We start from the raw sequence: 144,179 nt of genomic DNA on the forward strand, positions 1-144,179 counted from the left end.
CTTTTGCGGGCTGAGAGTTGAGACTGGACTACCAGCAGTTAGTTCATTTTAGTACACTGGAGAAGGGATAAAGAACTAAAAACAGTTTCTTGTAAAAACAAAAGGGGGCGGTGGCTGTCACATGTTAATCACATTGCCTTAACAAGGATTTAGTCATGTGACCATGCATAGCTGCAAGGGAGGCTGAAAAAGAAATCTCATCTCTAGGTATTTCTGAGACCTTTTAACCTGATGTGAAATTCAGAGAAGAAAGGCAGTAATATGAAAATGCAAATAGAAATGCCCCCTCTTCCACTGACCCCTACCACGCTTCAGTCTATTTACCATCTCTCTAAAGATGCCCTACAATGTGAATTTGCTACTTATGGTTTTTCATAAAAAGTATTAATTTTAGATTTTAATCTTTCCATGCATGGTATCATTCTGGATTCAGCATCAGCCTGAAGGATATTTTTTTTTCCATTAAACACTTTGAAACCCTTTTCCTTGTTAATACATTCATCTATTTCACCTTATTTAGCTGGTACTGGACAGTGGTCATTATGTGGTTGTTGTGAAAGCGCTTATTAAGTTCCTCCAAGGTTTTTTTCCCCAAAATCGTGATCTCAGAAAAGAGAGACACGGACAGAGGGTTCTGTGCTCTAAGCTGAGATCTGTACTAAGAAACAGCGGACTTGGGAGAAGGAAAACTTATTTTTAAACTCTCTTATAGATATTTTTCTTCCTATTAAATTTCATTTTCCTCAAAAGTGTTGTCCTTCTGTGTTTTGCATTTTCTCTTTATATAGTATCATTACTCTAGAGAATGAATGTGAGTGGCTGACCATGGTAGCCATCTGCAATTCAACCCTCTGTTTCCCTCACCACTCACAAGTCCTGTTTCCCCTTCCTCCTGCCTTCTTTTACTTATTTTTTAGTGGTTCTCCTGCACAACAAATCTCACCCCCAACCTTGTCTCTTCATAACTCTTCGTCTCTGCACGGAATTGTACATCTTGTTTTTTAAGAGTGGGACATATCAGAATACATGACTATAATAGTAGAAAAAAAATATATGGAAATTTGATTTAAGTCTCTACTTCAAGCCTCTGTGTGTTTCTTGTTATCTCTGATAGGGCAAGTTTTGCATGAGGAGTGAGGTGGAGTGAAACAGAATGGTGAATAACTTTGTTTCCTCTTTCAAATGTAAAGGACTCTATAGCTGACATTCTCCTTTGCGAGTTGTCTGCAAACTTCCCTGGTGCATCTCTTCTAAGCACGGATAAGCACTGATTGACATACATACGTACATACTTATGTGTTTCAGCCACTTTCACACTTTCCATCTCAAGATTGACTATAATTGGCAGAGGGAGCACTAATTAGTTAATGATATTTAATTTTTCATATCTGCAGAAGGGCTTCATGGATATTAATGCAAATGTATGTAAAAGTAACCAAATTAATACTGCTTTGATACTTCTTTTAATGGGACCAGAGCCCTCTTCTAGGTAGAAACAAGGTAAAATATCCACCTGCCTGCAGGACAACATCCTTCAACTGAAGTTGACTTTGCCATGCCTTACTGTGCCACTACACTCCTGTGGTCCTGGCATGTCAGTGGCTGAGGAAGGTTGTCATGAGTTTAATGGCAGCCTAGCTTACATGGCGACAACTCCTTACAACAATAATAATAATTAGTTTTTGGTCTTCTGTAGAGAGTTGTTAAAAGAATTGTATATAATTATAACAGTAAGCAAGAAAAAGAAGGCTGTCAACTTGAGAGCAGGGATTATGGGAGGGGGTAGAGGGAGGGTAGCTGAGAGGGCCTGAGAGGAGGAAAGGAAGGGAAGAAAGTGATGTAATCCCCTTTTAATTAAAAACATATTTTTTAAAAAAGAACTAGGATGTTATAAAATATAAAACACAACAAATACACAAAGCCAATGATAGTTTTTAAAGAAGAAATTAATGAAAACAGGGAGGCTCCACAGCACAGAATCACAATAAAGCTTGATACACATGCAGGATGGTGAGGACTGCTTTTCCACTAGTGAGCTACAGCACACTGCTGAAGAGAGCATGTCTTCCCTGGGTTTCCCACAGGAACTTGGTACAGCAGGTCATGTGCACTGGACCTTCCTGCCTATACCAGATACCAGGTCTACATCCCACATCCTCAGACCCTCCTGCATTTGATTGCTTGCATAACAAAGAGGGATGCAAAGCGGTGTAAACCAAATGATGGCGCTTCAGAGGCCTCAAAATGCAGCATGGGTAATTTATGATTTATATGGTAATTTATTTAAACATCTCACTCTTGCTAGACAAATAAATTATTTTCAGAGTGGTTTCTATTACAAAAAAAAATAATAATGCAGAGTGCTTATGTAAGCATATGTGTTTATCTAAAAAAAAATTTCTTAACTGAGAGGAAATATCATCTTGGGAAATAATGGAAGTTTGAGAGACTGCATCCAGGCAGATGGCATTACAGTCCTCCAGTCTCGTGCTCAACACTTAGCATCCGTTCTACACTCATCCACTTTGCTTGCTCTGAAAAGTTAATTAATGTTGTTGATCAATTAATTGCAAGCAAGAGGGGAGGCGCAAGCCTCAGGAATGTCTGAAATATGGTTCTAATATGCCGCATTTGCATATTACTCACACAGCAAGCACAGTTGAGGGGCCTCAAGTAATATTCAAGAACATAGTTGTGTACAGTGAAGTAGAAAGGTCTAAAGGGCTTTATAGGTCAAGAGGAGGCTGCTGAAAGGATTTAACAGAATAATAAGCAGTAGCGGCAGACATAGATTGGACTTAGGTAGAACTTCCCATATAATATCATTCATAGTAACTTACTAATAATTAGATAAATATAACATGTACATTGGTTTCCTGTCTCCATAAAAAGCATATGAAATTTATCTTACACATTCACATACATCTGCAATCTGCCCACATTGACTTGTACAGTGCAGCAGTCTTCTTGGTCAAAAGAAAAAAAAATATGTATGAATTTGAATGAGTGCCCACAGTGCACCAAGATATATTACATGTTACATCAGTCAGCCCCCCTGAAACAACCATGTGAGTATCACGTTGCTATTTCCCATCAGTAAATGAGAAATCAGAGATTTGGAAATGTCGAGCAACATCTCGGATATTTCGCAAGTAGAATGCTGGAGATTAGGTATTTGAATTACAGTCCAGTTGGCTTCAATTCCCAGCAAACCTTCTTTCCTTTGTGCTGAAAATCCTCCCTATTGCATGTTCGCTGTGCTGTGAGAAGGTAGAGTAAGGAGCCCATATCTTTAGGTTAGGCCTTCAGTCAGACCTTGAGAGTTATCCTAATGGAGAACACTGACATCAACCCAGGCAGCAAACCGGGAATGAGAGCATCAGGGAACCGTATGTGAGCGGCAGCCCCCGTAATCAGCCACATAGCACACTGCGCTTCCTCCTACGAAGTCATTCCCAGGCAAAGCCTTTAACTGGAACGCTGCAGATTGCAAGTGACTGCCAAACCCAAACAAACATGTTAAGTCTATTTAATAGATCAATACAGTAATTCACTCCCAGAACCCAGAAATCATTTGTTTGGACCACATGGCTATATAGCTTGGGCAGAAAATTACACACACACACACACACACACACACACACACACACACACACACACACACAATTGCATTACTAATGTTAAGCCAATTTAGATTGTGTGAAGGAAGAAACTACTCGTTTTCAAATGATTATTATTAAATGGGTCATTAGAAAGGCTGTGTCTTCAAGGGTTGTCACAGAGGAAAGCATCCCCGGCCTCTACAGGAGGCGTCCTAGCCAGGTACAGACTATAAGGAAAACCTAATATAAACTAAAGAAAGACTTTTCTTCTTCTCCTTTTTTTCCCCCTAAAAATCACTTCTATTGACAGCAAAAGCATCTCCCAAAGGAAATAGTAGAGAACGTGTTGGTTCCTCACTTAGAGTCAGTGGATTAAATGCCCAAAGGGAACAATTTTCCCCCAACTCCCGAGAGGAACAGACTCAATGTGAAACTAATAATTATTTTCCATCTCTAACTTTGATGACATGAAAACCAGAGTTATGTACTTATTTGGTCCGATGTTGAATTGGATTCTACAGCAGCATTTCATACCAACAGAAGTCTGCTAATTGTGGGTGCTGGAACAGCAGCCAGGCGCCCACTACAGTGGCCTGAAGGGAATTTTTTTAAGGCATTAGCATGGATCCTCAGGAGCAGGGCCTTGTCACTGTATGGAATTTTCACGGTAGCTGAGGAGTGTAGTGAAGTACTGGAGTACAAGATTTTCTACTGGGAAGAGGAAGAGGAAGAGGAAGGAAGGTGAGTGAGCCTGTTGAAGTAATGCTGGTCACCATGAAACCCTGCAAGCAGTCATCCAAATCCATGTCACCAGCCACTCAGTCAGCACTGGTTTATTGCCAAGTCCCTTCCTAGAGGTTATCTTTGCACAAAGAAGTAAACCGTAGCTCGTGTATGGAAAACAGGAGGAGGTGGGTGGAAAGCCACACAAAGACATCATAATTAGGTACCAAAGACCCACCACAGCATTACAGCAGGCTAGAGGGAGCACGCTTCACCTGCCGGTGACTGGGGTACCGGGTCACCTTCCTAGAAGACGAGACACCAGAAATTAATCTTGGAAGACAAATAAAACTGAGTGTGCTGGACAGGGCAGTGTTCATGGGGTAGGAGCAAGAATGAGGCAGGGAAGACAACCAACTCTGGGTCTTCCACAAATACTCTCCTCATACTGCTAGAGTGCAGGACACAGATGATGTGGGCAGTGTGGGTCTTCCTCCAGGGGCACAGACTTTATTCTGATGAGTGTCATGGTACACAGGAGGTCGTTCAGCTGAGTAGAGAAGAGACCACGGTGAGAAAAGACGGGCACAGCTGAGCAGAATTAGGATAATTATGGAACAACATCAAGTATGGATGAGAAGAGAAGGTTAGGAAAGAGTCCATGCTCTAAAAGAAATGAGAAACGGGTAAGACCTGATGATTGAGTGAGTGCAGAGGATGGTGTGGGAGAGAGGTATCTGAAAATTCAATGAGAAAGACAGAAGGGGATGATGGATGGTTAACAGTTAGTCATAGGGCTGAGACCTAACTTAAGAGAACCGGGTTGAAACAATGGCTGAGACAGTCGAATGCTTGTTGTGACAGCATGAGACCTTAGTTAATTCCCCAGCACACAAAGAAAAATGTATGGCATGTGCCACATCCTGTCACCAGTACGGTGGAGGCGGGAGGGTCTCTGAGGCTTGTGGCCTTGCCAGGCTGGCAAGATTGCTGAGTTCCAACTTCAGTGGGACCCTGTTACAGAAAATATGGTGATGAGTGATTGAGGAAGATACAGGACACACATGCACAACACACATACAAACAACAACAACAAGCAAACAGGAAAATGCAACTGGAATCATGACATAGAGAAAGTGCTAAGCACTACAGGAATTACTCCAGGTAAGTGATGTCACTTTCTTAGCCTAACATCCTCATTTACTCAATTTGATGACATTTAAAGAACCTTCCTCAGTCTGTTATATTTCTACTCTGGTGCTGGTGTGTTTTTTCATTAGATAACTATATCTGTGTGCTCTAAGTAGAAATGTCTGAGCACAATTTGGCCAACTGCATTTCAGTCTCAGTCTGCAGGTGCTACCTGAGCTATGCCCCCTGTAAAGCCAGGTGCCACAACAGTCCCATCATGCTTTAGAGCCCCGTTTCCTGTTCTTAAGTCTCTGTCAGTGTCTTCAACAGCCAGCAGCAGGACTGAAAGAACCCATCCAATCTGATCATCCTGAAAGACACTTCCGATATGAATCAGAATTTTCATTACCTAAACTTCAATTTTCAGTTCAAACTTCTTGTGTATAAGACATTGCATTCCCTGCTGCTTAGTATCTCCGACTCATGCAGGGTACCTGTGAGCAGGAGTTATGAAGATGATAAGGATCAAAACGTAATTTTGGTAGCTATTTGGACAGACGGGACAGTGTCAACATGGCCTTTCCATTCTCATTTTTACTAATCTGCCCTGACATATAGATTTTTTTTCATTCATTTAACAAATACTTGTTGAGGTTTATTTGGGGGCCCTAGGAATGCTGCTATTGTAATAGAGGAATGCAGAAAAAAAAAAGCCTAGTGTTGTAGAATGTACTTAAGTTCAATTAAATAAAGAGGGTGGGTGAATGAGTAAGTGGGTGGATGATAGATAGATAGATAGATAGATAGATAGATAGATAGATAGATATGACACAGGGTGTTAGGGTTTCAATTGCTGTGAAGAGACACCAATACTGTAGCAAACATTTTATTGAAGGTGGCTTAGGGTTTCAGAGTTTTAGTTCATCATCATTATGGTGGGAAGCATGGCAGCGTGCAGGCAGACGTGGTGCTGGGCGAACTGAGAGTTCTACTTCTTGTTTCACAGGCAGCAAAAGGAGAAGCCATGACTGAGTATGGCTTTAGCATATATGAGACCTCAAAGCCCACCTCCACCTTGCCACACTTCCTCCAACAATGCCAAACCTATCCCAATAAGGCCAGACTTCCTAGTGGTGCCACTCCCTATGGGCCAAACTTTCAAACGCATTTGTCTATGGGGGCTATTCCTCTTCAAATGACCACACAGAGTACACCTATATGGGGACAGATAGAGAAGTGAGTGGATAGATGATGGGTAGACTCTTTAGGAACTCCAAGAGACTGTATTCAATGCAAATCATTCAGTATTAAAATAAGAAGAGTCCCAGCAAGCTAGGGCAAATTGGTCACCCTTGAGTAGGAAGTGGGAAAGTGGTCTTTCAATAAAGGCTTGATTGAAAGTTAAAGGCCAGGCATGTGGACACCTAGGAGAAAAACATTCTGGACAGAGAGGAAAATGCAAAGGGAAAGGCCCCAGCAGACATGCTGGGCTTGTAGATTCACAGTGATGGCATGGATTACAAGTAGACTGTACCCATAAGGCACAAGATACAGGGTGTTATTTGTGCATTAGTGGTACCATTGTCAGCATGGGTACAAGACACAGGGTGTTATGTGTGCATTAGCGGTACCATTGTCAGCATGGGTACAAGATACAGGGTGTTATGTGTGCATTAGTGGCACCATTGTCAGCGCAGCTGCCATTAAAGAGTGAGGTGCGACTCCAAGCAGAATTTAAATCTGGGCTCCTCTGGTTACCAGTTGTCTCTCATAAGATCTCTAAAAACCACCCAAGGGCATAGCTACACATTTTGAGAAAAATAAAAATAAGAGACTCAAACCATATGGAAAGAGGTAAAATAAAATTATATTTATAGTGAACATCTAGAAAAGCAATAGTAAAAGACCAAATCAGAACTTAGACTCAAAATTTATTGTGGTTTTTCTTCAAAATCCTTTGAGACATTTCAGCTTTGGCAATAACCACAAACCCAATGTGAAACCAATCAATATGATTTTGCTCATACATAGTTCTGGCATTTATAGGCTTAAAAAAGACTATAACATTTAGTGAATTCTTTGTATGAACTTAGTAAGTCCTGATCTAATCTATATCAAGATCAAGTCAGCATTTCCCAAGAAAAATAAAAATGAGCATTTTTCTCATTATTTTCAACTTTGTTGACAGCTATCTGGATAACTTCCACCAACAAAAATCTTTACCCTCCCCCAAAAGGCCTCCATATTAATTAATAGAGTGGTTGTTTTAGTGAGCTTTGCAATCACATTAATTTTATATTCATTTTGTATGCTGTAAACAGAATCTACGTGTTTGTCTGGTATGAATACTTTAACTGAAGCCAGACTGAAAGGCCAAGTCTTTTTTTTTTTTTCTCTTGGTCATTTTCTACTGAAGGATTCATTATGGCCTAACATGTGCCAAATTTCAACAAAAGTCCCCTTTCATTCTTTCTTTCTTTCTTTCTTTCTTTTCTTTCTTTCTTCTTTTTCTTTTTAAATCCTATTCTAAGCAATTTCTCCAAGGACTTCTTCAGAGTTATCTGTAGATGGGAAAGGCAATTCACAATGCAATAAAATTTATAGCTCATAAAATTATGAATAAGCCGAACGTAAAAAAAGAAAAGTTAAACTAGGTTTAAAATGATTTTTATAATATCAACCACATGATTTGACACAGAAAATGAGTCACAAATGTGAGGAATGCAACAGCTAACTGCTATGTGCAGTTTGGGTGTTAAATGGAGACGTAAGCACAGCACGAACAGATTCTTGGGAAACAGTCACTGATTTCTCTCAGCAGAAATGACCAAAGTGAGGTAGCTTTTTTGAATTTTAAGCATACTAACTGGATAAGCCTGCAAGCAAACAAGCACGTGTCCTTTTAAAGAAGAAGAAGAGGAGGAGGAGGAGGAAGAGGAGGTGTCTGGAACCTAGAAGGTGAGATTATGTGAATTAGCCCAATTACTGCTGCTTTCATATCAGAAAAATAAAAATACAGCAGATAAGGAATTAAGCAAAGCTGGGAAGAGGTGGCACACGCCTTTAAATCTGACATTCAGGAGGCAGAGGCAGGAGGATCTCTATGAGTTTGAGGCCAGCCTGGTCTACAGAATAAGTTCTAGGATGGCCAAAGCTACACAAGGAAACCGTGTCTCGAAAATAATTAAATGATCTGGAAAGATGGCTCTGTGGTTAAAAACGCTTGCTGCTCTTCCAGAGAACAGAGTTTGGTTCTCAACACCCAGGTTTTGCCACTCATACTTGCCTATAAATCAAACACCAAGGGGCCCCTTTTTCCCACCTTTATGGGCAGTGACACAACATGTAGTATTTGCTTACCCAGACACTCATGGGCACATGCACCCACCAATAAAATAAACCTTCAAGGAAAAAAAAAAAGATGTTCTTTCTTAAAAGAAGAACTTGAATTTAATATTAGAAGGGCTGCTGGTTTTCCAGTCCTACCTACTTATCCTCTGTCTGAATTAGTTAGCTTTTCCATAGCCATACTATATTTCTAGAAAAAAAAATTAGAGGAGCATAATGCTAACTTTTCTGTAGTTATGAAGAAATGCCCTGGAGCCAGGCGGTGGTGGCGCACCACCTTTAATCCCAGAACTTGGGAGACAGAGGCAGGTGGATCCCTGTGAGTTTGAGGCCTGCCTGTTCTACAATGCAAGTCCAGGAAAGCCAAGGCTACAAAGAGAAACCCTGTCTCGAAAACCCAAAAAAAAAAAAAAAAAGCCCTGATAAAAACTTACGGGAAAAAGAATTAATTTGGGCTTACATTTGCAGAGGGTTAGAGGCCATCACAGTGGAAAGGCCAGGACAACAGTCAAAGAAAGCATGGCAACAGGAGCAGGAAGCCAGCTAGTCACATTTTTACACACAGAGAAAGCAGAGACATAGAACAGGAAATGAGCTGAGGTTATGGAACCTCAAAGCCCAGCTCCACTGATTTACTTCCACCCATAAGTCTTCACCTTTTAAAGCTTCTATAACCTCTACAAACGGTGCCCCCTACTGGGGAGAAGTGGTCAAACACATACCCCTGTGGGGCACATTTCTCATTCAAACCCACACAATCAGGAAAGGTATGTTTTGCCACATGATTTCAGAGGTTTCCCTAGCTAGCTGGATCCATTGCTTTAGACTGAGATGAAGGAAATCACCGTGGGACTAGGACCATGTGTGATAAGAGGCTACCAACCTCAGGGCAGACAAGAGAGGGTGAAAGAAGAGAAACAGCTGTGGCCTTGTCACTTCCTGTGACCTACGTCCTCCAACTAAGTCCCAACTCCTAATAGTCTCTTCCTCTGTGAACACCAGTGAGGTTTGTGAGGTTAATGTGGCTATGATCCAACCACATGCCAGCACTACCAGCTAGGGAGCAACCCTTTGACACGTGACGTTGTGGAGATACATCAAATCCAAACCACAACGCCATGGATAATGTTATCTATTGCTCCCTCATAATACAGAAGTGTGTCTTAGCCAGTGTTCTACAGCTGGGAAGAGGCACCGTGACCACAGCAACTCTTATAAAGAAAAGCATTGAATTGGGGCTGGCTTACAATTTCAGAGGTTTAGTCCACTTTCTTCACTGTGAGGAGCATGGAGGTTCACAGGCAGAAGACATGGAGCTGGAAAAGTAGCTGAGAGTTCTACGTTTGGAACTCTCAGCATGAAGAGAGAGCCACTGGGCCTATCTTGAGCCTTTGACAACCTGAAAGAGCACCCCAGTAACTCACTTCCTATAACAAAGCTGTACCTGCTCAAGCAAGGCTACCCTTCCAATCCCTTCAAATAGTACCACTTCCTGGTGACCCAAGATTCAAATATATGAGCCTATGGGGCCATTCTTATTCAAACCATCACAAAGGGTAAGGAATATTCATGCTGTTCAGAACCCTTGATCTGCACGGGTTTTTGTCCCATATAGCACTCTTGTCTGGCTGCACATATGTCTCCAAGATGACCTCAACTGTTCCACTGGCTTTAATGATCATCTGTATATTAATGATTCCCAAATGAAGAGCATTATCATTCATGTTCTTGCGCCCCAGGCCAACATATCTATCATGATCTCATTTTTCCTTTGGAAACTTTCAGGAGAACATCCAAATTCAAACTAAAGATTCAACCATAACCCGCCTTTTCTTCTAAATTCTACAGCCCTGTTAAATATCCCTCACACAAGTCTATGAGCTGAGGGTGAGGCAGCCAGAAAAACGAAGTAAGCATTTGTAAATCCGTCTGTTCTCATCCCGGTGGGCTGACATAGTTCTACATCGGCACCCGTAGCATGTCTATGACGCTTTTGTCTTTCTGCTCCATTTTCCTCTCTTTGTTTGAACTCTGAGCTCTATTTCTAAAGCCTTGTCAAGAAGAAATTAATGGGTGAAGGGGCTTCAGGAATCCATTCATTTCTTCTTCACTCTGATCAACAAATGCACAAGAGGGAAATCCACACCTTGAGAAGAAGAGGAATCAGATCAGTTTCGGTCACAGAGCTAGCCTAGCCCCCCACAGTTCTCAGTCTAGGTTTAGGTTTTGATGCCACTGTGAGTGGGACTCCCAGCCTAACCTTTCCCACATGGCAAACCCTCACTTTCCTCAGGCTCAGATAAAACATCACATGGCTGCATCCTCAGTCTCAGAAGTTCCCTTTCCCATTCCTCTTTGACAACACCCTCAGCACAGCCCTGACTGTTAGGGAAACATTTCCTCGTTAAAGATGTCAGAACTATGGTTATCACTAAGTTGAGTCATAGCACATCAGGCTCACCAACTCAACATACTGACTCCTTAGTCCTTTCAAACAATTCAATCCACAGGACTTTCATTTTCCCCTGTACAGCCCCCCCCTTCATTAATCGTCTCTGTTTTCTGTCTTAAATGTCAGAATCCTCCAATTTGCCCTTTCTCACACCCTCTCTCCACTAAGAGGCCTTAGCCACACCCACAATTCCTTCTACTGTGTGCAAGGGGGGCTGGGGCTGTTTTTCTGGGCCAGCTGCATCTCCTCCTCATCAGATGTGAAACTTTGAGGTGTCTCTTTTTGCCACATTGTCACTCAATGGCCCTCAGCACAATGCCTCTTCTGAGCCTCTTGCAAACATTTCCAAAGTGCTAGGTATCGCACATGTGCCACCACACCCAGTTCATGTGACACAGAGAATCAAAGCCAGGGCTTTATGCATCTTCAGTAAGCACTCTACCAATTGAGCTGCTCCCTTGCCCTGGAAGGAACCTTAGTCAAGCTATTTTCACATACAAGGCATATCAAAAATATCTGATCCATTTAGTGTGGTAAGGGGAAAGTTAACTTCTTACTATCTGGCAGATTGCCTGACACAGAGCAGATGCTCTCTGTGTGTTGAATTTTGATCTGTTCTAAATGGTCTAAATTGAATGATTTGTTACCTACGTTTATGGTGTATCCATGCCAGCCTTATGTTGTCTTGTCTTGTACCAAATTACTATGTAAGTCACTGGAGGATCTGTTTTATGAGAAGTAATTATGAAAAGCTTCTATTCTGCATTTTGACCAGTTGTGGGTCTCTGTCATAGTCTCTCTATTTTTTAAAAAATGCTTACAACTAAGGCTCAGGACAAATCACTGGAGAGGGATCAGGAAGATTGTAAAAGCTGGAGGTTCAGGACATTTGTGACTAGGTAGTATCTGCTACAGGGAAAATATACCACAAAATCTCAACAGTCTATTCAACAATACCAGTTGGCATGCCAACATGGACAGGGGAAATTCCACATGGCTCTACCCTGTCCTGTCTCAAGTGGTCAGCTCTGGAAATATATACACAGCAGCAAAACTAAGTGGATGCAGTAGGTTTCACTTGCATGTGTTGTGGAAGGTGGGGGCTTAAAATTCTTCTGGAATTTTCTGATATGAACATACACATCAATGTCTAGGCAAACTTGCTATGAGATCCATCATATGGGCAAGACAAATAGGACCTTACTAGTACTATGAAACGCTTCTCTGTTCCTCCCTTATCCCCAGCTGTAGTGCAGACATTGCACCTCTTGGCACATGTTGCTTTCCAGTACAAAAGTCTTTTACTGAAATCTGTGTCAGGAGCTAGGAAAAGAGTTAGTGAGAGACTTCTCACTTCCTGTTCTAATTTTCTCATTAGTGAAGACGACACCGTCATAAAGAGTATCTGCCAACAATCTGATGTAAAAATGTACATGTGTCGTGAAAAATAATTACTGTTCAATTACCACTGAATTACAAAGCTGCCATGCAGGTGCAATAATGCAGGGGCCCTGTATGTATGAAAAACTGCAAAGCTTAGTTAATTATGTGTATTTCAATAAAGGCTCTAGATTAAATTTTCAGAGTTTAAGGAAACAATAAAACCAGGACCAAAAAGCTATTTATAAGCACATATTTAAATTTTTCTATTCTTTCTTCTATATATATTTTGAAGAGCCAGGGATAATTTTCTTTAACTCTGGCCTCCAGAAAGATAGAGAAGTAATATCTCTTCCTGTGCTTATGGCTGTACCCACAGGGACAGTGTTGAGAAGATAGAAATCTAGACAGAACTATGATAATTGCATTTTTAAAAAATAGTTAAATCTTACTTACACCCGTGCTTAGTTTATGAATATGAAGAGTAGAATTTATAGGCAGATGGGTCTATCACGACTGTGTAAAAAGATATACTTCTTATAAATTCCCAGTCTTTAGCAGGGGGAATTAGACTCATATAGCAAGGGCCTTAAATACCATCCAGTCCACAGTCTTTACTCTCTGTAGGAAGCAGAGCGCCCTTTGAAGTGGGGTTTATCACTCAGACCATCACTGCTGCACAACAGGCTAATACAGGCTTTCCACAGCATGCAGACTTGGGTAGTTATCAGTGTGGTTGGTTAACTACAATTTCTCTTCTTCTTCTTCTTCTTCTTCTTCTTCTTCTTCTTCTTCTTCTTCTTCTTCTTCTTCTTCTTCTTCTTCATTATCGTTATTGTTTATCAATTAATTCACGTTGCATCACCATTGTTATCCCCTCAACTATATCTTCCTATTCCTCCTCCCTCCCTCTTCTGCCCTATTCTCCTACCCTAGACCTCTAACAGGGGTTGCCAACGCCCCCCTCCCCAAGTCTGACTATAGCCTATCAGGTCTCATCAGGAGAGCCTGCATTCCCTTCCTCTGTGTGCTTTCAGGGTTTTTCCACCAAGAGGAAGTTATCAAATCACCAGCACCACCTGAAGCAGTGCTCCTTCCCCCTGCCAATACCCCCTCCCCCACCACCACCCAACATTGGAGAATGAGCTGTCCATTGACTGTATCTGAACAGGGGATCTAGGTTTTCTGAATTCATTGTCCTTGGTTGATGTATCAGTTTGCACATGGCCCCTGGGTCCAGATCCATGGACCTTGATGGTTTCCCTGTGGGGCTCTTGGCCCCTCCAGGTCCTTTTATCTCCTAACTCTTCCATACATCTCTCTGCAATCAGTCCAGAGTCCTACCATTTGTCCTTATCTCCCACTGAGTGGAGTCTCTCAGAGGTCATCTATGTTGGACTACTGTCCACTTATAAGTGAGTATGTACCATGTGTGTCTTCTGGGTCTGGATTACCTCACTCAGGATGATCTTTTCTAGTTCCATTCATTTACCTGCAAATTACAAGATGTCCTTGTTTTTATAGCTGAGTAGTATTCCATTGTGTAAGTGTACCACAATTTCTTTATCCATTCTTCGGTTGAGGAACATCTAAGTTGTTTCCAGATTCTGACTATTATGAATAAAGCTGCTATTTGAGCAAATGTCCTTGTTGTATGGTGGATATCCTTCAGGTATATATATATGCCTAGGAATGGTATAGCTGAGTCTTGTGGTAGTGCTATGCTCAATTTTTGGAGCAAGCACCAGATTGATTTCCAAAGTGGTTGTACAAGTTTGCACTCCCACCAGCAATGGACCAGTGTTCCCTTTTCTCAACCCTAGGGACATGGAGCATTTTAGTGTTTCTTGGCCATTCAATATTCCTCTGTTGAGAATTATCTGTTTAGCTCTGTACCCCATTTTTATTTAGATACTTTGGTTTGGTTGTGTTTAATTTCTTGAGTTCTTTATATATTTTGGATATTAGCTCTTTGTCAGATGTAGGGTTGGTGAAGCTCTTTTCCCAGGCTGTAGGCTGTTGTTTTGTTCTGTTGACAGTGTCCTTTGCCTTACAGAAGCTTGCCTTACAGTTTCATGAGGTCCTATTTATTAATTGTTGATATGAGAGCCTGAAATATTGGTGTTCTGTTCAGGAAATTGTCTCCTGTACCAATGAGTTCAAAGCTCCTCCCTACTTTTTCTTCTAACAGATTTAGTGTCAGGTTTTATGTTGAGGTCTTTAATCCACTTGAACTTTAGTTTTGTGCAGGGTGATAAATATGGATCTATTTGCATTTTTCTATGTGTAGATGTCCAGTTAGACCAGCATTATGTGGTACTTTCTGGTGTCCTTCACTGGCCACTGAGAAAAGCCCATAGGTGAATTGCTATAGGTTGAAACTGAGGCTGTGGCTATGGTTGTGGCTGTGATTGTGACTGTGGCTGTGGCTGAGGCAGTAGATGTGGCTGAGGCTGTGGCTGTGGCTGAGGCAGTGGATGTAGCTGAGGCTGAGATTGTTGCTGAGGCTGAGATGTGGCTGTGGCTGTGGCTGTGGCTGTGGCTGTGACTGTGGCTGTGGCTGTGGCTGTGGCTGAGGCTGTGGATGTGGCTGAGGATGTGGATGTGGATGTATGTGGCTATGTGTAGGTATATACATGGAAGTTCAGGTGCCTTTTGATCCCTGAGGCATTAGCTCCCCATGGAACTGAAGTTACGGCTATTGTGGATCCCCATACATGGGTACTGGCTGTCACAGTGGTATCCTCTCTAAGAGAAGAACATGGTGTTTATTGTGGAACCTCTCTCCATCCCCCTAAATTGTCCTCTTCTACTCTTTCTTTGTTTCTTTCCTTCTTTTTTATTTATTTTTTGAGGGTGGGGTTTCCTGGAGATTGAACTCACAAGCACCCCACCTCTGATCTACCTCCCCAGCCCTCTTTTTACTTTTTAATTTGAGACATCCTCTCACTACATAGCCCATGTTGGCGTAAAACTCATTCTGGAGCCCAGACAGAACTGACAATCCTACTGCCTCAGCCTTCTAAGTAAATTAGACTTCAAGTTGAAACACCCAGCTGAGAAGAACCCTAAATTCTCAAGGGTCTGGTTATGTCACATAGTGCTAGCACTTCAAGGCATTAGACACATACTGACTTAGCTGATAAAACCCAGGCTCTGTCCAAAGCAGAGGACAAGCAAAGATACATATGAAACTGCCCCAAGTTTCAAAGGACTTCTGGTTAGCAAAAAAAGAAAAAAAGCAGACAAAACAAAATCACAAATTAGTTGTGCACAATACCTGAGGAACACGAAAGGATAGATTCTTCCTCCCTCCAGCTGTTAGTTGCTACGAACTCCTTGGCTAGGGGCGGGGCTTCAGTTACCCCTCTCCTCTCCATTCTGGAAGCTGGTCTGGCTTGAGCTTGTGCAGGTCTTGTGCACTCTGTCACAACTAGTGTGAATACCTATACTCCACTGTCCTGTTGCATCCAGAAAACACTGCTTCCTTGACATCATCCACCTGCTTTGGCTCTTACACTCTTCCCATGCCTTCTTCTTCAGTGATCCCTGAGTCCTGGAAAGAGGAGAGTGTGATATAACATCCCATTTAGTGCTGAGCATTATGCAGTATGTGGATCCTGGTAGGCCAACTGTGCTCCAGCTGGTGGCCACAAACCCAAGGTCAGCAGTGTATGGACACCAGAATTGTACTTGGCAATGCTTTTTGTTTCTGCCTCTTTTTTACATTAAAAAAAAAAGAGCAGAAACTGGGTATGAAGAAGGTTGAGGGTATAGGGAAGACGGTGGAACTAGGAAGATTTGGAAAAGTGGGGTGAACATTATCAAAACACATTTCATGAAATTCTCAATAATAAAATAAGTAAAAAAAAAAAAAACTAACAACATGGAGAGGACCTTATGGAGAGTCAGTGGAAGTACTGCTGTGGTGTGCACAGCTGTGACTATTAATGTAATAACAATGATTTCATTACCATCTTAGAACATACGAGCCCTCACTCTGTGTGTGTGTGTGTGTGTGTGTGTGTGTGTGTGTGTGTGTGTGTTGGTGTGTGCAGTTGCCCAAGTTATACCACCTATATGGAGGTGGTCAGAAGACAGCTTTGGGCACTGGACCTTGCTTTCCACCCTTTGGCTTCTAGACAGACTCCAAAGACCCAGACATAGGTTCCAGGCTTGTATGATAAGGATCCTTACCCAGTGAGCTAGGTCTCCAGTGTTCAAGAACAGTTTCACTCATAAAGATGATGACATTCAAACTTCTCTGCTGAGCTTCACTCTCAAGAGCACATGATACTTGTCCTTTGAGCCCCCTCTGCACTTGGTATTGAGAGTTAGTTCAAGAGAAGGTCTGGGGAGAAGCCTCAGCTGTTAAGAGCAGTTTCTGCTCTTGGAGAAGACCTGGGTTGTGCTCCCAGCTCCTACAATGAAGCATACAGCCAACTTCATCTCTAGTCCTAAGGGATCTAATGCTCTGTTCTGGGCTCCATAGGCAATTAAAAATGCACATGGTTCACCTATATGTAGGAAAAAATTCCTATACGCATTAAATAAGTAAATAAACAAATAAATAAATAACAGATGTTTTCCATTGCTTTAGTTCTACTTGAATCCAGCCTCCTCATTTGTCTTCTGTGCAAACAGGGCCTGGCAAACGGCTCCACATTCCACAAAGATTCACTGCTTAGTGTAGCTGGGAAACACAGACATATAAGGAAAAGCAACAACAACTGCATTTTTGTGTGAGATCCAAGGCATTTCCTCAGCCATGTCTTCGTTAGGCTTCCTCTGTGAACTTGATGCAGGCCTTATAGACAGTCAGTGAGGCCAACTCACAGACAGAAGGAGAGAGTGGGCTGTCACATAATTCATCTCCTGATTTGGTGACTGTCCTTTTGCTACTTACGTTGTCCTTATCCAAATATTGTCATTGTCAGACTTCCCCTCTGTACTGAAAACTCCAGGCAGCCTCACTTCAGGAATAGTGGTTCTCTTGGAGGTTGCTGAGGCAGGCAACCTCTGTTGTTCTCGCAGATGATAATTTTCCAAAGTACAAGTTCCTACCACCCGTGCTCTGGTCGTGGGGCCAGGAATTCCACTGTGCTCACCAGAGGCCCATGGAAAGGAGCAGAACTGCTCTGCTTGGGACAGGACACCATGGTGACACAGATTAAATCCCCCAGCAAGTGACACCTCACATGTGGGCCAAACACAAGAGACAAAAGCTTCTTGGCTGGTGGTAAGGCTAACTTTCTGTGGTTTCTGTAAACCACAGAAGCCACAATGACTTTAATCAGACTACATATTGGAAAGATCTGAGTCGTTTACAAAAGGGAAAATTCATCAAGGTTGGAGCCAGGAGGCTCTAAGTTTCTGTAACCTGCCAGCTAGGTGATTCAGATTCCATATATACATCCATGGGACATTCTACTCATGGATTTTAAAACTTTGTGTATTAGTAATTTTATTATTGTTATTATTATTATCATTCATCATCATCATCATCATCAACATTATTAGTTTGTACATGAACCAGGTGTGTGGCCACGCATGCCAGGATACACATGTGGAGATCAGAGGACAACATTTGAGGAGTGAATTGCTTCCTCTCACTTTTATGTGAGTTTTAGGAATTGAACTCAGCGCACTAGGCCTACAAGGCTGTCGCCTTTACTCACTGAGCCTCACAAATCCACGGTGTGAGGGGGCAGAGAAGTTCACATCATGGAGGCCAGGAAGCACAGAAAATTAAAGACAGGAAGGGGCCTGGACAATACATAGCCTTCAAAGATGCCCCAGTGACCAACTTACACTTAGGTGGACCCACCTCTTCTTTTTTTACAGGGATTCTATGATTGCCAGGCCCAACATGATGTCCTGTAATAGGTGATGTCATTCTCCAGCACAGGTTGTACTTTGCCCTATGCAGCAACCTATGTATCCATTTTCCATGAATAATTACACAGAACAGAACGTCACTTTTGTCTCACAAAAGTGCCCAAGTTTAAGGAATACATCGTGTGACCATTCTATGAACAAAACAAAACAAAACAAAACATGACATTAGCTTCTTTCCCATTGCTGTGATTAAAAACAAACAAACCTGACAAAAAGAAACCTAGGGGGAATGGGTTAGTTCAGTCTACAGGTCCAGAGGGCACATTTCATCATGGAGGTGAAGACCTGGCAGCAGATGGGGAAGGCATGTAGAGTGAGCAGGAAGATGGCTGGTCACACTGCACCTGCACGTAGGAAGCAGAGGAAAAACTACAACTCCAGTGTCCCCTCAGAGCCCAGCCCCAGTGACCCACTTCCTCCTGCAAGGCTCCACCTCCTAAAAGTTCTACAGTCTTCCCACATGTGCCTAGTATTTAAACACATGAGCCCATGGAGGGCACTCACGGTCAACCCACAGTAGATATTACAGCCAATGAAGGGACAGAGGCTGGGCAAATCAGAACTTCAACCTGTTCATGGAGACTGCTACTGGGGGTCAAAGCAGAACCTTTTGCTCTGTCCTCAATGGACAAACAATGAGAACCAAAGTCCATGGCCTTGACCAATCTTTGGCTTTGTACTCCAACAGGAAACTAAATCTTGCTTGTTAAAGTTTTACAACCTGACCCAGTGGTTCCATCCACATGTCTTCCTGTATCCAGGTAGCTAAACCCCAAATGGTGAGGTGTTCTTCCTCACTGCTGCTTTTGTTAGCCTAATAGGTGCCCCCTTGTTTTCCAAAATAGAATGCCTCCTCCATTCCCTCAGCTGGAGGGTCAGAATAATACGGGATTCTATATTCCCCAAAGCATGTGTAGGCTGATTGTTATATTCCTGACTGCTGATTAATAACCAGCGAATCAAATGGTGCCTTTTGATTCTGATTTCCTCGGAGAGACTGTTCTACAAGCACGGGGTCAACCTAAAGGAAGCGGAGTTTATTTAATATTTTCTCCTTTCATTAGTGAGCTTAAATTACTTCCTTGTAAACTCTGCTTGTTGCTTAAATGTACTAGCACTTTTGTTTCCTAATTAACTTTCTTATCAGAGTCCCAACCAAAAATAACAAGAAATGAAATCATGATAAGGTACTCTGCCCTCTCAAAACAGATTTCCGTTTGCGCTTTATCTCTTGGCACCGTTCTGGCTCTTTTAATTAAAATATCAGAAATTATTAGACTCAAATTATTTCTTGATCTAGTGCTCAAATTCCCCTGAAAAACTGTCTCTTCTGCCTCCATATTTAAACCTTTATCTGTGTGAGGCAGATGAACTTCCAAACATATGCAACTGGATTCATGTAATTCAATATAATTTTGGGAGAAGCATCTAGTTTAGCCTCTAAGTAATTAAACAAACAAATCAGATTTGGCTACGCTGAGCTTTGAGTGTTAAAACGTTCAGGTCTTCTCTCCTGGGCTTCTAGATGACCAGAATGAATAGCATTTATGTGCAAAAAACTAGAAGAAATATTAGCATGGAGATGTGACATTCGAGGCACCCACCTTTTTTTTTTTTTTTTTCATTAGAGGACTAGGGTAAAACTTGACACCAAGTCCAGGAGACTCACATAAGCAGTATTCAAGGAAAAGTAGTCATGTCCGTCGCAGACTTTATCATAAATGATGAAAACCCACCCTTACGTGGTGGCCCTGAGCAACAGAAGACGGTGGGACATTTAGGGTGTTTCCGGGTTGGAATCTGCTTGTTTCTGGTGGACCTGTGCGAGAGGTTCACTTTCTTCGAAGTTGTCTGCAACATGATTCCGTTTTGCATAGGGAAGCTTGGCTACTACACCCACCAGGCAACCATTCTCAACTTGTGCTTCATTGGCGCCTCAGTCCTGAGCCCTGTGTTTATGGGATGGCTTGCAGATAACTACTGTGGAAGGAACAAACTGATGTGCATATCCTTATCTCTACAATTCCTAGGTGAGTGTTCCCTACTAACTGTTTATTTTTGGGGGGGGAGTGAGGGGTATCACATATATGAGTGCATTTTTGTTAAGAATTTTTTTTTACTTTATTCCCATCCTGCTCTTAGCATAAAATATAATAGATAAAATATGTTCTTTCAACTTATTTAATTCTTTATATTATGTGGGCTGTTAGTAGATGTGTCTATGTTGTGTTTTTCCAAGATTTTTCACACAGCATTCTGACTGCTATGTGTTATGCTAATTATATCTTTGCATGTCAATCTTCTGTACACCTTAGAATGCCCTTGCGTCCGTCTTTGTGCTCTAACTCAAATTTGTGACAGGTCCTATACGAAACATGAAATCCATTTGCTTCACAACTACATGAGATATGCCGAAGAGGTTGCTGAAGTTCAGGCCGAATAACTAAGAAATGTTTGGGTTTTATAATTAATCACATAGCAATTAGGTTTCATGTAAAGGTATGATTTCTGTGTCTTAAGATACAGAAAATAAGTGAATTCAGACAGGGAAATATGGTTGTTTACACGAAAAAAAGTAAACATACTGCAGAAGCTTGGGAACGCTTGGTGAGGCATAAAGAGCAAGATGGCTGATAGTCCACAGAGGGTGTGGGTGTGGGTGGGTGTGAGTGTGGGTGTGAGAGGTGTGTGCATGAACACACTCTCAAGTCAGAAGACAACTTTTGGGAGTAGGGTTTTACCTTCTGTCTTGTTTAAGGCAGAGTCTCTCTTGTTTCTGCTAGGGGACGTGTATTCTAACTTAGCTAGCCTGTGAACTCCAGCCAGTTCTCCCACCCCTGCCTCCTGTCTTAACACAGGAGTGCAGGAATTAAAGATGTGTGCTACCACATGCAGCATTTTACATGGTTTTGGGGACTGCCAGGCTGCATGGCTGGCACTGTGCCCACTGATGGTTAGCGGGAGAAGGGAAGGCCTGGGGGAAGCTGCTGTGTATCAGGGAACATTCTTATAAGGAGGTAGCTAAGGCAAGATGAGAGCGAGGAATTCTAGACAGGAAAGCATACCACATGATGGGTGTCCAGTCACTTTTCTGTTCAGTGCTCTTATTTCTACTCTGAACTCCTGGATAAGTCACCACCCTAGGGCAAAAGTGAAGATCTTAACTTTGGAATTTTCCAAACAAAAAGAATTAGAATAACTCCCTAAGTGCTCTTATTGTTGGTTGGTTCCTCTCTCTCTCTCTCTCTCTCTCTCTCTCTCTCTCTCTCTCTCTGTGTGTGTGTGTGTGTGTGTGTGTGTGTTTCTCTCTCTTTCTCTCTTTGTCTCTCTCTCTCCCCCCCTCCCCTCCCCCTCCCCGCCCCCTCCCCTTCCCCTTTCCCCTACCTCTCCCTTCAGCCTGCTCCCCCTCCCCCTCCCTCTCCCCCTCTCCCCCTCTCCCTCTCTCCTCTTCCTCCTCTCTCTTCCCCTCCCAGTCTCCCTCCCCCTCCCCCTCTCCCTTTCCCCCTTCCCCTTCCCCTACGTTGAGTATTGAAACCAGGATTCACACATGCTAGGCAAACTCTCCATTGAGTTACATTCTCCTCCTTTTTTTCCCATTTTATTTTGAGATGAAATCTTTCTAATTTGCCCAGATTGTCTTAGAAAACACCGTGTGGCTCCATCAGACCTTGAAATCACAGTCACCCTACCTGAGCCTCCCACAAAGATGGATAATAAGGCTATGGCACTGAGCTTGGCTTTGTTTTCTTACTGTAAGTCATGCCCCAAATTTTCCTCTCACAACTGCCATGACACTGCAACCTAATACTACATGTTGCAGATTCTAACCAAAGTATGACCTCTGCCTGAGTTACATCAATTTATATGTTTTTTTCAATGTGGCTTTCTCCTTGACTATGGCCTGTCTACTGGGCTACCAGCAATATTGTCTAATGCCAGCCCACACACCACTTTACCAATATGATGTCCTGAAAAAGAGTGAATTCAGATTGCTTCATGTTGTATTCATATTTCTATCTAAAAAACAAACTCCAAATGTAACATATCAGAACCTTTATAATTTATATAAGATTTAATCCTCTGTAAGTGTCTATGTTTGCCTCCAATGACATTGAGATCATTGCTGTATCCCTTTTTTGCTCTTCCATTCATTTTCCACTCTGCCTGAAAGAGTTAACTTCTTCACATTTTCACTCTGTACCTGAGATTTTGAAAATGTCTTCTGTTTTGTCAAGGCCCATGTTTACTGTTACCTTCTCTGTGTTTAGCCACGCTGTTATCAAATATAGCTGACCGATGACTACAGAGGTAGAGGCTCAGTTAGTACTGCTTGCCATGCTAGCAAGAAGACCTGAGTTCATTCCCAGAACCAATGTCCCAATGCATGATGTGGTGGTACCCAATGTTAGTCCAACACTGGGAGATGAAGACTGGCTGCCTGCTATTGTTTAAGAGGCTTTTCCTAGGCAAAGGTCACACACACACACACACACACACACACACACACACACACACACACACCTATTCACCCAAGATACAGAACCTATGACAAAGTAATAATTACATCAAAATTCAATTTGGTGAACCAGTGAGTTTTTATTGGGGTTACTAACAGGAGCACAGGCAAGGAGTTATTTATAGAAGCTGGGATGTAGGGCCACCACCACCACAAAGCCCACTTTGTGGCATCTTGAAATCCACATTCCTAGAGCACTTTATATGACTTTCAGACAGATCTGGGGTGAGAGACTCACCTCTGCATCTTGGGTAGTCAGCCTACCTGCCCCCCAGCACTTGTTTGCTGCCTCTATGACCCTGGGAGGAGACATGGTGAATCTTGCAAATTTCATCTTTCCCTGGACATGTGAAGTTATGTCTTAGGTCTCCTGAGCCTCCCCCCTCTCTCATAGAAATGTTGGAATTCAGAGGAAACCCCTCCACATTAACAGTCTACTGGGCAAGCATCACATTACTGAGAGAACCTCATCTCCAAAATCAAAACTGGGGGCTCCTGAGAGATAACACCCTCAAGGCATCTGGCCTCCACATACACTTACGTACATGTGCCAGAACACATACATCCACTTAATCTATATGACTGAATCTTCTTTTCTACCATGAAACTGTTGCTGAAGACAATCGAGTTGCATATATTCTTCACATGGTGAAGCTAAGTAGAAGATGTTAAGTTCTTTACCCAATTTCTATTTCTGTAGAACTTAGTATCTATCTAATTGAGGAACTGACCACTCAGATCCACATCATACGAATTCATACCAAAATGGCAATCTCAATGTAATTGAGCAGAACAAAAGCAATTAAATGGACAAAACATTATTAGTAGTGTTGGGACATAGCTCAGTGACAGAGTGCATGCCTAGCATATATGAGGGTCTGGGGTCCAGCCCTAGTACCACAGGAAGGGAGGATAGAAGGAAGAAAGAAAGGAGGGGAGGGAGGGAGGGAGGGAGGGAGGATAGGACATAAGGAGGAGCTTACCAACTGACATGGCAAAATTAGTTTCAAGAATAAACTGTATAGCCATGAAAATGCTTGGCAAGGAATAGATGACTTCACAAATGATGAAGCTGCACAGTAATTTCCACTTGATGAGAAGAATCATCAAGCCAGGGACCACAGGGTAAAAGTGGGAAGGGTGCTCAAGCTCCCCCTGTTGCTCTGTACCCTACCTCGTCCTGACTGGTCTGCATGACCCAGGACACACTCCTGTCCCATCAGTTTTCTCACTCCCTATATATGTCATGACACTGTGGGAGAAATCAGGGAAACAAGGACATACATGACCAAAGGATGGCCTTAAGCTCCTGACCTTCTCACCTGTCCCTCTCGAGGGCTAGGACTACAAGTATATTCTGCCACAGCAAGTGTGTTCATTTTTCACATGATTTATTTCTGAATAGTTTTAATGTTGTGAAAATTTAACATCATTTGCTTATACATTCTTAGGGAAAAGATAGTTAAGTCAGAAGTGGATTAGTTAAAACATGCGATAAAGATAATCTTTAATATAATTTCTTTATATATAAGTCAACTATAAATGAATCAAAATTGTATAAGTTTGTTACTTAATTTTCAATTATGTGTGTGGAAGAGTAGGGTATATGTATAGGAGTAAAGCCCCAAAGGCCAAAAGAGGGCATCCAACATCCATACCACAGAACTGAGCCTGGGTCCTCTCACAAGAGCAGTACAAGCTCTTAACTTCTGAGCCATCTCTCCAGCCCCAGAATTGTCACACTTAGAAGATGCAAGCTATGTCTGAAATTGCAGTGGTCTACATAAGTATGTTAATAAGATGCTCACACAACCATGAGTGCCACGTACTTTCTCCCTTTCTCTCTACCGACAGGCACTGCTTTGCTGTCTATGCTTGCTTTTCCCTTGGAGGATTTCTATGGAGGCGTTTACCCCATAGTTAGCAACGCACCCACGGAGGAGCAGGCTGCTCTGTTTCACACGGCACTGTTGACCCTCTGCCTGGGCACAGGAGGAATAAGAGCTATTGTTTGTCCACCTGATCCATGTGGCCTTCAGAAGCAGGAATGGAAGAAGCTTGTGTGTTTTGACTGGTAAGTGGCCCTGCTAAGATGTAAAACACAGTTACAGCATTCTTTCCTTGTTCAGGTTTTTCTCATGGTTTGGCCTTTGTCCTTAGCTGGGCTGGATAAGTGACAGTGTGGTGACATCTATGAAAATGGGTCAATCAATAATCATGGTCAAGGTTGGAGACGTGGCTGTGGAGTTTAGAACACTTGCTACTCTTCCAGAGGACAGCAATTTGGTTCCCAGATCCCAAGTTCAGTGGTTAAGGACTGCCTGTAACTCCAGCTCCAGGTAATCCAGTGCCCTCTGCTGGCCTCTGCAGACATGTATGTGCACATACAGGCACACACACACACACACACACACACACACACACACACACACACACAAATAAACAATGAGATAATCACAATCAGATATAAACCAGGATCATCAACTTCTCAAGAAAAACCAATTAATTTTTCCTCCAGGTAAGTGGTTTGTCACATGAATAGAATATGGCCTCTGAGCCAAATGGGTCTGCTAGAAGTCTCTCCTCTGCTTAACTCAAGCGATCAAGTCATTTTCTCTCTAGTTTACCCATGACTGAAGACAGCACTAGTGCTTCCTGGGATACGACTGCTGCAAGCAGAGAGCTTGGTGCATAGCTGTAGGTGCTCAAAATAATGACAGCTGTGGTAGATGAGACTGGCAAGGCTGGACAGTTCACAGGCCAGTGGAAAGAGGAGGTGACATGAAGAAAAGAGTGTTTCAGAGCGTCTTGGATATCTGCCCATATCCTTGTTTCTCGTCCACATCACCACAACACCTGAGGAGTTTAAGTTTCATGGCAAACAAACTCTTTCTCTGATGCTTTGCTGCTTGGCTGGGGGAATAAGAAGGTGTGTGCACGCAAGAATGTGTGTGTGCAGGTGTGTGCATGCACATGTGTTCCTATGGGGACCAGAGTTTAACCTCTGGTGTCGTTCCTCAGGAACTTCTGAGTTTTTTTAGACAGGGTCTCTCACTGACCTCTGGAGCTTGCCAGTTATCTAAGTTGGAAGGTGTGTGAGTTCCAGAGACCTACCTGTCTCCATCCCCTAGTGCTGGGATGACAGTGTGCATCACCACCCCTGGCATTTTACACGGGTTCTGGGAATTGAACTCAGGTCCTCATGATTGCACAGCAAGCACCTTAACTACTGAGCTATCTCCCTAGGCTCTACATGTTTTTGAAGAAACCAACTTATAAATTGTGAAATAGAAATTCAAGAAAACAATTGATATTTGGAAGTTAATGAAGATTCACTGTTCATGGCTTAGTGTGGAATTTCTTTTGGGTATCAAACAGCTGTGAGTCACCATCACACTCCCAATGACAGCCATGTCACACCTTTCACCTAGGGGATAGATTAGTTAGTCTTTTGGTAAAGTGCCATTTAGATCCAAAATGTCTCCCCCAAAAGGCCCACGCATCAAAGGTTTGTTCCTTGACCTATGACACCAAGGAGAGGTTGGAGGACATTTACAGAGTGGAGCATCATAAAAAGACAGGTTAGGGTTCTCAAGGAGATCCTGGAATCCTGGTCCTTTCCTGTTGTTCTACTTGCTGCTTGGCCAACAGCAGGCGAGCAATTTTGTTTGCTCATTTGCCTCCAGCCATGACCATAAGGTGCTGCCTCACCATAGACTCAGAATCAATGGTTCAGCCCACTAAGGACTCAGTAAAATCTTGGGAGCTTTTTTTTTTTTTTTTTTTTTTTTGTTGAAATGCTTTCTTTATTTTCTTTTTTTTTTTTTTTAAAGATTTTTTTTTAATTTTTTTTTCTTTCTTTTTTTTTTAAATTAATTTATTCATATTACATCTTGATTGTTAGCCCTTCCCCTGTTTCCTCCCATTCCTCCCTCCCTCCCACTTCCCCCCTTCTCCCCTCCCCTATGTCTGTGATTGAGGGAGACTTCTTCCCCCTATGTATGCTCTAAGATTATTGAGTCTCTTCTTGGTAACTTGCTATCCTTCTTCTGAGTGCCACCAGGCCTCCCCATCCAGGGGACATGGTCAGAAAAGGGGCACCAGAGTTCACGTGAGAATCAGATCTCACTCTCCACTCAACAGTGGAGAATATCGTGTTCGTCGGCTAGGTCTTGGTAGGGGTTCGAAGTTAACTGCCTATTTCTCCTTGGCTGGTGCCTTAGTTTGAGGAGGACCCCAGGACCCAGATCTGCTATTGAAAGCACACTTCCCTCTTTTTAAGTTGGTTATTGCAAACATTTGGTCATAACAACTGAAAGCTAACAGAGAAGCATGCTTTTATTCTGGGTTTGTTTGTCTATTTGGGTTTTTAAATTTGATTTGGTTTGGTTTTGTGTGCGCGCGCGCGCGCGTGTGTGTGTGTGTGTGTGTGTGTGTGTGTGTGTGTGTGTGTGTGTGTGTGATGTGTAAAATGGACTCTGAACACTGTTGAGAATAGCTCTCTCTCTCCCCACCATTGTTATTCCTGGATAAATCAAGGCAGAAAGCACAAATACAAAAAAAAAATGTTGAAAAAAAAAACTACTTTCAAAAACATTAAATGAAGGTCTGGAAAGATGGCTCAGTGATTTAAAATACTTGCTGCTTTTCCTGAGGACCCAGGTTCAGTTGCTACTAGCACCCACATGTGGCTTAAAGGCCTCTCTCACTCCAGTTCAGGGCATCTGACATCCTCTTCTGGGCTAGGGAGGAGCCAGGCCTGCAGCTGGATTGAATGCACAGATGGAGGCAAAGCACTCATGTACATTTTAAGAACTGCATTAAAGAAAAGTGTCTCGAGTCAATGTTATCTACCTGTGAGCAGCTATCAAGTGAGTTCTTCCTCCTCCTCATTCTGCCCCCACCCCCTCTCATATTAATGTTACAAAACACTCAAACCTATTTTGGATTAAGTCTTAATGTCAGGGAAGGATGCAGTTTATCAAAAGGGACACGGGAGGTTCACTTCCTCACAGCAAATTCTGCCTCCTTGACCTACCCAAAGGAGAGCGAAAATCCTTTTTCATTCTATTCGGAAGTTTTAATCCTTAATTAGCAACATCATTTTGATTAAATAAGACTCTGGAGGATTAAGACTGGCGAGCAATCAGTGGTTCTGAAAGATCGCTCCGGAGACTGTATTGTACTGTGGTTTTAGTCATTCGGAGTTGCGTTTAATCAAAGTGACATTCCTCAGTGTTGATTACAAAAGGGACATTATATGAGTGAAGGACTGCCTTTGGGAAACAGAGGGGACTCCCTGTGGGTTTGTGCTTTAGGGTCTGCGTAGGAGGATGGGGAAGGGGGTGCAAAGAATTTGGGGAGCTGGGAGGAACCAGGACAGATTCTGGAACAATACATTTAGCAATTACTTCTTATTATAGCCTAATTTCTTTAAAAATTCTCTGGTGAGAATAATCACATGTTGTCTTTGAATCCTGAAGATGCAAGCATCTAGAAAAGTAGAGGATCCACACTAGTACCTCAGGTGTGGTTACACTCTGGGCATTAGGCTCATTTAAGGCTGGGTTCCATTGTTTTAGTTTGCCTGCTTACTTGGCTTAAATACTAAACCACAGGACAAATTTTATCATCATCTACTTGCTAAAGTTTGTATGAAAAATGACATGAATGAAAATTCTGTTCTTGAACATTCCAAGTGAGTTAGTTGGTAGCAAGTTGGACAGGGATTACACCGGCAGTCAGGCAAACAGCTGGCACAATCCTGTTCTGGTCAGCCTTGGGAATGCTATGATTTCCAGCAAGATCAGGAGCTCCCAGAGATCTGGGTTTCCCAGTCACAGTGTGGAAATACTCAGAGGGTTGTGTTCTTGACTATGCACAGGGTATCCTAACATACCACTGGCATTTGAATTTTAAAAGCTATTATTATTGAATAATGAACAAGTTGTGGCTAAAAATCCTTACCTTTTTGCCAGGAAAGAAAAGCCATTTAATAGGCAGCCATCTTCAAAATGGGCTGACAGTTAACTCAACTGTTTTCTCAACATCCAAACAAACCCTTAATGGGCTGAGGTCATAGTTCACTGGCAGAATGGTTACCTAGTGTTCAGGAAACCTCAGGCTCAATTATCAGTGTCAAAAAAAAAAGAAAAAAGAAAAAGAAAATCCTAAAAGTTGCAAGCATGGGAGGAAATGTTATTGATTTCAGCAGCACCTTTCAAATGACAACAAGCCACTCAGATCTCTAAAACCTGAAGCCTGTATTTAGCCCTGCCTTCAACACAGATGTCAGATGTTCATAACTGTGAGACCTTAACGAGATGTGTTGCTGTCTCTATACCACCCAAAGCTTCCCAGCCATCCTGTTAAGCAGCATAGACTGGAAGTTTCAGGAACTGAAAACATTGATTCTGAGTAAGGTTGCCAAATGTAGTGGAGAAACCCACTCCTAGCCAACAGTGCCATCTGGAACAGCGTCTTCTGCTACTCTGTACCTCATGGGAAGTGCAAAGCTAAAGCTTGTGAAATCGAGATCTGCCAACATCCTGGTGTACATACCCAAACCAGAACCCATGTCTTTCAGGGACTTCCAGGTTCTTAGGCATGCAGTTATGAGCCACGCCGGAGGTAATGTGCGTGAGTGCACCTGGGCCGCTTCTTCTCTGGAAGCCAAAGGATGGTGGAAAATTAAATCTGTTCATGGCCATAATTCTAAAGCCTGCTGCCGTCAGCTTCAAATTGCTCTTCACATTTTTTTCTACTTACTTTACTTGGTAATTTACATTTGATCTCTACTTCACAGTGTGCTGCTCAGGTATCCTACAGTGAATTAGGCAGAACTGAAGTCCCAAGTAAATCACTGACTGGGTTCTTAAAAGGGACAAAGATGAACTCATTCCATCCACCAAATTTCAGATATGTGTACCTAAACTGACCCTACTTGATGTCTGTCCCAGAAAGAAATGCTCTGAGTTGAACATGTACTCAAATGTAGAATCTTTATTTTAGGGAAATACTAAAGCTTAAAAGTGTATATTCTACCAGTTTTTCCAGAAGTTGAACCCTGAGGACAATGGCTTTCAACTCTACATGTACACAAAAGCTGTTGAAGCATTCTTTTAAAATATACCAAGTCCTGGACCACATCAGTCTTGGTTACATCAGTTTGACATAGGACACGGGAAAGGGAAATTGTTTTCTACATTTTTCAAGCTAACAGAATAGAGTAGAAAGCCATTGTTCACAAATAGTGTTACTTGACTTCAATACTCTACGAAAGCAGGTAGGGTGCTTGTGAGGTAGATGTCCAGGAGTCAAGGCACTCTACATGGCAAGTTAGAGGCCAGCTTGGGCATATAGAGATCTTGTCTCAAAGAAACCAACAAACAAATAAACAAAAAGCAAGTTTGATCTGTATTGTTTGGGGAAACTATGTATATACATGTGTGTGTGTGTGTGTGTGTGTGTGTGTGTGTGTGTGTGTGTGTGTGTGTATGAGGTAGAAGTATGAGGAGTTCAAAAACTGCCTTGGCTATGTATCAAGTGTGAAGTGATTCTGAGCTACACTTGCAATCTTGTAACCTCTTAAAAACAGTAATTCTGAAACCTAACCCCAAACATCATGCATTAGAGATTCCTGAATGGAGTGTTCAGTGCTGGGAAAAGAAGGTGGAAAGAAGGAAAAGGGGAGGGTGAAAAAATAGAGAGCAGCACCAGAGATCTGGGGGAAGCGAAGCTGTTGTTAGTCAGTTAAAACTGCAACTTCAACTTGACCCTTAGTGTTGACTCTTTATGACTAACAGTCCTTTGTCAGCATCTCTTCTGGGCAAAATAATTCCAAATAATAAGGAAGAGCGCTAATGTTTCTACTCGTTTCTTGCCTCACCAAGTACATGCTTGCCAGAATATTCTTTTAAATATCTCCATTGACTCATAGTTATTCTAGAACAGTACCACCCACCATGAAATCGGCGTCCACGTGTTTCAGTGGCCCTTCTAAATGCCTCTGTCCCATTCAACTATCACAGATCTGCTAAATCATCTTTACATCTTTCCGGGCAGAATATGATGTTCTCTCTGGGGTTCTTAAGTTGTCCACTCACATTAGAAAAACTGGTACCCTACAGAAAGTTTGCCTCCCCTCCTTCTAAGTTAGTCAGGATCTCTTCTAATCCTCTTCCATTAAAAATCACTCAAAGGCCAGGCATGGTGGTGTACTTCTTTAATCTCAGCACTCAGAAGGCAGAGGCAGGCAGAGCGCTGTGAGTTCCAGGCTAGCCTGGTCTACAAAGTGAGTCTAGGACAGCCAAGGCTAACACAGAGAGACCCTGTCTTGAAAAAAAAATCACTCAAAGTAAATCTGTCCATCCAAGAAATAGCAGAGTAGTGGTATGACTTTCGAGTTATCACTCTATAAATTATGCAGATGTTTAACACAATGCCAAAATGATGCCTGCGATTTTTGATGGAAAATCCTGAGGATCATAACATTTTTTAATCGCCTGCACAGCTCCAGTTATTTGCAGTTTTGTTCCCATACTTAAAAGTAGACTAAAGAATTGTGTTCCTACTGCTGCCTTCAATTCCCTTAATCACTGGTATTTGTTTTGCTTTAGCATTCTGCTCTCTGACTCTCAATGTGAGAGAGGTGTTTTACACATTCAATTTACTGGTGAACTCTGAGATGAAAGGAGTCTGAACGGTACGCTCTAAGACTATGGATTTGCTTGTTTATTTGTCTATTTATTTATTTGCTGATGATACAATCATAATTTCACCCTTAATTATCTGTGGCTTGCCCTGTCCACAGAAAAGCAAAGACAAATGTAGAGTGTGTCTGTGCTAAGTAATTCTTTCAGAAAATTACACAATCAAATAGGTGGGATGGCATTTGTTAAACTACATTTGTTGCATTATGTGAAATCCCCTCCTGTGCACAGATAATTCAGCACTGTAATTCTGTGGGTTTTGCATTAGCTTTTCCAAGATTTACATCTTGGAGTATTACTTTTCATCTTTCTTGACCCTCTTCAGAGCAGTTGGGTGTTTATCACCTTGTGGTACACTGAAGGATCACTGCAGGTCTTCTTGCATTTTTCTCAATAGTGCTTGCTTATCTTTGAGTGGGGAAGAAATTCTTTTTTATTTTATTTTATTTTATTTTATTAATTTATTCATGAGTGGGGAAGAAAGTCTAAAGAGTGAAAAGTAACAGAACATTGCTTTGGGTCCTACCTCTCAGTCACTACAGCCACAATTCAACAGGACAGTTGTCACCGCATGAAATGTTAAGCCCGGGCTGAGTCTAGGGTCTCTACCTGGTTGTTCTAGAAAATTCTAACTTGGCACCTCACCTGTATCAAGACAAGTTCTTGTTCATGGGTTACTCTAACTCATTCTGTTTATCATGGCCTTATTTGGCGTTCTGCTAAGCACCATTCCCATGTCAATCATTAGGAGTCTTTAATGGCCTATGTTTTTCTTATGCCACAATCTCAGCTAATTCGTTACATATTTTCCACTCAATGTGTGTCTAGCTCTGTGCTAGGGCCATGGGGATACAGAGGTAGAGATGCAAAATAAGACGGTGTCGGTGAGAGATGTGATAATCTACACATGAGCAGCTGAACTGGCAGGGGTGAAATAGCTGTTTGCTTTAGAAGCTCAGGGGCCACAATAACTAGAACATTCCACAGTGCCAAAGAAGAGACCTGGTGTGAATGTAGAAAGGAAGACAGATTAAACCAGGGAGATAAAAAAGTCACAGGTACAAAAATGAGCAGATTTGCTTTGGAGACAATGCCAGCCTGCAGCATACCCCCTTTCTACATGTACACCTCTCCTGCTGGCTTACCCCTCTCCTAATGGCACCCCTGGCCAGCTCTCTCTCACCTATGGTCCAGACCAGCACAGTGGCTGTGACTCGATGCCATGCCTCGTCTACAGCCACAGAGCAGACACTGTCATCGTTTACTTCCTTTTCTCATAAAGTCAGATTTGATCAATGCCATGTTCGTTTTCTTTCTAAGGACCCCCAATTATCTGAAAATCAAACCCCAACTCTTTACCATAGCCAACTCAACCCCACAGGGTTTAGTTGATCTACTTAATCTTCAAATATTGTTCCCCTTTCTCTTAGATGTGTGCCACAGCTCTTGTTCCTAAGTTAGGATTGGAGAAAAACACCCAACTGAGATACTTGTGTGTCTATCTGGCTCTTGGTTACCTTACTCTTCGCACCATATAGCTAACTTTATTTTTCACTCAACTCTTTACAGCAATCTTTGACTAAGAGGTATGATCTCTGTTTTTTTTTAAATACATTTTTATTAATTTATACATATTACATCTCAGTTGTTAGCCCATCCCATGTATCCTCCCATTCCTCCCTTCCTCCCACTTCCCCCCTACTCCCCTCCCCTCTCTGGTGCCCCATATTTGAACATGATCTCTGTTTTTAACATTACACTGAATTCCAGAGTATGAAAGGGCAGGTAGGGTGTGACTGATGATCAGAGTTTAGCTCCAATTTATGTCTCCTGACCACCGTTTCAAAGAGAAAGGACAATATTTATAATTAATGATAGATAAAACACATTAATCAAATGTCAAAGCCTTCAAGAATAAGGAAATAACAGTGTCATAAAGCTGATAACTGCAGAGTCCAGAGAAGAAGAACAAATAGACCTCTGAGCCGTAGTCAATGTTGTAATCTGCCCAGGGACAAATGGCTTCAGTTCCTAGGCCTGTGACACAGCTGGATCAAACCAGATGAGTCATCTCAGTTCTCCAAGTCACACATATTTCTTTCTTGGAGAAAAAATAGGAGAAAAGTTTTCTGAGCTTGTGTTTGGCAAAGAGTTCTTGGGAACCACACTCAAAGCATGATCTGTAAGAGAAAATAAATCTGGTAGGTGGATGGCACCAAGACAAGTCCCAGGCTGAAAGGAAAGATTTGTAAAACCACATAACTGATAAAGAACTTGCTTATAGACAATAAAGATTTTTAATTTAATATTAAGAAAAAACAACCTTTTAAGTGTGTATGTGTGTGTATGTGTGTATGCGCAGGTATGGCACTCATGCACATGTGTGTGAAAGTGAAAGGTCAGTGTTGGATATCTTCCTCTACCATTCTCCACATTACTTCTGAGGCAAGATTTCTTACTGAACCTAACATTATTTTTACCAATTGGCTTGATCAGCTGGCCAGTTATATACACACACACAGACGCATACACATGTGGATGCTCCAGTCTTGCCTCCCCATACTGGGATTACAAGGATTGTTGTGCCTGGCTTTCTACATACAGAGCAAGCACTTTTCCCAGCACCAGCCTTCTTTTCAAGTGAGAGACATATTTGAACAAAAGCTTTATCAAAGACAATACAGAAAGCCAAATTCATTGCAGGAAGGTGGGTATCATTAGCACAACGAAACACTGACCCAAATCTACCATCCTCACTGTTGACCGTGGTAAAAATGGATTAGAGCATTCACAGGCAGGTGATCACAGTGTAAAGTGGCACAGAGTCTCAAAACCCATTTGTAAATTTCTTACACTATTAGATATACATGCATCATAAACCTCAGCCATATCACTCCTCAACTTTTACCTCTAGAAAGTGAATGCCCATATCTGTACAAGTACTTGAACATCAACTTGAACATCAACGTTCATAACAGCAGTGAGCTAGGAAAATGGCTATCAACAGATAAATGGATGAATAACTAGTAAATGTTTGTATAATGGACCCTATTCGGTAGGGAGAAGGGATGGTGTGATGGGAGAGGATGAGGGAGTAGTAGATGCAACGAGGTAGAGGATGGGAGGGGAGGAGATGGGGAGTGAACAGAGGTGAAAAGAGTGTGGGTGGCGGTGGGTGGAAGAACGGATGGGAAAGTAGATTAGAGCAATGAGTGGAAATAAATATGAGGAGGCATGGGAAACAGTGATTGGATAAGAAGTGGGTAGAGTATAGATAAGGACGCACAAGAAGTATGCTGTGGACATAGATAAGATGTGGCAATAGATAAGACGATCAGGGTATAGGTAAGTGAGGGTCAGTTAGCAGTTGGACAAGGGCAGATGGAAAAGTATGAGCGTGGACATGGTAATCAATAGGTCTGAATAGGCAGTGGACCAGAGGTTTGGTAGAAGCGTCAGTATATAGAGGAGTAGATGGAGGTAGATGGGGAGAGGTTGCTGGTGGGTGGGGCATGGATGTGGTCAGCACAGTGCATGGATGTGGTCAGCACAGGTTGTACGGATGGTGGACATCAGTGTACAGTGATAAATGAGTATGACTGTGCCCCGGCCAGCGGGGGTTCGACTAACGCTCAGGAGGAGAATTCTCCTGTATAGGGACAGAACACATGACACGAAGAAGGAAAACAAGTCTTTGATCAAGCTCTCAAATTTTATTTTTCAGGTAGAAGGTTTTATAAGGCAGGGGGGCAGGGAAGCTTATTGCTATGGCAACCCAGCTGCAGGCTATCTCAAGAATCGAGGATATCCAAGCAGGTCACAACGTTCTGCCACACCAAATATTTTGCTATCTTTATCTAATCTAAGTGCTAAACCACAACAGGGTGGCTCCGGTCTAAATCTTATCTTTAGTCTAACTGCCGAACCACGACAGGGTCAGCTGGTTTCTGGTAAATGCTGGAGAGATAGAAACCTAGGCTCTGACAAGAGGCCTGAACATTGGCCATATGGCCTACTGTCTCCAACATGAATGGAGGAGGATCGGGCAAATGAGGGTATATAAGATGTGGATTAGGGCAGTTGAAGTGAATAAGGATGGATGGAGTATATGAAGAATTGGTGGAGGTGGGAAGAAGATACATGGAGTAGTAAAAGGGTGGGTGCAGGTGGATATGGGTTTGATGAAGGAGAGAAAGGGAAGAGAGGGAAAGAAGGGAAAAGGAGAGAGGCAAATGGAGAGAGGAGGTTAAATGTCAGGGAAGAATGTGAAAAGAAGAGCCAGGGATGGGTGGATGGGGAGTGGAAGGCACAGGACAAAGAAAGGGAAAGGCAGAGAGGAAAGAAGGGCAGAAGAGGAGGAATGGGAAGGCAGAGGAGAGGGAAGGGAAAGGAAGAGAGAAAGAAAAGGATTAATCGGATGGTGTGGTAGGCAGGCCATGAGGAACGCCTGTGGATCACACTTCTGCACGGACACAAGCCCAAGTACAGGAACAACCCGTGACTCTCAGAAAGACAACAGGACACAGATCCCCTGACCGTGCATCAGAGTAAATGGAAAATGATTCTGCAGAGTTAGCTGGAGCCCCCAGTCAGAGGACTTTAAGTTAATCACGGAGGAATTTAGTCATATAAACCTTTAAACTCTTACGAACAAAGCAAGTACATGAAAGTGTAATTCTATTAGAATCTGCACAACTGAAATATAAACATGCACATAATAAAACTTCATATATGAGGGTGGTATCTGTACTTACATGAGTGCATTGTATTGTATTGTATTATTGTATTGTATTGTATTGTATTGTATTGTATCCCAACAACAGATTTTTAACTTTATGTGGTAGGAGTATGCCATTGAATTCCAAGCCAGTAGGGTCTAATGCTAAATGCAGCTCCAGTGAAAGGTTGGGAGGCGAGAGTATATTCCCAGAAATAATTTGCAAACTAAATTCCAGGGCAGGAGGCTTTTTCTTGATGCTGTTCATTAGGAAGGGAGGTTTTGTTCAAACATCACTCCTTTCTTTGACTTAACGCCTAACCTGGCTTAAACAGGGTAATCTCGTATTGTCTGTGCTTTTCTGTACTTAGAGATATTTTGTTCTTAAATGATAGATATTTTTCAGGCTCACCAGGGATAGATGCCTGGTTAGGTACAGTCCTCCCATTTACCTTCTTCAGTTGCTGGTGAAGAATACGCTGGACCTGCCTAACCTGACCTTGATCCCATAAGGCTCCTGACATAAAACGCATGTTGCCCTGTTAAGGCAGAAAGGCAAAATGCATGTTCACTGCATCTGTTCTAAGCAGAAACGAGGACAAGGAAATGGCAAATGGCACAGTGGTGCTCCTGGGCTTATAAAGCAATAACGAAACGCTGGGTTGGGGGAGGGGGCAATGACGGGGGAGGGGGGGGACGGAATACCTGGCATCTGTTCTTAGTCCCTAAGTGAAATAAGACACCCACAACTCCAGACCATGATGTAGACTAACCGCTGGGACTTTGCTTGTCTCTCTCTCTGCACCCCAGGGCCTCGTGGTCCATGAACCTGAACACAGCTGTTGTCTTTCTGGGAATCTCCTGCATCCAGCACGTGGACGCGGGAGCCCTTGTGATCCTGCTTCCTTCTCTGTCCCTGTTCACCGCACTACTAATTCTTTACCTGAGGCACTGCGACCTGATCTATCAGCCGGAGAAACGTGAGTCTCTTCCCTCCTTCTTAAATTCCCTACAAGGTCTTCGCACTCAGAACTGCCTGGGTTTGCAGTTATTAGGCCGGCAGAGAATGTCCAGCATCTCTCGGCGCCTTCACCTCCCTAGAGCAGACCCCAGCTCCGGCTCTCAGCCACTCAACTGCACTCATGGTTTCTCTGTCCCACTCTGGATCTCACAAAGCGCAACTGCTCTAGAATTTCATTCATCTATGTCATGACATTTATATACATAATGCACACTACACACTATCTGAATAATTATGTTAAATACTTATTAAAAATAAAATTGTTCTCAGTGTCATCATTGTTCATTGGTAGAGATGGGTATTTGTAGAGAGGAAAAGAATTACTTCAACTGTGGGGAGCCACGCCAAATTCTGCCATGTCAGAAATCCCGTGGGCTGGGACACGACATTCAACTCTGTTTGCTTTTTTTCAAGGTAGGATTTCTCTGTGTAGCCTTGGCTGCCTGGACTTACTTTGTAGACCAGGCTGGCCTCGAACTCACAAAGATTCTCCTGCCTCTGCCTCCCTGAGTGCTGAGATTAAAGGCCTGCGCCACCACATCTTCCATGAGTTACTTCATCGTAATTTAAACTTTTCTTTTAAAATATATATTGTGATGACAAGTTATCTTTATATTTTCTTTTTCAAACTGCTATCTTATTTTTATTTTTTTTACATTCCAACAATTTCCACTCCTAGTTCCCCCTGCACTCCCCCGAGGGCCTGGTACAGACCCACACAGGCCCTGTGCATGCTGTTTCAGCCTCTGTGGGCACATGTGAGCCCTGCCTAGTTGACTGGGTGCTTCTCCTGGTGTCTTCCATCCCCTCTGTCTCCTACATTCTTTCCTCCCAATCTTCTGCAGGGTACCGCATCTCCAGATCCCCAAGAGAAGGACCCAATGGAGGCCCCCAATTTAGAGTCTCTCCACATGATACCTGGCTTTGAGTTTGCACCTGCTCCTCACCTTCTGCCAGAGGAAGCCTCTCTCATGACAACTAGAAAAGCAGCTATCTATAAGCACAGTAGAATATCATTAGGAATTATTTCATTGATTTTTTTTTCCATTCATGTTTGGTTCTACCCAACTGCCAGTTCCTGGCAGTCCAGGCAGTGTAGGGAAACCAAACATAGGTTGTACACTCCCACAAGCTTTGTGCCACCATTGCCCCAGCACATCTTTCTGAGCTTCACCTCTTGGAATCACATGCCCAGAAGTAGATCAAGTCCCCTTTTAATGTCTAAGAGTACTTCCTGTTCTTCTCCTCGACACCTGCCTTTCCTCTGCTCCCATCCCCAGTGTCCAGAAACTCCTCACACACTCTTCATATTCATCAGTACCTATTTTCTTCTTTTATTTCAACTGTGGCCACTCTGATGAACGTGAGGTGACATCTCATCATGATTTTGATGGGAATTTCCCAAATGACAAATGGTACAATCTTGTCAGTGTTTATCTGCCACTTTTAGGCACCGTCTAATGAATTACCTGTTCAAGTCTTATGTCCATTTTTAAAATTGGGACATTTGGGTCCAGTCATTGTCAACCGTGGAGGTCTATTACACACTGAATATTGACTTTCCTTATATTGAATGTGTAACTTACAGTCGGTTTCTTCCATTCTACACTTTGTCATTTTGCCTTACTCACACTGTTTGCTTTGACATGCAGTTTTTACTCAAAGGTTAAAAGTAAAGGGTTGGAGAAAGACGCGCTGTGCTCACTTATAGGAGTAGCTGCAGTACTTCCACACAAAACAGACCCAGGGATATCAAGAAGGCTTAAAGAAAAGGTTTTATACTTGTCAAATGAACTTTTTTTTTTTAAATATTTTATTATGTTTTTGTTTTGTTTGTTTTTAAACAAGGCCTAAGCATCCTTAATAAGTCTATACTTAGGGTGAGGATGGCTCAGGGAATGAGGGCTCTTGCCTCTAGCCTGACCACCTGAGGCCAGTCCTGGGAACCTTCATGGTAGGAGAGAATCGATTCCCACAAGTTGTCCTCTGATTGTTACATGTGATCCCTGGCATATCACACACACACACACACACACACACACACACACACACACACACACACGCACACACACACAGTGTTGCCATGATCTCTGTTAATTGAGTTAACATTTTAACAATACTACAACTTCTTACTAATAACCATTGGATTTTTTCCTATTTATCAGGTTCTTCTTAAATGTGTTTATTTACTTTTTCTGAAACAGGAACTTATGTAGCCCAAAAAGGCCATGAATCAATTACATAGCAAAGATAGCTTGAAGTCCTGATCTTCCTGCTCCCAACTGTGCTTTCACAGTTATTTCTGAATCTGTATCATCTTTGTGTGTGCTGTGGTAAATGGCACCGCCTCCTTAACATTCTTTAAGAGCAATCATTGTTAGTATCTAAGCTCACAGTCACGTTTTGATCATTAATTTTGCTTTCTCGTTTATTTACGTTTATTACTTACTTATGTGTGTACCAGTGTGAGTGTATGTGCACATGTGTGCAGACACCAACAAAGGGCAGAAGAGGGCACTGGATCCTCTGCAGCTGGAGTTAGAAGTGGTGCAGCTGAGCCACCAAACAGGGCTAAGGACAGAACTTAGACACTGCACAAGAGTCACAACCACTGTCGACTGCTGAGCCATCTTGGAGGTTTCACAATCTATTGGTACAGTTAAGATCGCTCATCTTAGAACAATGTTTTTATTCGTTTCCTGGAACTCTGGATACATTTCTTCTTCTTCTTCTTCTTCTTCTTCTTCTTCTTCTTCTTCTTCTTCTTCTTCTTCTTCTTCACCCTCCTCTTCTTCTTCTTTATCTTCCTCCTCTTCCTCCTCCTCCTCCTTCTATCTAATTGATCAAAGCCTGACCTTCCCCACTGTGTTCAGTAATGACAGCAACCCCTATCCCCTCGCCCTGACCCTGTTTCTGGCCTGTGGAAAAGCCTTCAGTATTCCTTATTGATTGTTAGCTGTAGGTTTCCTACATAGTTTTTATCATATTGGGTTGGTTTTCCACTGCTCCTAGATTGGCAACTGTTATCATTCAAGAGTGCTGAATTTTGTCAAAAGTTTTTCTGCATCATTGAAATGGCTATGTCTGTCCTTCCTTCCTTCCTTCCTTCCTTCCTTCCTTCCTTCCTTCTTTCCTTCATCCTTCATCTTGTTAACATCATGTATATTTTAAATGTCAAGCCATCCTTGCATTTTAGATATAAATTCCCTTTCTTGCAGTATACAGTCCTCTTACTGTTTTCTTGAGTTTGGCTTCCTGGCATTTTGTTTAGGATTTTTTCATCAGCGTTCAACAGGGATTCTAAACTGTTTGGAGTTTTCTTGTTGCACCTTTGCCTGGGTTTGGTACCAGGTTAATCCCTCACTTCACAGAACATCTTGACATTCTCTCTCCTTTTAAATTCTTTTATAGAGTTTGTAAAAGATTGGCATTAATTTGCCATTACTTCTTTACAGCTTGGTAGAGTCCTTCAGTCTTGGACCTTTATTTACCCTGAGATTTCTGATGCAGCCTTAGACTCCTCCCTAGTTAGAAAGTTTTCAGATTATATATGATTCAATGCTAAGAGCTTGTGTGTTTCTAAGAACTTTAATGATTTCTTCTCAATCATACAATCTGTTGGTACTCAGTTGCTTACACTACTCTCCATCTTACTTCTGTGGCATCACTTTAGTATAGTTTCCCAGTGTCTTTCATTTCCAGTTCTGGCTGTGTCACTATTTTCTCTCACACCCCTTCATGCTACATAAAAGTTTGTCTATTTTTCTGGTATTTACAGGAGCAAAAGTTAGTTTCCTTGGGTTTTGTTTATTTGGTAGTTTTTTGTTTTTTTGTTTTTGTTTGTTTTGTTCTTGTTTTTGTTTTTTAGTTTAGTTTAGTTTTGTTTGTTGATTTTTATTTTGGTTTTTTTTTGGGGAGGGTTCTATCATTTTCTGTTCTGTTGTCTCTACTTCATCTGACATTGGGTTTAGTTTGTCCTAATTTCTTTAGATCCTTGAATTGTCAGCTTAGGTTATGATTTGAGATCTTTCTTCCTTTCCAGTGGCCCTAGGCTTTCCCCTTGGGTCTCACTGTTTTTGCTGAATCCCACAAGTTTTGCTCTGCTCTATTTGTACCCAAACCTTTTCTAAGTTATTTTTATTTTTATCCCTAACTGGTTACTTAAGAGAGGCTTTTTGGCAGGGGGATCTGTGAGTTCAAGGCCAGCCTGGTCTACAGAATAAGTTCCAGGACAACCAGAGCTACACAGTGAAAGCCTGTCTTGAAAGAAAGAGAGGCTTTGTCTTGTAGGCCCTCCGTATCTTTAGTATGTATATATATTAATATATATATATCCATTATCTATGATAAGAATACTATATTTTATTTCTAATGTATAATGTGTTATTTTCCATGTGCAAGTTTTTGCTTTCCCTAATGGTTGTACTTAATAGTTATAATCAAATTCTTCTACTCCCTCCCTTGTTTGCTATAGATTCTGAGATGTAGTAAAATAGTTTTACTCTAAGGTTGTAAAGGAATTCATCTATACTTTTCTTGTAGTTTTTATACTGCAGTTCTTGTCTTTATACTTCTGAATCACAGGAGATTATATTAGGATAGACCTTAAGAAAAACACATCCTATGTCTATATCACTATCAACTTATTCCAATCTTTTATTAGGAAGTCCCTGTCTTTGACTTTGATTTTATGTGTCATCCTCATTGCATCTTAAGTTTGGAAAAATTTTCCCCCTCTCTTGATACTTTTGCTTATTTATTTTGAGACAAGACATCTGTATGGTATCCAAGTCATTCTCACATGCCTATATTGAGATGACCCTCCTATCTCAGCTTCCTTAAGCAGCATTACTAAAGATGCATAGCTCCACACTGCTCCACTCCTGCATTTCCTGTTTTCCAAAATGCACGACAAAGCTGTAGAATTTTGGAAATTTCTCTTGTTCCTCTGATCAGTCTTCTGTTCATTCTGCTAATCCTGCTTTCTTCTCCCACCTCTCTTGTTCAGCTATACAGTCACCAGCAGTAGCACCATCATGAGCTAAATTATTTACTTATCTCACTCACCAGTGTCACACCACCTATCGTTGTGACTCAGTAGAGAGTCACCCTCCAGTGTCACGCATCAACATCCCTCACCACTGTCATCAGCATCTCTCATGAACATCATTCTCCGAAGTCACTCGCCAGCATCATTCAGCTGTGTCACATGTCACTTTATTTCTACCATGTGCCAGTGAGGCAGGTGGGAAAGGCAGCCTTAGTGTTTTTCAGACTAGGCTCTATGCATCCTGTCTCTGCTCCTGGTGCCATAAGCTTATCATTTCTGTTGCATTTACCAACTTGTTCACACAACGTGGAAAAGGCTCAGGGCTTCTTATTGTTCACCAGAGCACAGAAGCGAAGATCTAAGAGGTTGAGATGACTCTTTTATGACTAAAACCCCACAGAGGTTAACAGAAATGAAAACAGACCTTTGTGTCTCCGAGCTCTGGGGTCTGTGGACCATCACTTCATGGTAACCAACCAATGTCACCCATACCCAAAAAGGTGTATTTGTTGATCTCAAATAGTAAACAAAGAAGAGCAATGTAAAATTTAGTCTTTTAATTTGAAACTATATTCCAAACATGTTCTGGAATTTCTAATTACACAACAACTACAGGCCTTTGTGGCTATGCATATACACACAAATACACATACATAGGGGAGCTATTACCTAGGTAGTATTGCTAATTGCCTACAATATACAAGGCCCTGGGTTCAATCCCCCAAGTACTTGGTGGGGAGGGAGAAGGAGAGAGGAAAAAACATTTACATGGGAGAAATTTGCAATCCCAATATTTCAAATTCTAGGCCAGCCTGGTTACGTAATGATACTCTGCTTCAAACAAACAAACAAGGAAAACATGAAAAATAAGCATGCATGCAAACACACACACACACACACACACACACACACACACACACACTTTGGTTTCACATTTTCCAAAGAACAATTCAGCATGTATCCATACGCTTCCCAAAACTCTATTTGAAAAATATGATTATCTGAAAAAAGAAACACTTTCCTTCAAGTCATACAGATCCTGAAAATCAACTGCAATTCTTGCTAACCTGGTGGAGTCCACAAATTGCTTGTTTTATCGTACGTTAAGGTGATTCTCTTCGCTTAATAACAAGAAAATAATTTCATATGCTACAATAACACAATTAGTCTGGAAGACACTCCTTGGTGGCTAATTCACAAAAGTCTCTCTGCACAATGACTCTCTGGGAATGGATGCTTTGGGTTTTGGGTTTTTTTTTTTCTAGATGGCTTTGTTTGTGGTGTCTACTTCGCTGGATCACCCAATGATTGTAAAGTAAGGCTCTATCTTTCCCCAGCAAAGGATATAATCCTTATTTTGGTTTCTTCCTCTCTGATGACTAAATTGGAAATCTCTCCAAGCTATAATTCAAAGCCATGGGTGACCTTAAAGAAATGGTTTTTTTCTATGCTTCCTTTTATCTTAAGGTAACTTTTCAAATGTAGACCATGCATTCCATTATGTTTAGCTGTCAAGCACGCCCTTCATTTGCATTTCTTCTCACTGCTATAATTTTGAGAACTGGCAGGTGACCAAAGGAGAAAAAATATGCCTCTACCATGGAGAGTGCAATGTAGGCGGGTTTTTTTTTATTATTATAATTAACTACCATAGATATTCATGATTAGATCAAGGTCAGAGGAGCAGAACATCAGAGCCAAGGACTTAAAGGTACAAAGAATAGAAAAATGGCTTCCTAAAAAGTTTTTTTTTTTTTAAATAGTAAGAGCTGCCATCCTTGGGTTTTGCAATAAAACACTTAAAATGGCTCATCTGTTTTATTTTAAAACATGTATGTCTGCTGTGTGTGTCCTGGGCATTCAAGCCAGAACTTCACATCTGAGCTGAAATTTCATTCCTCTCTGTCTCTCTTTCTCTCTCTCTCTCTCTCTCTCTCTCTCTCTCTCTCTCTCTCTCTCTTTCTCGTGTGTGTGTGTGTGTGTGTGTGTGTGTGTGTGTGTGTGTGTGTGTTTTGGTTATTCCTCCTGCTTCCTCTCTCTGCTCTGGGTGCACAACAACAATGTAGGAGTTACAGCGACAGTGGAGTTTTCTGTAAAGACTGAATCTCCACGACACAGTCATCTGGATGGTTGATGAAAGCCTTCTCTTAAGCCTGATGGACTAATCCATAGGGGTGGTGCAGCAGGTACGTGTAGGTGATTTCCACAGTGGGAACTACAGTGACGGGGACAGCCACCATGCCCCTGGCAGACGCATTGTCTAACAGCTTCCTTTTCAGAGTGACTTCTAGAGCAGCCACGCCATCAGATTAGGGCTCTCTCTTGTTGTGTCCCTTCCCTCTTATACTTACAGCACTTTCCTGCCTCTGGCTTTCCTCTTTAGTCCCTCCACTCATTACCCATTGATAACTTGATGATGACTGAGGCCCAGGATTCCTTGCAAGAACCATGCCTCTTCTCTATGCATGCCTTTCTCTGAGAGCATCCACAGGCCCATGCCTTTAGTGGTACCCATGGGCTTCTCAGCTCCACATCCGTGTATCGTACCAATACACTGCATTTTCGTCAGAGACATGCAAGATTTTCCTGAGACCACAAAGATGACTTGGGGATTTGTGAACCTTCCTCACTGCCATAATGCCAGAGACAAAGACAGGTCCTGCCTCACAGTAAATAAGTTGACTGAAGCGGTGATCCTGTTCTCACTTCTTGGGCTTGCATTGGGTACCTTTCTGTGTCAGCAGGGATTTTAGAGATCAGTGTCATTTATTCATTTCCTGGCTTGGGGCCACATTGGTTTTCTTGTTTTGTCCCATTGTATCAGATACAATTTTCTTTCATTGTGACAACCTAGTCCACAGAGCCATGCTACTGGCCTGAAAATCATCACCACTATGAAAAAAAAAGAAATACAGTGGAAGATGCATGTGGAAAATTGTGGAAAACTACATTTGATATCTGGTGGATCTAATAACAAGCTATAAGGGCATATTTTTATGTCTATTTTATACTTAAAGTTTAGTGTATGTCACAAACATGTTTACAAACATACTTGAGACTTTTCTTTGTTTTCTAAGACAGGTGCTCATAACCCTTCTGCTTCCACCTTCAAATGCAGGGATTACAAGCATCTGGGAGATTTTTCTAAACTGATTTGTTTTTTAAAGATTAGTTCATTTTAAGTTTTATCTATATTTGGGTCTATGAATTGTAGTACGTTTATCCTGCACTATATGGCTAAAATCCACTTATAAGTGAGTCCATGTCATGTGTATCTTTCTGGGTCCGGGTTACCTCACTCAGGATGATCTTTTCTAGTCCCATCCATTTGCCTGTAAATTTCATGATTTCTTTGTATTTAATAGCTGAGTACTATTCCATTGAATAAATGTACCACAGTTTCTTTATCCATTTTTTGGTTGAGCAACATCTAGATTCTGACTGTTACAAATAAAGCTGCAAGCCGGGCGTGGTGGCACATGCCTTTAATCCCAGCACTCGGGAGGCAGAGGCAGGCGGATCGCTGTGAGTTCAAGGCCAGCCTGGTCTACAAAGTGAGTCCAGGACAGCCAAGGCTAACGCAGAGAGACTCTGTCTTGAAAAACCAAAAACAAAAAACAAAAAACAAAAAAAAAACCCAAAAAAAACAAAAACAAAAACAAAAACAAAAAACCAAATAAAGCTGCTATGAATATAGTTGAGCAGGTGACCTTGTGGTATAGTGGTGCATCTTTCAAGTATATGCCCAGGAGTGGTATGGCAGAAAGACCCTGAATTTATAAACATTGGAGAAAAGTGGGAAAAAAGTCTTTATAAACTAATGGTTTATCTGGGTATGGTGGTGCATGCCTTTAATCCCAGCACTCAAGTAGATAGAAACAGGCAGATTGCTGTGAGTTTAAGGCCAGCATGTCCACAAAGGAGTCCAGGACAGCCAAGGCTACACAGAGAAACCCTGTCTCTAAAAGACAAGAAACAAACAAACAAACAAACAAATGATTTAACTCCTACAAATAATTACCATTTAATGATAAAGCCTATCTAACAACCTATCATCATTTGGGATAAAAATGAATCATAACCTTGCTGTCTACCTAGCATTGTTTTTTAATTATTATTATTCAAGAGTTGATCAGTGTTTAAAAAAAACTATCAATTCCTATTTGTGTAAGAAAATGCCATTTTCCCATAAAATTCCATCACCGAGAGAACTCAGGGCAGGGACCTGGAGGCAGGAACTGAGGCAAAGACCGTGGAGGAGTGCTGTTTAGTAGCTTGATCCTGGTGGGTGTCTCAGCCTGCTTTCTTACATCATTCATGACCACAAAACCTGGGGTGATACCATAGCCCACCTCGAACTGGGCTCTCCCACATCAATAAACCAAGAAAATGCTTCACAGGTCAATCTGGGAGGAGTATTATCTCAATCGAGATGTCCTCTTCCCAGATGACTCTAGCTTGTGTCAGGCTGATGTAAAACCAGCCAGCACTAAGCAGACAGACTGTGAGTTGAGGATTAACACAAGCAAGAATGTTAGAAAATGTCAAGGTTAAGTTACCCAGCCTAGACCTGGTCACGTCCAACCTCTAGACTTCATCAGCACACATCCAGTTCTCGTTTGACTTAAACTTTAAGGAAACTCACTGAACTAGCCCGAAACACCTCATGATTGACACACTTTCCTTATTACTCCTCTAAGAAACACAAGGCTGGCTTCTTTCTGCTTGGCCTCGCCAATCCCAGGCGCTAGTCTGTGCCTGGGAACAGTGGCCAGGAAGAGGTGACAAGGAGTGTGGATCTGAGCTTCTCTCCTGTCAGCAATTATCCCAATGCTCTTCCATGTGACCTAAAAGCACTTCACAGAGGCCACCAGAGAGCCACAAGTATAATCATTCTCGGTCACTACCAATTTGGGCTGGATTTGATTCAGTGACTTGGGGTGAAAGGGTGCATATTCAATTACCCGGCCCCCAGCTCCTCAATTAATCAAAGGCTGACATGATCAGCCTATTACAAGTCTTACAGAAAAGATCAGATGGAATCAATACAGCCAACTTTATAACCATAGAAAGCAATGCTGATAAATATTCCTTATTTAAATATAATAACCAATACTTATTGGCAATGAAATGATTTTGGCTACCACTTATACTATCTAGAATTTTCTTATGAAAATTTGGACACAATAAAATGGCACTCAACTTGTATTTGGAGTGCCTCTGGCTAACTTACAGGGAAAAACTCAAATGTGTTCACATGTATTGTATCATTTTCCCTGTAACCAAAATTTGGTGTCCATAATTTGTGGAAATATTTGTCTGGTCAAAGAGATTGTTATGAAATAGTGCCACAATCAAGATGGCACAACTATACTACACAGTATGGGTATCTTCCTTCTCATGGTAGCAGCATTCCTAATAGAGAAAGAGAAAATGTACAATCTAAAATCATAAAAGAAGCCAACTGTGAGGCTCAGATAACTGGGACTAGGCAACTGCTAGTCTGAGGTAATACATTTCTAATGCTAACATGTTCTCTCTGTCAGCTGGGAGGAGCCTACTGGAAAAGCCAACTAACACAGCCTGAATTCTTAGTAACGTTGTCAACATTCATAAAGATATTTAAAGAGTTCAACATTTAATTTTATGTCTGAAATTCAAGCACAAAGTCAAAAAAAAAGAATACATTTGCCCTGATCTCTGTGTCAAAATAAAAAACCAACCACTATCTGCCAAGTAAAATGAGGATTATTTATATTTTACAAGAATGGCCCTGGTTCCTGAGTAAAAGATATAAAAGAAAGCCAGGTTCTCTCATTCATTAATAAGCAAAGTTAGAGACTTCTAAGAGACTTTGAAATTCTCTACTCTGGCGTTGTATTTTGTCACCTTCTTCCTTTTCTAATGTGTCACCATTGATCTTACCTTTTTCATTTTTCACATCAGCTGTCAGGCACCGCCCTGGGCTGGTCATCAGAAATCCATCCTGCTAGCAGCTCCTTTGAATCCAGTCCCTCAGGTGTGGAAAACTTCTGTGCCACTTTCACCACCTCTTGTTCTTTGGAGTTAGTTCTTGACTCATGTCTGGGAGGGCTGAAGAACCAGCTCTGTGCTAACACATGCTACCTCCAATGCTCTGCAGATTGCTCCCTCCTGACTGTCTCCAAAATGTTTGTTACGTTCCTGAAAACATGCTGCCTGCCGTACTGCCACCTTGGTCGAAACGGAAGAACTTGGTTAGACCACGCCGTGGAAAAACGTGGTGGATGCCGCAGTGAACTCCGGGAGGAAGAGATAGAAATTATCTTCTCCACCCTTTTGCCTTTCTTCGGCTTTCAGATCATATACCGAATGTGCCTTATGCAGGTAAGGACGATGACAACAACCAGGCAGTCTCGTGCATTTTCATCTTGCACCTAGTCAATTTGGGCCTTGCTGTGACGGAAGCAACTTAAGAGAGGAGAGGTCTGTTTGGGCTCACAGTTTGAGTGCACACTGCCTGTTGCGGTGAGGAAGGAACAACAGCAGGAATGCGAGCGACCGTGCCTGGTCACAGTCCTCAGACAGGAAGTAAGGCTGGCTCTAGGAAACCCCACTTACTCCATCGATGTACCACCTCTTAAGTTTCCACAGCCTTCTCAAACAGCGCCACCATCTGGAGACCAAGGGTTCAAACAGATGAGTCTTTAGAGAGACATTTCACAGTCAAACCACAACAGCCTCAGCAGGCCCTTTCAAACGCTTTACTGAGCCGTTGTCCCTACCTTCTGAACAACGCAGCCCCTAGTTTTGAGAGCTCAGCCAGGGCAAGCTGAAAGCCATGGAGGAGCCCCTGGGCAGGATCAGTTCTGTAGGAGTGGCCAAGGGTGGCCAAAGGTGCAGACAGTGTCTCTCAGCGTGCGCAGCCCTAAGGTTTAAAATCTCTTCATGACAATTCCAGACCCAGAGGCAATTCCCAAGCAAAAGATTTCGCCTCCCCGCTCATTAAACCTTTAGAAAGCATCCCTAACGAGCTAACTGCGTCCCACCTTCCCTAACTCTTCAAGTGCAAGTACTAATGAGTAAACGATTCTCTTCCCACTCACATATTATTCTTCAGGGAATCAGTCCTTATGCTGGGAGGAAATCAGAGAGAGGAAAAAAAAAAGATACCAAGCCCACAGTGTCTTTTGTAGATATATGTGATTTTAAACAAATCGATATAACTATGGTCAGAGACCGAGTTATTTATGGAGCAGAAGGAGATGGTTATAAAAGTCTTTGAACAAACGGAGTACTTTTCCTGACAGCTGCCCCAACCCCAACTTAAAACTTAGCAAGCTAATGAGAGAAGTGTATGCATCTGTCACAGAATGACAGAGATGGAGGAAAACAGCCTGTCCAACCGCAGCTTCATTTGCTAAAGAAGAGATGTGCACAGAAGTTAAGTGGTTTGGGGGTCTGTCTTCTAACAGTAGTGGAAGAGGAAGAGGAAGAGGAAGAGCCCCTTGACTCTCAGAACGCCCGGTGCCTGCTCCTTTAAGCCTGACGTGAAGTTAAATGAGAAAAGTTCACGCTAGGCTTATGTGTTTGAACATTTGGCCACTGCTGGTGGCCTTTGGGGAAATAGAGCCTTGGTAATTAATCCCTGGAGCGTGGGGGGGGGGGGGTTGGGGGAGTTAGGGGGGTTGGGGGGGCAGTCACAGCCTCACTCCATTTCCCGTTCCGGTTCCTTCTCCGTGTTTCCGGTGTGGGGGTAAATCTGTGGCCAGCAGCTTCCTGTTTGTGCCACACCATGTCAGAATTCTTAACCCTTACCCCACTGTTACAAATCTTCCCTCTAGAGTCCTAAGTAAAAGTAAACCTCGTAGTAAAGTAGGTTTGGGTCCTGGTGTTTTATCACAGCAAGAGAAAAGTAAATAATGCGCCTCCAATACAAACTAAGTCCATGACCTATTTTTAAAATAGTTATTATTGTTACATGTGCACAAATGCATTATGTGTGAGGGGATACAACATGGCTTGGTGCTCATATAGACATCAGAGGACAACAGAAGTTAGTTTTCTTCTTCCACCTTTACGTGGGCTCTGGGGATTGAACCAGATCACCAGGTTTGTGTGGCAAGTACATCTATCCTTAAAGCCCTCTTGTGGTTCTGTTTTTCATCTTTGTAGACCAAGCTGTGATGGTTTTGATATTTTCCATCATTGGGGAAAAAAAGAGTAGTTGGTGGTACTTAAAAGTTTTATGGAAGTTAAATTTTAACGTTCACAAATAAAGTTTTATCAGAACACTTCCATGCCCATTGGTTTATTATCTGTGGCTGCTCATGTTTAAAGGTAGCAGAATTGCAGTGTTACCAAAGAACTTTTGTGTGGACATCTTCGTCATCTGAACCCTTACAGAAAGATATGCTAGCCCCTGGTCCAAACAGTGCATGATAGCTATGCAAATTGGGGGAGTTCTCCTCATTACACAAATAGTAACAGACACCAACACAAGACACAGCAGAAGCCTTCTCCAGTTACGTGTGCATTGCTGGGAAGGCTCCTAGACCTGAGAAAAGAATGGTGATTGAACAACTAAGAGGTCCATAGCTAGTCATAAACCATTCTGTGCCAAGAGCACAGATTAGGAACTCATTTTCCTGGTGAAACAGCAACATATATTTCTCTCTATTCAGTCCAGGCTTTTTCTGTGAATTATTTTATACTTTGTATTTTGATATATGTACATTTCAGTAAACTTTTATTTTTTTTTTATTTATGTACAAATTTGGTTATAGTTAGTCACATCTCTTATTACCTGCTCTGGTCCCTTCCCACTTGTTGCTGTCCCTTTCCTCTCTTTCTCTGGCTCTTTCTCTCTGTACACACACACACACACACACACACACACACACACACACACACAAACCAGTGAGCTATCTTTCTCATGGGTGAGGTGTTATTTACAGGAACATGGATTGGCTGTACAAGTAAAGAAAAAGTTGTTAAGCTAAACTTTAAGGAACAGATGCCTAGTTTACTGAATAAATACAAACAAAAAACTTAAGTATTTATTGATTATTTATTATGCACCATAGCTTCTTAAAGTTGACTTCCAAGTGTCTACATTTATTTGATGGAGATGCATGCCTTCCATGGCCTGTGTGTGGAGGTCAATGACAATATGCAGGGTCATTTTTCATGTGTTACCATGTAGGCTTCAGCTGAGCCAATTCACCAACTTGGCTTCTGAATATCTAATTTAATCCTCTCAGGAATACTGCACAGCCACTGTGACTGTCACAAATGAGAGGCTTAGAGCCTGGGTGTAATGAACACAGTGCATTAGGGAGGATGTAGCAAGAGGATTGCTGTGAGTTCAGTGCCAGCCTGGGAGACACAGTAAGCTCAAGGCTAGCCTGGATGCCTGCCTCTACTTTGAGACCTCATCTTTAAATAAATGTCTAAGATTCTAGGGAATAGAAAGGTTAAGCAACTGTGAACTTGTTGACATATGGCAGTATGCTTGCCCTTACCTAAGGCTGTTAACAAAACCTATTACCATGACCCTCTGTTGGAGGTTGGTCAGGTTGCTGCCCAAATAAGCAGACTCACATACCCCAAGATGTTTGTAACCTTGCCTAAAACTTTGTTCCTATTTGACCAATAAAAAGACAATACATCTGGTCAGGGTAAATGAGATAGGCATGGTTTGTGGGCTTTGAGGAAAGAGACCAGAAGAGATGAGAGGAGATGAAGGTGGAAGAGTAGAAGAAAGGAGGCTGGTACCATGGGTTAAGTGCAGGAAGAAGCACATGGCCGGCATGGATGGAGATGTGGCCCAAATGGTGATAAGTAGCAAGTATTTTGGATTATAGATGGGAGGTAGCTCAATAGAAATTATTAGAAGCAGAGGACATGGGATTAGGGCAGGGTATGGGACACCTGCCCCTATGTGGGATGTAGTTTAGGGGAGTAAAATCTGCCCTGCCTCAGTGAAGGAAGGCTATTTTAAAATATAACAAGTGTCTGTTTTATTGATAGAGGTTAGAAAAATACCATCATAATAATAACTATAGTGCTAATTATAAACATTAGGCTCTACTTATAAATTAATAGCAACACACCTCTCTTACACCTGACTAAATATCCTTAATATAAACTATATAGATATCAAAATGACATAGTGATGTTTCACTAGAAATTGGAGGAAAATGTTAGAGCCTGCTTCTCCAGGTTGGCCAAGGACAAGTCCATCAGGACAGGTTGAGACTAGATTTTGCCTCCAGATGAAATAATCACTAATACAAAGGCAATCAAAATGCCAGGAATAAGACATCCCAGAATTCCATGTTTTAAATTTAGTAGCAATTATTGACCTTCATGTCGAAGTCATATATTTAAAATATGTTGATATTAAGGCCAACAAGATTGCCATTTGACATTAGGACCACTCAAAGGTGAAAATGAATCTCTATTGACAGCAATTACTTCTGAATACTCAGAGGCCTGTGCGAAATAAAAGTATTTAAAATTTTAAAAGGGGGAGGATTTCAGAACTTGAGGCAGAAGCATAAATGATTTCAAGCTTTCAAGGCACCACAGCCTTTCCTCGGATTAGGCAATATATTAATATCGCTTCACTAAAGATTAATGACACATTTGCAACATTATTAAGTTAACAGGTTTCAGTGTCTGTGATTCATGCCGATAATAACTTCATTCCTATTAACAATAATTCTCATTTGAAATCGGTAACAGAAACTTGCTCTGATGCTGGGAGCCATTCAGCGTTACACTTATTCATCTGCCAGCGCTTCTTACACAACACATCCATCGTTCATTTCCCTTTGATTGGTGTGTGTGTGTGTGTGTGTGTGTGTGTGTGTGTGTGTGTGTGTGTCTGTGTGTGTGTGATAATTGTTTGAGAGTTGAGCATAATTGTTTGAGAGTTGAGCATAAACCCTTTCCCCTTGCCATCTGTACCCAACCAAAGAAACCCTTGTTTATTATCCCCAGTATCACATAAAAGATGGGGATGAGGGAGGGGATAAATTATCAGCAGGATGTGCTTTATGTAGACAGGGTGAAGTGATATGAAACGTGGTTCAGCCCTATGTCTGGCCAGATAACAGAGCGAGAGATGTCTTTTTATCATTGGTCAGTTTATTAACAGCTGCACAGACTCTGTTGACACCCCTTACACTCTCCTAGTTTGTAAAACTAGCCTGAGAGAATGGGGTCAAAAAGAAGCTATGATGTGGGTGTCTGAGCAGAGTGGTTTCTCCTGGGATGATGGGAAAGCATGTCTCTCACTTCAGTTCTAGTACTGTATGGAAAGCAGTTTGTGAAATCCATTCCTCAAGGGGGAGCCATGCAGGCCTTTATTCTGTGCCTCTCAGTGGCATTGTGTGCTCCTGGGGATCAAAGATATCGTATGTGCCACTAATGACACTTAGAAGCAGGAAGCCATGGCCCTGTCAGGTGTGATATGTTTTGTTTCTGATATCATGACTCACCAGAGGCTTGCACTACAGGAAGAGCCCAGAAGCTAGTGTTATGGGTTTAGTTAGCATGGGGATTGGTTTCCTTCATTATGGAAAGATTCTTGTGCTCCTTTGAGACTGTGAGGTGGAGCAAAAAAAAATTTTTTTTTAATTCTGTCATCTTATGTGTTAATATATAGAGACTTTTCCACACAGCTTCTGACAAGGTTGGTTAGTATGTCAGTCACCTTTCTTATTGCTGTGACCAAAAAAAATCAACACAAACAATTTAAAGAAGAAAGGGTTAATTTTGGTTCCCAGTTCAAGAATGGTCACAGGGTTATGACAGAGAAGATGTGAAACAGTTGGTTACACTGCATCTGCAGTCAGCAAACTCGAACCAGGCAGGAATTAGAGACAGGCTAGCAAACCTCAATGCCCGCCCCCTTGTTGTGCACTCTTCAGGGTTTCACAACCTTCCAAATAGCACCAGGCCCTGGGGACCAAACATCTAAGCATAACTCCTTTGGCAGAATGGGATATTTCATGTGGAAACTGCAATAGTTATCACATCACAATCAGTTTAAAAGTAAGTAACAGGGCCAAAGAAAGATGATCCAGCCATAAAGAACACTTGTGGCTCTTGGAGGGGACCCAGGTTCAACTCCCAGCACTCATGTGGTGTCTCACAACCATGTGTAATTCCATGTCCAGATGGATCTTATGCCCTCTTCTGGCCTCTGTGGGTACTGCATGCACGTGGTGCACAGACTAACATGTGCACAAAGTGCCCGTACACATAAAATAAAAGTTTAAATGAAAACAATTAAAAGGAAGCTACAAACACAGAAAATTTTGTTCTTGCCTTTCTTTCTTGTTGCTTAGCTCAGGCTAGAAACAAAGCCCATGTGGGAAGCTCACAGAGATAGCCCACAGCATCTCCTCCTCAGTTCTTTCCTAGAAAAATAAACTCTATTCTCTCACCAAACTAGATGTCATTTAGGAATTCCATTCTAGCCTCTCCTATTTGATTCATTATAGTGAAAACAGAGACCCTTCACACTTTCTGGTGGGTTTGCTCTAATGTTCATGAAAGCTTTGTCAATGTGAGCATGACTGGATTCTTCCCTGTGGCCTTGATAACAGAGCCCAGGAATATTATGAAGATGAACAAAATGACAAAGCAATGGTTTCTGAATCAGTAAACATGCCAGTGGATTTTAACAGAGCCTCTGAGATCGCAGATCTTTTGTCAGCTCATTGATAGGTCTTGAAAAACAATGCGATGTCTGTGTCACCTGTCATAGAGTAAGCATGAAGAGGAAGGGATTTTACAGAGCGCAGTCCCTTCGAAGTTAAGCCACTACCTCAATGCCTACCTCTTCTCTTCCTCAAATGCAGATTCCTTCAGGATATTATCTTCAGAGCATGAATTCCAACAGGAACTTGGGTGGATTTCCTGTGCCGATTGCACTAATGAATGCCACCAGCATTCTGCCGTTATTAATTCTGCCTCCCTTTATGGACTGCTTCAGCCATCATCTACTTTCTTCTAAGAGAGATGGACCATTCCTGTCAGCATGCATTAGTAAGTACAGCATAGGATTCAGGGAATTGTTCCCAACTCAAAAACAAAAAGACTCTGTTAAAGTAGCTTTATCTCCCCAGGAGGTGCACAGCTTCTACAAATGTCAAAAATATATATACATTTATGAGTGGTAGCATTCAGGTCCCTGAATCTTTACCCAAGCATCAACATGATATCTTCAACCCATCTTTTTAGCCTCTTCAGAAGACACACCTGATATAAAGAGACAGTGAAACTCTAAACACCGCTAAATGAACTTTCCTTCAGTAGCACTGTCCTCACTCCGAAGTCGGTCCCTAATGTGTTCTTAAAGAGAGATGAGTCTCAAAAAAATTAATAGTTTTAATTTCTGAACCAGTAACAAAAATTTATTAAAAATTAGTACTGTGAGCACAGAGATATGGCTCCAGAGTGCTTGCCTAACATGAATAAAGCCACGGGTTCTGTCTCCGATCCTGAAAGTGAAAAATAAATTCTCTGATTCACAGCCCCTATATTCTTCAGATAGTGAGGAGTACAGCAATGGCTTTCAAGGTGAAACAATTTAAGATAGCTTTGTTAGGGCACACGCAATAAGCCATAAAATAAAACTCATCTGGCTAGCGGAGAAAAGCCAATGTCGTCCATCTTGATGGTTCTGTTCTCTCAGCTGTGTTCAGTAGGGCATTGTCAGGGAACCACAGGGCACATGTGACAGTGACACCTGCACATCTTCTGCCACTGAACTGCCACTGCGTGTCTTCGAAATGCACACCTAAGCTCCCCTGTCTGCACTTTGCTTACCTAGGATTTCTTGGAGGCCCATAACTTACATAAATCTGGAGTGACTTCGTTTTGTAAGACTTGAAAGCATTCTGCATGCCGTGGGTGCCTACAGCTCAGCCCTGATGCTCAGTGGAAGCCTTACACTGCTAGTGATTATGGGCCATTTGTAGGGGACACCGCTTGTCCATTGTTAGGCAAAACAATAAACAAGCAAACTGGAAACTCCTGGGAAACATCACATGGGGCAAAGGAGCATGGTAGTCGGCAGCTGGGGTATGATTCCCTGGAAAGCGTTGAGGTCATTTCATCTGGCTGGTTGGCCTGCTCTGTCTCTCCTTAAATACCAGAGGCCTGGCTCTTCTGGCCACGTACACTTCCTGCTCTTTCTCTGTACAGGAATCACAGCTCTCTGTTTCCTCAAACCCATGCGCACGATTCTGCCAACCCTCTAAAACACAAGGTGTTTGGTTTCGGTTAGAACTCAAGGTGGCTAAAATCAGAGTTACTATGGTCATCCTCACTTCCTGAGACCTACATATAGTGCACGAGTTTCCAGAAGTTACTTTCTCACCAAGGAGGTCTGTCACTATTCTGGTAGCATTTAGCAAAATATAAATCTTGATTTTTTTTTTCCTTACAATCTCTGAGCTTTAAATGTGCTTTTTATGTCTGCTAATGAAGAAATTCAAGAAAACAGTATTATGTAGAGAAGACCCTGGATTCTCTTCCAAACTCTGAAGACACAAATGAAATGTGTTTGACTTTTATGAACTCACTATTGAAATAGAATAAAGCAGCATACACGAGGGTCCATTGATGTTACAAAATGTCAGAAACCTTGGAGTCTTATGCAAGTATCATGAAACTTCCCAGGCAAAGCTGCCAAAATTATTCATGAAAAATTTAAATCTGCCCCACTTTAAGAAAACAGACCAACAACACAGCCTCAACAGCTTAATTAGAAATCCTCCCTTAGAATAAAGTATTTTAAGTTCAGCTTAAATTTGTTGAACTTTCTCTATGATGTGTTTGAAATTGTGGCTAATCTGCAAGGTATGCTCTCATGGATAAAGGTGCCAGAATTATCTAGTACAGCATTTGATGTTGTTGATGAGCTAAATTATCCCCCTGCAAAAATCAGTAACAAGAAAGACCTATTGGGCAGGAGAAAATAAAGCTAGACTCACTTCAAAAGAAAGTGAGTCCACTGGGTATGAAATAGTGAATTCAGTTGTTTCTAAGCCAAACTCCATTCATTCATTCATTTGCATACTTGTTTCATTCATTTGCATACTTGTTCACTTATTTGCATAATGTTTTGCTATGGGAATATAAACATATGATGATATGCATCTTTTAAACTAGATATTTGGGTAGGTTTTCCATATTCTGGTTATGATTATGGAAGATTAACAAGTTTCACCAGGACATGAAAGCCAAACCAAGAGAACTTTCTGATACCAATTTACATAATTGAGTCAGTCTAACACTAAAATTTCCTTTTACTTTGAACTCAAATGCCTGAAAATATGAGCAAAGTATACATATATATAAATTATAAATGGGTATATATTAATGAGTTCCTAGTTTGAATATGGGCATCATCATGTCCATATTACATTTAGATGCATGATAAACTATAATTTAATATACCAAACTCATCACAATAGTGTCACTTAAATTTAAATTCAGGTGTTTTAATTCTGTGGCCATTATACCACTATTGCTATTGTTATCATTAGAGTTATTAGTATTATTTCATTATTCAACTATATGTGCCTATTACATTATAGAAGTTAAATCATCAGCATTAATTTGAAATCTTTACTGCTAATTTCAACTAGTATGGAAAGTAAGTTAGATGCCACTCTGCTGGTTACTTTTCTTAAAGTGTAACAAAGTCCTGGTAAAAGCAATGCATAGGAGAAGGGATTTATTTTGGTTCACACTTCAAGGGAATACAGCCCTTCATAACGGGGATGGTATGTGACAGGAGAATGAAGCACTGGGTCATACTGTACCACAGAGAACCAGAGAGAGGGGATGCTAACACTCAGCTCACTTTCTTCTTACTGAGCCTGGGACTGCAGCCATGGACTGGTGTTGCCACGTTGGAGGTCTGCCCTAGTAACCTTTAACTGCCATCTTGGCATAGCCTGGAGCTTACAGGATAAAGCTCTGTTGAGAAACTGCTTGATCATGTTCACCTTCTGGAATGTCTATAAGGGATTGTCTTGACAACTAATGGATGTAGGAAGGCTTCATCAATTGCAAGCAGAAGCCAACCTTAGGCAGGTAGTCCTGAGTTCTATAAAATAGCTGGCAGGTAGGAGCCTTGGGTGAGGCAGCCAGTGACATGTCCCATGGCTTCTGCTTCAAGTTCCTGCTCCAGCTTCTCACATTGATAAACTGTGACATGGTGACCAAGCATGTTGATTCTTTCCTTCCCTCGGTTGCTTTTGATCACATTGTTTGTCACAGCAACATAACGAAACTAGAGTAGGACAGGCCCAGAATGTCCACTTCAGACATACCCAGAGGTTTGTTCCCAGTAAGATTCCAGATGTTGTAGTGTTGATAGCAAGTGTGATCTAACAACTGCTCTTGTTGCTATGATAAGCAATGATTCCTTACCTTACATTGTCCTACTCCTTGCAATGTCCAGTTGCTCCCCCTTCAGGAACTGTCATAGTCAAGAGAAGTAGGTGGTGAAGACAATGACGATGTTTGAGAGGCAGAATCACAGCCCAGGCTTCTGGGAGATGGAGAAATCTCACCTCATTGGTCAAACTTGATATTTAAGAAATCATTTCATTTACTTATCTCATAAACACTGCAATGAAAAGGATTTCTAATGTACAATATGAACTGCAGGGTTTGTCTTCAGATAAAAAGCACAAAGTATGTCAGTCATTAAAGCATCTCCAGGGGTTGGGGATGAGGCCCAGTAGTTGGTAGGGGCCTTGTCCAGCATGCACAGAGCCCCTGATTTGATCCTAAGCACATCATAAACCAAGCATGAAGATGCCTGCCAGCAACCCTAGCACTCAAAAGATGAAGGCAAGATAAGGAGTTCAAGGTCATCTTCAGCTACAGAATGAGTAGCTTGGGATACATGAGATACAGTCAAGACAAAGAAGTAAAACAACAAGACTTTACATCTTCCACAGCTGTGCCAGGTAAAAGCTTGATGTGCTGACAGTATTTACCTAGATTATTTTCCCTACTATTGCATTGCACAGGGGTATCTACTTAAAGGTCAAACTTAATTTACCAAACTTCTAAAGTTGGTAACATCACCTGTCATATCTATCTATATTTTGTTTCAGACTTTCACCATACAAAATTGCTTACACATGAATATTTCTTTCCTTCTCATTGATTACATAGATTGCATTCCTGTTACCTGTGTCATTCAGTAGTGAGTGTTGATACACACTACTATTAATATGATTAAAGTAAACTCAATTAAGTACACTGATAAGTCCCATACGAAGCCTGTGCACAGAATTCTCTTGGTTTTGAGGTACATTTAAGTTGAAATGCAGTCAGGCAAATATACTTAAATACCTGTAAGATCTACTTTAAAATAGCCTAAAAATTCTGATTGTAACTGAAAGGCAGTTGTAATGCAGTTCAAGCAACATGTTGGCCCTTTCATGCATAGCCAGCACCTTCCATTACTTCACACAATTGGCTACTATATGACATCGCCATTGGGCTGGAAAGGAAGTGATGGTTAGCCTAAAAGCAAAGCCCTGGCTCCAGTCACTTTAACTGCAAGTAGGGTTAGCTCCAACATGATTACCCCTATTCTCTTTTCTCTCTTCTACTTTTAAACACGCTCATGTTTTTACAGCCCTGGGTGGCCTCGAACTGGTGACTTATAGCAGCCTCCTGCCTCACCCATCAGAACACTTGTGAGGCTATGCCTGGTTGGAATTACTTTTTTTCTGTGAGATTTTAAAACTGATGAATTTTCCCAAGAAAAATTACTGTATGCCCATTGCAAAATATTGAATAGAAAGAAGTGTATGAACAGGTTAAGGAGCCACTTTCATAGAAATCTGCAGCAGTAAATTTCTTTATAGTTGTGCATTTGTTTAACAAAGACACATTAATATCCTCAGGTCTTAAAGCTAGCATAAAATTGGAATTAAGTTTGGAGTGAAGGAGATGGATCTAGTGAGCCACCTGAAGCAATATTTGATGCCTTATAAAAAGAAATGCTTGGACCTGATCATGCTAAATAGATGGTCTGCTCCACACTCAAAAATTAAGAGAGACTGAGGCCCATCTCCTGAAATTATATCAATGGTCCAAAGAGAAACAATACCGAAGAGGGAAGTTCCACTCGAACACAGAAGCACAACCAATAAAAGTGGGGAAACACAGGCCAATTTTTAAGAGTTCAGCTTTACTTTATGTATATAGGTATTTTTGTCTGCATGTCTGTCTGTACACCACCTGCATGCAGAGACCTTGGAGGACAGAAAATGACACTAGATTTCCTGGAACAAACAGTTGTGAGCCGCCACGTTGGTGCTGGCAGTCAAACCCTGATCATATACAAGATCAATGAGTACTGTTAAGTCCTGAGTCCTCTCTCTAGCTCCAACACATGCCATGTTAGTGGTGGGAAGTATCTCCCCCAAAGGCAGCAGACACATGATAATGACATCGTTGCCAGGTTAATTTTCTGCTCTAAATGAAGTTATCTGAGGAGAATATCCCAGCCTCTCAATAGAATTTCATAGCTTTGGGGTCACACCTAATATCAGATGTATACATCAGACTATCCACAGAAACTCCATCCATAGTCTTCCTGGTTGATAAGCTTAACCAATACCTTACAAATCTTAATATGCCCATTATTTATTATTAGATTTTTTTCTTCAATATATGGCAGTAAATGAAGGGTTAATTCTGGGATAAATTCCAGTTTTATTTTGTTTCATCGTGCTCTAATTTTGAAAATGTTAGGATAATAATATAAATTATGGGAACTTCGAGATGCTTTTGGGCTTGTCTGCAGCCTCACCAGCCAATATTAAAACATACATTATCTGATGTCTCTCCTGGAACCATTGTGCTCAATCTTGTAAATACAGATCTACAGGAACTTTAAAACATGTACTTTCTGATCAATGGCACTCTGCTTTGGTTATGTTGCAGTCTCACCCATTGAAAAATTTTTCAATGGAGTAGATTACACTTAGATTGGAATCAAACTTTTGAGTTTTTTAAGTCATTTTTCACTGACCTAAGGCTGAATAGCAAACGCAGGCATGTAGCGCCTTCATATGCAATAAACTATCTCAGACCATCTAAGTAATAGATGCTATAGTTTAAATGGTCTCCTCATCTCCAAAAGTGACACTAAAATTTAAGCCCTAATGAGACAGTAGTGGGATGTTTGGATGGTGAGTAGTGACTGAGTCATGAATGGGATTCCATGCCCATTAAAAAAAAAGACCTGAAGAAAGAGTATGGTCTTTTTTTTTTTTTTTTTTTTTTTTTTTTTGCCCTTTGACTTTCACTCTGGGAGATCTCAGCATTCATCCTCTTCAGAGGATGCAACATCTGAGGCACCAAGTTGGACCAGACAGTGGCCTGCATTGCCCAAGTGAACTTGCTGAGCCCTTACAATATAATTCCTAACCTTCAACACGGAGAAAATAAATCTTCATTCTTCATAAATGATCCCATCACAGGTGTTTTTGTTTCAAAGTGAACCTTCTGAAACATTGAATTAAATGTGTGCTTGGTCCAAATTTGTCTGGAGAGAGACCATTGGTCGGACTGAGCTAGATCAGGTTGGATATGCTGTGCTAATGCAGAGCATCCCAGAATTTAGCATGGATTGAAACCGTGTGTGGATATAACTTCAGTGCAGTTCTAATTCTGTTGTTGGGTGTGTGCCTGAGAGTTTCCATAGCTAGCCTTCTCTCAGTGACACCAACAGTGCCAGATGGTCAAACAGCGAAGTGTCAAGAGCAAAAGAGGGCCAAGGAAGGCTTTCTAAGATTCCATCAAGTTGTGTGCAACAGTGGCAGTGGCCCGCTGAAAAGCCACTGTTTGTTATCAAGCCAAAGACAAAATTCAAAAGCCAACAGCAAACACTGATGACTAAACAAGCAACTCGCTGTAGCTCTGGGTCAAATCTGGCCCCACATCTGCCTGTGGACATGGAAGCTCAGAGCTTGCACACGTGAACATTTCAAGCTATTTGGATCACAAGAAATGTTGACTTTGAGCCCCAACTAAGTAAAACTACACAGTCCCCTCACAGGCTGTTATTTTTTAATGTGACTCATTAAAGCATGTAAAAAAATTTTTTTCTCTTGTTGCACACATGATTGCGTTTTCTTAATTTTGCACTTTGGCTTAAAGGTAGTGTATCTGTAACTGGTCATTTCCAGAAAACCCAAATCACACACCCAATAACAAATTGGCAGACACACTACAAACTTTATCAGGAAAACTATAAACTTTTTGATAGAACATGTGATGCTCTCTCATTCAAATACTGACAACCCCTGCTCAGCCTCTGATGAGATGAGATTGGGGTGCTGTGGCCTTAGACCAAATGATACTCAATACCGCAAGCCTAGATGGTTTTTTTTTCTGTCTAAATTACTTTACTTAACATGAAAGGCATCTCTGAAGACACTCCTGAAAGTTCAAGGTCTAAATTAGGTACCCCTCTGTGGTGGGACTGAACCAGGACCTCACACCCTCTACTAGTATGTTCTACCGCTGAGCTGCATCTTCCTCTTCAAGCTCCAAATTACAATGAGAAATCATCACTGTTTTTATGACTTGTCTTCCTAACAGGGAAGGATTTTATGTGATGTTTCAGAATTACATATTATTACATTTTGGTAAAGAACTTTTCAAGCATTGTGTAATTGATCCAGATAAATTCTTTCAATCAGGAAAAAAATATGTCTATTATCTCTTCTTTCTTTTCTTTTATTGAAAGTTGTTTTTTCCTCACATAATATATTCTGATTATGGTTCCCTTCCTGCTACTTCTGCAAATTCCTCTCCACTTCCCCTCTCACCTGGATCCACTCCCTTTCTGTCTCTCATCAGAAAACAAACAGGCTTCTAAGGGGCAATAATAATAAAATAAAACAAAATAAAATATAAGACAGAAACTATCACATCAGAACTGGACAAGACAAACAAATGGAAAGAAAAGAGCCAAACAGAAGGCACAAAAATCAAAGACACATTCATTCAGGCACTCAGAAATCCCCCTGCCCAAAACCACTAAACTGGAAGCCATAGTATACCTACAGGACCTGGTGCAGACTGGAGCAGGTCCTGTGCATGCTGCCTCAGCCTCTGAGAGTACATGTGAGCTTTGATCGTGTTGATTTAGAGGACCTTGTTTTCTATGTGTCCTCCATCCCTCTGGGCCATACATTCTTTCCACCTCATCTTCCACAGAGTTGCCTGGTCCCTAACAGGAGGGACTGATGGAGACATCCTGTTTAGGGCTAGTTATTCCCAGGTCTCTCACTTTCAGAATAATGTCTAGATTGTATCTATTTTTTTTTTAAACTTGTTCTTTCTTCTATTTTCTCCATGCTTAATATTTGAATTCCAATCGACCAGATGTTGAACTTTCCTAAAACAACTTAGACAATGCTTCAATTTTTTCTCTTTAAATTTTTATAATCCTGAGATTTTTATGTTTGGCTAGTTGGTCTGTTCATTGATTAGCTAGTTGGTTGCTTGGTTAGGCAACTGGTTGGTTAGTTAGTAGTTTGGATTGTTAATTGATTAGTTGGTCATTTGCTTGGCTTGTAGTTTATTGGTTGGGTTTTGTTGCTTTAATTTCTCTTTTTCTTTCTGGTCTTCGATCTAATCTTTTGGAAATGTCATTGAATTAATTCTTCAAGGATTAAACCACATTTTGAATATTAGCTGTCATATTTGGCTTCTAAGATATATACACGTATAAGTTATGTATATATGATATACCTTATATATAATCATTCTAATCTCTATATATGATATATATCATACTTTATATACCTTATGCCACATATATATACCACATATATACCACATATATACATATACTTTTTATACAATCATTCTAAAGTACATATACATATATATGCATATATATATATAATCATTCTAAAGTGTGTGTACACACACACACACACACACAGTCATTCTTCTTTTATGAAAACATTAATATGTTTTGGATATCATAGCTCCTCCCATATCTCTGAGGATATTAACTACAGGGTATCTCTACTTCCTTTGTTTCACTTGTATATACTGGCAGTTGTTCTCAAACTCGGTGACCTCCACCTTCCTAGTTATCTAGACAATAACTGAAAAGTTGTCTTTGTTACTGACTGAATGGAGTAAAACTACAAGTACATAATGCTGCGGATAATGTGTCTGTGTATACAAATGAGAGTTATCAAATGTCATATATTGTAGGAATTCACTGCCCCCTCAAAAAAAGACAGGAGATGGAGAGTAATGGGGCTATTCCACTATCCAGAGACATCTTTGTATGTCTTGCTTTCAGAATACCCCTAGAGTGAGGTATGAACAGTGGAGGGGCTTACTCTGTAGAATCTTAATTTTCACTTCTATCCTTCTTCCCTAAGTCTAAGATCACCTTATATAAACACAGAGAGTTATCTTCAGCTCCTCATCAGAGGTTGAGCAGGAACATGAGTGCCCACCTGTCCTTTATGGTAGGAATGGAGCTCTGAGGCTCTCACAGCTCAGTATACAAAGCTTCTCTTCATCCTATCGCTGCCTCCTGAGCACCTGGTCCTCAAGGTCAGAGGCTCCTGCTGATTCTTCAGAGTGACAGGTTCTGTTCCATCCTTTCTGGAGCCTTCCCTTCAGCACTGCCTAGTTCTCTGTCCTTTCGTGGCTTTACTCCTTTGTCCTATTGCAAATATAGTCATCACTGGGCACACTGTATAGCTATTCCCTCCACTTCCTTCAGTTTCATCTGACCTTAGGCCCAGAGGTTGATTTATTAATCTTCCTCCCTTGGTTCACATGGTCTCATGAGCTGTTGTACATCTTCTTAATATTTTCTGGGAAATTCTACCTAGTTGCCCATCCCCTCTTTGTGCCACCAACTCTGTTCAAAATTAAATTCATGTTCTCTCTGTCTCCACGGTGTTTTCAGTCACCTGAACTCATGCTAACATCAACATCTGCCACCTCTTTACAGGGACTTCAGCTACCATGAGTGGGCTCCACTTACATTTCTACCTTCCTTCTCCTTCCCTGACATAGACATCTAATTGGCTCAAGCCTCTGTACTTTACAAAAATTGTCCAAAAATTCCCTGTGTTGTAAATTGAAAGCTATGCACTATTTAAAATGTTATGCTGGGCATGGGTGCACACCATTGACCCTAGCACTCAGGAAGTAGAGGCAAGTGGATCACTGTGAGTCTGGGGCCAGCCTGATCTACAAAGTAAGTTCTTGGATAGCCAAGGATACCCCAGAGAAGCCCTGTCTCACACCCTCCCTTCAAAATTGTAGGAAAATGTAGTTATCTCTAAACTTCAAGTGAATTCCATCAAACTGAGGCTTATGCCTGTCCCGATGATAGGGTTAAAAGTGATCATATAGTTGAGAAGTGGAAAGGTCTCAGTAGATGTAAACACTGTAACAAAATCCTTAGTTACAACCTAAGCATTCAGGACAATTCCTGAAAATGAAAAGGAAGTGATTGCCCAGTGTGAATGTTTGCCAACATTCATGCACCACTCTTCATTTCTTTAATTGTTTTACTGTTGCTCTTCCATTTTTTCTTAGTTTTTGTGCTGTGTATGTATGTAGTATGCATATGCATGTGTGTATTGCATGTGTGTGTGTGTGTGTGTGTGTGTGTGTGTGTGTGTGTGTGTGTGTTGATGTTCATACCCATGCATGCACATGTGAAACCCAGAGGAATATATCATGTGTCTTAGTCTATAATCTCCATCTCGTTTGTTTCATTACTGAAGAACTTCATGTATTGGCCAGGTGGTGGTGATGGTGCACGCTTTAATCCCAGAACTTGGGAGGCAGAGGCAGAAGCAGGCAGATCTCTATGAGTTTGAGGCCAGCCTGGTCTACATGGCTGAGTTCCAGGACAGCCAAGTCCACACTGAGAAACGCTGTCTTGAAAAACAAAAACCAGAATTTCACATATTGATCAAATGCACTCCCCATTTTCCTCCCCTTCAATTCTTTCTCTCACCTGGATCACAACATTTCAGGCCCAACTTAATGGGCTTTTCTGGTAAAACCCTGTCCACTTAGTACTGTTTGTATAGATTGTGAAACCGTCCACTGGAACACGGATTGTTTCTCTGGGGCTGCAGGCCTGAAGAAAACTAACTCTCCCTAAAATAAAAAATAAAATATAAAAAGACAACCGAATATTGGTGTGGGTATGGGGAAAGGGAAACACTTACTGCCATTGGTGCAGACACTACGGAGACAGCTATAGAGAATCCTCAAGAGGTTAAAGACTGATCTTCCATGTGACCTAGCGATGCCAATCTTTGGCATATGCCCAAAGGACTCTGACCTTACGGCAGGCATACTTTCTTGGCCACGTCCATACTTCTCCTGTTCACAGTAGGCAGGAAATGGAAACTTTCTGGATGCGCTTCAGCTGGTGATTACATAGTGAGAGTGAGATGCATGCACACAACGTAAAGACACGTGGAATGAGACAGGAGCTCCCCCAATGTGAAGCTTGTCATCGGCTAGGCTGGCCGGCCAGGGAGCTCACAGTGGCCTCCTGTCTGTCACCTCAAAGGCCGGGGACTGGAACTGCAGACTGTTGCTTTCACAGAAGTGCTAGACCATCTCCCTCCCCATCATGTCTTTACCTTTTTCATTAATGGTTTCTAGTCTTCAATTCTCTATGAGGGGCAAAGATCAGAAAGATAGTGAGATAATAATAATTTAAAACATATAAAGAGATGATTTTTCTCTTGATTTTTTTCCCAAATCTCTGTTTAAGTCAAATACACCTTTTGAAATTTATCTATAACTCTGCATTTGAGAGACCGAGGCAGGAATTTCCACAAATTTGATGCTAGCCTGGGCTACTGTATGAGACCTTGTTTCATAAAAAACAAGGAGAGGTCACTTTTAATGAAGAATTTTATGTGTGTAATAAAATCCATGTCTTCTATAATCATCACTACTATTTGTGACCAGGAGTCTTTATAATGTTAACAGAACAATACTTTATTTGAATCTTCCACTTTTCCTACAAAGCTTGCATTATTCCTGGGTCAACACAGTGACAATAAAGCTTAAGCAACACACACAGGAGGCCCAGTAAGGAATGGACTGAACGTGAACTCTGCACTCCAGGTCAAAGAATAAAGAATGTTGCGGCAAGCTGGTGTGCTTCCCAACTATCTTTTCATTGTGTTTTCTCCTACAGTTGCTGGTAACATTTGTGCAGCCTTGTCTGTAGCAGTAGCCGGCTTCCTAGAAATATACAGAAAACTCGCCCAGGAGCAATCTCCTTCGGGCCAACTTCTCTCTGTTTCCTCGATGGCCTGCGTCTGTCTGGTTCCACAGTATGTGCTGCTTGGAGTGTCTGAAGCCCTGGTAAGCCCAGCCAGTGAGTATCACTGTCTATCAGTTAAAGCTCTGAAAGGAGCACCTGCCCTGGCCTACAGCCCCAATGATGCTTCAAGAAAGCCTGTTTTCACCACCGCTTAAAACAATGTCTTAATTTTCTTTGTTCTTCTATCTATAACCAATGAATTATTCTGTTTGGATATAAATAAAGGGACTCGATAACCTGATTAAAGCCAAGACCATTTGGTCAGACAGAAAATAGGAGGAAATGAACTCAGTAGGCAATGAACTACAGCACAGTGAGTGAAAATTCATCCTTGATAGTTCCTCCCCCTCCCTCTAGCTAAAACACTCACAAATGTACCCTCCAAAAGTGCCTCATGGACTTTGAGAGTATATAAACATGCAAATGAGATGAAAATTTGATGCAATTTAACTAATAACTAGATGTCTTCAAATTAAATTAACCTAGATTAAGTGTAATCACCAGTATTTCATGAGACGTGTTCAAATTATGTTTATTAAATATCAGAAGTTTCTAGATTATGTCGATTGCTTGTATTGATTAGACTAGCCACTTTAGACTTTACCACAGTATTTGAAGAACTTCCTGCAGTGTAGTCGTGTGTGTGTGTGTGTGTGTGTGTGTGTGTGCACGCACGTGCACACGTACACACACACTTATAACAATAGGCTAGAAAGAACATCTTGGGTTTTGGCCTTCCTCATGATCCCCACAAAGTGATAGCTACAAGGAACTCAACCCACATAACACTTTACTAAGCATATTTTTACCTGCTTTAAAAATATATATCTATATATTTGTTATGATTTTCTATGTATGTTTGCCTATATGTATATATGTGCACCATGTATGTGCAGTGCCTTTAGATGCTAGAAGAGGGCATCTGATCCCCTAGAATCAGGGTTACAAATGGCTGTGAGCCACCATGTGGCTCCAGAATCAAAGCTGGGTCCTCTAGGATAATTACCACAGCTCTTAACCACTGAGCCTTCACTCCAGTCCCTGTAACTAGCCTCATCTATATAATCTTTCCCACATTTCACAACCTCTGCATAATTATCCTAAATGAAAATTCTAGTAATTTCATTTGTGTCCAAAATCTTTAATAAGTCTATTATACTCTGTTATTTTAAACTTCCTTATGTGTATATTTAATAGATTTACGTCCACACACAACTAATTTAAAATTGAAATAAATTAATGAAATTCATCTACTTATAGTCATGCACATACACACATTCCTTTCACACTCTGTTAAAACACTTCATTTACGTGTTCCACATGGATCAGTTAATAGATTTCGTGCTACGCCATTGTGTAGCACAGCAAAGAACACACAAAAAGTGTGCACAAATGCAGCCATAATTGGCATTTGTGATGAGCCCACTGTTGTTTCTGGAGGGTTCTTGAAAGTAGATAAAATTCTCTGGGCTTCCTGCATAAGAAGGTAATGAACGATTGCATGGCAGAAATTCCTAGCCAGCTCAGCATAGTGATCCAATACTTAGGAGCCAAAGAGATCATTAAAACCATGAGCTCTGTAAAGAGACTGATCGTGTAAATCGCTAACCTAACCTTTTTGAATACCTATCTGGAAACAGAGCTCAACTAATTTCTCTACTATAGGGTCAGAGACCGGAAGAGCTCTGTCTCGTCTTCAGTCTTCCACCTGCTACAGGAGGGTCTTTGGGGACCCGTTTAATCTCTAAACTTCAACTTTCTCCTATTAAAAATAGAAAAGTGATAACTGTTTTTTAATCACCATATTAGGGTGAGTGAGAACGAGAAGGCATTCTTCGGAAATCAACTGGAATGAAGTGGGAGTGGGAGTGCTGATGTGTAAAATCAGGCAGTACCAGTGAGGCAGTGCAGCATCCACCATTCAGGCAGTACCAGTGAGGCAGTGCAGCATCCACCATTCAGGCAGTACCAGTGAGGCAGTGCAGCATCCACCATTCAGCTCTCTGATCTTTACCTGGACTGACCTGAGTTCAGACCCTGTTCTGCCCCTGGCTACCAGCACTGTGAGACCCCGGGCCTCTCTTATCATCCAGAGAAGAGGCCATCGTAAGAACCTAGGGTAAGAACCTAGGGAAGTATCTAACGCAAAGCAAAACTCCGGTGCTTCCTACACAGACAGCACTTTGCAATCAGCAGCACCATATGAGTACATTCTCCTCACTGCTGCTTGCATGAAATTAGTAGTGCCATACTCAGAATTCAGCACAGTTCCTTGCATCACAAATTACACACCTAATGATGAGAGCCACCCAGGATCCCTCTCTATTCCCTCTTTACCTGTTGCCTCCAACTCAACAGCAAGAATTAGTATGTTTAGAAATGTGACCTGTCTGGCCACACCTGTTTCATCCAGAGCCTCTAAATGTATCTCCACCTCCTACTGACACATTAGTTCATTCTGTCTCTCCTTTTTAAACTTTATAAAATTATTTTTACTTTATTTTATATGTATGGGTATCTGCATGCATGTGTGTCTGGGTATCATGTGTGTGCCTGGTACCCCGGAAGCCAGAAGAAGGCATCGGCATCATATCTCTTTGGACTTACACACTGTTATGAGCCATCATGTGGGTACTGGAAATCTACCCAGGCCTTTGAGGAGCAGCGGTATCCTTAGCCCTGAGTTATCTCCACAGCCCCAAAGCCTATTGTCTTAAGAACAGCCATTGTAGTCTGTCCTAACCACCCACCCTAGCATCCTGTGCAGACAACTTCCCAGTCTCGTTCCCTTTGCTTTGAATAATGCTCGAGTGTTCTCACTAACTTTTTTGATATTCTGACCCTTCTCCTGAGTCAGTACGCTCCTTGTCAGCCAGTGTGGTCCCGTTTCCAAGGCTGAGCATTTGCTTTGTGTTTGTAATGCCTTTTCCTGTGTTTTGAAATGATGGCTTCTTCTCATTGAGTTTTCTCCAAAGTTGTCCCCTCAGAGAAGCCAGCCTTACCACTCTTACCTGTTACTTCCCATGCTATAGCGCATAATAACCTCCCCTCTGCCCCCTTCCCAACACACACACACACACACACTCACACACACACACACACACACACTCTCTCTCTCTCACACACACACACACTCACACACACACACACACACACACACACACACACTCACACACACACACCTCTCTCTCTCTTCTATAACACAAAAATCACGAGTTTTTCTACACTGCCTTCTAAAGCTCTTGGCAGGAGAATACACATCCCCTCAAGCAAGAACTTTTGTTCCCTTGGTTTGTCCTCATAGTCCTCTGAGTTCTGCCTTCCAGAAAGGTGTGTATAGCTAATATGCTATAAAAATATATATTTAATGTGAATGAGAGAAATCAACTACTTTGCATGACCTACAGTGATGGCGGTAGACAGGAAGCATAATGGCTCACTCCACACAGATTACAGAAGTGTTTTTCTGCACTACAAAGATATGTGCTACACTGGAGATTTCATACCAGTCATAGTGGGGACAAGAAAACTTTCAAGCCAGGTTTTAATTGGAACAGTATCTTCTCCATCTGACTTATAAGCCTGGAAACTTTAGATTTAGCACCAATAACAGAAGCACAGAAAAGAAGCCAAGACAGGAATTCATCCAGACAGCGTCATTGTGGAACCTTCATCTTTTTAGTTGAGGAGTAGAAAGAAAGTAGAAAAGATTGAGGGTTGGAGGGGTGCACAGAGGAGATTATAGCACAGCCACATCACTAGGTCAGGCTACGGTCTGCAAATCTTTCATAAAGTGGCCAAGAATAGATTTTGCAGTCTAGTCTCTGTATCACTTGTTTGGCATAAACAATGTATAGTGGAAGGTATAGCCATGCTCTAATATGAGTTGATGTACACGGGTACCAGCCTGCTCACTTTTCCACCACAGCTGTCCTATCCCTACATGGGTTCAAGGTATAGTGACTATAGACACAAGTGGATTGAAAAGTAATATAGCATGGAAGACATCAGAGGTAAATAGACAAAGAAACCAAGATTTGGATGAATAGTATGCTGGGCTACATGGTATTAAATCTGCTGAGAGCTAACACGAATGGCACTGTAGACAGTAAGAAGCAGCAGATACTGTGGTACCCTGAGCTCCGAGGCCGAAGTCTCAGGGATAAGAACAGGACGATGCTCTGGAGGGCTAACGGTGTACGCTCCATCACTGGGATTGTGATGTTTTCCTGTTCTAAACTGCTTCTCATCAAACGCAATGGGCTCATTTTCAACTGCTCCAGAACAACTGGAGTGAAAAATAAAGAGTTCCAGCAATGAGTTCCCAGTTGCAGGTGCCTCAGGAAGGTGGTTATGTCTCCATATGCTACAGAGTGCTCATGCTGTAAGTAACTTCCTCACAAACTATAGCCTGCTGCTCTCTGGAGGCACGCTTTTAGCTCTCATTGGCAAGAAAACCGGTTTCCATACACACTTTGATTTTTTTTTTACTGTGTCTCCCTGGTATAGTGGCTATTTTAGAGTTGTGGCTGCCTTGTTGATAATATCTGTACCATAAAGGGCTCCAAGAAGCTTTTTGGAGCCTGAAAGCATGAGATGATGTTCAGTAAAGTTGAACAAGATCAGAACATGCAATTAGGCACCAGAGATTTGGAGATCTGAAGGCTTGAAAAGCTAGGTCCTATAAAAAGGGAACTGGAGGCTTTCAAAAATGACTAAAATGACACCAAAGAAAGATTAGCCAGCAAGCAGAGATCTGGCAAAGTGCACTCATGAATTATATCCCGCACCAGAGGTTCTAACGAGAGACAAGAATGGAATCAGTGGTTGGGTAGCACAGCAATCATGACCTCCTGTGCTGTGTGTCTTCCCAGGGAAAGGAATCAGCCCACTTATTCTTCCAGCCCATTGTTGGTCCCCCAGCATTTGTGGTGAGCAAGAGTCAGAAGCCAAATCCAGTTGTAACTGGAATCATTTCTTCCGAGCATTTCATACAAACACATGAACGTTCCTGAAAGTACCAGGAGGCTCGGGCTCAGGATCCTGTTGGTGATTTGTGCTGTATAGAACAGCTGTGGAGCCTGGCCACCAATATTAGATGTCCTTCTTCACTGTGTTATTGCATCATCATTGATCTCGTGTTATTACATCATCACTGCCCTCACCCCCAGCCAGTGTCTGTGGGGAACACCATGCCCTCTGCTGTCAGGCCTTCTGCAGCTTCAAATCAGAGAAAGAGGGGAGGCCTCTCCCCCATCTCCAGCCCAGCTCTCATTGGCTTTCCTGGAGCATAGAATGGGACTTCTCTAAATGTTTATTCGATGAATAGATCCAGACAAGTGGAGGACACATAGGAAATGAACCAGAGACGTTTTTGCAAGTACAGGAAAGAGCATTAATATGTATTTGCATTGTGTGTTAGTAAGTTCATTGAAAGGCCTGGACAAGAGGTGGCAAGGTTCTACACATGAATAAAGTGTGTTCAGCCCAGTGACCCTTTCAATCTCTGGGAGCCACAGGGTAATAGGAAAGAACTGACCCCAGGAAGTTGTCCTCTGACCTCTGCACATGTGCTGTGGCACCTGTGCCCACTCATACACATTAATGATGACAACATGGTCTGGGGGAGTGCTGTGCTTGAGAGATACAGAGGTTTTCCAGGAAAGTACAACTAAGCCAAGCATGAGCATTTCCCTAGAGGCAAAAGAGGCAATGAAACCATGCCTTTCTCCTCAGGGACAAGACAAGGAAATGTTTAGTATTTCAAGTTCACCCGTTTTCTACCATCTTTCCTTTTTAAAATATGTTTTATTGCTACTTTATGATCTCAAAGTTGTCAAAGAAAAAATAACAACAAGAAGGAAACTAGAAACTGAATAGCTCAACCACTCAGAATTAAGATGTTTTTGTCATTTTATGTATTTCTTTATTTGATGAAAGAAACAGTAGACATTAGCTTCTAGCTCCAACAAATGTAACTCAGGGTAAAATGCTTCCTATCTACTCTGGCTTCCACACTCCCTCCCTTCCTGTTGTGTACTTCTAAAGCAACTCTCTGATAGCATTGTATAGTAAATATCAAATGTTTTCACATGAATAATTTAATACAGTTATACTAGTATGACATAACCATAACCCTATATACTTACCTTAGTCCATTTCTAATTTCAGAAAAGATTACCTCTAGCTAATTTTTCAAATTTTTTTCTATTGACTTTTCCTCAGCCTATTACCACCATCATGACTCGGGAAAAAAGAGATGTCCATTTCAGATAGCCAAACCCTCTTTCTGAACATCTCCCCTTAAATGAGGCATTCTAGTTGCCTTTCTGTTGCTGTGATAAAAAAAAATTATCCCTATTTGCAGATGATATGATAGTGTACATAAGTGACCCTCAATATTCCACCAGAGAACTCCTACAGCCGGTAAACACCTTCAGCAAATTGGCTGCATACAAAATTAACTCAAAAAAGTCTGTAGCCTTCCTATACACAAATGACAAGCTTGCAGAGGAAGAAATTAGGAAAGCCATACCCTTCACATTAGCCACAAGCAATATAAAATATTTAGGAGTTACTCTAATGAAGCAAGTGAAGGACTTGTTTGAAAAAAATTTCAAAACTCTAAAGAAAGAGAATGAAGATGACATGAGAAGATGGAATGATCTTCCATGCTCATGGATCGAGAGAATTAACATAGTAAAAATGGCCATCCTACCAAAAGCAATCTACAGATTCAATGCAGTCCCTATCAAAATACCTACACAATTTTTAAAAGACATTGAAAGTTCAATTCTGAACTTCATATGGAAAAACAAAAAATCCAGAATAGCTAAAACAATCTTGTAGAATAAAAGGTGCTCCGGAGGAATCTCCATACCTGATCTCAAACTGTACTATAAAGCAATAGTAATTAAAACTATATGAGAATTCTCAACAGAGGAATACCAAATGGTACTGGCACAGCAACAGGCTGGTTGATCAGTGGAATCGAATCGAAGACCCAGATATGAATCCACACACATATGGTCACTTGATTTTCGACAAAGAAGCCAAATCCATTCAATGGAAAAAGGATAGCATCTTCAACAAATGGTGCTGGTCTAACTGGATGTCTATGTGTAAAAAAATGCAGCTGGACCCATATTTGTCACCTTGCACAAAACTCAAATCCAAGTGGATTAAAGACCTCAACATAAAACCAGAGACACTAAGTCACTTAGAAGAAAAAGTGGGGAAGAGCCTGAAACATATTGTCACAGGAGAAAACTTCCTGAACACAACACCAACAGCCCAGACATTAATGTCAACAATTAATAAATGGGACCTCATGAGGCTGAGAAGCTTCTGTAAGGCAGGAGACACTGTCAAGAGAACAAAGTGACAGCCTACAGAATGGGAAAAGGTCTTCACCAACCCTACATCTAAACAAGGTCTAATTTCTAAAATATATAAAGAACTCAAGAAATTAAACACCACCAAACCAAATAACCCAATTGAGAAATGGGGCTGGGAACTTAACAGAGAATTCTCAACAGAGGAATACCAAATGGCTGAGAAACACTTAAAGAAATGCTCAACCTCCTTGATCATCAGGGAAATGCAAATCAAAACAACTCTGAGATTCCATCTTACACCCATCAGAATGGCTAAGATCAAAAATTCAAGCGAAACCACATGCTGGCGAGGATGTGGGGAGAGAGGAACACTCCTTCATTGCTGGTAGGAATGCAAACTAATATAGCCACTTTGGAAATCTATCTGGTGCTATCTCAGAAAAATGGGAATAGGGCTTCCTCAAGACCCAGCTATTCCACTCCTTGGAATATACCCAGAAGATGCTCCAGCACACAACAAGAAAATTTGCTCAACCATGTTCATAGCAGCCTTATTCATAATAGCCAGAACATGGAAACAACCTAAGTGTCCATCAATAGAAGAATGGATAAAGAAACTGTGATACATATACACTATGGAATACTATTCAGCTATTAAAAACAAGGACTTCCCAAAATTTGTGGATAAATGGATTGAGCTAGAAATGATCATAATGAGTGAGTTAACCCAGAAGCAGAAAGACTCAAATGGTATATACTCACTTATATCTGCATATTAGCCCAAGAGGCATGTCCCATGAAAGCCTTCAAGTACCAGGAAACTGGGACAGTGGGGAGGACATCCTATTGGGACTCTAGATGAGACAAGCATGGGAGAATGGCAAGATAGAAGGATCCAGAGGGTCCTAGAAACCTACAAGTAGAACATTATGATAGGCAGATTTGGGCCCAGGGGTCCCGCTCAAACTAAGGCACCAGCCAAGGACAATACAGGCTATAAACGTTAAACCCCAGATCTAGCCAATGGTCAGAACATTCTCCACAGTAGAGTGGAGAGTTGGATATGACTTTCTCACGTACTCTGGTGCCTCATATTTGACCATTTTCCCTGGATGGGGAGACCTGGTGGCACTCAGAGGAAGGACAGCAGGTTACCAAGAAGAGACTTGATACCCTATGAGCATATACAGGGGGAGGAAATCCCCCTCAGGAACTGTCATAGGGGAGGGGAATAAGGGGAAAATGGGAGGGAGGGAAGAATGAGAGGAGACAAGTGATGGGATAACCATTGAGATGTAACAAGAACAAATTAATAAAATAATATATATCTTGGAAAAAAAAACATTGTGACCAAAACCAAATTAGGAGAGGAAAAGATATTTTTTGGCTTACAGTCCATCATGATGGGAGTCAGAGCAGTAACTCAAGGCAAGACCCTGAAAGGGCAATGCTTGCCAGCTCTCTTCTGCAACCCAGAACCCCCGTCTAGGGATGGTCCCACCCAAGTGTGCAAAGCCCTCCTCTATCAACTAAGAATCAAGTGGGGCCCGCTGGACAGTCTAGTTTAGGCACTTCCTCAGTTGAGGCTCCTCCTCTAAGATGACTTGAGCCTTTGTTAAGTTGATAATCTAGGCAAACTAGGATGTGGGCGATGTGTATAAAGGGTTCTGTACAGTGCCTTGCACAGTTGGATAAACATTGTCTAAGACAGCTAACCTTAACACAAAAACTCACAACTGATCAAAGTGCAAACAGCATCAACAATCAGCGGAGTGCTCTACCACAAACGGGGCATCTATATCACACCCTTTCCAAGGTGCCATTGCTCAAAAGGAGGTGGAAAGATTGTAAAAGCCAGAAGTTGGGGAGGGCAAGAAGGAGAAGTGTGTTCTAGATAGGACAGGATGCTGAGCTCATGAACGCACCGCACCTGTGGGTGCCTGCACAAGACTGACAAGGTCAAGTGCATCAGCATCCTAGCATGGACTGGGAAGGAATTCGTGGATCTCAGACCCCACCCCTAACAGAGGATGGCTTCTGGAGGATGGAGACTCTGTCCTCTTTAAAGTTGTGGTTCTTGGTGGATCACCCATGCTCCAGGAGATGGTGTCACATGCAGAAGTACGTGGATTGCACAAGCTGGAGTCCATGCATTACTAAAAACAGAAAAGAAGATAGAACTGTATGGAAGAATGGATAGGTAGGTAAGTAAGTGAGATGTACCTGAGTTATGGGGAGAAGTTGAGGGTGAATATGATCAAAATACATTATAGTAAATTCCCACAGAATTAATAAAAATATTAAAAGAATAAATAAAGATAGCTAAATTTATTTAGTACATGCAAACCAGCACTAAACTCATCACTTAATAGGTAATACGCCAGGTGTCATGTCACTACACCTCCTGTACATGAGTAATGATAATATTCCCATTTCAAAGAGGAAGATGTTGATTAATCAACTCCCATATGGTCATAGGGCCAATAAATTAATATTTTTAGAGCATTCTTCTTTAAACCCAGAACCTCTGTGCAAATTTTCTATGATAAACCCAAGTTTTCCATAGGCCATGAAATCACAGGCAGAGATGTCACGACAGAGGTAATATCCAGAACAGCTTGCACCTTGATACTAGAGCATCAGGAATATTCAGATATGGCAGAAATTTGGTGATGCCATCACAACACTCAACTGCCAAGCAATTGATTCCTCCTGATAACTGTATAAGGCTGAGGTTTCCATATTTTATTCCTTGATGTTATCTGTAAATTACATCATAACCTACCTGTGCATAAACCTTTAAAAAAAAAAAAAAGTCCAACCAGTAAATGTTGCTCTTTGGTCAATTTGATGCATGATCAGCATTCATCGGACATGGGCGATGAAAGTGACTTAGGTGAAGTCCTGAATTCTGGCCTTTTCTTGTTCTCCTAGTCTCCATGGTCACACAGAGAGTCATTCCGAGCACCTTTAGAGGGACCTCCATGAATGTTTTGTCACTGCTCCATGGATCTGCCTGCTTCGCGGGGGCGCTGCTGGTAGAGTTGGTTTATCTCATCTCAGAGGGTAAGAATTCATTCATCGTATGTTTATCTACACTGAACTGATGACTACAGAGCTGGGAGACAAAACCAGGAGAGAGGCCCTTGGCAAGCATATAGTCTTTTTATTTTTAATTGATCCACTTTTGCAATTAAGATAGAATTAAGATAGGAAGAAGACTCTTGCTGTATTCATTAATTTCCGGGAATTGTTTTCCTTTTGATAGGAGGAGGTAATTACAGAATGTTGCTTTCCTTGAGACTGTGTCAACTGTCTTCTTGAAAGCATTTTAAATCTAACTGGTCATCATATTCACAGAAGGTCTCATAATGAGGCTATAGCCAATAATGACTGTAGCTATCACAGGCAATGCGGTAAAGAGTTTAGCAGCTGCATACATGTAGGATTGTGTAGGACTGTAGGACACTTCACGACCTACTTGGCTCTCAATTGGCGCCAAATGTCTATACGATTGAGGACAAATCATGAGGTTCCTAACAAATGATCTAGAAATCTTTCCCAGTAGAAATTTTGGACAAAAAAAGTAAGAAATATGAAACATCCAGATAAAAATGTTGAAATCCTCTAGTCCTCAGTTGGCCTGTGACTGGGAAAGACAGATAACATGGACATCATGACTTGTGGCCACAGTGAAATGCCTTTGACTATTTTTAAGTCCACCAATCTTAAAATATCATTTTTAAATGTCACTGTACCTTTTATTTTAATTGGCATTTTCTTACTTTTAGTAAAATATCATTTACTTATTCTTCTCTACTTTCAAAAAATGTTTTTGGTTGTATACTTAAAATAATGTTTTAAAAGGATTATTTGTGTTCTCTTAAACAAAAAGTTTCAAATTACCTTCTTTCAGATTATGTAGAAAATAACCTCTAAATGACAAATTCAATAAAAAGTCTCCATTCAAAAAACACTTATAAAGAACCCACTGTGTTCCAGGTACTGTATGAGGCATTAGGGTAGGGACCAGCAAAATAAACACTCCCCAACTTCTAGAAAATTCCTAGTAATTCAGAGAAGTGCATCAAGAACAATAAATATAGCTTTGGTCAAATCTACCAAATTTAGTTGATTGGATGACAAGAACACCCTCTAAGAATCTGATATGGGGCACCTACTGTGTCTCCCATGTCACACAGAATGGCTTGTAACATTGTGATTCTCAGAGAACTCCAATCCAAACTGGTAGCAGTAACTCCAGAACTTAGTGGGTTTTTTTTTTCTTCTGATCATCAGTTTCCCTGTGAAAAACTACATCCTGCATCTAAAATATTTCAGGTGATAAACATATTTCCTTGTTTTACGTCACTTAATGAACACAATTTCCGATAAGTTGTCTCTAAAAGATTTCCACAAGGCTGGTGAGATAGCCCAGAGGGTGCAGGGCCTTCTGCCATCTCTGGAGTCCATTCTTGTGTCACACCCAGTGGAAAGTGAGAACAGAACAGACACAATGGAAGCACACAGAATAAATAAATATATAAATAAATGTACAAAGAGTTTCTATAATCAAGTAGCATGTGATATATGCTAAAAGCTGATATATGCAAAGTCAAATATTGTTACCAGCTGATGTCTTATAATAATTGAAACGCTTTACTGCCTTAAGCATCTTACCCAGCATTAGATCAAACTTCCTGAGTTCTTCTCAGAAGTCCTGCGTTTTATACACTAGCCACGACTTTGAAGATTCCAGCTATCACTGAACCCAAGTTCACTTAATTACTGCAACTAAAAAGGGGCTCAGCGATCAGAAGGTGGGTGTAGAAGGACAATAAGAAAAACTGACTCCCCAAGCCAGCAAAACTGAGCCTTGGAGCAGCATCACAAAAAACAGAACTCCATTGAGCTGAAGACGGCTCAGATGCAGCCACACTATTGTTGCCTTTTGCCAGGAGATGCACATCTCAGCCTCTCTGCCTTATTCACAGTAGCCAGAAACTGGAAACAACCTAGATATGCCTCAACTGAGGAATGGGTAAAGAAGCTGTGGTACATTTACACAATGAAATACCATTCAGCTATTAAAAACAAAGAAATCATGAAATTTGCAGGCAAATGGATGGAGCTGGAAAAGATCATCCTGAGTGAAGTAACCCAGACCAAGAAGGACACACATGGTATATATTCACTTATAACCTGATGTCAGACTTGAAGAAGCTAAATATCAAGGAGGCCCCTAGGGAGGATGCTCAATTCTCTCATTCAGAAGGGCAAATACAATAGACACTGGAAGCAGTTGGAGAGAGAGAACAGGATGGGGGCCTACCATAGATGTCCTCTGAAAGACTCCACCCAACAAGGGATTGAAGCAGAAGCTGAATCTCACAGCCAAACTTTGGGCAGAGCTCAAGGAGTCTTATGGAAGAGTGAAGGAATAGAAAGACCCAGAGGGGACAGGGAGTGCCACCAGAAGACCAACAGAACCAACAAATCTGGGCCAAGGGGGGGCCTGCAGAGACTGATAGACCAAACAAGGACAATACATAGAGAGGATCTAAGCCCCCCTGTTCAGGTATAGCCAATATGCATCTAAGTCTCCATATGGGTCCCCTAGCAAGGAGAGCAGGGGTTGTCTCTGTCATGGACTCTGTTGCCTGCTCTTTGATCACTTCTCTCTGGCGGAGTGCCTTACCAGGCCAAAGAGGAAGAGGATGCAGGCAGTCCTGATAAGACTTGATAGGCTGAGCTCAGTTGGTAGGGGAGAAGGGCTCCCCCTCTCTGAGGACTATGGGAGAAGCATAAGGAAGAAGAGGGACAGAAGGTGGGACTAGGAGGAGGTGAGGGAGGGGCTACAATTGGGATGTAAAGTGAATCAATCTTTAAAAATAAATTTAAATTTAAAAAAGAAATGTGGCCTTGAAACCCACACCAGCCCCTCTTCTCTCTCTGTCTCTGTCTCTGTCTGTCTGTCTCTGTCTCTGTCTGTCTGTCTGTCTCTGTCTCTGTGTCACTGTCTCTCTGTGTCTGTGTCTGTGTCTGTGTCTGTGTCTGTGTCTGTGTCTGTGTCTCTCTCTCTCTCTCTCTGTCTCCCTCTCTCTGTCTCTCTCTCTGTCTGTCTCTCTGTCTGTCTCTCTCTCTGTCTCCCTCTCTCTGTCTCTCTCTCTGTGTCTCTGTCTCTCTGTGTCTCTGTCTCTGTCTCTCTGTGTCTCTGTCTCTCTGTCTCTCTCTCTCTCTCTCTCTCTCTCTCTCTCCTCCCTTGCTCCCTCCTTCCTCCCAGCCAAACCCTCCCCCGCCTTCAGATTAGACTGTAGCTCTCAACTACTTTTTCAGTACCATGTGTGCCACTGTGCTCCCCACCATGGTGATAACAGACTAAACCTATGAAACTTTAATCAAGACCCCAATGAAACGTTTTGTTTTGTTTTGTTTTTTATAAGAGTTGCTTTAAGCTGGGCATGGTGGCCCACACCTTTAATCCCAGCACTCGAGAGGCAGAGGCAGGCCGATTGCTGTGAGTTTGAGGCCAGCCTGGTCTACAAAGTGAGTTTAGGACAGCCAAGGCTACACCGAGAAACCCTGTCTTGAAAAACCAAAAAAGAAAAAAAAAAAGAGTTGATTTGGTCATAGTGTCTCTTCACAGCAATAAAACAGTGACTAAGATACCCACATCCTTACACTAACAGTGTATGTTGTTGGTTTCTCAGTGACTCACGTTCTGACTAGGGTAACAGAACTCAGCATAGTTTAGATGTGTACTTCTCCAGTGGCTAGTGAGGTTAAATGTCTCTTCACACATGCTTCTCAGTCATTTGTAGTTCATCTTTTGAGAACTGTCTGTTCATCTCATTGGGGCATATTTTTTTGTTGAATTATTTGTTTTCTTGTTTATTTTATTTTTTTTTAATTCTTTGCATAATCTCAATATCAATCCTCTGTCAGATGTATAGCTGCCAAAGACCTTCTCCCACTCTGTGGACTCTGTGGAAGTTTTTGCTCATTTAACTCCTACTTTCCTGCACAAAAATCTCACTGATAATCTGTATAGTAGAACATTTTATTTTCATTGTTAGATTTTTTTAATAAAACTTTTGTGTAGGTCATACTATTATTTGGGGGGTATTTTATTTTATTTGTTTGCCCATTTATTACACTATATTCAGATTTTGGGGTGTTTTTTATTCATTTTAAAACCATGATCACAGATCCTTCCTTCCTCTCCTCCCAGACCCACCCTCGTAACCTTCCCAGACTCCCCATTCCCTTATTCTCAGAGAAGGGAAGCCCCACCCACCACCCACACCCACCCCCCACCCCCCACACCCACCACCCACCCCACCCCTGCATGATGTACGATCTGCCCCTGGCACATCAAGTCTAAGCAGGACTAGGCACACCCTCTTGCACCGAGGCCAGGCAAGGCAGCCCAGCTATGCGAAAGGGATCCAAAGGCAGGCAACAGAGTCAGAGAGTGCTCTTGCTCTGATTGTTAGGGACCCACATGAAGAACAAGCTGCTTATCTGCTACATATGTGCAGAGAGTCTAGGTCCCAACCACGCATGCTCTTTGGTTGGTGGTTCCGTCTCTATGAGCCATGGACCCAGGTTAGTTTACTCTGGAGGCCTTCTTGGGGGGTCCTTGATCCCTCCAGCTCCCTCAATTCTTCCTAACACTCTTCCTTCCACAACTCCCTGAACTCTGCCTATTGTTTCACTGTGGGCCTCTGCATCTGTTCCCATCAACTGCTGGATAAAGCCTCTCAGAAGACAGGCTCTCCCTCCTAGTTCCCTCCCTCCATTGACTTCAGATGTCTGTTTTATCACCCGTTCTGAGTGAAGTTCAAGCATCTTCCATTGGACTTTCCTTGTTACATGGTATCTTTTGGTCTGTAGATTGTGGCCTGGTTATCCTGTACTTTACGGCTAATATCCACTTGTAGGTGAGGACACACCTTGTGTGTCTCTGGATCTGGGTTAGCTCATTCAGGATGATATTTTCTAGTTCTTTGCATTTTCCTACAAATTTCATGATGTCCTTGTTTTTAAAATCTGAATAATATTCTGTTGTGTATATATATCACATTCTTTTTACCATTCTTCAGTTGATGGATATCTAGGTTGTTTCCAGTTTCTAGTTATTACAAATAAAGCTTCTATGAACATAGTTGATCAAATGTCCTTGTTGTATGGTGGAGCATCTTTCAGGTATATGCCCAGGTGTGGTAGGACTGTGTCTTGAGGTAGAATTATTCTCAATTTTCTGATAAAATAACACATTGATTTCCAGTGCTTGTACAAGTTTGCACTTCTATAGCAACCTTTTCCCACATCCTGTTCAGACCTAGCACAACACACAGCTCATTCTCCACAGTTGTGGGGAAAGTGGGGACTGCCTCTGACATGAACTCTGGTACCCCACTCCTGTACAAATGTGTTTACTGCTATTACTCACTTTGTTCTATTAGATTTGGTGTATCTGGTTTTATGTTGAGGTCTTTAATCCACTTGGTCTTGAGTTTTGTGCAGGGAGATAGATGTGGATCTATTTGCATTTTTCCACATGTAGACATCCAGTTAGACTAGCACCATTTGTTGAAGATGCTTTCTTCTTCCATTGCAGTATTTGGCTCCTTTCTCAAAAGTCAAGTGTTCATAGGTGTGTGGATTTATTTCTGGGTCTTTGATTCAATTCCATTAATCAAGCTGTCTGTTTTTAAGCCAATATCATGAGGTTTTTACTACTATTGCTCTGTAGTACAGCTTGAAATCAGGGATAACAATACCTCCGGAAGTTCATTTATTGTAGAGGGTTGTTTTAGCTATCCTAGGTTTTTTATTTTTCTATATGAAGTTGAGAATTGTTTTCTCAAGGTCTGTAAAGAATTGTGTTGGAATTTTGTTGGGAATTACATTGAACATGTAAATTGCTTTTGGTAAGATGGCCATTTTTGCTATGTTAATCCTACCAAAGCACGAGCATGGAAAATCTTTCCATCTTCTTATATATTTTTCAATTTCAAATCTTTCTTCAAAGATTTGGAGTTCTAGTCATACAAGTCTTTCACTTAAGATTTTTTTGGTTATTGTGAAGGGTGTTGTTTTCCTAATGTCTTTCTTAGCCTGTTTATCATTTGTATTAAGAGGTCTACTTATTTTTTTCTTTAGTTAATTATGTATCCAGCCAGTGTGCTGAAGGTGTGTATTAGCTGTATTAGTTCCCCAGTTGAATTTTTGGGGTCACTAATATATTGTTTTATATTATATGTGAATAGTGATACTTTTGTCTTCTTCTTTTTAATTTGTATCCCCTTGATCTCGTTTAGTTTTCTTGCTGCTCTAGCTAGAACTTCAAGTACAAAGTAGATAAGAAAGAGTGGGCTGCCTTGTCTTGTCCCTGATTTTAGTAGAATTGCTTTGAATTCCTCTCCATTTAGTTTGATGTTGACTATTGGCTTGCTGTAAATTGACTTAATGTATTTAGGTATATGCCCTATGTTCTTGATCTCTCCACTACTTTTAACATGAAGGGGTGTTGGATTTTGTCAAAGGCTTTTTTCATAATAAGATGATCATGTGGTTTGTTGGTTTTGGTTTTTGTTTTGTCTTCAGTTTGTCTGTATGGATGATTCCATTGGTGTATTTTCATTAGTTGAACCATTCCTGCATCCATCCCTGGGATGAAGCCTACTTGATAATGGTGGATTTTTTTTATGTATTCTTGGAGTTGGTTTGCAAGTATTTTACTTAATATTTTTGCATCAATATTCATACAGGAAATTGGTCTGAAATTATCTTTGTTGAGTCTTTGTGTGGTTTAGGTAGCAGGATAACTGTGGCCTCATAGAATGAATTTGGCAATGTTCCTTCTGTGTTTATTTTGTAAAATAAGTTGAGAAGTAATGGTATTAGCTCTTCTTTGAAAGTGTGGTAGAATTATATACTAAAACCATCTGGCCCTGGATCATTTTTTGGTTGGGAGACTTTTGATGATTAATGCTATTTCCTTAGAGGTTATAGGACTGTTATATAGTTTACCTGATCTTGATTTAACTTTTGTAGGTAGCATCTATCTAGAAAATCATCCACTTTGTTTAGATTTTCCAATTTTGTGGAATACAGGCCTTTGAAATAAAACTTAATGATTCTTTAGATTCCCTCAGTGTCTGTTGTTATGTACCCATTTTCATTTCTGATTTTGTTAATTTGGATACTATCTCTCTGCCTTTTAGTTTGTTTGGATAGGGGTTTTTCTATCTTGTTGATTTTCTCAGAAAAATAGCTCTGGGTTATGCTGATCTTTTTGTATTGTTCTCTTTGTTTCTAACTTATTGATTTCAGCCCTAAGTTTGATTATTTCCTAATGGCTATTCCTCTTGGGTGTGTTTGCTTCTTCTGTTCTAGGACTTTCATGTGCGCTGCTAAATTGTTAGTATGAGATCTCTCTAATTTCATTATGAAGGCACTTAATGATATGTAATTTTTCTTTAGCATAGCTTTCATTTTGTCCCATAAGTTTGGGTATGTTGTGCCTTCATTTTAATTGAATTCTAGAAAGATAATATCTTTCTTTGTTTCTTCACTGATCCAGTGATCATTGAATAGAGAGTTGTTTAATTTCCATGAGTTTGTAGGGTTTCTGTTGTTTCTGTTGTTGTTGAAGACCAGCTTCTATCCATGTTGGTATGATAAGATATAAGAAATTGTTTAAATTTTGTGTCTGTTGAGGTTTGCTTTGTGACCAACTATATGGTCAGTTTTGGAGAAGGTTCAGTAAGGTGCTGAAAAGAAGGCATATTCTTTTGTATTTGGGTGAAATGTTCTGTAGATGTCTGTTAGATCCATTTGACTAATGGCATCTGTTAATGTCATTATTTTTCTGCTTAGTTTCTATATCAGTGACATGTCTACAGATGGGAGTAAGGTTTGAAATCTCTCATTATAAATATGTGGGGTTCAATGTGCATTTTAAGCTTTGGTAATGTTTCTTTTACAAATGTGGGTGCCCTTGAATTTGGGATATAGATCTTCAGAATTGAGATGTCATCTTGGTGGTTTTCCCTTTGATGAGTATGAAATGTACCCCCTTGTAACTTTTGATTAGTTTTTGTTGAAAGCCTATTTTATTAGATATTAGAATGGCTCTTCCAGCTTGCTTCATGGGTTTGTTTGCTTGGAAAACCTTTTTCCAGCTTATTACTTTGACGTAATGTCTGTCTTTGTTGCTGAGGTGTGTTTTTTTAAGTGCAGCAGAACGATGGATCCTGTTTTCGCATCCATTCTGTTAGCCTGTGTATTTTTATTAGGGGAATTAAATCTGTTGATGTTGAGAGATGTTAATGACCAATGATTGTCAGCTTGTGTTATTTTGATGTTGCTGGTTATAGCGTGTTTGTGTATTTCTCTTCTTTTGGTTTTGCTGCAGTGGAATTTTTTATTTCCTGTGTTTTGGGGGTGTAGTTTACTTTCTTCAGTTACTGTATCTTCTGTGGTGTTCAGTTTGTGTGTAGATATAGTTTAAATTTGGTTTTGTCATGAACTATCTTGTTTTCTCCATTAACAGTGATTGAAAATTTTGCTGGGATAGTAGTCTGGGATGATATCTGCGACTCTTGGGGTCTGCCTGACATATGTCCAGGACTTTCTGGCATTTAGAGTCTCTGTTGAGAAGTCAGGGGTGGTTCTAATAGGTTTTCTTTTATATGTTACTTGACCTTTTTCCATTGCAGCCTTCAATATTTTAATATTTGCTCTCTATATTTAGTGTTTTGATTATTATGTGGAAGGAGGACTTTCTTTTCTGGTCTAATCTAGTTGGTGCTTTGTAGGCCTCTTTCTTGTATGTGTATAGATATCTCTTTCTTTAGGTTGGGGAAATTTTCTTTTATGGTTTTATTGAAAATAATTTTCTGATCCTTGGAGCTAGGAAACTTTTCTTCTATTCCTTTTATTCTTAGGTTTCAAATTTTTCTTAGTGTCCTTGATCTCTTGGATGTTTTGTGTGAGGAATTTTTTAGATTTAACATTTTCTTTGACAGATGTATCAATTTCTTCTATTGTGTCTTTTACACTTGAGATTCCTCCTTCTCTTGTATTCTGTTGGTTATGCTTACCTCTGTATTTCCTGTTTTCTTCCCTAAGTTTTCCATCTCCAGGATTTCCTCAGTTTATATTTGTTTTATTGTTTCTATATCCACTTTCGGATCATGAATCATTTTGTTCATTTCCTTCACCTGTTTGTTTGTATTTTGCTGTATTTTTAAGTGGTTTATTCATTTCCTCTTTAAAGGTATCATTTGTTTGATTGGGGTTTTTTTCTGTATTTTTAAAACTATTTGTTCATTTTCTCTTTAAAGACCTGGATCATCTTCCTAAGCATGGGTTCAAGGTCATTTTCTTGTGTTTCAGTTGTATTAGGGTATCTAGAGCTTCTTGAAGTGGGATAACTGGGATCTGGAGGTACATATTACCCTGGCTTTTGTTGATTGTGTTCTTACACTGCCTTTAGCCATCTTGTTGTCTCTGACATTGGCTTGTTGTCCCTGGTCCCTGCTCAATTTCTTCAGAGTGTGGGAAGAACCCTAGGCAGGAGGCTAGATATTCCTAGAGCAACCTTCCTCAAGGAACAACCTGCTTGTCTCTTTCGGTGGCTGTGTCCCACTTAGACCCACAGGCAGGGTGTTGGAGTGAGGGTATGTGGCCTGTATGATCCTGAGGGCCAGCAGGTTTCCTCGGGAACCCAGTAGCCCTCCTCTCACCTGGGGAACACTCGGGGTCAGCATCCCTGCTGCTCACTTGCTCTGTGGTCTCTGAACTCTGTGGACCAGAGACTGCAACCCTGGACTCTGGGAGTCAGGTAAGCAGAGGCTGAAACCCAGCATCCCCAGGACCTGGCATGGTGGGAAAAGCTTGGTGGTCAGAGTCTGGAACCGCTCATTTCCAGCACCTGTGGGCTCTCCTCTCACCTGGGAAACATGGGCACTGGTGATTTTGTAGTCCACAGCACAGCCTCTAGCTCGCTCTGCAATCACTGAAGTCCTACGACCCAGAAACCACGCACCCTGGAAGCCTCCATTCTTGAGCATCCCCTGTTGATTGTGTTCTTATGTTATCCCTCAGTGTTCCCAGTACAGCAGGCTTCCTGTGGGAAGCCTTGGGCTGGATGCTCCTGGGGCAGCAGGCCTGGTGAGGGCCAGTAAAGAAGGGGCTAAACAATGGAGCTGGGGGACAGCAGGCAGCTCGGGGCAATTGGGCATGCCCCAGGAGTCATGGAGGATATATAACCTGGGTGTTTCTGGTAGAGAGCCTGGTGATGGATGGCGAAGTGGTAGCCAGACAATGGAGCTCCAGGGACAGTAGGCAACTCGGGACAGCTGGATGTCCCCATCCCACCCCGCCGCCTCATATTTGTTTTTTAAGTGTTATAATTAAAGTAGAAAAAGAAGTGCTCCAGGCATCCCAGCTTGTGCCTGAAAGAGGCCTGGTTCTCTCAGCATGCCTAAATCACTTAACATACTAAGCAATGGAGAAGTCTCCAAGCATAAGGACGTTATAATGACATCTTTATTTCTACCATGTAACCTCTGTCTGCCAGTGTGCACACGAGATAACAACCATCCTATTCTAGATAGACTAGAAGATGTAGAAACATAGTTTGTGTAACGGGCAAAGTGTTGATAACCTTAAATGATAGGTTACCAAAGACACCAAATTGGGCTCTGAGGTCGAACCCTCTGTAAACACATATCGACATTACTACCATTTAAAACTGGAAATTAGCTAATTCACTTTCTTCTTTTCAAGGCTCTCGCTTTCTGTGCATAATCAAATTGTGCAGCATCCAATCGTATCCCAGGAAACTAGAGCCCTACAATTGGATGATGCCTCACATCACGTTAGGGTTAGCAGTCTAACCTTGTACCAAAACCAGAAGCTGAGGCCCCTCATACACAGACAACATCTCTGTTTGGGGATGGGGCTCGAATTGCCTCCCATTGATAAGTATATCTCACAGAATAAGCCTGACTTCTTCCCATGTATGTTGATGAATATTCATAGAAACGATGTGTTATAAGCTGCAGGATTAGACCACCTCAATCTGAATGGAGAGAGTCTCCCTTTGTGTTCTGCATCCATCATCATCACAGCAAATAATCCATCATTTTGTTTTGAGAATTGGTAATTAATACCCACAGCTATTGCTCAGTAAAAACTGCAGGAGCGATTCCCTTCTATGTTATAGAAAAGCCAAATCTTTTTCTTATCATTTGCATAGTTCCGGCTCTTTCCCTGTCATTCTGCATCTATTAAACACCATTTGTCAATATCTTCAAAGTACAATCTCCAAATTCGAGCTCAATACTCAAAATAGGCACATATGGATGTTTATAAGTCTTCTCTGTCTGTCTGTCTCTCTATGTCCACCACCACACAAAGAGATTGTGTTGAGTTATTCAGTAGTTACATCGTGCTTGTGGTCAATTAAAACCCAAATCTCCTTTTCCTTGTTTTGGCAGTTGCTCTACATTAAGCTTCACTCATTGGATTTTTTTTTCCTAATTAAATATAGAATGGTATCCTTCTTCTTAATATGTGTCAACCCATCATGCTGAAAAATAGACATTTTTGGAACTTGATTCTGTCACCCAGTGAATTGCTGATCTTTCTTCTGTTATGTGCAGGTTTACTAAACAAACCCCTCAGCTTCTCCCAGGTAATTGATACAATTGTTGAATTGGACAGACCTGAAAATAGAGCCTTATGGATGATTCCCACAGACCTCGTGGCAAGATAATGACAACCAATTCAATCCTCCCCTTGTGGGTCGAGTCAGTTCCCAGTTCACCTAATTACTCCCATTCTATCTACTTCCTCCTCCCTCCCTAAATGGCATCACAGGCGTCATTGTCATGCCTTCCTGGGACTGGGTTCTCTCTGTTTGTGACAACCCCCTTACCCATCAGACTATAGCTCAAAAAAAGGAATGACTTTCATTTAAGTGATCTGCTCTTGTGATCCTAAGTGGGCTTACAGTGACTAATTAGTGTCCCCCAAAGAGAACGGAACTTTGACCACAAACATCACTTTGGGTAAGCCATTATCCTTCTAAGGCTATTTTCTCTTAATTAAAAATGGGGCGAGGCTTTCCTTTTCCTCAGAGATGATTAGAGGATAAAATTAAATGAAGCATTTCAAAATTCCAATGCCAGGGGTTTAGTTTCAGACATAAAACTGTCACACATTATAAGAGTACATTCTCCTGAGAGTTAGGTACACCAAGTTAGTCATGTGCTCGGATGACTTTCTGGGACACCATTGACCAGAATAGAACCTACCTGGTGATGGGTGCTGGATAGCTGACACCCTCTCTGAGTTACACTCAGCATGTACGGCATTTTCAATTTCCAAGATGCCGTGTCAGTCGTGTGTGTGTGTGTGTGTGTGTGTGTGTGTGTGTGTGTCGGGGTGTAGATCAGCTATCACAGTCTCGTGGGCTCCAAGCTACATTAGGCATTTTTAGCACACTGATGGAGAAATGGTGTGAATGCAGTAAATTCAAAGGATTTCTCAAAACTCAACTGTGCAGCGAGATAACTGTGAGAGTGACATTTTCAGTACAAGTGAGAGATCTGATCCTTCTGGGATCGCTCTCTCAGAGCATTTTAAAGGAGACGACAGGAGACTAAACCCGTCCTCCTACACTAATCACGTCAGGAATGGCTCCTCTAAAAGCAGTGATGCTAATGTAAGTCAGTCAAACCGCCTGTGTCAACCCCATCCCATTAGGAGTGAGATCAATTTCCTCAGACACATGACTCCAAACTCACCCTTTGACAAAAATAACAAAATAGAAATTCAGGAAGAAATGACATCTCAGTTATAGAGTTACAGGTGATGGGAAATGCCTGAAAGAGGGGAGATCGCGCAGAATGGAGAGGGGTCAGGCTTGGAGTCTCCCTGTCCCCTTGGTCTCACCTCCTCCAGTTTCAAGGAAAAGTACAAAGAATTTAGCTGTTTAATTCAAATCAAGACCATTTTAAATTAAAAATGAGATCCTTTTAAGTTCTCATTTAAATATCTTCAGGAGTTGAAAGCACTGACAGCCATGTCAGCAGGAATCACGGAGTCACCCTTGAAACAGGGATTTGCAGGTACAGGGAACCTGAAGAGAGAAAATACTTTTTCTGTGTGGAGAAGCATCCAACTGAATTTCATGGGTCCATGTTTTTTTTCTCCCAGAAATGTGTTTATTCCAATCTAGATGTATAACTGGACTTTTAATTACATATGTGGGCTACCCAGGAGCCACTGTAGTCAGGGCCCGTGTCTAAGTGGACATACCCTCTACAGCTCTACAGGAAACTGATCATGCTCCTCAGGATCCTCCTGATGTGTCAATGCTATGAATCCTAGATGCGGTTTGTTCTACATCCTCAACTTTTGATCCCACAAAAACCCATCATGCTACCCAGGAGTACTTAAGCTCATAAGAGTACCAAGGAAGTGGCCAAATTACTCATTAGACTACAGGCAGGCAGTAACCACTGCTATAGGATAGCAGGAAAGGATATAATATAATATCCTATTTTCTAAATGTTGTGGCCTAGTGAGGGCATGAGTGCGTGTGTGTGTGTGTGTGTGTGTGTGTGTGTGTGTGTGTGTGTGTGTGTGTCTGTTGTTCACTGCTCTGTTTGCAATGCTAGTTTCCTGCAGTTCTCTCTCTACATCCCATTTTCCCATAGGTACACTGGGGATGCAGGCTAGCACTACTATGCCTAGATTTTAAGTGTGTTCTTAGGATTTATACTCAAGCTCTCACACTTGCACTAGTCCTTACCCATTGAGCCATTTCCATAGCCTTCACTATTCTTTGTTTTGTTTTGTTTTGTTTTGTTTTCTTGAGCTATTCTGCTACAATGGATTTATAACTTTCCTTCCAAGACTTATGTGTGAACTGTAGGAGAAAAATAACATGACTCAAGAGGATACACATATGATGCATGCAAACAAAGACAATGACTCTGTCGCCAAGGTTGCTGTAATCTGAATGAGGTTTCAATGTCTTCCGGGTCAGTGAGGTATGTGTGATATGGTTTGCTGTAGTACTTCAATAATTACTTAGGGAAGAAAGCATCCATGATGCAAAAGCTCAGTTATCACACTCTACCTCAGTCTCAGATCCATTTCTGAATACGGTGACATGAAACAGTGCACAGGAGTTTTCTTGGTTTCGTGGACTTATAAATGACACCTCTTCTGCATGTCAACTACACAGAGCAAGGTAAAGTCAGAGAAACAGGTGTCTGCACGTGGCAAGTACCTGGAAATGGTACCAAAGCCAAGACTAGACGCCCGTATGGTTTTCTGAATGGTAATTATTCCTGGTAAAGAGTTCCTGTGATAGGGCCAAGGAGTATAGAATTGTTAGTTGCATAAAAGAAGCCCATAAGATTCTGGCAAGCCAAAAATGTGCAGCAACAGAGAGACTGGCACACAGTGGACTTATACAAGGGTCAAAAATATGGGATCTTTGAGTGACAGGGAAGTATTAAAGTTTAAATGTTGTAAATCATAAGGTGTTGGGTGAATAACACCATCTATTATATTTAAAGGCTTCTGTGCCTGTATTATGATTTGAAAGAGGGGGGAAAAGACACATTCAAAAGTAGGATGACACAAATAATGCTGGCAAATGAAGGTATTAATGAAGCAGGGAAATAGGCAGGGCACACAGCTCTGCTTCAGAAATGGAACCAACACTGCTCTAGGAGGGTTTTGAGAATCAGTAGGTGTAGGAGGGAGGTGGTGGAATTACAGAACACCAGCTGCCTAAGAACGCAGCGGAAGGGAAACGGCTGTTTACTAAATGGGAAAGACTTGGAAGAAAACTACGCTGTAACACTTAACACATTAAGTTTGGCATACTGGAATGTCATCTAGATAGAAACACTCAAAGCTTAAAAGGGAAAGATTTTGACTAGGTATAGAAATACAAAATATTTGGCACAAAAATGACATTTGAAGCCATAAGACTGAATGAAATTACCAAGTGTGAACATTAAAAACGAGGGTAAAAAAAAAAAAATCTCAAGGCTTAGAGCTTAAATCTGAAGTATTCCAGCCTGCTGAAGAAAGCTGAGGAAAGATAGCCCTCACCAGTATGTTAGTGTTGGGAGGAGCATATCTTACATAAATATGTGTGTGTGTGTGTGTGTGTGTTCATACATGTGTGTATATAATATATTGTATGTGGTGTATATATCTATATCCATGCATACCTAAGTATGTGTATGCACATGTATGGATTATATAGAAAAGTATGTAGTCAATCCGTACATGTATGTATATGTGCGTATTTTTTCACTAAACCTAAGAGGTTATTTCAAATGCTTCATGGAGTCAAATGCTACTGCAAAAGCAAAGAGGCTGAAAGGCGGATCTTGACTTTTAGGTGCTAAACTAGGTCTCTCCTCTCATCTATAGGAGCCATCTCCATGGTGAGATGGGAGTGAGAACTAGATTGATGTGGGCCACAGAATATCTAGGTAAGCAATGAAATAAAGAATCTCCCTTAAGAAACTTAGGACTGGGAAATTTTTAACAGATGAGTGACAGCTGGAAGAGGATGGATGTGGGTGAAGTTGTCAGATTTTATCAAATCAATAGACTGTGAGTCTGGTTAAGTTTCAGTTTCTGATACAAAGTTAATAAATTGTTCAGTGTGTCTCCCCAATATACTACCAGGGCCATAAATATGCAAAGAGTGACCCACGCAATGGTAAAGACACACCCTAAATAGGAAGACTCGCTGTTGTGAAACTCAACTGAGAAGCCTTTGTTAATCAGGGAATCTCGGGTGGAGACTCATGCGCCTGTTAGTCTATGTCTGAGTGTCTGTGACTGATGAGCACACCCCATGTAGGCAGAGAAGGAAAACGGTGCAGGAGAAAAGCGGGATTTGAGGGAGCTGAAGCTCTGGTGGAGAATCGGTCAGGGGCCAATTCAGAGAGCTGGACTTCCTCCTGGGCAGAAGGCTCGGGAAAGAACGGAGAAGACAGGCACGCATTCAAGCGGGTGTGCAGCAGCGCTTTGAGCACCAGCCCACTTTCTTTCTGAAGCATGCAATAAGCCGCCAATGGCAGACACGGGCTGAAAAGGCCGAAACTCCACACTCCAATTAATGTGGAGGAAACATTCTTTTTTTCTTCTAAATATTTGAAAGAAGAGAAAGACTTTTTTCAAAAATTTAAAATGTGTAAACTATACTCTCAGTTGGCTTGAGTTGCAAATAAAGGAAAGACTTCACAAGCAAGCAACTACTGGACAAAAGAAAGAAAGAAAGAAAGAAAGAAAGAAAGAAAGAAAGAAAGAAAGAAAGAAAGAAGGAAAGACAAAGAAAAACTCAGCAACTGGAAACATAAAGGAAAGTGCTCAGTAGCTGAGAGCATGCACTACTCTTGCAAAGGACCAAGGTTCAGTCCCGACATTATCGTCAGATTCCTCATACCTGACTAAAGCTCCAGCCTTCAGGTGTCTGACAGCTCTGCGTGCACATACCCATATATAGACACATAATTAAAAATAATATAGATAAATCTTCACAAATTAAATCTTGTTCTACTCACAAAAGTACTTAAATTTAGTGTTTTATTATTTTTAGGAACTCCACTAAAGGATTGATTTATTCATTCCGTCTACAAATACATATTGGGTGCCTACTGTGTGCAAGGCCGGGATAGATGGTGAATTAATAATGCCCAGGCTGATGTTTAATTAACAAGAAGAACCTTACAGAAATATTTGACACTCAAATTAATATCAGATATATTCATTTGACTAATGCTATTACAATTACAGTTCATAGCTAATGGCATTATCGGGCTATTATCACACAGCATTAGCTCTCTTCTGAAACTCATTTCCATGATAATTCATTGAAATCATCAAGAGAACACACTATCTTGATGGGTTTCCCTCCCAACGCTCTTCAAAAGAATGAACTCACCCTTGCAAGAGAGCCTGCTATGTCAAATACCGTCCAGGCCCTTCTCCCTGCCTGTTCAGGGGAACAATGCCTCATGATTTCTCTAACAATTCTGAAAGACGCCGTGTCCCTTTCTGGAAACGGCAACCCGACTTGATTTGGATCCACAATTCCCAAGAACTGGAAATGCAAATTGAAGTCGAAGTGCAGGAGCTGTGGAGTGGGGTTGGATGTGCGAGGATCTGAGGATAATTTCAGTTCATCCGTTCACTCCACAAATGTTTATCCTGTCTCCTTTATTTGACTTTAAGCAAACAGCTCAGCCCTCCTGCGCCTTTGTTTCCTTGTCAGTAAATTAAAGAAAATAATAATTGGAGTTTCTATTAGATAACTATGAAAAAATGACAAAAAAGTCAAAGTTAGAATACAGTTGTTAGGTATTATTTCCTTCAGGTATCATGAAAATTAATGTGTTTTAAAAATTAACTCAGGTAGGCGAGCTATGAATCTCAAATGAAGCATTTAAATCAGGTTACTGAAAGGAGAAAGGAAAGAAATTAACATTTATTAAGTGTCAGTTATATGCGGGCCTTGCTGTATGCATTCCACAAAGATATTATTTCACTAAATCTCCACAAGCCTTTGGGGGCAGATATCTGCAGCCCCAACATATATAAGAAGAAAATGAGCTCAGAAAACATATGAGTTACCATGATCATATAGCCATGGGGGAGTCCCATTTCTAAAGCTCTCCTCTCTACCCTGGGTTTATTTCCCGGGGGTGCGGAAGCTGGTCCACCTTGGAGAATGGCTAGTACATCTTCTTAATTGTGCATTTCTTAAAACCACACATGCATACAGAGAGAAGGAGAGGGAGAGAGGGAAGGAAGGAGGGAAAGAGGGAGGGAGGGAGGGAGGGAGGGAGGAAGGGAGGGGGATACCTAAAATACAGCAAGGTATACAACCCATTTGTCTCAATAGTCATAGACACCTGCTAGCTCTCCAGTCCTACCAAATAACAGATTAAAAATAATAATGAAGTCTAAGAGAAATAACTGCTAGGCATCCAACTGCCTTTTGAAGACATTCTGAGAGGCACATATTGGGAGTTTTCCACTCTTTTGCCTTCTGAATGAACCAGTAGCTAACAAAAGGGGACCACAGCATCAGCCCCACAAAAGAGCAGAGAGCAGAGATAGGATTAGGAACAGGAGGGAGTACCTAGACTTACACCATGGACATGTGAGGTATTTGGAGGTTTCTGTGGGGTTACAGGTGACCTTGGAGCCATCTTCTCCTTCTCATAGCAGGGAGTGGGGACCAGGCGTGTGGGGATGGCGCTGGGGACTTCTGTAACAGTGTCTCAAGGAAGTTTTCTAATTAACATATGCCTTCTAAAGTGCGCTTTCTTTCTTTTTTTTTTTATTAATTTATTCAGATTACAACTCAATTGTTATCCCATCACTTGTGTCCTCCCATTCCTCCGTGCCTCCCACCCACACCCTATTCCCCTCCCCTAGGTCCATAACCGAGGGGGATCTCCTCCCCCACTTTATGGTCACAGGCTAACAAATCTCATCTTGGTAGTTTGCCTATTCTTTCTTTGAGTGCCACCAGGACTCCCTATCAAGGGGAGGTTGTCAAATATGGGGCACCAGAGTTCTTGTCAGAGTTAGTCCCTGCTCTCCACGTAACTGTGGAGAATGTCCTGTTCATTGGCTAGATCAGAGTAGGGGTTAGATGTTTACTACTTGTATTGTCCTTGGTTAGTGCAATAGTTTGAGCAGACACCCAAGGTGCGCTTTCAAGGCTGCCAATGACCTGATGGTGGAGGGGTGCAGGTGGTGAAAACCCAGCACTCGATCACTTTATTAGTCACAAATGGTTTTGAGAAGTTCGGTTTTCCAGTAAAAAGTAAAAGGGGTCTAAGTATAAGTAAATCCACTTATAAAGGATGTAGGTGGTTGAGTCTGAAAAGATGAGGAACAACAAAGCTAGAAAGGTGGCTTGGCAGTTAAGAACACTTAATACTCATCTGGGCACCAGTGCTTAGTTCTCAGCACATGTCACATGTACCTATGACTCCAGCTCCAGGGAATCTGCCACTCTCTTCTCATCCCTGTGGGTACTATCCCACACACACAGTAAACAGAATGCTTTACAACTAAAGTTAATGAATTATTCACATAAATTTTCTTCTAATAGTTTTCTGCTTGTGCACGTGGGGAGGTACTAAAGTTTATGTTTGTGTACATAGTCAGAAAATGGGATTATAGAGACTCTATTCACTGTCCAATCAGCACAGTCATGTCAAGGCCCATCTTTTCACTTTCCCATAAATATTACTGTGAGTATCTATGTCATTTTCAGTCACAAAAGCAAAAATGAAGGAAAAAAATTAACAGTTTGGATAGGCAAGTTTCACAGATTTTGGAGTGTGCATACATACCTTTCCTTTCTTACAGAATGATTGGAGTAGCTCCAGGTTTTCAGAGTCACGTATGTTACTGAGGTGATCCTGTTTGTGTACCACTTAGGAGAATGGTACCACTCAGTTCCCTACTGAGGCTGCAGACCTTAGACTTTCTAGAAGGAAGACTGTCTCAAGTGGCTGTGACGATATGGTAGCCTTTGATGATACTTGTTGTTAGGCAGGTGCTGTTTCTTAAGTTATCTGTAGGGCCTAATAATTGTTTATTATCAGGCATATAATTATTATTACTTCAGTATGCCCAGCTAGCAATCAATGAAGACACTGACACTTGTTATATTTTTAAAATAGCCTTAGTTAACCTGGGGCAAGGCAGGCATTAACCCTCTAACTACTTCCTATAGTGGGGCAGGTATCCCACACCTGCCCCAATCCCATGCTATCTGCTTTTAATAACTTCTATCAAGCTACCTCCCATCCATAATCCCAAATACTTGCTAATGTTCTTCGTCGGTGCCAAATCTCCATCCATGCTGACCATGGGCTTCTCTTCCATCTAACCCATGGCGGCCTTCCTTTCTTCCTTTCTCCTTGGGTCTTTCTTCTTCTCGGCCTTCTTCTTCCCAGGATCCCTCTGTCTCTCTCTAACCCCAGGAATGTTAGCCACACCTATCTCATCTGCCTTGCCCAGGTGGGATGGCTTTTTTTTTCTTCTTCAAAATCCATTTATTTCCTTATGAATTTTACACTATGGATTTTTGACATTTTCTTTTTCTTTTTCTTTTTTTTTAAATAATAACACATTTTTATAGAAAATTAAAAATAATTCATATTACATCTCATTTTCTATCCCATCCCATGCATCCTCCCATTCCTCCCTCCCTCCCACTTTCACCCCATTCCCCCTTCCCTATGACTGTGGCTGTGGAGGACTTCCTCCCCCTGAATATGGTGCTAGGGTATCAAGTCTTTTCTTGGTAGTCCGCTATCCTTCCTCCGAGTGCCACTGGGCCTCCCCAACAAAAGGACATGGCCAAATATGGGGCACCAGAGATCCTGTGAAAGTCAGTCCCCAGTCTCCACTTAGCTGTGGAGAATGTTCTGTCCCTTGGCTAGATCTGGGTAGGGGTTTGATGATGACTGCCCATTTTGTCCATGGTTGGTGCCTTAGATCAAGCAGAATCCCTGGACTCAGATGTAGCCGGGATGGCTTTTTATTAATTAGCATCAAAATATATCAGACCAATCTCCAACAATGGCAGGGCCACACCATGTTGTAAAATGTCTCTATTGGCTTCTCTATCCAGATTCTGTTGTCTCCATCAAGGCCCCGGGCTAACAGATTTCCTCCCTCCTTCTGCCCAGGAATCAGCCTGAGCACAGGCAGGGTATTAGGGACCAGCTGCCAATCACGTGTCAGAAAACTATATAGGGAAGGACACTTCCTCTGCCCTGTGGACCCAGTCCCTCCTCTTTCTCACCACATTGCCATCTGTCTGTCCCTCTATGGCATTAATAATGCCTTTAACAAATGCCTTAGCCAAATGGCAGTCCACATCAGTAACCCACTTAAACCCCAAACCTAAAAACGTTCCTCTAGCTATTAATTTCATGTGGACATAATATTTTGATTTTTGCCAAACCAACTGGCAAAAAAAAAAATTAACTTCCATTGTTACTTTATATTATTTGGGTTGTGAAGTTGAAGCTTTTCATTTCTTAGGGCGTTAATATTGGATTTCTTTGTCACAAAGTTTTTAGTTGCAGCCTTTGTTCACTTTTTTGTTTCATTTTTAATGCTTTCCTGAGATAGCTGTAAGGCAAAGCCCTAATTATTTTCTTTATTTTCTTTATGTATATCATCATTTAGTCATATTCATCACTAAGATTTTCCTAGCTTTGATGAAATATTTTGCTTTTAGAGACGAGTTTGTTTAACTGGTCTACTGACCCACACTCTCAACCCGCGTGGAGCCGTTTACATGGTGATTATTACTATAGTTTTCACCTTTGGCTGTGGAATTTTCATGGCTGAACTTTTTCTTTTTAGTGCACTTATGCATATATGGAGACCAAAAGCCCTCTAGACTCACTTCTCCCCTTCCGCCACATTGAGCACTGGCCATCTGCCCTGCTGCACACACCAGGCTAGATGGCCTACAAGCCTGCATGAGACTGTCCTGCCTCTGCCTCCCTTCTGCCTATAGTAGCACCAGGACTGTGGATGGATGTCACCACACCTGCTCTCTTATATGGGGTCCTTGAGTGGAACTCCGGCATTCTGGTGTCCAGACTCGTGTGACAGGAACATTCGCCCTTTGTGCCACCTCCCAATCCCATGGTTGAACATTGCTTTCCATTTCCTCATCCACAAGAATTTCATTTTTATTTGAAAGGAAATGCATAATGTGTTTAAAATAACCAATTGGTGAAGAGTTATTCAATGTATGTTAGGAAAAGCTGGCTAAACGATCCCACGGCTCTAGGATGCACCAGTGACGTTAACTTATTTGTGATAGAGTCGTGTGCACGCTCGGTTCCGATCTGATGGTAGAAGCTGCTTCAGGATTCTCTGTTGTCCCTGCTCCTCTTAGGTGCATTTCAGTCTTAGCTTCCTATTAATTTCCTTGTTGTGATTTTATGATATATATTTCATGTCCAGTGTTTCTAATCATCTTTGATTCTGGATTAGTCTTTATTTGTTGAATCTATATTTGTTGTTAATTTGTTGTTATATTCTTGGTGCTTTTACTTATAGAGGAATTTTAGAATTGTTTTATCAATTTCCCCCAACCACTTTTTTCTTAATCTTTTGCCCAGCCCTTTTCATTTTAACAAAATAAGTAAAGTTTCTATGTTAAACTTTAGAAAACATATGTTTCACTGACATGGCATAAAGATACTTTTTAAAAATCAGTGAGTCACTTAGGAGCACTTGGGGCCTTATGGCATGCTAGGCAAGCACTGTACCACTACAATATACTCTTGGCTCTTGGAGCCTTTTAATCTACTCAATACTTGTTCATTCTGTTTAGCAGTCTTTTGTTTTCTTTGTATGTATCCTAAACATTTAGTGTTAAATATACTATAAGAATATTTTTTTTCTTTTTGCTTGTCATGAACAGACTCATTCTTTCTGATTACAACTTGCTGAGAGCTTGCTGCTATCTATGGTGAGATGGGTTTTGTTTGAATAATCTCTAAATTTCTGAATTTTTCTCAGTAAATTTAAGGATAATTCAATCAATCCCCAATTAAAATCATCCCATCTTCAAATAAATGTGGTTTTACATTTTTCAAGCATAGTGTGCAATGGAAAAAGAGAACAAGTGAGAACAGATGCCTGGTGCATGGTGCTTGTGGAGGGCAGAGTTGGTCCAGGCCTTATCAAGGCAGAGTCTCTTGTCATTTTCCACTGCGGTGCAGCATATGTACTTACTCCAGGCTGCACAGCCTGGGCGCGTTCAACCAATTCTCCTGTCTCTGCCTTCCATCTCTCTGTGGGAATAGGAATGCTCAGATAACATGCATGCACCACCACCTCCATCCTTTCACCTGGGTTAAGATTGGCCATCAGAACTCCACAGTGCGAGCTTTTACATGGAGCCATCTTCCCAGCCCCTGGGTAAATAAAAGTTTTGACCTTATTATTTCCAGTTTTTACATTTTTACTTTACATGATTTTTCCAGAATAGCAGTACCACCAGAAGACTTTCACGTTTTGTCTTGCTATAAATATGGATTTGTCATATTTTCATCTTATGTATGTTTGTGAGCTCATAAAAGCCTAAGCTTTGTCGTAAGTAATCAATCTTTCTTCCAGCATTTAAGCAAATCATATTGAATTGTGTTGAATAATTCCTAAACATCTCTTGAGATCACCTTATGGTTTTACTTGTGATCCATCACTATTGTATATTTAATTAATAAGTATTCAGTATGAAATTTCATATAAACAACACAGAATAAACAGTGCTCGACAGCATGATGGCCCCCTTATGTTCTAGGTAAATCCAGAAGGAAACTCCACTCCTTCTGTGACCATTAGGAAGTTCAGTCAGGACCCTAATGCCTCCTCAACTTGATTTTGATTGGCAGTGACTAATGAGTGTGTCTATGGAGTATAATGAGGTTTTATTACATGTTCACATGGTAGGATGATCAAGTCAAGTAATCAATATGCCCAACCTCTTCCATACTTATATCGCTGTGGTAATACACTGCAAATCCACACAGTTAACAATTTTGAACTATATAATTCTCTGTTGTTAACTACCATATCGGGCTATGCAATCCATCCCTATGGCTTAGCCTTTCAAACTGGAATCTTTCCTTCTTGACCAACATCTTCCCTTTTTCCGCCTTCTCTTTCCTCCAAAACCTTTGTTAACCATCATGTTATTCTCTACATTGACAACTTGATTTTTCATGGAAAGATTTCATATATATGTGAAGTTGGGCCGTCTCTCTCTCTGCCCTTGGCTTATTTTATTTAGTACAATACCCTTTAGATTCATCCGTATTGGTGCTAATAACAGAATTTTCTTCTTTTTAAAGACTGAATAATACTTCATTGTGAATTCCTTTTCAAATTCTCTCATCTCTTATGGGTAGTTTGGTGGATTTTATTTCTAGGAAATCATGACTAGTACTGCAATGAGCAGGATAGTGCAGACCTCTTCATCATCGTGCTAATTTCCATTCCTAGGATACATATCCAGTTGACACACAGAAATTCTATGGCTAGTGTTTTAATGAACTTCATCGCGCTGTCCCTAACAGCTGTACTATTTATAGTCCCACCAACAGTAGACAAGCCCTTGTTCCTCGAATCATCACCAACATGTGTGCTCTTCCTTCTTTTCTATCCAGACAGTCTCACAGATGACAGTGACATTTAATTTTGCTTTTAACTTTGACTTTTCTGGTAATTAGTAACTTAGAGCATTTTCCCCTCCCCCTCTGTTGGCTCCTGTGTCTTCTTTAGGAAGAAAATGTTTCTTTGGGTCCTTTGTTCATTTTCAAACAAGTTATTTTCTCTTTAGTTGGTTCCTTATATATCCTGAATATCAACTTATTTGATCTATTACTTGGAGTTTTTTTTTCTTTTAGTTTGCATATTTTCACTTCATTTTCGTAATTATTTTTGTTGTTTTTATGTTTTTAAGTGTTTCATGGAGTTTCTCTCTTACATTTTCTTCTATTCGTTTCATGACTTGAAAACTACTGTTTAAGCCTTTGCTCCTTTTGACCTGATTTTTCAGTATGACTTAAGTCTAACTTCATTCCTCTGTGTATTGTTATTTAGTTCCTCAGCACTTATTGATGAGATTATCCCTTCTCTGCTATGTATTCTTAACATTTTTATTGAAAAGCATTTGATGATAAATCTGTAGATTTATTTCTGACTCCCTATTCTGCTCATTGGTCTTCTATCTTTTATATCTACTTATATGACAGTACCATTATGTTTTGGTTACTACAGCTTCATAGCATGTTTTAAAATTAGGTATTGTAATGTATAACACTATCTTCTTTGTACTTAAGATTGTGTTAGCTACTGAAGGTCTTTTTTCACTCCGTACTAATTTTAGGACATTATGTTTTCCCAATTTTTATGAAAAACATCATTGAAATTGTGATGGAGATTTTAGTGTCTCTCTTAAATGCTATTCTTTTTAGCCTTATCTCATTGTTGGTGGCCATTAACAATTCTCATTTCTCCTTGACTCAGTTTTGTCAAATAAGACTTTATAAAGTCATCCCCCTGTCTCCACAAGAGTCCTGACATCAACAGAGCACACTTGGGTACCACTAGCCATCCCTGTGCTCTTTGCATCTCTGTTACAGGTCCTGACAGGGTTGCCAGTCTTGTCTAGCTTCTTATGCTCTCCCACATATTTTGCTGCATCAACTTCTTGCTCTCATCTTTACCTAACCCCTTCTATAAAGAATTGTTTTATTCATTCTCCAATTTTAATCTTGCATGCTTAGTTCATTGCTTTTATTTTTACATTACAAGTGAAAACATGGATGACGTGAAAAGTGTCACCATCGAGGTCATGTCCATAACCCTAAATTTATAGATACGGTGTTCTGTGCTCTCTGATACTATTCTGTGGCTGTAGGTTTGACTTGCATAAGCCTGTTGTCTATTTGAGAGCAGCATCTTAAGTTTGAGGTCTGCTTTTATATTGTTTTTAGTCCTACAACTGGTATATTCCTTGAGTAAAATACATTTCAATATTTATTGAACCTTATCAGTAACATGGCCCTTGTCCGACATCAAGGCAGAGCACAAGGCTGGGTGGCCAAAGGCTTCTGGGCTTCTCCTGTCCAAGTCATGATGTCCATGACTACACCCAGCTTTTCACAGATGCTGGGAGCTAGGATTTGGATGATTACACTGCAAACATTTTATCCACTGAGTCTTCTCCCAGCCCACAGTGTGCTTTATATCAGTGCAAACAGTCCCACCAAGTCCCCCTGGTAGTTTTCCCTTTGAATTCATCTTTACCGCAAATCAATGTTTTTCGTTTCATTTATTCTAATAGCTTCCTTGCTTTTATTGACATAATTTTCATTTTAAGCTTTTACATTCTGTCTCTTGTAAAGAGCAGTCATAATACTTGTTGTAGCCATGCTTCTCTTCCATGTTGGCCCTCCTTTTTCTATTTACTTATCTTCAAAACAAGACCTTTATGGGGACAGGTGGTTTACCAGTTGGGCATATGTAAGAACATCTTTGCTAGAGTCTATAGTTAAAGCGCACCCCCCCTTAAAACCCAAGATACTGCAAGGAACTAGCTTCTAGGCTGAAGGGAGACCCCCTATGTGCACCACTCTTGAGTTCCCAAACCCCATTCTGATAAGAAGAGATAGCTCTAGTCCATAGATTGCAGCATACGTGGAGATGTGGACCACCCAGACCTCAGGAGATGGCACTGCCAGGATGCCAGGTACCTTTCCTGTGCTCCATCCCATTCAGTCTTGTCCTGTGGGTCATGGGTTTGTTCTTCTCGGTGTAGCTCAGAAACAGACAACTTAGTACTGAATAGCACAGTTGTGGTATTAGTACTTAGTACTTAGTACTGAAAAGCACCTTGTCTTTCCAACAGTGGGTTCACTTCACTGCTGCTGTGATTAAACAGTAACCAAAAACAGCTTGGGGGAGGAAAGGGTTTGTTTCAGCTTTCAGTTCACACTACATCAGTGAGGGAAGCCAATGCAGGAACCCTGGAGGCAGGGACTGAAGTGGAGACCATGAGAAAGTGATGCTTACTGCCTTGCCATGTTGGTTCAGTTACTTTTCTTAAACGGTCCAAGACAAGCAGCCCAGGGCTGGCGCTACCCTGAGTGGGCTGGGTCCTCTTACATGAATTAGGAATTAAGAAAATACCTCACAGCTGCCCACTTTCTCCTCATCCCTGCAATATATTACTTACAGTCCTAGCTAGAGCAATTAAACAACTAAAGGAGATAAAGGAGATACAAAATGGAAAAAAAAGAAGCCAAAGTATCACTATTCGAAGATGATATGATAGCATACATAAGTGACCCAAAAAAATTCTATCAGAGAACTACTACAGCTGATAAAAACCAAAGTGGTGTTTATCACTTGTTCTTATCAGCAAAGTGACTGAATACAAAATAAAATTTAAAAAAATCAGAAGCTGTCCTGTATACAAATGACAAATGGGCTGAGAAAGAAGTAGGGAAGGAAACCCTTCACAATAGGCACAAATAATATAAAATATCTTGGTGTAATTCTAACCAAGCAAGAGAAAGACCTGTATGATAAGAACTTCACATCTCTGAAGAAAAAAATTGAAGAAGATATCAGAAGATGGAATGTTCTTCAATGACCATGGATCAGTAGAAGTAAAATAGTAAAAATGCCCATCTTACCAAAAGAAATCCACAGACTGAATGCAATTCCCATCAAAATATCAATATAATTCTTTACAGACCTGGAAAGAGCAATCAATTCTCAACTTCGTATGGAAAAACAACAAGCCCAGAACAGCTAAAACAATCCTGTACAATAAAAGAACTTTTGGGGTATCACCATCCCTGATTTCGAGCTATACTTTAAAAAACAGTAATTTTTAAAAAACCTGTATAGTATTTGGCATAGAGACAGACTGCATGATCAATGCAATGAAGTCAACAATGCAGAAATAAACCCACATACCTATGAACACTTGATTTTTGACAAAGAAGCCAAAAACCATACAATGGAAAAAAGATAACATCTTCAACAAATAATGCTGGTCTAACTGGATGCCTACATGTAGAAGAATGCAAATAGATCTATATCTATCAACTTGCACAAAACTCAAGTACAAGTGGATCAAAAGCTAGAAGTCTGAAAACTAGATGCATTGAACCTATTAGAAAAAAAACATGGGGAAGAGCCTTGAACTCATTGGCACAGGAGACAACTTCTGGAACAGAACATCAACAGCTCAAGCACTAAGATCTACAACTAATAAATGGGACTTCATGAAACTGAAAAGCTTCTGTAAGGCAAAGGACAGTGTCAATAGAACAAAATGGCAGCCTACAGAACGGGAAAAGATCTTCACCAACTCTACATCCGACAGAGGGCTAATGTCCAAAATATATAACAAACTCAAGAAATTAAACACCAACAAACCACATGACACAATTTTAACAATGGGGTACAAAGCTAGAATTCCCAATAGAGAAATATTGAATGGCAGAGAAGCACTTAAATAAATGTCCAACATCCTAGTCATCAGGGAAATGCAAATCAAAATTACTCTAAGATTCCATATTACACCTCTCAGATGGCTAAGATCAAACACTCAGCTGATAGCACATGCTGGTACAGATGTGGAGAAAGAGAAATGCTCCTCCATTGCTCGTGGGAGTGCAAATTTGTACAACCACTTTGGAAATAATTCTAGCACTTTCTCAGAAAATTGGGAATAGTTCTACCTCAAGACCCAGCTATACCACTCCTGGGCAAAAGATACTTCCATACCACAAGGACCCATGCTCGACTATGGTTATAGAAGCTTCATAACAGACAGATACTGGAAACAACCTAGATGTCCCCCAACCAAAGAATGGATAAAGAAAATGTAGTGCATTTACATAATGAAATACTAATCAGCTATTGAAACCAATTTTTAATTAAATTAATATTTGAAAAATTGCAAACTACAAAATATTATCCTGAGTGAGGTAACTCAAACTCAAAAATAAATGCATGGTATGTACTCACTTATAAGTGGATATTAACCATAAAGTACAGGATAACCATGCTACAATTCATAGACCCAAAGAAGCTAAGTAACAAGGAGGGCCTGAGGGAAGATGCTTGAATCTCACTCAGAGAGGGAAGTAAAATAGGTATTGAGGGTGGATGGATGGAGGTAACTGTATAGAAGGGAGGACACAGATGGGAGGAATGTTGGGAATTAAGAGTAGGGACAGCATCAGAGAGAGGGCTAGGTGAGAAAACAGAAATTAGAGATGGGAGACATCTCTTGGACTTGCCAGAGTCCTGAGATAGGGGGGTCCCCCTAGGAAGTCTGTGGGTATCACCCTTGCTGAGACTCCTAATAGCAGGAGAAATGGAGCCTGAAGTGACCACCTCCTGCAGCCAGACAGGACTTCCAGTGGAAGGATAAGCACACCCACCTACCCACAAAACCTTTGACCCAAAATTTGCTCTGCCTACAAGATGTGCAGGAACAAAGATGGAGCAAAGATTGAGGGAATGGCCAATCAAAGACTGCCCCTACTAAAGACTCACATCATGGGAGAGAACCAATCCATGACACTATTAATGTTACTCCTCTATGCTTGCAGACAGGACGCTAGCATGACTCACTGAGAGGCTTCACCTAGCACCTGATGGAAGCATATGTAGAGACCCACAGCCAAACATTAGACAGAGCTCAGACGGTCCTATGGAAGAGTTGGGGGAACTACTGAGGGAATCAGAGGGGTCAAGAACTCCACAGGAAGACCTACAGAGTCAACTAACTTGGGCCTATGAGGGCTCACAGAGACTGAACCATCAACCAAAGAGCATGCATGGACTGGCCCTAGGCCTCCTGCACATATATAGCAGTTGCACAGCTTGGTCTTCATGTGGGTCCCCCAACAACTGGAACTAGCACTCTCTCTAACTGTTGTCTGCTTTTGGATCCCATTCACCTAACTGGGATGCATTTCCTGGCCTCAGTGGGAGGGGATGCACCTAGTCCTGAATGACTTAATGTGCCAGGGCAGGTTGGTACCCATGGAAGATGCCCCCCTTGTCTGAGAAGGAGAAGGGAGAATGGGGCAGGGGTGTGTGACAGGGACCTAGGAGGAAAGGATGGGAGCTACAATCATGATATAAAGCAAAGAAAAAAAGAGAGAGGAAGGAAGGAAGAGAGGAGAGAGACAGAGACAGAGAGAGACAGAGACAGAGGGGAGAGAGAGAGAGAGAGAGAGAGAGAGAGAGAGAGAGAGAGAGAGAGAATGCCTCACAGCCAAGCCCACAGGAAACAATTCCTCAGTTGATATCCCCTCTTGCCAGATGACTCAAGTTGACAGAAACTAACCAACACAGGAAGGACAAAAGGAAAGAAGGAAGGAAGAAAGAAAGGAAGGAAGGAAGGAAGAAAGAAAGGAAGGAAGGAAGGAAGGAAGGAAGGAAAGATCAATGGGAAGAGAGGACATATGGAAAGGAGGAAGGGGGAAAAGAGGAAGGAAGGTGGTAGGGAGAGTACCAGTAATTCAATAATTATGTGAAAGAGTTTCATATTATGTCTCAAAGTGGCCTTGATTTCTGTGGTTGCAGCTCATTCTAGTACCTTCTATTTATTCCATTGATAAAGAAGAGACTTCCAACTGTTCTCAAAATAGAACACGGTGGCTATAAATAAAACACTTGACACTGTGCCTATGATAATGCAGTGGTTTTTCAGTCTCTTGTACTCACAACCTGGGAGGAGCGGACCCAGCTTGACAGACATGGCAAGGCCATGTGAGGATGGGATTGTGCTCAAGAACAGCTTGAACATGTTAGGTCTGTGGGTTCAAGCTTAGCAGCAGCAAAGAGGTATGATGGCCTCTGGCTTCTGAAGGAGGCTATGGTCGGTTTCTTGACATTGCCTTGATCATTGGTAAGAAAGTGGAATCTTTTGGGCTGAGCCTAGGGCCAAATGCAGCTATTCATCCAATCCAACTTATGCTTTTCTTGTGGGTGGGGAACATGTCTAACAGGAGCCAGAAAATATGTGGATCAGCCTTTGAGGCCTGTGAAACCCAAACACAAGGCAAAAAAAAAAATGAAATTTTGCTACTCAGGATACAGCACCTATTGCTACAGAGAAATAAGTGTTTTTCTGTCTTATTAGGAGTTCTGTTGTTTCGGAGTACAAGTATATGTTTCTCGTTCAGGTTCCAAAGTTTTATATTTCCTGAACATTATTCCAAGGACCTCATGTTATCTTGAAAATGAGTCTCAGATTTGGGGTAAAGGCTTTGTGTGAATGAGGGGTTTGGGGAACAACCTGAGACAAGCTATTTCAAAGACAGCCACCCAGGGGTGTTTGAAGTCATCTGTTGAGCGACAATGGTAGAAATTACATCTGGAGTCAACATGGACAGTGTGCTCCTGTCAGAACAGAGGAAGAACTGTCTGCTGAGTGGCGTGTCACCTTCTTGCCCAGGCCATAAGTAGAGGAACTGCAGGGTAAATAGAGGAACTCTCCACAGGAGGCTGTGCTCCTTCCTGTTGTCTCTGAATTGGCCGTGACAACTTTAGATAAGGAGCAACAGTGCAGTGCGTGTGTATGGAGTCCAGTACTCCCGAACAACTTTCACTTTCCTCGCCTATTTAGAACCTTCTCTTAAGCAAGTTGAGCTGACCACCTCTTGGTACCCAATTTTTTTTCTTTAAAGTTGGTTTCAATGAGCAAATAAACTGAGGTTAGCAAGTGCTGTCTAGGGAGATGCTGAACAATGACAAACATTTTGAAGGTTTTCTTACTTCCGTGGTGCAGCACTCCCTACTAAACAGCTTGATATATTACTAAAGCAAGTACCTAGGGTTCTCTGAGCGTTGACAACTTGTGTGTTATGACGAAGCCATCAGACTCTCACAGCAATCCTCCTCCGGCCTCCCAAGCTGCATTTCCTTACCCTCCTTGACCTAAAGCCTCCACTTTGTCTCCTTTTGCAAGGATGCTCCTGGCGTCCATCAGCTCCTCGAAATGTCAGATGAAAAATGGCCCAAATGTGAATTACGACAATAAAAGTTTATAAGCTACTAAAATAAAGTTATAGCGCTAAGAGCTGAGTCAACTGACGATGTTAAATGGAACATTTTACAGCCGGTCCTGAGATAATGATAAAAAAAAAAAAAGGGTGGTGGGGGCTCATAGAACATGAAGAAATAACTGACAGGAAACAAGCTCCAAATCAAGTGCAGGGTACCTGATTTCTGTGTGAGAGCTATCTCTCAAAGGGGCAGGGGAGGTGATGGTCTGATGTGTATGGAAGGCCTTTTTGTACCCTTTACAGCCATCATCTCTTTGATTCTTGTAAGAGCACAGTGAGAAGAGGATTGATGTCATCATTCTTGAGTGGAGAAACTGAGGCTCAAGCCTCCCACTTATTTGCTTAATGACAAAAAATGTTCAGAGGTGAAGATGGGATTGGACTTTGAAAGTCTTCCTTGAGCCCAGGCACTTTGTACTCCTTACACTCAATGTGCCTCCCACTGTTGAAAGACAAGTACTAAACAAAGCAACCTTTAGCTCTTAGGAAGACTCTGTCCAACCTGAGGCTTGACTTTGTCCCAAGCTTCCAATCCAGCCAAGGGCTCTGTTTACCGTAACGCTCACCACAAAAGCCAGCTTTATCTGGAATGTTTAAAAGAGCACATAGGAAAACTGAGTTTCCACTGCCACCTGCCCATGGAGGACAAGGCAGAAGGACACGCTGAAGGACTGTGACGACCACACAGTGAGTTCTAGGCTAGCCTAGAAACTTTATGAGAACCTCAAAATTAAAAATGAAAACAAAACAAAACCAAAAAACAGCCTAAGGGCCTAGGTTCATTGCATGGAACCTACTTAGCATGTGCAAAGCACTAAATTCAATCTCCAGAACAAGATGATAGATAGATAGATAGATAGACACAGACAGATAAGAATTAGGAATTAGAGTAGGTAATGTGGCAATCTGATATTTTATTTTTAAGTAACCCCACTTACAAAATGTTTAGGGACTAGCTTGACATTTCTGCTTCCTTCCTCTAGCCTCTTGGTATTGTGTCCTCCATCTGGCACCCCCACATTCCTATATACCAAGTCACAGTGATTTCTATCCATGCCCGCTGTGTCCCCAATGACAGATGGAAGTGTACTGCCATGCCCAGGGGACTTGGTGCTGTCTCCCGAAAGGCTGGTATTTGCTGTAATTGCAAAATCTCTTAGAAATATGATGTTTTACCTCTAAAGATATTTCAGAATTTATATTCTTCTCCCTCATTTGACTTTGTTATAATATAAAGATAGTCTTTTCAATTACTTATTATGGACCGAAATTCATGCTCCAAGAAGAATTAATGTCATGTTAATTCTCAGGCTTCATGCACTCCGTGCAAACCTCTTACTCCAGCTAGGGTAACACAATGATAAAATGGTATAATCACATGACATACAAGGTGGTGGAGTGAAATGGAAAGGACAAAAATATGATTGGGATATTAACTCAAGAGAAAAAGAAAATAGCACTGTGTAAATGGGCTTCGTAGGGTAGCTTAGTTCTTTCTGAAAATAAGTGGGATGTTAGCTCACCTTTTCTTGACCTACACCCTAACTCCCCCATTCGAATACAGTTGTGTATTTAGTCCCCACACATGCACAAGAATAAAGAGTAGTGGCTAGGTGAGACAGACAGATACAGAAATGCAGAAAAAGGAGAGAGAAATGGGGTTACTGTATTCATTCATAATATACAGGAAAATACTTGGTGTGACCACTCATTTAAATACCATATGAATGCATCATCATGTCAATATAGAAACTGAACCAGGCATTGCCTTTATAATGGCACACAAATTAATAAGATGAGGAAAGTCTAGAGAGATGGCTTAGTGGCTAAGAACACCAGCTGCTCTTCTAGAGGACCTGAATTCCCAGAACCCAGATGACAACTCATCCATCTGTAACTCTAGTCCCAGACAGATCTAATGCCCTCTTCTGGCATTCTAGAGTGCTGAATGCACATGGCACACAGACATACATGTGCACAACACACCCACACACACATGCACACAATCTAAATAATAATAATAGATTAATTAAATGGGGAAGTAGAATCTGTAAAACACCTCTAAACTCAGTACCAATATTTCTCTTTTAAGATACCATCGGACGCTGTATCCCAGACTGGCCTCAGACTCCTAGTGAGCCTGCTATCTCAGCCTTATAAGCACTGGGTCTTCCACATCAGCATCAACTTTTATTTATGGGGTTCAAGAAGGACACAAGCTAATTTCATGGTTGCGGCATTAACATGTTCCTCTGGGAAGTCAAATGACGGGAGAACAGCTTCATTTTTTTTCTAACAGTTTTATTAGTGACCAACCACCTTTGTTGTGAATAATTCTTTCAAATTTATTTTTATTAATTCCATATAACAAAATTTCATCATATTCACTACCCCCTTCTTTACCTCAACTCTTCCCAGGTCTACCCCCTCTTCCCCAGCTCTCAACTACATGTCTTCTTTATGGTTTGGTTTTCAGTAAATTGAGATCATTCCAAAAAGCCACAGCTGGTCAAAAGGCAGAGATCAACTGACTGTGCTCCCAGTTCCAATGAATACGTTTACAACATAATCTCTATACCTAAGGCTCAGGAAACACCATGAGAGACAGGGCAGAACAGAGTGTAAGCGCCAAAGGACCGGGATATATTTTGTAAGATAATCTTTTTTAGAAAAGGGAAAGGCAGGGAGGAGTGCAGGGAGGTGGGTAGGGAGGGGGGCAGGCAGGGAGGGAGGGGAAACGGAGAGGTTAAATAGGAAATGGCACAATTAATCACAGCTGTCTTAGGATATCAACCTAAATTTTAATTCAGATCTGACTCAAAAGTGTGTACTTTCCAGGAAGAGGCTAAGAGAGTCCTTCTAGTTACAGAAGCACCCTGTGGGATGCGCAAAGCACAGCACTGAGGGTCAAGGCTTTCAGCACAGACATAGATTGCCGTAATCCCAGACCCTCATCACTAACACCTTAGAAGCTGTGTCTCTATGATGGCAGGGGATACCCAGATGCTAGCATTCAACCATTCAAAGAGAATGGGCTTTTAAACACCAAACAGTATCGGATTTTCTAGCCACTCTGAACTGTTGCCGGACCTTTCCTGTAAAGATGAATTTTCCTTTTAAACATTCCACAATACTAGACAACGTTCCTGGCTTTTGAGGATTGACTAAAATAGGGTGTTACATTTATTATAACACGTATATTTCATCTAGTATGCTGATTAGTTATATATCAAAGTCCATTGAGGAAGGCTGGGGGATGACTCAGTTGGTGAAGCATGTGCCCTACACCAAAAGGCAGGCATGGTTATGGTGCATGATGTGACAGGCAGAGAGAGGCAGACTACTGGAGACTCCAGGCCTAGCCAAGCCCACATGGCAGAGTTCCAGGCCAATAAAGACACTGTTTTGAACAACAGCTGGAAGGGACGTAAAGACTGACACTCAAAGTTGGGCTTGGTGGCACATGCCTTTAATCCTAGCACTCAGGAGGCAGAGGCAGACAGATATCTGTGAGTTCAAGGCCAGCCTGGTCTACAAAGAGAGTACAGGCCAACCAGAACTATTACACAGAGAAGCCCTGTCTCAGAAAAGAAAGAAAGAAAGAAAGAAAGAAAGAAAGAAAGAAAGAAAGAAAGAAAGGAAAAAGACTGGCTCTCAAGGCTATCTCATGCCATCCATTATACATAGACTGCATGCATGTGTCTGCACAGAACACATAGAAAAATGTACACAAATACACACATGCAAAAAAACATACAATGAATAAAGATTTACTTGGATACAGAAAGAGGAAAAATTATAGCAAAGACCAAGAACAAAAGTCAAAACAGTAGCAAAATAATTATCTTCAATCCTGAAAAATATTATAAATACTCATAAGTTGACACTATAAGGAAGTGAATATCCTTTATTGAGTTTTTGAACTGGAGTAATTATTCATGGGGACCAAAGAAATGGCTGCATCAATCAAAGGTTAATGGTATGCATCCAACAGGCACAGTATCATGATCTTAATAGAAGCTTGGACTCGCCGTTTTGCTAAAATGGGTCTGCCTCGTCCATGTGTGTCATCTGATTGGTCTTGAAATTAAAATATGCAGGAGACAAAGGGATCATAGAAAATAGTTGTCAGTCACTCAATGTGTATTTATTCCATATGTTAGGCACAGAACTAAACACAGAGATTAGGAGACTAAATGAGGCAAGCACAGATGAGGCAAATTACTGTCACAATCAAGATTACCCTTAGAACCCAGGGAAAGAGTTTGCTACTTTTTCAGCCTGACATTTTTGGGTGTGTTGCTTATCATTTTTTTACTAATTCCAGAATTAAATGAACTTTTGGCAATGAAGTTTCAAATGAGCTTTCTCACACTGGTAATATTACTGAGGCGGATAATGCTCTTTGAGTTGCACGATAATAAAATATTCACAGAAGCTTGCAACTCTGCAGCTGAGTAACAATTACACCTTTGCTCCAAACAGGCAAGTGGTTTCCAAACACATTAAACAAAGGCAATTTAGAAAGCTTCTTCTTCATCCTGGCATCCTTGACGCTGCTGAACATCTTGGGACTCTGGAGGGCTTCACGGAGGTAAGTGTGTGAGAAGAGGACAACTTCTGACTCCATGAAATATTGGTTCGAGACTCATGAGTGAGCCAACAGAATCCCAGACGCCATGACGAGACAAATTAGCATCCTGCAGGAACATAAGGGATTATTCTGAGCAAAAAAATCTCCCTTTAGACTTCCCTTTCCCACCAGTTCTCATTACAAGTAGATGCTTTATTCCATTGGAAAGCGTGCTATGACGCCAACATGGTTTTCCTTGTCCACTACAGTACTACTTTAGAGTTACAGATAGCCATATGGATAGGTCATTACCACTACAAACAACTATCACTAAGCAAACAGCTAAGAACTCAACCTATGGCCCTAGAGAGCTGGGTTTCATTCAAGCCTTTAAATCAGCAGAGGCCATTTCAAGGTCAATAGACGGCAGTCCCTTAGAGACTCACCTAAGTGGTCAAAATAATGTAATAGCCTTTTCCTTTGCACAGCCTCACTTGTCTTACAACTAGCAAATGTAAAACACTATCTAATCATGGAAATATTTTTCATCCATTCAATGTCTATTTGCTAAAAAAAAAAAAAAAAAAAAAAAAAAAAAGCTCCATGAGTCAAGGCCCTCTGTATCATCTGTTTTCCATCTATCCATGACTGCCCTGCCCCTCTCTCTCCTCCTCCACCCCCCCCCTTCTTTCAGACAAATTCTAGCTATATGCAGAGAGCAAACTGTCTAACCTGTTGGAGTCTTTACACATGTAAACTATGACAATGTACCAACAGCTGGTCTTTAGAGAGAGTATTCTGTAAAGAGTGAGTCTCCATGTGTGTTACATCACAAAAACTAAAGTGCCATTGCCCTCACCTGCCCCACAAATAGCCCCACACATTGTCACTTCTCCTTTGCCCAAATCAGTTTTTTTTTTCTTCTACCAAATGTCTTTTGGATCAGCACCCAGGTGAGAGATGGGTGCAGCAAGCCAGAAGTTCTCAGAGTCAAAAATCAACAGATGCTCAGTGTCATCTATGGCCCTGAGTTCCCTGAGCTGATGGTCCATTATAGGAGACACTAAAAGATGGATGGGCATCAGACCTAAAACTTGCACAGCCCCTCTAGTATGAATATTTCTTACCCTACGCAGCACACAGTTCTACCTCTCTCCCACAATATGTAATTTAAATGCCAGGCCCTCAGATTACAAATGAAGCCAGAAAGTCAGAGAATCTTACAGAAAAGTCCAACAGGTATTTATTTGTCTCAGTTTTGTAGCAAAACAGATTCTGTCATGGAAACAGAAGCTGAAGACATGTGCTCCTTCCTCCAGCCACTGTCCCCACTCGTGGATGCTGAGTCCATCTGTCAATTTGTACAGCCCTGTGCTGACTCTTCATTGTTTTAATTCCCAATCTTTCTGTAAGAATTTGCTTTTGTCCCTTATAGAAACTATCTCCAGAGTCTGAGCTGTTGAGTTCTCTTCCACTGTGCAATATAAACAACAACAACACACTCCTTAACCTAGCTAGGTCTAGTTTCTCCACCTATAATTGTGTCACAAGATTACTTCAAATTGAGTCAATCCTCAAAAGTATTAGCAATACTAAAAGTGCCTACCAACTTAGTCTTATATACCCATTTCTCCTGCTTTATTCTTTTCTTGTCCTTATGCTGAGATATGGTCTAGTTGATCATGAGTATGATTGAGTTCAAGTCTTACCTGGAAATCTGAATTTATCAGCTCACCATGCATGCATCCAGCCAACCTGATAAGCACCATTCCAGGAACCAAAGAGACAATTTGAACCAAGGAATTTCATTAGTACAAAGAGGGCTGAGATCAGTGTCCAATCTAAAATATCCAAAATCTAAAATTGAATATCTACATTTATTGAGTGAGAGCTTGATGTGGGTGAAAGGAAAGAGGTAAGAATAAAAATGTCCACAGCAGAGATTAGAGCAAGCAAAGATGAGGGGCTAAGAACTAAGGCAGGTTTGATTCAGAAATAAGTCTCATTCAGTTCAAGTCTCCTATAAGTCATTAGGACATTGAACATTAGTTTTCTAGCTTGTAAAATGGGAGTAACCTCCTTCCTAATGTAATATGGTCTGAGAAGATACTCAGAAAAGGTAATCCGCTCTTAGGTTAGCGGTAGACAGTGGACATTTTAACATGTGGCCATGGTATCCTTCTTTGACAGTGGTCTCAGCATCAAATTCATGGTACATCTGGCACAGTACAGTACAATTCATAGCACATCTGATGAGCCCTTAGAGTCCAAGCAGCCATGGGAGCCACTACCAATATAATCTCAGGGTCTTTCTCATGGACAGTTCAGATGAGACTCGGGTGGTTGTAAAAAAAAAAGAACCAGTCTGCTCCTGCATTGCGGTGTGCATATCCTTCAATCCCAGCATTTAAGAGGCTGGGGCAAGAGGATTGCCCCAGTTTGCACAAGCCTGAACTACAGAGTCCTGAGAGAGCTTTGGCCACATGGCGAGACCAATAATAAGGAGCACCAGCTAACGGTCCTTATACACTACATAGAACTCTGCATCCTTGTGCAAATACTGCCCTGGTGAACCTCTTAAATAACGACCACAGCAGTGCCAGCGTCTATGAGCCCATCATAAAAGGTAGGCAAGCATGGAAGGAAAGTAGATGATTTATCAAGTCATCTGCGTCTGCTCCTAAGGAAAGCTTTCTTTCTTTCTTTTTTAGGTATTGTAATCTAAATCATTTTAATGCCCAGCACATCCACGGAAGTAATTGTGAAGAAACCCTTCTCCTCTCTGAAAAGTCTCTGAAATTTTATGGCAGTACACAGGAAACATCTTCAAGTATTGATCTTTGGGAGACAGCCCTCTGAAACTAGGTTTGACTTTTTCTTGCAATCGCCACTATTCAATATTTTCTTCTGCAGTTGAAGACTTTATACACTTGACTGGGAAAGTCAACATAAAGGAAAGTGACTATGAATGCTACCTATGTACTTTACAGAGAACGATTATGACCCTTCTAATAAACTATTATGATTTTAATGACATACTTTGCTCTAGAGCTAATAAAGTGATGTCAAAGTCTTGGTGATTACTCTATGACCAGAAAACAATCATTCTCTGAGTCAGTATATCAACCATATTGTGTGACCTTTACAGTGGTTCAGCAATTAAAAGTGACATGCACGGTTTGTTTATAATTTTAATGTCATTAGAAGCTAAGAAGCACTGGGTTTCCATTTTTTTCTTTCTGTACATTCACTAAGTCTTTTTTGCATTCTGGGTATTGTGATCATAAATAATATAAGTCTAGGTAGATAATAAATGCATATGTAATTCTGCTGTATTTGACCTTGGTATTCCACTAAGATCTATCTTTTTTTCTTCTTCTTCTTCTTCTTATTTTAAATGAAATCTTACTAAAATAGAGATCATTTGGTTTGGTTTCATTTGGTCTTGTTAGGTTTGGGACAAGGTCTCATTCAGCCTAGACCGCCCTCAAACTCAACTATGTATCTGAGGATTACCAAAGAACTGAAATTGCAGGCAGGTGCCTCCATGCTAGCCTTATTTTATATCATCATCGTCGTCATCACCGCCACAACCACCCTCATCATCATTATTGTCGAACAAAATCAATGCCCTGTCCCTTTGTCACAGTTGGTCTCAGTATCTGACAAAGTTTGGCTTTGAGCCTCCTCTCCCAGGTGACTTTCTTGCCCTCACACCAGCTGTCTCAGGGAGCCTAACCCGAGCTCTTCCACAGAGGCACCAAGACATTGAAGGTTCTCACCAGCACCCTCCACTGGCTTCCTCTCCAGGACTATGCCGAATTGGGCAAGAGCATTCACCAGTTCATTGCAACTGATTGTGACTGGGCACCTCTATTGATCCACTGTTTAGAGCTATGGAATAAACAGTGGCGCCAACTTGACTGGGGTTACAGTGTGTGTTTTTAAATACTCTTACAGCTACAAAGCACAAGGTGTTTGTCTTATTCCAGCTATTTGTTATTTGCTCGTTTGTTTGGAGGACAAGTTTAAAAAAAAAAAAAAAGACTAGCTCTTACAGGCAGAAATTCTTCCCCACAACTGTTTCCAACCCGTTGTTTTGCATAAATCCCTGGCAAAACAGTGGGGCAAAGCCTGCTGCTCTTACAATGGTTCCTTGCTGTGAAAGGTTAAATGCCACGCTTGCAATTTTGGGTTTAATGAACACCCCAAAGGAGCCTCGTTAGCACAGTATCTAGTGCATTGGTCTCGTAATGAACACCCTGAAGATCAAGCAAGCTCCAAACGCCTCATCTTGGTGTAAGTGAAAAGCCATAGCGTGCTCTTACTGTTAGAAAAGGACTGGCGGGGCGTTGCCCCTTCCCCAGCTTTCCCTTCATCTCCTTAATTTCTACATTGTAACAGAAAAAAAAAGGGGGGGGTGTTCATTACACTTTCACTCTTTCCTTTGCAATGAAAGATCTGCAGAAATTATCAAATTGACCCTAAGCAAGCAGCTGAAGAGCGGAGAACTCGCACGTTGGCGTTGACGCTTGTGATTAGCTAAATTGCAGCAGCTACACATGCTTCCATTCGGAACCGGGTGCATTCACACGGCAGTTTCTTCTCTAGTGCCTGGCGACATTATCGCTGAGCACCTGGAATAGTTTAGGCATTAAGTGTAATTGGTTTTGCTTTACATAAATCTGGAGCTTTGTAAATAAGCAGAGCGTTTCAGCTTCTATATAACTCCAATTAACTTAAAGGGATGCCTTGTTTGCAGAAACCCGCTGTGTTCCGTACTGTATTTCTCCCATAATGTGCTCAGTGGCAGCCAAGTCCTGTGTCCCTGCTGCATTCCTTGGGCTCCCGGCAATTGCAGCAAGGGTCTCTCCCAGGCACCCTCTCACTCCAGCTCACAAAGCTGCTGAGGGGCTGAAGGAGCCCAGTCTTCCCTAAGAAACACCCTCCGTGCTAGATTTCTGTCCAAGATTGGAACTTGAAGGGAAGGTATTGGAAAATGATTTCTGTGACCCACAGAGGGACACAGGTCTGACCACATCTGATTCTGTCCTCAGTGACCAGAACATCTCTTTCTTCCTTCTTTTTCTCTTAGAATAATTCGGTGCAACCAAAAACCAGACATTGTGCCTGACCACATTTTAAAATCTGCTTTTATTGCATGACTTTACCTGTGTAAATATTTCCATCATAGTGCCTTGTTTCTTAACAGGAAAAAAACAAAAAACAAACAAACAAACAAAAACACAACAACCCTGATATCTGTGGGGGGCAAGAGCAGAAGTAACTCTAAGATCTGGAAGGGGACAGAGTTTTTCCCCAGCTCTTTGCTCATCTCCCCTTATTATCTCGCTACTTACCTTACTCCCTTGTCTGTGGTATCCACTCCGATAATTTTTAATCTCTAACATCCAGCCATCATTGCCAACTTGGAATTCTCTTGCTTTACAAAATCACTTTGTAGAGCTCCAAGGACTGACCAAGAGGTAAGAACACTTGCTGTGTACACAGGTGAACCTGAGTTTGACCCTCAGAACCCACAATGAAAAAAGGCTGGCCATGATCATGCATACCCAGAAATGATGGACAGAGACAAACAGAACCTGGCTGTTCCATGCCATGCCCAGCCAGCAGAACTGACAGGGTTCAGTGAGTGACTGTGTGAGAGACTCTGTCTCAAGGGAATACATGGAAGAGTGACAAGGCAAGACATCTAACACCCTCCTCTTGTCCCTGTGTGCACGGGCATGCGCAGAAACAAACACGATCACACGCCACACACAGCAATTTTTAAAAGTGTTTTTATCATCTAACAGAGTAACGGAATCACCAAATAACAGCTCTTGATTCCAAGAGTTTCCTGTTAATATTATGATTAACAAATTAAACCCCTGCTGAGTATGGCTAGGATCCGAGGGTCTGAGAAAACCATCGGTAATGATGGGCTCAGTCACCACCATATACCATCTCCCTCACAAAGAAGGGCAGGATATAATTCTCAGCCTCAGCTTTTGAGTAAAGCCCTCAAATAAAACCACCAACTTAGGGACAAAACTCGGGTGCTCCCCCTAGTGCGGAAATAAAGGCGTCGCTAACGATAATGGCCCATATCTACAGCATCTTTTGCAGGTTACAAGTCTCTGCCCCACATTTCATTAAGCCCAGCACTTTGGGAGGGAGGCACATGTTAGTGAGCCCAGTTTGCAAATGAGAAATTGCAACACCAAGACAGAAGTGATTTATCAGGAGTTACAAAGGCTTGAGAGATAGTTGACTTAGTGAAGTGCCTGTCGCCTAAGTGTGAGGACCTTAGCTTAGATCCCCAACACTCAGGTGAAAGCCAGGCACTGCAGCACACATATATAAACTCACACAGAGGGCAGAGACACATAGACTCCTGGAGACCCCTGACCATCCAGCATTGCTGAACCATTGAGCTCCAGGCTTAGTGAATGACCCTGTCTCCAAATTTCGCATAGAGAGCAATCAAGTAAGGCACCTCAGATTTCCATATGCATGACCGTACACACACACACACACACACACACACACACACACACACACACACACAAAACACACACACAAAACACACACACACAAATACCACCCACACATACATACATATAAATGAATAAATAAAAACAAACTTTGAGCTGAATTGCAGAAATGGTAGTTTTCACAGACAAGACTTCCGTTGCTCTCCAGGACAGCAGCTACTTTCACAAACAACACTCTAGAGATCAGCAACATGGGATCAACCCACACAGATGAAGCACTCTGCATCATCAGAAGGGAACACGGAGAGGAGTGATCGCTACAGGGACAGAAACTGTGACAAAAGAGCTAACACGCTCCTCAGTCAGAACTCCCTATGGACCCTTATGCTGGCCTCATGTGGATCCCGGCAGTCAGGTGCACCCCACTGGAAGATGATGCTTCCGGCTACAGTAGGAGCAGAGGTCCCTCATAGTCAAAAGTGTCCATTCTGTTCCCTCATCAAAACTAGCTGGATGTTTCTACCAGAGTGGGTTCTGAACTGACTTAGAAAAGAGCAGTTGGCAATAAATGAATGTCCCAACTTCTGATCGGTAAGTGTAGTGATTCCTGTGCTACTTGCTAAGTGCCTGACACTGTCCCGTTTCTTGGAGTGTTGGTTCATTCAGCAATCAGAGTGATGGTGGGCTTTTAGATCTCGGGGGAGTTTACAAGTGGTTGGTTGTGAGCTGTCTCACATGGATGCGAGGAACAGAACTTCAGTCCTCTGTACGAGCAGCGTGTGTGCTCTTAACTGCTGAACCTCCGGCCCCCCGACCCCTCATCTATCATCCATCATAGCTGTGTTGGAATCCACCCTCTTGGCTCCGATTCCATCTCTTGGATGGAAATCAGGCTGTTCTCAGGCTTATGAAACCACAAGTGGCCAAACTTATATAAACACAGCAGTGAGTCCACAGCCTATGACAAGTGTCTATTACCATGGTAACAGCAAGTCAGGAACACATTTAATGGCACTTAAGTGGAAAGCAAGGCAACAATTCTATAATTCTACCACAGATTAAAAGCTGGGGAAAAAAATGAAGTCCATGGGAGGTAGGGATTTGGCTAAAACAAGGGACACCTCTTGCCATCCAAAATATTACAAAAGATTGATGTCACCACGGCAGCTTGTATTTCCCTAACAAGATCCATCATAGAAGAAAAGAATAGGAGGACACACCAAAACTGCCAGGGAAGAAAAGACAGGATTCAAACTTGCAGGTAGCAACCACTCAGAGGCAGGCATTTCAGTTTTGGCAATATGCCCTGCACGTAGTAGGAACCTTGATTGTTATGAATCTATGGTAGTCCCCTGCACACACCAGATGGCTTTCCTCCATTTCTCAAGCGTTTCTCACATTAATTAAACCTTCTTGACCCAATTCACCGTGTCTTCAGAAACCAGACTTTCATTCCCCCCGCAGCCTGGGCTCCACCTGACTTCATTGCCTTGAAAGGCAGGAACAAGTACCATGGCGGTGAATGAACCGCTTTGCCGCAATTAGAAGTTCGCAGGGAATAAATTATCCTCCAGTTCAAGCTGTCCAGCAGTAATTCTCATTAATAATAACACTCCGACAACAGTCTGCTTTCCACAATGACAGCGAGTGCTAGAAACTTTAACATTACTCTCGAAGCCAGAGTCACATCCCAGACGGCTGGCCCAGATTGCCATATGCAGCTCAGAGGCAAGGTTTAGAAGAACAAAGACACTTGGTGTATATGACTAGACAGAAAGTTAAAAGGCTAGAAAAATGCAAAGGGATTCTTTCCATCAAGCTTTCTCTTCTAATTCACACTTATCTCATAAGTTAATCTTCACCTTACTGAGTTTATCTAAGGAGAGAGTTTCCCAAAATCTCACTTCTTCCTGAGCAGAAACAACTTGTCCATTTCAGTGCCTTCGGGCTTCACATGTGACCCCGAGGTTATAGAGGGTGTGTGGTCCACTGAGGTTGAGATGATTGTGGAGATATATAGAGTTAGAGATAGTGATGGAGAAACATAAAGAAAGAAAGATAGATAGATAGATAGATAGATAGATAGATAAAGTAGGTGATAGACAAAGTGAATAAATCTCCATCTACAGTTGACACTGGGTATCAGCCAGGACACTGCCAATGAGACTTTTCATCTTGTCCACATGTATAGTTTTGTGAGAGCTTAGGAGCTGGGATCCACAAACAAGCATCCCAAGAAAGAAGTGCTCCAGAGAGAAACCCTGTTTTGTTTGTGCCCCAGCTGGATGCCATACAGCATCCCTATCCTGTATTCTGTGTGGGGCAATCATGAGATTCCTTCTCAAATCAAGAACAAGAAGCTCCTTCTCTGGCAAAAATAGCAAAACCCTAATGTTTCCTCTGAGAAAAAGTGTTGCCATGGGGTTTTAGGTTCGGGTTAAGTAAGTATCTGCCGGAGTGATAAGTCACCAGAGATGACTCTTCATCCCCCAGTATGGCCCAAAGAAGCCAAAAGTCAGGACAGCATCCTGTCCTAAATGACCAAAAGGGTGGAGATGGAAGCTCTCTAGGGAGACCGAGGACACAGCATAAACAAAGCACAACGTGGAAAGCAAAGGTCATGGCTTCCTGTGAACATGGCAGCTCATACGCTGGAACCAGATCACAAGTCTCCAGAGCAAAGGAGCATGAGAAGTGTGTGTGTGTGTGTGTGTGTGTGTGTGTGTGTGTGTGTGTGTGTGTGTCAAAAAAATCACTCAGTCAGAAATGTAATGGAAAATCTGACAGAAACTGCACAGCCCTTAGAGAGCCTAGTGCGGTAGTCATTGCAGTGTAATGTGATGTCACCCTGAGCCAGTAAGGACCCAGGGAGATAGTACTTGGCTTGGAGACAAATAGAGACTCAGAAATCAGAGTCAAAGCAGCGATAACTGGTGGCGAGCATGCACTGGGCCTTACGTACACTAAACTGTTACCGCTTTTACAATAAATCTTTGCCCTTGGCACTGTTACTGACCTCAAGTTATGTATCTAAAACACAGAGATGTCAACTTACTTCCCCAAGGACAGCCGTGCCTCACGGTGTCCAACTCTGAAATATGGCATACTTAGTCATAAAACAGCACTGCTCAGATGTGTGCCTAACACTGGGAGGGAAGTCAGGCCACATTACCCAGGCTTCAGACTTAAACTATCAATGCTGAACTAGATAGACATGGGAGGGTAGAGGGCCGGACGTTCCAAGAGAGAATTTTCACACAATGAATTTGAAGTGTCCATAGGAAAGCAAGTGATGCCCTATACCCTAATAGTTATATATCTGAAGTTTTATTTATATAAAAAAAATTCAGTCCTTAAGAATTTACATTTAAAAGGAATGCTGAGGAACATCCAGGCATGTTTTTATTTTGTAAATGAAGAAATCTAGATCTGTTTGCCTAGAGTTAAATACCAAAGTATTTACTGGGTAACCTTCAAAGCCCCCTGACCATCAGTCAAACCCAGTGAAAGAAGTGTTTCCAAAAGAGTGACTAGGGAAGAAGAAAAGAGTCAACAGTCAAATGATGGATTTAATTTAACCTGATTTCTAAGGAGATTGCCAAAGCTTTATCATGTGCACTGTGCATCGCTAAACACACACACAGAGACTTCTCACATCACAGAAACTGATCTTTTTCACAGAATCCCAGGATATACCGAGAGGCCAAAAAGGACTCTGCTTAAGTATCAGACAAGACTGGATGTGAACTAAGTCCCAGCTGGTAGCAACTGGGCAACCTTTGATGAACCGTTTATCGCCACAGAGATTCAACCTTCACATCTACAAAACAGGAGGGCTATATTTTACATTATTTTGGCTTTTGGAAGATATACCAGGATGCATCAAAGACCCCCAGACATGGGCTTATTTAATACAAAATAGTAAGGAGCTATTTTCCTTCCCTTCAGTCAGCAAATGTCTCCTGGAAAATATCTCTGCTCCAGAGTAGTTTGTGGGTATGCATCAAGTATTATTTTCCCGTTGTTAAATCATCAAAATTAAAAGTATCTGTTTTTCCCATTTCTGATAATCCTAACGAAAGTTTATGGATCAATAACAGTCATCGTGATATCAGACCCAAAATGTATCCAATTGTCGGGCTGAAAGAAAAAAAGGCACCGAAATCTCATTTATCAGAACGCAAAGTCTCTGTTGGTTCATCACAGCATTTCTTCACCCCATGGAGTCTGGATTGTCTCCAGATACACAATTAACAGGTCTTCTTTGCCTGCCTACTCATAATTAGATTATGGATGGACTGACGCATCCCACAGACACTCACCATAAGACGTCATTCATATGATGCAATAAAACAAATGAGGTCTTGATTGTCTATTGAATGTTTCCATGAGTTCTTCAGTAAAACAGTGAGAGCCTTCATAGAGTTCACTTTTCTCTTTCTTTAATGAACCATCGTTGTTAAACTTATCTGTTCTACTACACAACTGCCTTAATGAAAAGTAAGCCAAGGATCTGCTTGTTTGTCAGGAATTGCAATGATTTTGACCTATACTCTTGTTTGGCTGGAGAGGGGAGGTCAGTATGCTGCTGGTACGACAGCTGCTCAGATCCAGCCTTGGAAAGGTGTTTTGGAGAAAATATAAAATGGCAAATTCACTCGACCAACACTCACAGTCTGGGGAGATGGTTTGGTGGGTAAATCATGTGCTGTGCTTGCAAAGGTCCTGAGCTGGGATCCCAGTACCCAGCTGCAGTCCACGTGCTGGAGAGACAGAGGGGGAGGGGATGCCACAGACTTACCGACCAGCCAGTTTCACTAGTCAATGAATTCCAGGTCCAGTGAGAGACACTGTCCCCAAAACCAAGATGGAGAATACTGAGAAAGAAACCTGACATTAATCTCAGGCCCTCAAGCTTGTGTGCAAGCACGTTACCCAGTGAGCAACTTCCTAGCCCAAGAAAATTGACTTTAGTGTGCTTTAAATGGTATCATTGTGGTAGTAACACATGCAATTTAGGTTCTTAACAAGTACTTTTCCATAATACAGTTTTGACATCTGTTTGGAAGATCCAGTGTCAAAATCTATTCACAGAGCTGGGCGGTGGTGATGCACGCCTTTAGTCCCAGCACCCGGGAGGGAGAGGCAGGGGGATAGCTGTGAGTTCGAGGCCAGCCAGGTCTACAAAGTGAGTCCAGGACAGCCAAGGCTACACAGAGAAACCCTGTCTCAGAAAAAAAAAATCTATTTACAGGAAAACACACACACACACACACACACACACACACACACACACACACACGGCCTGGCAAGATATGCCCATTGGTACAAATATTAGAGGGGTAATATTTGCATTTTTTCTGCTTGCATTTAAGGCCTATTCCACAAGTTCCACAAGATGGATCTCGTTTCTGGCAGTGTTAGCGGGGCAGAGTCATCTGGCTGCCATAGATCATAGACTTTAGGAGAGACGCTACCACTACTATTCTGCTAAGTGCGCATCATTTCAAATTGACTTCTGATGACTTATTCTTCCACCCAGAGATTAGCACATCCACAGCCCCATTAGGGATGCTTCTTTTTGCAGTCTATGATGATGAATACGGACACCCACAACTGGTCAACATGCAGAGAACACGTGACTGCAGAGCGCCCACTGTGAAATGACACTATGTCACACTCCCTTCTCACAAGACTTGGGGATCATTGTGGAAGAGGGAGTTAAAAGGATGTAAGAACCAAAATCAGTGTAGTAACAGAAAAACTGATTTCTCGACACAATGGGGCAGGAGCAATTGCACACATGAACTCACAGTGGTTGTGATGTCATACAAAAGACCTTCATAAGATCAGGCAGGCAACTCTTAGCCAAGCAGTCATGAAGTCGCACTGTCATCTGAGGAGCTATTGGTAACTGATGGCTTCTGTGGGAGAGAAAGAGAAAGTAGATGGCCTTATACTTGACATATAGTGGAAGCATTAAGTTGACTCATGGGTCTAGAAACAAAGAACACGTGAGTTTTAGAGGGGAAGGTGTTGGCATGGCAGAGACAGAATAGGAGATGCAGTTGGCTAAACACACTTTATCTGCATATGAAATGTCAAAAAAATATAAATGAAATAAAGCCAGGAAGAAAGAAACAAATGAAAAATAAACAAAAAAATAATGAAGAAAGAAATAGCTCCCCTCGGCACTGTACATAGGGGATATGTATGCATGAGAATGTTTGAACAGCTAACAGCTACGAATAAGAAATCCTTTCACTTCCTCAGCTGCCAATTGTGAAAAAAAGTTACACAGTTTCTATACTAATCTAGTTATTAGGACTGAAGGAAGCAATGCTGGCTTGGAGAGAATATGAAAAACACAAGGAAATAGAGAAGGAAGGAAGGAAGGAGGGAGGGAGGGAAGAAGGAGGGAGGGAGGGAAGAAGGAGGGAGGGAAGAGCGATAGGGAGGGAGGAGGGATGGGAAGGGAGGGAGAGGGAGGGAGGGAGGGAGGAAAGAAGGAAGGAAGGAGACAAGTAGAGAGGGAGAGGAGGAAGGGGAGGAGGAACTCATCCAGATTCAGATCACTTCCATTCTGGAAGTTTGGTGCCGCTGTTCTCATAAACCCCATGACGAACGAGCCAGCAGGACACTAATGACTTCTCATCCGTTCCCAGTCATCACTGTGCTGAGTGTGCACTGGAGGTTCCCCTGCAGTGGTGAGTGGTGGGGAGAACGGGGGCTCTTTTTCATTTATGATGACTGAGGGAACTGGACTGTGAGCAATGGGTTGTTACTTATATAACCCAAAACTTACATGTAATGACCAACCTGATTACCGCTCAGGTTGTCCCAAAGCACTCTCGCAGGAACTTAAACATATGCCAAACTATCTGAAAAATGTATGTGCCATTTAAAAACTGGGTTACCTTCCTGACTTTTGGGCTGTGTAAATGATATCAAGTTAGGAACCATAATCCTTTATACCATGACCAAAACCAACGTGGAGAGGAAAAAGTCTACTTCAACTTCTGGTTTACAGTTCTTCATGAAGAGAAGTTAAGGCAGGGACTTGAGGTAGGAACCTGGCTTCTCAATGTACTTTCTGTTTTGTTGTTGTTGTTGTTTTGTTTTGGTTTTTTGGAGGGGGGAGGGGAGGTAGGGTTGTTGTTGGGTTTTGTTAGTGGTGGTGGTGGTGGTTTTGGTGTGGTTTTTTGTTTGTTTGTTTTGTTTTTTTGTTTTGTTTTGGGTTTTTTGCTTTTGTTTTGTTTTGTTTTGTTTTGTTTTTCAAGACAGGGTTTCTCTGTGTAGCTTTGGCTGTCCTGGACTCGCTCTCCAGACCAGGCTGACCTTGAACTCACAGCAATCTGCCTGCCTCTGCCTCCCTGAGTGCTGAAATTCAAGGTGTGCGCCACCACACTGGCTTCAACCTCCTTTCTTATAGCACCCAGGACCATTTGCCCAGAGGCTGTGCCACGCACAGTGGACTGAGTCCTTGCTTATCATTCTTTAATCAAGACAACGCTCCACAGGTTGGCTTGCAGGCCAAACAGAATTTCTCAACAGAGATTCCCTCTTCCTCGCTGACTAGCTCATGTCAAGCTGACACAAGACTCACCAGAACATGCCTCCTTCCTTATCCTTCTAGCTCCAAGTTTGCAATGACGCAGCCCATGCTTAAAAAAAAAAAAAAAAGTAGCAGTATTCTGACAAACCTGAACTGGCAAAACCCAAGATAAAAGGTAACAAGTATAAAAGTCAACCTTGCCAGACTCAATTCAATGAGTCCTAAGGATAGCACCTAACTCAAAGACATGCTCTGGCTGCTAATGCCACTCAAAGAAAGTATCTAGGAGCACAAAGGCAAGAAAGACTGACAAGAAACATCATTGAGTACAAGGCTGGAGAGGAGTGAGCAGCCTGTCCCATCTGACGTGTGAAGGATAAGTACCTAAGCAAAGTGGGACACTTGGCAGCCTCCTTAAGTGACCAGGACATCCTCAGAGATCTAGAATTGTTCTTTGGGGGGTCTCTTAGACAGAGTCTCATGCTCATGTGTCCTCTCTGAGCAGCTGTTTCAAGGAGTGAGACAAGAATCTGTGTGTGCTGGGAGTGAGGGTGGATACCCAAGGAGAAAAACAGACATTCAGCTTCTGTCCTGGAACTCTGGCAAGGAGCCCCTACCTATCAGCATGCCCCTTAGGAGCCCATTGTATAGGAAATCCGCTGTATGAGGTCAGGCCACAGTGGGGCCAGGCGGATCCATGAAAGTCTGAGATTTCTCCAGGTCTTCAGACTCCCTACAAGCGTGGGGCACACATGGACACTTTGTTCTTTTCCACGTTTTATAACACAGAACATAGTCCTGAAAGAGAAGGATGAGGATGAGACCTGAGAAAAAACAAGAAGAGAGTATAGGTGGCAGCCTCCGTGCATCAGGCAGGGGCAACAGCCGGAAGCAACATGGAAGAACAAATGAAAGACTCATAAATCTCAGAGGCCACGGCAGAACAGGTTCGGACCATGGTTGGCCACCATCGCTGCTGTTCTCTGCCCAGGGGTCTGACTTTCATACAAACTCTGGTGCCCCATTTTTTACCACATCACCTTCATGGGGAGACCTGGTGGCACTCAGAGGAAGGATAGCAGGCTACAAAGAAGAGACTCGATACCCTATGAGCATATACAGGGGGAGGAGGTCCCCTTAGTCATAGACATGGGGGAGGGGAGTAGGGGGGAAGTGGGAGGGAGGGAGGAATGGGAGGATATAAGGGACGGGCTAACAATTGAGATGTAATATGAATAAATTAATAAAATATTTTTTAAAAGACGGTGAAAATCTCAGAGTTAACATTAGCCCTGAAAGAAAGGAAAAACTATAGGCTGATGGAGTTTAGAAATAGAGAAAAAAACTGACTTAAACTGTGTTATTCAAAGGTATGGAAAAATTGCACTTCTAGGTGTGTGTGTTTAGTTGAGATGTGTTAAATAATGTTACATCCTTCATGCAACCAAGATATTTGACAATCCTGTATCAGACATACACACATACAAATGGTCCCTCCCTCTGCCCTCCCCAACCTTGGGAAGTTGTTTGCAATGTTGTCTTTTTTAAGCCACCAATATTCATCAGTTTTACAAACCACATGAAAATAGTGATGCATTAATTTATCTGGACCTCCACTTTGACAGTTGTATAAGAAAAGAAGCAAAATCGGAAGGAGGGAAGAAGGGGGAGGGAAGGAGGGAGGGAGGAAGGGAGGGAGGGAGGGAGGGAGGGAAGAAGGGGGAGGAGAGGAGCAGGCAGTGGGTCTCTGTAATCCACGCTTGTGCCTTAAGCACATCAGCTTCTGTGATTATTAACTACCTGTCATGCATATTCTATAACTGAAGACACATCCATAAACATCATAGCTTAGATTACAACATTTATGGTAGAGAGAGGGAGAGAGGGAAGGCTGGAGAAAGAGGGGGAAAGGGAAAGAGTCACCTGAATTGCGGCATTATCCACTAAAATGGATACTTGCTGATATCTGGCAATTTCCAAGGTTCAAGAGACAGACATTGGATCCAAGAATTAGAAGAACACACACACACACACACACACACACACACACACACACACACACACACACTCGTGTGTGCATGCGTGCGCACTTAAACAATAATTGTTGTGTTGCAACACATCCATTGCTGAAGTGGTGATTTTAAAAGAAGATGTTTGTCCGGAATGTCTGTTTACATAGGAAGTGTAAACTCAAAGCACAGCCACATTACTTTATGGCCAGAGCACTGCCCCGCTTCATGTCGGAGTTAACAGTCATTTCCCTTGCAGAGTCATGCTGTCACTCTCTCCATCTCCACAGTGCCTTATATTCCCCCCCCTTGTTCATTTTCATATTTAATCATTTTATTTATTATTTTTTAATGTGATGGTGGTGAGCGTGTGTGTGTGAGTGTGTGTGTGTATGTGTGTGTGTGTGTGTGTGTGTGTGTGTTTGTGTGTGTGTGTGTGTCTGTGTATGCAGGCCACCATGGGCATGTGGAGGTCAAAAGATAACTTTCAGGAGTGGGTTCTCTCTTTCCACCTTGTTTGAAGACAGAGTCCAGCCTACGTGGCCCTTGAACTTCCAGGCAATTCTCCTATCTCTGCTTCCAGTGTAGCCGGGATGAGGGATGCACATCACTACACTGAGCTTTTATGTGGGTTCCAGGATCAAACTCAGGTTCTCAGACTGGCACGGCAAGCACCTTTACCTGCTAAGCCATCTCGCTGACTCTATTTCTATCTACTTTGGAACAAGTCCTTTTCTTTGGCCGTGTGTGTGTGTGTGTGTGTGTGTGTGTGTGTGTGTGTGTATGTAGCATACATACATGTGCACATATGTGTGGGGCTATGTGTCCCTATGCATGTTTATGTGGAAGCCAGAGGTTGATGTCAGATTTCTCCTATCACTCAAATTATTATTTTTAATTATTTATTTTACTATCAGTTATTTGTGTATTTGAATGTGTATGACTATGTGTATGTGCATGTGCATTTATGTGTATGTACGGATGCCCACAGAGGCCAGAAGAAGGCATCAGATCTTCTAGAGTTGGCTGTAAGATAGTCAACATGGATGTTGGAAAACCAAGCTTCCATCCTTCAAAACACCTGAGCCATCTTTTCCACTCCCCCATTTTATGGTTTTGAAACATGCTCTCTCACTGGAGGTCCTAGAGGCTGCCTTTTCAGCTCAACTGGCTGGCCAATGAGCCCCAGCGTCTGTCTGTCTCTGCTCCCTCATTCAGCACTGGGGTTACAGATGTGTGCCACAACACCCATTCTGTAGCCGTGCTGGGAATGTGACCTCAGGTCCTCATGTTTGCACAGCTCGCCCTTTGCCCACGGAGACACCTCCCTACCCAGGCAGGTCTTGTCAGAGGGACCTCAGCACCGGTGCGTTCATACAAGAAGAAAAGAAGACATGCATGAGCCTGGGTCTCACAGCTTGTCTCCCAAACATGGATCTTTGCATTTTCACAAGCATTACTCTTAATCTCATTTTTCACTCCCATCTTACATCCGTATGCCTTCCTATTGATCTTAGTTCTGCTGCGTGGAGACACCAATGAGAAATGCTGAGAACACTCAATAAATAAAAAATATCCATCCACCCAGTACGTGATGCCTGCTTAGAAAATTGTGCAAGTAAAATTGTGTTATTTCTGCCGCCTGTTAGTTCTTAGGAGACGAAATGCTATGCCCTGCATACGGAATGAACTCCAGGGATGGGCGGAGGTATTCTACATTTCAAATCCCAATCTGATTCTAAGGCCCATCATTGCCTTAGAGAAGTTGCCTTGTGTAATTATTGATTACCTCAGACGTACTGTAATTGAAGTCACATCTCCAAGATCTCAGTTTAGATTGTAGCATTTGTGACTTTTTTTTTCTCTGAATGAGAAATGAATTCATTTGCATCAGTTACATCTTTTAAAAGTTCTTAACCAGGAAAAAAAAATCTCCTTTACAGCACTTACTAGCTTGGACTTAGCCAGGCGCTTGCTATACTGGTGCATATTTTATTCAAACGATCCTTTGTTTTAAAAAAAAATACACAAAGGCAGCCCAAGAGAAGATTTTCATCAAACAGACAAACCAACTCAGGACTCAAAACTCTACCCTTCATCTTTGTCCTATGAGAAATCGAGGTGAGCACAACAAAGTGGAAGAGAAAAGAATATTCCTGTGCGTTCTAGCTCCTGTGGCTTCTAGTTGTTTCTTCTGACTCCCCCAAGCCCTTGGTGTATTCTCTGTGAAAGTGAAAGAGTGCATTCCTGAGTCTCCAGTAACACTGATAAAGACTTTCTGTGTTTCATAGATGACACGTAAAGATAGTTTCCACAAGCATCTGCTTCCACTTCCATGGCAAGGTTAGGAAGCGCTTCTCCTTTGTTTTCCATTTATTTAAGAGTATTGCAGGAATTCTGTCCATTAGGGACAGGATGCCAGAGTAGCTGCTAAGAAACAGAGCTGGGAATTGGTCTCCATCAGTGAGTTCTAAGTGGTGAAATCCCTAAGCCACCTTAATGTGGACATAGAGTACAATGTAGCGCTCAACCATGTTATTCTATGGCCACAGGTAGTTGGGGAAGTCACACCCTGAAATAACGGTCGTTGGGAAAATGGAATTTATGGTTCACCCTGCTGGACAGTACTAATACAGGCTACATCCTATGCCTGCTTGAATGTATGTGAGTTCTTCCCTCACCCATGTGTCATTTTTCCATAATTTTCATTACTTGTAGTCAACAGTAGCCCAAATTTTTTGAAGGAAAACATCACAGAAATAAACAATTAGTAAGTTTTAAATTGGGCACTGTTCTGAGTAGTGTGATGAGACTCTCTGCCATCCCATCAGCCTCCACAGGGATCACTCCTTTGTTCAATTGCATGCACGTTGTATAAGCTACCCTCCTGTTGGTTGCACAACAGGTGCCTTAGTTGTTAGAATGGACTACTGCTGTATCACAATCCTGGCATTTTATTTTAAATGCACCCTCATATACTGAGCAGAAAATAATGATGCTGGTGCTCTGCAGTACTTTCTTCAAGTTCTACCTTGGCTCATAAGACTCATGAGGCCACTCCTGGAAGTGATATAAGCAGTTGTTGGAACTGCCCGGAAGTTGTTCAAGAAACTCCAATGATGTAGCTTAGATAAGTCAACATAAGCTTTTCAGGGGCACAGGGTCCTGAGTCATCTGCTCCTGTAAGCACCACTCATCCATGCTCTGTACCCCTTAGACAGACAAGGAAAAACAAGATGGCAGGAGTGCCTCCAAATCCAACTTTCTCCTCTCCCTAAAGAATGGGACACGGGAACACATAGAGCTGTAAAGGACACACACACACACACACACACACACACACACACACACACACACAGTAACAGCAGCAACAACAACAAAACAGCTGCATAAGAAACAGTAACAGGGTAGCCATCTTCACATCAAGCAAAGAGGCTGCAGGGGAAAACAGCTATGCCAGGACCTTGATCTTGGGCTGTCCCATTTCCAGTACTTTCAAAATAAGTTTCTATTATTTAAGAGAGAGAGAGAGAGAGAGAGTGTGTGTGTGTGTGTGTGTGTGTGTGTGTGTGTGTGTGTGTGTGTTTCTAAATAAAGAGAAGTTAAATTTTTATTATTACATGATTTTTGTCACTAATCTTTATAATAGAAAATTTCAGTTGGGAGAAGAGGTTTTTTTTTCCCCTCTCATTAGAGAGAGACAGAGAGAGAGAAAGAGAGAGAGAGAGAGTGTGTGTGTGTGTGTGTGTTACATGGCGGTGGTAGTGTCATTGTTTTGAGACAAGATGTCAAGTACCCAAAACTCCATCTCAAAATTGGTACGTGGCCTTGGCCAGCCATGAACTTCTGACTTTCTCAAGTCCTGAGATTACAGGCACACACAAGCACCTAGATCTGCAATATCAATTCAAACCAATATCAGAGCATGAAACTCAAATAGCAAACAGAAGAAGTCCTCAGTTTACATCTCATGTCTCATACACGTGTGTGTACATCTAAGTGTTTCATCGCCACCCACACGATGGAACCCTATGAAACACGCTCTTGATATTCTACTGTCACTCCTGATACACGCCCATTCTACCAGAACTCCAACTCCAACCCAGAGTTATTGATGGGGAGAAACAAAAGGCAACAGCACCTGTGTGTTGTCATTTCTCTTTCCTTCAGTAGCATCATTGTGAGTTGACTGACATTTGACTAATACAGGGGACAATACAAAAGACAGACAGTCCAGGTGTTGTTTGTATTTCTTGGAAGGTCATTGCATTCTTTCTGCATCCAAAACAAGTTCTGGCTCAGAAGAAAAGCCCCACTAAGGATGCCCGGACCCACTTGTGCTGCTAAAGACACAACTGATTTCCCTTTTGTTCACATTGTACACTACATCTGGACACTCTGTGGGGTCCACTGGAGTTCTGTGCCCTTGGGTCATCATGAAAGCCATTTGCAAACAGTGGTGAGGATTGCTAGACATACGCATTACACGTATTCCTGTTCAAAAGCATGTCCCACTTTCCGGTAGGATTCTCTTGAAAAAACACAAATCCAAAGAGAAAAATGTATTTAAGATTTATAACACAGCAGAAATAGGAAAAACATACACCCTTGTGCTGACAGGACTTTGCACAATGGCACAAAACCAATCCCATTCCATGACGGGGTGCTATGGAAGGCTGACAACAACACTGGCATCAGCACCCTCCCTTCCTTAACGTTGCTGTGGTTCCCCCTCGTGAGCAAGGGATCGCTACGTGAAACCAGCGAGAAGACAAGCTGGGAGGAGCTTCTTTGGCTGAAGTTCCAGCAACTGTCTCCAGGATTCCCCTCAACTCAAAGAAGGCACGTGCTCATTTGTGGACCAAGCACCGTGGTCAAAGCAAAGCATCTTTCTAATTAGTCAGAACCGTGTGCTACTCTACTCCTTCAAAGTTGACCAATGCCACAGGAACATTATAAGCAAGTAGAAAGCTGGGAATAAAGGAATCCTCCAGGGAAGTGTTCACAGCTACCAAAAGGAAAAGAGATGGGAACAAAAATCAAAGAACTGTTTTCAGACCGCTTCCGAGGCCCTAATGGGAGGGAGGAGGCAGTATACCTGAACAATTGTTCTGCATTTGGGAGCTGGGAAGTCACAGGCCTTAGGTCGGTGATTGTTTTTTTCTCTACTTCAGATTGAGACCACTGAGGAGGTAGAGCTCAGCTTATGCCTGACTCTCTTCTAAGAACTTACACTCTGTATAGTAATTTTGCTCCAAAATACTCCACTGGGATGTTTGGGGAGGGCATTTTCCCTGTTCCCTGCTTATCGCCATCCAGAATATACCACCAAGTCATTCTCCCTCTCCCACCCCCACCCTGCAACACTTCCATTTCTGTCTTTTATATGAGAATGGATTTCAGCGGCCCCGCCACTGGCTCACCTCTGCTGTATTCAGAATTCCTGGGAATCTCTCCTCTGTCCGGTTTTCCAGCTCCTGCACTGGACACGGAAGCGGCTATAAGGAGGTTGAGGGTGAGGAAACAGTGGCAGAGGAGGACTGAAAAGAGGAAGGCCCACTTCCTCTGCCCACCATAGTGTACCAATGTGCCCTGGAGCTGCTGCTGAGGAAGCTTCCGCCATGGTCAACCTCTCCCACGATGGCGCCTCGATCAGTCAGCATCCTCTTTTCCAGTCTATGTGGAATGCACACGCTCCCTAAAGCTCTACTCAAGAGGGTCCCTCCGCTAAGCACAGCGTCTGTGTGTACCTAGAATTCAGTCACAGACCGCAGGAATTGTGCCTTCTAGAGCTCCCCAAGCCCCACAAATATTACCATGATCAAATATGCTCAGGAGGGGCCCCTCAGACACTGAGACACTCGCTGCAGCCTTTGGGATACTTTTTTTTTTTCTGAATCTCTCAATTCACTGCAGCCACACCTTTATTCTCATTCTGTGCTCTAATTTGTCATGCAAGTACCAAACCTGCATAGCCAGGTGCTCTCAGATCCTGTAGAGCTGTTCACGGGAATAGGACTAAGTGTAATGGACATCACTGGGTGTTCCAAATTCTTGCAACTGCAGGACTTGCTGTTAAACAAGCTTGGGTGCCTAGTTCTCTCTCTCTCTCTCTCTCTCTCTCTCTCTCTCTCTCTCTCTTCTTTCTCTCTCTCTCTCTTTACTTTTTTCTTGAAAAATAAAATCATTCATATTACATCTCTATTGCTATCCCATCCCGTGCATCCTCCCATTCCTCCCTCCCTCCTTGCTTTCACCCCATTCCCCTTCCCTATGACTGTGACTGAGGGCGACCTCCTCCCCCTGAATATGATACTAGGGCATCAAGTCTCTTCTTGGTAGTCTGCTATCCTTCCTCTGAGTGCCATCGGGCCTCCCCATCAAGGGGACATGGCCAAATATGCCGCACCAGAGTTCGTGTGACAGTCCCTACTCTCCACTTAAATGTGGAGAATGTCCTGTCCCTCAGCTAGATGTGGGTAGGGGTGTATACTCTCTCTTTCAGGAACTGGGCTCTCCTGGAGGGCAACTTCCCGGGGTTGCTTTTGCCCAGGGAGATGTCTGGGGTAACATAAGCTTGTGCTCAATCCTACACTCACAGGCAGTGGATTAATTATCATAGTGAGTGTGCTCAAGACAGAGTGGGCTTGTAGGGTTGTTCAGGCCTAAGCAGCTGCTAAGTCACAAATCACAGAAATTATGTTTCTCCCAGAAACTTCTGGCAGGACAAATTGCTTGGGCTTGAATTGAGAGCCTCTTAGACAGCATAGGAACATCTCTAATGTGATCTCAGTGTCATCTCCTTCTGTCCCTTCCTAGTGACAGAGGGAGACATTCTGTTCAGCTACTGAATGGCAACTCTGGCACTCTAAAGAAGTCTTTTATCTCTCTCCTTATGGACAGTTCCAGACTCCATCAAAGCAAAGACTATTAGCTCTAGAGTGGGCTTGCTGTCTCTAGTTCCTTCTGGTTTGTTGGAAACCACAATCTATACAACTTGTTAATCTGTACTCTTACGAAGAAGATTAGGGAGAAACTCAAAAGCCCATGAAATCTGACTGGCATCTCTTCCCTAGGCCTATATTACAGACTTCTCTGTACACATCTTATTCTCTGTAGCAAGTATCCCTTTCTCTCTCATTCCCATCCTGCTTACTGCCTGTAACAGCTAATTTTGGTTGCTGTGATAAAATCCATGACCAAGAGTAAGTTACAAAATAAAGTTTGCTTTGGCTTGTTATTCAAGGGAGAGAGTCAATAAGCAGAGGAGGCATGGGAGCAGGTAGGGGGAGAGAGTCCCTGATATAAAGGAGGCATGGGAGCAGGTGGGGGGAGAGAGTCCCTGATGCAGAGGAGGCATGGGAGCAGGTAGCCAAAGCAAGAAGCTTCAGCTCATATCTCCAACCACAAAGCAGAGGGAATAAACTGGAAGTGAGGCAAGGCTACAAACTCTCAGTCCCTGCTTCCAGTGACAAGTCTGGGGCCACACCTTCTCATAGTCCCCTGAAACAGCCTCACAACAGAGGCCAGGAGTTCAAATATGTGAGCTTATGGAGGACGTTTCTCATTCAAAAGACCCCACCGTCGAAACAAGAGTATAACTCCAGAAAGCTACTGATCTCACATCTGCTTAAACTGCACGGCTACTTTTGATGAAGGTTTCACGTCGGAGTGTGGATCTCCAGAAGTATGGATGGCTGCTCCCAGAAAAGGACAGTAACAGTTGGGTCACTTTAGAATGTGGAGCTGAAAAGAAGTCGATTGAGAAGCACTCATAAGGACACCTCCAGGACACAACTAGAAAGTGTGTGATCTTGTCCCTGGGCTACCAGACAGACCTATATATTATTTAAAGAATAATCGTGTTGCTGGCCCTATGATCTGTCTTTAATTAGGTGGAGATCAGATTCCTACTGAGGGGTGTGTGTGTGTGTGTGTGTGTGTGTGTGTGTGTGTGTGTGTCAGGGCATCCAGCTCAAACAGTGTTCTAATTATTTATAGTAACTGCAAGGCTTCCTTGAAGCTGACTTTACTAATGTCACTTAATTCTGCCCTCTTCTTCACTCATGTGAATAAATGAGAACCTCTGAGACCAGTCCCTAGGTCACCGTCATGAGTGATTTAGTTGTCAGCCTTTCTACTTAAGCATCTACCTGGATCGCAATTAGTGCTAATTATTGTAGGGACTTATTGCCCAAGTAAAGAAATGTCTCCCTTGGTAACATCTACGCTACAGAAGAAGAAATTTAAATTTGCTGCTTCTGAATGAAACACCCAGACTATGAGGGAAGAGTACTTGACCTAGAGGAAGGGTAAGTGGTAAGACCCAACATGGAAGGAGGGGCCCTTGCAAGCTCCAAAGTCCTGAAGACCCAGGGCAGGTGTTGGGGTAAGTCCCCTGCATAAGCAAAAGGCACAGGATTGGTAAGAGGCCCTGCCTAGCTCTTGTCCGATGCGCAGCCCAGAAGAGGAGAGGCTCCTTCTCTCCTGACTCTGATCCTCCTCCCTGCCAAGTGCCTGGGGTCTCCAGAAAGTCCTCTGGTGTCTAGTTGTGTGTCTTGTACAGAAAACGGCACGGCAGTGAGAGGACATAAAGGCAAGTTTCTTACCAATACTAGGAAGCTAGTCTTCGATGCAGCACTCTTCCCAGAACACTGCTCTCTCCATCAGCAGGGTCTCGGCCTCAGCAGCTCAGGCATCCAGACTGGCTCGGTCCCTGCTGCAGCATGGTGGTGCATTATGGGATTTTGCAGCATCCTGGTCTCTATTCCGTAGGTGTCCTTCACATCACCTGGTTGTGAAAACCAAAAGTACCTCAGGGCACTGTCAAAGGTTCTCAGAGGATGGTGGAATGCTACCCTGGGGTGAGCAGCATTCTTCCGTGGTCTCAGCAAGTTGTTTTTGGAAAAGCCATGGAGACGCTGCGGCTCATTGTAACGTTAGTGTCCCGGGGATTTTCAGAGAGAACCTGTGGGGAGTTTTACTTTATCCTGCTTTTTGTTTTTTGTTTGTTTGTTTATTTGTTTTTGCTTTTCTGAGAAGTAAGGCAAAGCAAACTCAGAACTCTACCTGGGAAATGGACATCCAAGTACGGACGCTTTTAAGGGCATCTTGCAGCGGCAGAAGCTGTCTGCCAGTGAGTGGGCAGAAGCTGTCTGCTGGTGAGTGGGCGTGAACTAAATGCTCAGGGATCTCTTTTACCTTCTGTTCTGCGGGATTCCGTCCTGCCGCCTCCCCTGCATCCGGAAATCCACCTTTGAAAGCAAGGCACTGAGCTTACTGTCGCAGTACTGATAGCGACCTGGGGTACTGAGTCAAAGGTCAGAGTACTAGGAGTGACCTTTAGCTCCGACAGATCAGAGCACACAAAAATAAATAAATAATATAAAATTAAATGACTACAGAAAAGGAGGGAAAAAGCACCTCATACTGTTAATAAGTAAAAATCAATAATCAAATGTATGCAGTCTATGCCCTCAGCCCCTCTGACTTCCTAGGGGCGTCTGCATCCTCAGGCGGAAGCAGATGGGAGGTGGTAGTCATCAATGATGGCAGAGAGTTGTCACAATTTCTCAAGATGACCGAATGCAGCATTCATTACCACACACCATCGCTTCCTTGCTTCTTCCCCACTCTCCTCAACCGCTTCCTGTCCTATCACCTCTCTTCCTCCACGAGGCAGATGATGCTGATGCCTTTCAGCATCCTGGCCAGTCTTTTCTCATGGATGCAAATGACTCAGCCGTCATCTACTGCTGTTTCTCAGAGTTTGGGCCCAAAAAAAAAAAAGCTTCTAAATATGAATATCAATAGCATTTGTTTCTTTTTTAAAAAATTACATTTTCCAACACAAAGAACAATGACAAGTGTCTGAGGCAGGAGCTACGCCAGCAACCTAATGTCATGTTTTATGCAGGTACTGAAATGCCACATGGTAGCCGATAAACCTGTGTCATTACGATGTGTTAGCTAAAAGTAAGAATATTTCCCTACAAGAATCCATGAATCCTCCCAGACATACCACTGAACACAAGTATCTAGAATGAAACCCAAGACAGCTTGAAATAACTTCCTGAACTATTCGTGGACACGTGAAACTTGGAGCTTGGTTTAAACGTCATGAATTGGCCAGTGCTGGTCACAGCTCTTCAGGTTTTGGGGCATGGCAAGTGTCATAAAGAGGAACCAACACCCCTAGGCTGTTACACACGTGCCCTTTGTTTATCTGCTCAGCTAACTTCCAAACAGCAGACACCTGGATGACACTGGCACACAGGGCCACGTGGGTAGGTGAAGGGAAAATTGGGACAAAAGCTGGGAGACTAACTTCAGTCACATATGTTCCTAATTCCCCCTGGGTAATGTCTCCCACTATTGGCATTTAGGACACAGAAGTACACTATTGTGATGTAGAATTGGTTTCTTTCTGGGTTCAAGGATCGTTTTAATGTTTATACACTTACTTATTTTTTTTTTAAATCAGCATAGAAAATAACAGGTTTCATTATGGCATTCTACATGCGTGCGTCCCCCTCCCCCCAAACACACACACTCACCTTACCCACCTTGCCTTTGCCGTTGCTGTCATCTTCTCCACTCTTGCTGGACCCCTTACCCCCTTCCCCCCCCCTCCAAATACTGCTCACTTTTGTTTTCATGTTGCATGTTTTCCATTATTCTCCCTTATTTCTTTCCATCATCTCCCGGGTGCACGTGTGGACACACACGCGCACGCGCGCGCGCGCGCGCACACACACACACACACACACACACACACACACACACACGCACACCTGAGAAAGCAGCACGTGTAGGATTAGTCTTCCTCCATCTGGCGTTTTCTGCTTAACATGGTTTCCAGTTGCATCTCTTCCTTCAGTCGTTGTTGCTCATCTCTCTTTACAGCTGCACAGCATCCCAGTGTAAGTGTGAACCGCGCTTGCTTTACCCAGCGACCACCAAGTCAGCAGAGCCCATGATTTTCTGCACGCAAAATCCTTGCGCGGTTAGACAGCAGGTGGATTCTTTTTTAAAAAATACAGTCAACAAAAACTTTCTAGCCGGGAGTGGTGGCGCACACCTTTAATTCCAGCACTCAGAAGGCAGAGGCAGGCAGGTCTCTGTGAGTTCCAGGACAGCCAGAGAAACCCTGCCTCGAAAAACAAACAAAAACAAAACAAAAACACCCTTTCAATTAGCTGTCTAAAACTAACTAACAAGAGTAAAGCCCTGGTCATGAAGTCTCACTGGACGATTTTCTTCAACTGTCAAAGCCCTCAGCTGTTTGGCATCTACCAAGCCAGAGCTCATGGGATCCTTTGCATTAAACTCCCAGTTCATTCAAATTGCCAGGGGCTGAGTTAGCCGTCCTATATGCTGACGGTACTCCTGATAGGCACTCACTCATGGCTCACGCTAAGTTGTATATAAGCACATGGGTGCTAGTGTAGAGAAAACACAGAAGCCACGTCAGCTTCCTCCACTGAGCTACACTAACTAGGAGCCTGGTAGTCAGTGCTGGCACTAAAGAGTGAGCGCAAAGGTGCAAAGGCTCTCCACCAGGTGCTTCCTGGGCCTGATCTCTCAGCAGGAGCCTGTGGGGGCAGCAGGCTCTGCTTCCAGGGCCTGCTTTTTAGTTACAACCAAGTTTTATTGCATTCCCGAAATAGATATAAAATAGTTGCGGGTGGCAGAGATGGAATTAAAGGAACAGACTTCTTCAGGAGTCTGGTGGACTCCATTCAGAGAGGAAAGGTTACGTTTTCTGTAGTCTCTGAGCATTTCCTGCCCTTGCTAAAGAGCAACTGGCATAAATTCAGCCGTGGTGTCACCTCTGTCTGGTTCCTACGCTGTGGTGTGATAGATGGCGCAAAGCTGCTTTGTTCCTGCATTGCGCAGAGCTCCGGCTACAGTTCAGGGGAGAAAATCACTTCATTTTACTTCTCACTCTCCACCCCTGCCATCTCCATAAATCCCAAGAATTAACTGAGCACCTATGGTACTTTCTTTTTAAAACGGTGCCACTTCTCTGGTCTTTGGGGCTACTCTTTGGCAAGGCTGAGTGTAATTCCCCACATTGGACATTCACAGCAGGGAAGCTAATACAGTTAGATAATTCTCATTAACTCTGAGTAGATAATAAAATGGAAATAGTACTAAATCCTTCCGTTTTCCATTTTAACTAGACCAAAGATCTTTTGATGACTTAAAATCTTTTTCTGACTTTCCATTGCTTCCCAAATCCTTTCCCAGCTCTGTTTTTCTCTAACCACCAGGTCCATAGAGAACATCATTTAAGCTTCTCAATGAATCTGAGGAAAACAATATCATCCCATCTTGTAAACAGGGGCCTGCGCTTTAGAAACACAGCGTGTTTGTCAGCAGTCACAAGGCAATGGGACTCAACTATAGTCAGCTAACTATAGCTCTCACAGGCAGCCAGTGGTTGCCCAGGCACTGTCTGCTTAGGTCTCAGTACTGAGATCGAATGACAGATCAAAACTCAGACCATGTGACACACTGAAGAATAGCGCGTGCTCAGATTCTGAGATCCCGTGATGCCTAAGAGTTTTCAATACGTCAGCGTTCTTATTCTCCCTTGTTCTCATCTTTCCCAATTGGCACTTGGTTCACCCTCAGTGCCCTCAAACTTGCTCTGTGTTAGAGCTTTTTAGAAAAACTGGGTGTTGGAACAAATTATGAAAGTGAATACACAGTGCCACTAACAGACCCAACAAGTGCCCCCAACAAACACGCACACACACACACACACACACACACACACACACACACACACACACACACATACACACTCAATTCAGTCTCTTCAGCCATTTGTTTCTAAGCCAGTTGACTAGGTCAGGGACAAGGCTGCAGGGCACACCCAGAACTCTTGCAGGATCTTGCTGAACAGTCCTTGGGAAAATGCACTGTGTTTCTACCTGCCAGTTTAAACATGGCACTGCTGCATTTGAGGAAGAGTGGAGACATCCAGTGGCCATGTATGTGGATAACAACCAAGCTATCTTTAGAGAGCTGGGATTCAGATAGACTCTTGTACCGAAAGCCCTGAGAAGGTTGCTGGTTAAGAGAATAGCTCAGTCGGTAAAGCATTTGCCTGATAAGCATGAAGACCTAAGTTCAATCCCCAGAACTGACATAAAGGAGTCAGGCACGGTGGCATGCACTTCCAGTCCCAGGGCTGGGTAGATGGAGGCAGGTACATCCCTGGGGCCACTGGGTGGCCATCCTAGATTGCTTGGCCAATGGGAGACCCATTGAAAAGACTCTATCTGAAAGAAATAATAAAGCAAACAAACAAAAGCCTCAAGATGAAGGTGCCTGAAGATTAACACCTAGAGTTGGCCTCTGGTCTCCGTGTACACAAGCAGATATGTGTATGTTCACATATAGACAGAGTTTCTGTTTCTGATATTTTTGTTAAATATTGTAATTATGGTCTTTGAGTAGCCAGTGTACTTACATGTAGAATGTCACTGACCAACTTCAGCATATTTTTTTCTAGATAATCTTATTTTTGAAGAC

The 144,179-nt window shown here is 41.9% G+C and overlaps 1 protein-coding gene across 1 annotated transcript; it reads left to right on the forward strand.

Annotated features, from left to right (window-relative positions):
- Window positions 1-20,230: 20,230 nt before the first annotated feature.
- Window positions 20,231-117,439, forward strand: SLC15A5 (solute carrier family 15 member 5; the record flags this gene model as incomplete). The annotated part of the gene is made up of 9 exons (XM_084765951.1): window positions 20,231-20,564; window positions 24,905-25,124; window positions 37,289-37,458; window positions 48,692-48,915; window positions 55,404-55,590; window positions 67,811-67,993; window positions 78,211-78,342; window positions 114,486-114,594; window positions 117,285-117,439. The coding sequence occupies 9 exons, from the start codon at window positions 20,231-20,233 to the stop codon at window positions 117,430-117,432; spliced, it is 1,707 nt and encodes a 568-aa protein (XP_084622077.1). The 3' UTR covers window positions 117,433-117,439.
- Window positions 117,440-144,179: the final 26,740 nt, after the last annotated feature.

The sequence above is a fragment of the Acomys minous genome (genome assembly GCF_964271855.1).
Source record: "Acomys minous genome assembly, chromosome: 17".
Classification (NCBI taxonomy): Eukaryota; Metazoa; Chordata; class Mammalia; order Rodentia; family Muridae; genus Acomys; species Acomys minous.